Below are 144,179 nucleotides of genomic sequence, written 5' to 3'. Positions count from 1 at the left end.
AAACTTCCTAATGAGCTTGAGTGAAATGCTGTAGGCTACAACTGGTGAACTTTGAAAGTTCTTACCCTTTTCCTTTTCCTATATATATATTTTATGTAATCTGTACCCTAAGCCCTATAAAGAGACCAGCTGTTACAGTGAACTGACGCTTGTAGCCAAACCCCACATTTGCTCTGATATAGGTGATCCTTCGCTTTTTATTCTTTTCATTAAAAGAAATGTTTACTACTAATAAAAACCACTAACACTGGACTGATTTTATACCGGATGCCAGGTAAAGCCCTTTTGCGTAATATACCTCATCTTATCTTATAACAAGTTAAGTAACTGGCTCAAGGTCTCTCGGCTATTAATTTCGTTAAAAAGAAAATGTGGCACTTGAGCTTGCTAGAAATTGAGATAGTAGAAGAAATATTCCAAGCATGAGGAAATCAGAGGTGGCAATTATTGATATTTTGATTTTTTTTTAATGACAAATATTTCCATCATTTAGAGGTCAGAAACTTGACTTTGGTGTCCTTTCTTTTCTTCTCTTTGCATATGAAACAGACACAGTTGAAAATATAGCACAATAGAGTGATTTATAGCTTCATCTATTTTACTTGTTTTTATCTTTTAGTGTTAGTCTAAGAATAGTCTTTGAGAAATTAGTGATAATAATAACTATTTTCCATTGATGGACAGATGCTTTGGACACACCTATGTACATAATTCTAGCATATGAATATATTAATATTTGCATGTGACCCTAAGCTGCCTGCAAAAGCCCATGGTCTGTCTTTCAGGTGACCTGGGATTAAGGTCCAAACTAATCATTACTGTTGCATGTGTGTCCCTGGCCATACTTCTTCATCTCCATGGACTCCAATTTCTTTATGGAGGAGTAAAGGGGAGTGGTTGAATTTTGCTATCTCCAAGGTCACTTACAACTTCAAAATTCTATAAAATGTTTAATTAAAATTTTCAGCAATCTTAGTTGTATGCCCAAATAGAACTACAACTTTTGAAGCCTGGTGTGTGACTCTATCTTTTTGTTCCTTGCCATCCATTTCTTCCCATTTGATTTCACTTAGCTACTCTGCCCATGATTATTTCTCTTGAACAAGAATGGCTCTGCACCACAATTTCTCTAAACAGAACTTCTCGATTGTTGGTAGTCAGTATAAAAGAGAGTTAATCTCAAGGAGAAACTGGCAGTTTCCCTCTGGTTGGTAGAAGTAGAACAACTGAGAAGGGAGGAACTTGTAAGCAATCATCACTGATGGCTCTCCAATTCTCTCTCCCTCTCCTTGCCTCTTCCACTCTCTTCTGTAATTAAGTAAACCAGGCCAAACACATTTTCTGCTCCTTCTTTGTCCAAATCCCGAAGGTTGAATGTTTCTCTTATCCCACCCTCAATGTAGATCTTCAAACAAAAGAGAATTCTAACAGCCTCTGTGAGCCTGTATCTGTTGTCCTGCCACAGTCCCGGGCACAGCCCCACTTTCAGCCTTTGTCATTCCATCTGAGGGGCCCCTTCCACACCCACTGAAGGAGAGGAGACGCATTGTGAGAAATGAATAAGCAGCCCTGGCTGCTGTGGCTCAGTGGATTGAGCATCAGCCTGCGAACCAAGTGTCGCTGGTTTGATTCCCAGTCAGGATACATGACTAGGTTGCACGTCAGTTCCCCAGTTGGGGGCTCGTGAGAGGCAACCACACAGTGATGAAAAAAAAAAAAAAAAGAAAGAAAGAAAGAAAAAGAAAAAAAAAAAAAGAAATGACTAAGCTATGAATATAATCACTAGTTTCTGGGTACATCCCAGATATTTAGGAATTGGAGATGAAATTTTCAAAACATAATACTGATTACCATGGGTGTTAGAAGTCAATTGTATTCATGATACATTTCAACAGTTACAAGGAACGGGAGACTCAGAATGAGGATGATAATGAAAGAGAGAACAAGGAGAAAGGTATGAGCACATGGTTCACTGAAATATCTATTGAGCAATAGTTTGTAGCTCTAGTATTTCTCTATCCTTCCATATTGAAGTTTGGTCTCTGAGGGCTTTTTTCAAATGAGTGTTGGCAGTATTTGGCATTCATGAGTTTTGCTTTTAAAAAAATAGAAGCTACCTTATATTTACTGTCTGAATAAGGCCTACACCTAGCTAAATCCTTGCAGGAACGGATATGACAAAATGGGATAAAGAGGTGCTCATTTAGGGAGGGGAAATGTACATTCCGAAATGTTGATTATTGGGAAACATAAAGATATCTTTGGCATAATTTCTTTAAAGAGCCACTGCCCCTGGCTATCTTGAACACACTCTGATAATATACAGTATTCCCTCACTCATCACGGGTATTACGTTCTAGACAGACCACCCCACCCCCGCCGCGATAGGTGAAAATCTGCGAAGTAGAAACCTTACATTTATTTTAGTATTTATATATATTTTAAGGCTTCATAAACCCTTCCCACACACTTATAAACCATTCTCAGTCTCTTATTAACCTTTCCCACTCCCTTATTAACCTTTTCCACACTTTTATAAACACTACTTATGTTCTTAAACATATTCTACACTCTTAAAACTACGTAACTTTAACAACATACGTATACAGTACCACAAAATCCCATGATATAGCAAAAAATCTGCGATAAATAATTAAATATAATATTTTTAAAAATCCCGCGATACAGTGAGGCCGTGATAAGTGAACCGCGATATAGAGAGGGACCACTGTATAGCAGGAAGTAACAAGTCAAAGGGCCTGATCTGCTCTCTCTGTTGCTTTAACCTGGCTGGTCCCGACTCTTGCTTCCTTCTCCTGCCGTCCCCCCACGGAGTGTTACCCTCTTTCTATTTGTGAGTACTATTACTTTTTGCTCTGAAGATTTCTGAGATGGAAATGGGACACATATTCTCTCCTTTTTCTTCTGCGATCACTATCATTATTATTAATGTAGTCCTATGGAGAAAACTGAGTTTTTCAAATAGCTGATGTGAGAATTTCTCTGTGGGGCAGGCTGAGCTTTGCTGAGAACCAATTTTGAAAAGCCTGTGGTGGGGAAGGAGCTAGACTAGGCCTGGCATCTAGGGTTGGTGAAAGCAAGAAGGAATCCTTCAAGGTGGGAGAGGAAAAGGCTGGTGCTGAGCATTGTGTGGGAGGCATGGTTAGAGCTCGGTGACCTTTTGGTTGGCAGCAGGAAGAAAAGACTTGGCAAAGAAAAACATCTATTTTTTTTTTTTTTAATGAAATGCCAGTGAACTGTGGGATGTCACCTACCCACCACACGCCACAATCCCTTAAAAATTCAAAAAGAATACACTGGATGTGCTTGGATTTCTTATGAAAGACAGTTAAGGGAATTGTGCTTTGGATCAAGATTGGCCCTGGTTGAAACAGTCAAAAAATAGAAGGCAGCTGTTGAGATCAGGTGCTACTGTGATTCCGAGGCTTAAGTTTTCAGTGGATTTTGATTTCTCTGCCCTTCTCTCAGCTTCAGAAGTCCTCCACCATTTATGCCCATAGCATAGCCCCTGGGTTCAGGTAAGAAAATGGTAGAGCCTCAGACTAGTACAAAGGGAGTCAAAGGCATGACAAAGATGCAGGCGCTGATTGATATTAACAAACATTTGGTCAGGAGCATTTCCCGCACTCTGAGTAAATCTCAGCTGTATGTTATTATGCCCTCACCAATCCACGAGTCTACCTGAGCTTGTATCACCGGTCATGTTATTTTCAGCAGAAAACTCAAGCAGCCGTGAAATCTTACATTGTTTAAAATTTGCCAGGAATTCTTAGTTGATGAAACAGCCATTCTCAAAGGCCTCATCTTCTTCATTATCCTAATTTAAACTAAACACAGAAACTATTTTGTTGAAATGGATTTCAGACACAAAGAAAAACGATTTCCAAACCCTTCCGTCAGGTGGAAAAAGCTGCCGGAGCCAAGAGCTCATACAATGCTCCCTGCCTGCCCTGGTGCAGGCAGATCTGGCTGCTGCTTGGAAATAACCATTTTTAATAATGCAGATCATCACAGGAGCTCGTGGGAAATCACTCTAAATATTACCCTTGGACTTTAGTATAGAAATATAGCAAAGGGAAATTGTCCCTATGATGCTCAAGGGTTACAATAATATGGAAAAACCAACTCAGTTCAAGTAATTTATTGTCTCTGCCATGCTTTTTGCATAGCACAGCTTAAGCTGTCATTCACTGAAGGGCTATTTATACAGTCTGAAATTCCAAAGGATTCCTGGATTTGTGTTCTTCTACTCTCTTTAAATGATGCATAATAAGGTCCTCTACAGAGGCCTTTTGTAATGAATGTGGAGCTGTTTAGTTTGGGCCCCATCAAAGGGATGGAAGAACAGTAACTGGCTGTTTGAAATTTTATATTATAGAAACTATACTCTGCCACCACTTGAATTTGTTAGCATCTTTAAAATAAACTTTATCCCCAGACAAAACCAAATAAATCTTTGTATTCTTGACATTTCGCTGCAGAGGCCACTGAGAGGTGTAAACAGAAGTCCCAAGGAATAGAGGAAGTAGTTTTCCTAGAGGAGCATTCTGGAGAAGATATGTTGGCTGTTGTGGATGGTGTTTTTTCCAAAGGTAGCCAATTTTTCTTGGCTTCTTTGACCTAATTATAATGCCTGCTTTCTAGCCGGGCATGGCAGTGTTGAGATTTGAGTCTCAGAGTTGTTAAGGCAAATATCTGTGAGACATCTCAAACAAGATGTCCTGTAGGAACCCCAGCTCAACATGTTCAAACTCTTGCCTCCAACCACCAAGCCAAGTACCTGTTATCTCAGCTCCTTCCTCATCTCAGCAAATAGCATGTGATTTACCCAAGCATTCCCACATAAACATGGGATTATAATGTGGGGAACAATATGAGAAGAGAGGGAGACACTTAGGGATGTTTGGGGCACGTTCATCAGGTAGTTAAAAAATTGGATCTAAGAAAATCAGTGGACTGTATCAATGTCAATGTCCTGATTGTGAATTTTATGACAGTTTTGGGTGAGAGCTATATAGGATCTCTCTGTATTATTTTCTACAATTGCATGTGAATCTACAACTATCTCATAATAAGCAGTTAGAAAAACAAAATAAAAAACATACCTCTCGATTCAGGTAGAGAAAGGTAGGCCAACTGTATTCTGTTATGCATAAATTCTATTTTCACCATATGATAAGCACACACATAAAATATTATAGTGAACTTCAAAGATTTTTTCCTTCTATTCTCCAAGTCCTTTGATTATTTTCAGAGTTTTGAGCTGTAAACCAGATAACTCAAACACCAGCCCTAGGCTGATGTTTGATATCCTATACAAAAAAAAATAGGCACATGGCTACACTCTGAGGTGACCACGTTTTCATTGCTAACCTTGCACTCAGCGGATTTCTTCTTTTAACATGTACCTCCGTCACTGAGAAAACTCTACCTTCCTTTCCCAGAATGCAATAGGATTTTTCTGATTATGCGTGACTCCCTTGAGATCTCAAATTTCTCAAGGGATCCCAGAGCAGATTAAGATGATTCTATTAAGATGGATTCTGCATTCTGATTAATGATCTGGCCCACAATTGCTCAAATAGTGTGTGACTGCCGGATTATACTATTATCCCCACGGCCATCTGAGGGCCTCAGAAGCGCAGGCTGTAGTGAGGGACAGTATGATTGCTTCTTTCTATGTAACGTTTAGGGATGTGGTTTGTTCCAAACAGATGAAGAAATCAGGATGAAGGTCAACTTTACTGAAAAGAAACACTCAGCCTATGAAATTGTGTCAACTCCCAGGAATGTATCTTGCCCCTCATTATTTCTCAACCTAATGCTTGCTTAAAAGAAATAAGCAAAGCATCCTGCTAAAATTTTAATTACAGCAAATAAATTTCCTAGTATTTAGAAAAATAAATTATTTGGGTGAGCTCTTGGCCTATGAGTTGAATGTCTGTCTATGTTGTTGGAGGTAGAATGCAATCACTTTTGGCTATTTTAGCAGAAATCAAGATGTGATCCAATAAGAGATGAAACATATGATAAGAAAAACTTCTTTCCATTTAGTATTTGCTGGCATCAAATGCTTTGATTTTTCTCTCTATTCATTTTACACAAGTGGATATATTTAGCCCCTGGAAAACATAATCTGTAATCAATTATATTTAACAAGTTAACTCAATTTTGAATGATATGATATAAATGAAGATTAAAGCTAATTTAAGACAGCATTTTTTACTACTGTATAAATTAGCATTGGAAAAGTCAGAAGGAACTATGTTTTTGATTAAGGTTTGGTTTAGGCTGAAGAGCTTCAATAAGATAATTTTTATAAAACTCTGAATTGGAGCCAATACCTGCTAAAAGATAACAGGATATATTAAAGCCATATTACCATTCTTTAAACCAAGTTTAAAAATAAAGCCCTGGAAAAACTTTAATCAGGAAACCAACAGTGTGTGTATTGTAAAGCCTACCCCCGTCTGCCTCCTTTCAGTCATGCTGTGCCCTTCCCTGCCCTCCTCTCACCACTCTGAGACATGCTGCCATGCACTGTAGCTGGTACTACTGGTTTCCTGATGAGCATCCTCTGTGTACAGTTCGCACTCTGCCTTAAGACCCCTGATGTATTTTTCACACTAAAAGCAGAATGACCTTTCTAAAATGCCATTCTGATTGTCGCCAGCTCTATGATTAGTGCCTGTTGGTACCTTTCCATTGGCCTCAAAGTGGGGACCAAATTCTTTATCTTTGCATAAAATGAAATGTGGGTTCTATCTCTGCTCAACTAATGTCAAGTGTTGCTACCTTCACCTTCTTACCTCTTCCAATTATGAATGTATCAAACTTTCTCGCATCTCCTGATCATGGAATATTTTCCCTCTGCCTCTTACCTGTCATGATTAACTTCAGTAATGGCTGTGGTCATATCTTGGAATGATGCAATTAACTTATCTTTCCAATAAGTATGTCAGGTCCCTTAGATCAGGTACTGGGTCTTGCTCACAAATATATCACCCTGTTTTATTAGATTTAAAGACTCTTTTACAATTTTTAAAAATATTTTATTTATTTATTTTTAGAAAGAGGGGAAGGAAGGGAGAGAAACATCAATGGGTTTTCTCTCTTATGTGCCCTGACTGGGAGCTGAACCCACAATCCAGGCACGTGCCCTGACCTGGAATTAAACCTGCAACCTATTGCTTTGTGGGATGATGCCCAACAAACTGAGCCATACCAGTCAGGGCAGATTTATGATTACAGGGTACAAAAAAGTGATGCTCACTCAGATATATGAAACATAAAGGGGAGAAGGCTGCCCCGGGGACAGGTTACCAGCAAGCTGGAGCTATAGGGGCAGTGTATATATCACAGACAGGGTAAGCTTAGCTACATTTCCCAGACTCCCTGTGGATTGGCTAATTTGAATGAATTGGGGAACACTGGGGCATAAAGGGTGGCCCCTGAACCATTATGAGAGTGCATAGTGACCTCAGAGTGTAACAACCCAATAAAGGAAGTGATTGTGGACTTAATCAGCTGCTCAAGATGGGATCTGACTGGCCTGTTGCCAATGACTCAAAGCTGGTCAAGACGACATTTCAGACAAACAGTATTGTGCTATAGTTCAGTACCTAAAGTATATGCTGAATAAATACTTATTGACAATGAGTAAAAAAATTAATATATGTGTGCGTGAATGTATGCTACCATTTGGCCCTATGACAATTATTATGCTTTTTCTGAAACTGCTAGTTATTTAATATGACCTTACAAGCACCTGATGTCATATTTCAGTCACTAAGTGTTGCTGGACCTCAGTTTTCACATTCCTAAAGTAGGTCTCAGACTTCTGCCTACAGTTAGAAGGGGTAACATTTCTGAAAAATTTAAAACTGTAGATATTTTATTTTTAGAAATGTAAATTTGATCATTATATTTATTCAATATAAATACAAGATGGCCACAATTTTTATAAGGTATGGCCAAGAAAGAGAGTTTCTAGACCAGGATGGCCAATTTTGTTCCCAGCCTTTAAAAATATACCTAAACATTAGTCTTTTATTAAACAGCAGCCTTCTGAAATATGAGTGCTAACATTGCAGACAATGTTAACACATGAAAGAAAAAATAGATTTTGTTTTAACGCATCTTTCTTCACATTAAGAATAATTTGGATATTGTCCTTATTCTTGTTCTAATTGCAAGATAATATTGTAATGTATCTTACAGAGTTTCATTGTTATGTATCTAGCAATAAATAAGAGAGAAGGAAGTCTAAGCCACGATATATGATAAACTACATCTCATCCATCACGTCTTCAATAGTCTTAAATTTCGTATGTAAAATTGGGTCTCGTGTCTTTAAGGAAGGTGAGGAAAGAATAAAAACAAGCTCACCCAAAACAATAAAACTCATGCTGGGCTCTTAGACTTCAACTGTGAAGAAAGAACTCATTTAACGGTCCTCCTACAGTTAATTTTGTTCTTTACACCTACTGCTGGAATCATATTTTTAAATTTTTTAATTTTGAAATAATCACATAAAACTTGCCAACACAATACAAAGAACTGGGTTGCTTCCCCCACCCATATTTTGGGCACAAGTCATCAAACTGCTATACATCTTGAATACTTTGTTTTGTGATTTACTAAAACCAAGATTAGTCTCCTACATAACTACAATATAGCCATCAAAATCAGGAAATTAACGTTGCTCTGTTACTATCAACTCATCCTCAGACCCCACTCAAGTTTTACCAATTGCTCCTTTATAGCAAAGGATTCGGGTCAGAATCACGGGTTGCGTTTAGGTGTTATGTCTCTAATCTGCTTCAGTCTGTAATGGTTCCAGATTCTTTCTTTGATTTTCATGACCTTAATATTTTGAATACAAGAAGCTACATATTTCATAGGATATGTCTCCGTTGGGGTCTTTCTGATGTGACAGCATGGTCAGGTTCAGGTTATGCACCATCGGCAGTGTCACGGAAATGACGCTTGGGTCTTCTTGTATCGTACCAGCAGGTGGCTCGTCATTTCTCTCTGTTCCATTACTGATGATGCTAACGGATCAGCCTACGCAAGCTGACTCCTCACGTTAGTCTTTTTCTCATCCTGTAGTGAGCAGGCACCTCTCCTCCAGCTCTGGCGGACACCCGCACTGGGTCACCCCTCCACACCATGTCTTCCTCATCCCGACTTGTTCTGCCCACTGATGGTTATAAAACTGAATTTGTAGGAGAGGCAAGGGGAAAAAGAAGAGGCAAAGTAAAGCAGGAGAAGGCAGAAAAATTTTTCTTTAACTTCATAGACAGTTTATATCTACAACCTTTAATTAATAAATTAAAATGTCATATGTAGATTTCAGCTTTCTGATTTTCTATATTAACGGCTTAGATTTCATCATTCTCATCCTTTTTTCAAGAAAAAAAGCTGAAAAACTGAAAATCAACAGTGTTTTAATTCCATTAGAGAATTGAGGTCACTGGGTAAACTACCACCCCTGAAACTGGGGTGAGAAGTCAGCTTACTGGAAGCAGAAATTGCCACCAGAGCCAGCACTGAGTAGAAATATGTAAAGGGCAGTTGACTAAATGGTGGAGTTTAGCTTGAGAGATTAAAACTCCCGGAAACCCAGCTTTAGGGGGTCTCCCCACACTTGGCTAAGTTTTACCTCCAGAAGCCCCATTCTGTTCTTGCTGTGAAAATTAGAGAAAAATTCCCTCTGGTTCCAGCAGGAAGAGAAGAAAAGTAATTAATGTGGAAATGTGCCCAGAGTATCTGTTCTCTTTAACAAAGGGCCTGCCCTCAGGGGAGACTATTTTACCAGAGCCTAACCAAGCTGGAGTTTAACCATGTCTAACCGATCTGCAAAAGACCCCGAATATCTGTCATAATAGGCAAGTTTAGCTTTATAGTTAAACTTGAAACCAATTTTAGTCCTTCACTTTTGCTCTATAAATGTGGAAAATTAAGTAGAGACAGATCTTAAGCATTATCCAAAAATTAAGTTAAAATGGACCATAAACATAAATGTAAAATTATACAACTTGTAAAATTGGAGAAAATCTAGGTGATTTTGTGTTTATCAATTACATTTAGATACCATATCGAAGACATAAGCCACAATGCAGAAGTTTTTAACTTTGATGATATTCATCTTGTCAGTTATTCTGGATTATGTCTAAATGAGATAGAGAAAATTCAAAACTTTTCCACTTATACCCTCTAGGCAAATAGCAGAAACCCCCCTACTCTTACATTATATACTTGTTTTCCTGTGCTACCTGTGCTGTATCTCTATGGCATGTGCTGCAGTCTGTCCTGAGAATGATTTTATTAGCAAATTAATTAAATACCTGAATTTTTCTTTATAAAATAAGGACACAATGCCAACCACTTAACAGTATGTAGATTCTACCCACTTCCATTCCATATTTCACCTCCATTAATTTAGCTTTGTCCCGGGCACTGTAACATTTCTATGTACACTCCCCATGCTGTAAAGATTAACTGCTAGGAAACAGAGACTGGAGAAACTTAGAACTACGATATTTCCTCGAGATGATCTGGATCAACATCCCTCAGTGCCTGGGAGATAATACAGCGCAATGAACTGATCTTGGGAAGATATAACTTCTCCACGGATACCATGACTTTCACTGCTGACAACACCTACTATATGACTTAACCATGATGCCTCAAGAAATTGGATCTACAGCCTCTGATTTTATCCATGCTGGAATGAATTTTAAGTATTCCCTGCTGCTTTGTATTTCTGGCTCCCAAACCGATCTCCACAGCAGGTGATTCTGATTAGAGCCTAGCTTTATGCCTGCATCCTAGCTTCAAAGATCTGAGCAAGCAGGTATCTGATGTCTGTAGTGGGGAAAAAATGTCAAATATTCACAGCATTTGTCAAAGTCCCTATTACCAAATGACTCTCTAATTTGAATACATCATCCCAGATGGCTTATGACCAGTGTGGTGCGCAACACAATTAGCCACCTTCATCTGTACAGAATATGTAATTATATTAAAGCACATACTAAGGTTATATGAACATATTTCAGATCCACATCAAAGGGTTGGTTCATAATTAAGCTTGTAGCTAACTATAACCCTAAAACTTTTTTACCTTTCACTTCTGTTTATGCATGTGTTCTCCATCCTATATTAGTGCAATTGTGTTTTGATTTTTTAAGCCAAATATAGAACTTATATTTAGCCCTGTTAACTTTCACCTTGTTAGTCTTAGACCATCTTTTCAACTTTGTGCAATCCTTCTGAATACTGTTTCTGCCATTCATTATAGTAACTCACACTCCACAGCTTTGTGTCAGACACAAACTGCATAAACATACTTTTTTTCTTCACCCAAATCGCTGATTTAAAAAATGTTGAAAAGAGTATAAAGCAATGTGGAATACCACAGAATACTTTCATGTAGGATGGCATCTAACCATTAATTAATTTGTTACACCATATTCACTGAACTTAATCTATCTAGTTATATTAAAAACATGTTCATTCTTTTAGTTTGCATCATAAGGATGATGATGAAAAGGCATAGATGAAAGATATTTAAAGAAAAATTTCTTTATAGTATGACATTATACAGTCAGGAAGTGGGATGTGATTAAGAATCAAGGATAACATGTTCTCCAATGTGTATAAAACATGCTTCTCAAAAGATATAATTAAAGAAACCCAGATCACTATCACTTGTATATTGAAGATCAGTTTTAATATTGTATACCTCTGAATCTCAGAATGTGTCAGAACAGGGGACAGCAAACATTTTATGTGAAGGATCAGACAATAAATGTTTTAGACTTTTCATGCCATATGGCTTCTGCAGTAACTTTGTAACTCTGCCCTGGTAGCACACACACAGAAAAAAGCAGCCATAGACAATACATAAATAAATGGGCATTACTGTGTTCCAATAAAACTTAATTTATAAAAGCTTATAGCCAAATTTGGCCCACAGGCTACAGTTTGTCCACCCATGTTTTTTCAAGGACAGCATGTGGAAATGTGGATTTGCGTATTGATGATAATGTTACAATCTTCCAAACATAAGATATATTTACAATTCTAGAAATTTAGTATACTAGGTCCTTAAGAGCAAGAACTGCCCTATTACCTTTGGAACTTCAGTAGCTAACTATGTACTAGTACTTGGTTGTTGTTCCATAATTTTTATCTGAGATTATGAGTAAAAACCTTTACAGTGTGCATTCAGTCTCAGATTCATTACTTTGATGATCAATTAATCACTGTACATATAAGCATGAATGTGCTATTTAAAACAGAGTCAGCATTCAGAGTACGGTGGATGCCCAGGTCTTCCCTCAAGAATGAAGGGCTTTTTATCCCAAATTCTGGGAGTCTGCCTGCATGTGATGAGAGATGAAACACCCTGCGGGAATTACTTGAGTTTATGAGAATCATTTCGCCAAAATCCACCTGTCCTTCCCAGAATGTTCTGTATCCAGTGACTGAACATCATGCAGGGGGCTAAGGCCCAGCCCCTTCTCCTAGCACAGAACAACCCTGAAGGTCATTTCAGCCTCCCAGCTCCTGGATGTAACCTTCACTGAGATCGTATTTCAGCTAACCTTTCTCTGTTCTCAATCCTTCTTCTCTCTCTTCCCCAAGTGTTGATTCCAAAGTATTTCCAGATAAACTCCCCATACTCTAATCTCTGTCACAGAATCTACTTTCAGGAAATGTAACCTGAAACAATAAGACTAATATTTTTAGTCTAATTATGATAACAACAGTCACGTGAAGGATATCTATTTAAGTTTTATCTGCCTCTATTGATCTTATACATGGGCTAACCTTATGAAATAAGACTTTGAATGCTGGTCTGTTTATTAGAAGTCCATGTAGACTTCTTTCATCTTTCTAAATCAATAAGGCTCCTCTAGTATTAGAGATGAAACAAATAAAAAGGTAATAAATGCTTCTTAACAAATAGAAAGTGCCCTGCAGAAGGTGAGGAAAACTCAGAGTAGGGATTTAATTGTTGTGGCAGAAGATGATTTTGGATGGGAACAATGAAGGTGCACTTAAAGGAAATGCCATTTTCTTCCAAATTACTTTCCCCTAAATGATTTGAAAGTCAAAAATAAAATTGCTGCGGTGGAGGTTGATTCAGGAGAGAAGGTAAATAGAAGAGGATTTAGAGAATGAACTTTTATTTAACACTGCCCATTGCTAGCGATCCTGTAAAGCATTTTACTTGTGTTGATTACTAACTGCCCAAGAAGTGATTTTGGTTGTTTATCATTTTATATATAGTAAGGCAACTGAGATTCAGGGAGGTTAACTAGTTAACTGAAGATCATGCAGCTAGCTGTTCAGTAGTGGACCAAGGCTCTAATCCAATTCATTCTGATTCTAGACTTTTTTCTCTTTATACTGCATTGAAAATATAGAAAATATACAGATAGACCTTAAAAAACCCAATAGTTTATATACTTATATAATACTTTTAAAAAAATTGTAGCATAGTAAAGATGCTTGATCCATATTTTCTTCAGAAGGAGAAACCTGATAAACAGATCACTACATTTACATTCAGAGCTAGCACGAATGATAAAGTATTTTATGTATTTGGACTGGGTCGTCGGCAGCCGTCCGTCTTGAGAGACGATGGTGTAGCTTCTTAAGAGTCTATCTGCACCGCCCGCCGAGAATGGCTGTGCAGTCCGACTCGGGAGTGACACGGTATCTGTCTCCTCCCGTGTTGAATCGACATCTTGCGATGACGCTGGAGTGTCCTCTCCAGTGAAGCTGAAGCTACAGAGCCTGGGCAGGGTGATATGGAGGGTCTGCTGTTGCCCATGCAGCAGACCCCCCCTCTCTTCGCAGCTGAAGGGTCCAAGGGAAAGACGGAGTCAATACAGCTTGGCTTCAGGTGCGCCGCAGGAGTTGCCGGTGTTGACTACAACGTCAAACCGCCTTAGGGACTCCGGCTCCGGATTTTCTGTCGGGGTTTACTCCCTTAGCCTTTCCCCTGAAGAGGTATGCCGCAAGGCAGCGGAGGTTTTTTGGAGTCAGAGTTTTCCTTCTCTGATGTGCCCTGACTGGAAGATCGAACCAGCGACACTTAGCTCGCAGGCCGACGCTCAATCCACTGAGCCAAACCAGCCAGGGCTAGGTTTGCATCCATCCAAATTGCATCATTTACATTTTGAAACCAAAACAGTTCCCATGCCGTAGTGTTTCTAGAAAATTACATCCTTTAGTCATAAGAACTTTGTAAACTGCAAGCCTTTGGCATTTTCAAACATTATTTCCTAAACGTAGCTGCTCTATTCAAACAAAACCTGTAATTACAACGTGGAAATATAAGTAGAATGTGGATTAGGAAAGGAGAGGGTTGGGAAGAACATTGGTAATGAGCAAGAGCCAAATGCATCTAACAAAATATTTAATTGGAAGTTTCCATTCAGGTGCTAGATACAGTTAAAACTCATTCCAGAGACAAGTTACAAAAACTAATAATGAACAAAATAAATTAACAAAAAAACAAAAAAAAAGAAATAGATGCATAGATACAGAGAACAGATTGATCGCTGTCAGAAGGAAGAAGATTAGGGGCTGGGTGAAAAATGTGAAAGGATTAAGCAAAAAAAGTTTATAGACACAGACAATATATGGTGATTACCAGAGGGGAAGGAGGGGTGGCAGAGGTAGATGAGGCTAAAAGGGGATAAATGGTGATGGAAGGAGGCTTGACTGAGGGTGGTGACCACATAATACAATACATAGATGATATATAATAAAATCATATACCTGAAATCTATATAATTTAAGTTAAAAATGTCACCCCAATGAATTCAATAAACAAAGAATAAATAAAAATGAAAACCTGTTACACATGTTTAAAAATGCACACATATTAATACATTTGAAGAGTAAGGAGTTTAGAGAGAACTATCTGAGTACCCCTCTCTGAAAGATAACATGGGAGGTACTTCTCCATGTCAAGACAAAAGAGGGCTGGTTATGGTACCACTCAGAGTCCCCTGGGTCTCCTGAAGTAAGTTATGTTACTACCTGCTGCCTGCCTAGAGAATCCAAGGTAGAAAAGGCTACCCAGTCAGCTGATGGCAATGTGAAGAAGGACCAAGCTTTATTTTGTTGTGTTTGGGCTATAATTTCAGTTTGTACAGGCACAGAATACCTGAATGTTTCCTGAGGACCAGAAGCAGTGCATGAGTATAGCCCATCTTAGAACTTGTCCAATAGGGCCACCTAGAGGGAAGTTGAAAGCAGAGACTGAGTTCTGAGGGGTTGAGGATCATGTGGATAAAATGGCCAAGAAGCCCACAGGTGAGTTTACCAGTAACAGGGATCCTCAAAGGGCCCATGAAACATCCCATGAGAGAAGTGCTCTGCTTTAAATAGCCTTCTTGCCACTCTTCGATGCCAACCCAGAATGGGTCTGAAGTAGCAGCTAAGAATTGGGGGGGGGGGGAATGTATGTACAAAGAAAGGGAGACAGAGCCACTTACAGGGCCTATCCCCACCTCTTTTTTTCCATACAGCTAGCTTGCAGGACGCCATCCCTGGGATAAGGCAAATAACTCTTATCTTAGCATATAGATTGAGTATGGATTAATGTATCTGATAGTCACACTGCTTAATTTATATTGTTTAGTTATATAAAAGTAACTCTATAGGACTATATAGGACCTACCTAGGTTTTCTTCCAAAGTGACAAGCATGGAAGAAAGATTCAAAAAACAATGAAAAATAAAACTAAACATACTTTTTATTACATTGCATTAGTCTTTCTTGGTCAATGTATCAGGTATATATACAGGGTGGGGCCAAAGTAGGCTTACAGTCATTTGTATAGAAAATAATACAATAATTAATAAATAACAATACAATAATAAACTATGTTTTATGTACTCACAACTGTAAGCCTACTTTTGCCTCACTCTGTATCTGTATGATCAGGAAAATTTCAGGGAGCTCAGAAGGATGAGTTTGGATAGGGACATTGATAGGACTGGAAATTAGTGTAGTAGAGGACCACGAATATCAGGTTCAGGGATGTGGACTTTCTGACACAGAAAGTAGAAAATCACTGAATGTTGGGGCACAACTGAAAATATGACTATTTTGTTAGCAACCAATACTGTTAGTGGTGACATGTACTGATTCCAGATGGAAGCTTGGTAATGCAGAAGGCAATAAAAATCTCTGGAAGTGTTAAATATATGAGTAAATAGAAATAGATTTGTTTTGTTTGAAACAACAATAGTAATTTCCTCTGACATTCATGTGAAATTAAAATACATGACAATAATAGCACAAAATAAGAGAAGACATTGAAATATAATAAATTCCTTATTTTGTTCTGGAAATTTTTAGAGTGCAAATTAAGAGAGACTGCCATGATTCCAAGATGTGTGTTGAAATCTCTAGAGCAACAACAAATAAAACAATGTACCATTAAAAATGTGATAAAGGGGGACTTGAAAGAATAGAAATGTTACTTATTCTAAAAGAAGGCAAGACCCATCTAGAGAAAGTGCAGAGATAGTGGGACACTGTCACATGTGCATGAGCGGCTGCCCCACACAAAAAAGTGTGGAGCTAGCAAAACATTGCAGTATCCACACAAAGGATGGCTCTGTGAAGAGTGAATTGGGTGCTACTAAGTGTGTTCAGGGCTACCCCTCCTGAAGAGGATACAGAATGAGCATAATACAGCTGTGCATGAACACAAGGCTTCCCCATGCAGAGAAAGGGTGGAGCTAGTACAGCATTGAGTTGCAAACACACAGAGCTGTCCCACCCAGACTCTATTCTGACAACAGACAATTAAAGCAACAGGGCATGCTGAGAGCACACTGTGCAGTCCCATCTATAGCAGGTAAACCACCTGCATTAAAAGGGCAAGGAAGCATATACAGACCAAGTGGCCCCACCCCAGAACCCACTCCCTTAGGCCAGGTGACACATTAGGCACCACAGGCACCTGCCCCAACTGCAACTGGCCTGACAAAACTTTTCAACACACAATTCACACAGAGACCACTTTTTCAGGACTGGGAGAGATAACTGTTCCATCCAACTTGTAGAAGCATAGAAAATCAAAGACAATGGGGAAGCCAAAGACTATGCCCCGAAGGAAAGAACAATAAAAAAAAAAAAAACTCTAGAGAAAAACCCTACTGAAACAGGAATAAGTAATTTGCCTGATAAAAATTAAAAGAAAGACATAAGAATGCTCAACAAACTTGAGAATAGAATATAGAGACTCAGAGCACTTAGACAAAAAGACAAAAAATATAGTAAAGAACCAGTCAGAGATGAATAATACAATAACTGAAATAAAGAATACATTAGAAGGAATTGACAGCAGATTAGTTAATAGAGAAGAGCAGATTGACAATTGGAAGACAGAATCATGGAAATCACCCAATAAAACAGCAAAATGAAGAAGATTTTGAAAAATATGAGGATAGTGGTAGTATATCTGGATAATAGCAAATACCCCAAAATCCACATTATAAGAATCTCAGAAGGTGAAGAAAGAGAGAAGGTAACAGAAGGACTATTTGAAGAAATAATGGTTGAAAAGTTAGTTTCCTAATCAGGGGATGAAAATAGACATCCAACTTTTGGAAGCATAGACATTTCCAAACAAGAGGAATCCAAAGCGACCCACACCAAGACATGTTGTAATTAAAAAGGTAAAATTAAAGGTAAAGAGACAATTTTAAAGGCAGCAAGGATGAAACAACAAGTCAAATACTAGGGAAACTCCATAAGGCTATCAGCTGATTTTTCAGAAGCAACTTTACAGGCCAGAAGAGAGTGGTAGGAAATATTTAAAGTGCTGAAAGAAAGGTATGTGAACCCTAGAACATTATATCGGGCAAGGTCATCATTCATATTTAAAGGAGACCTAAAGAGTGTTCCAGACAAGCAAAAACTTAAGGAGTTCACAACCACTGACCTGGCCTTATGAGAAATGTTAAAGAGTCTTCTTTATGCAGAGAAGTAAGAAAATACATGGAAGAAAAAAATCTCATTGTTAACAGCAAAAATATACAATAATCACAGCAAATCTACCACTTAATAAATTAATATAAAAGTTAAAAGGTAACAAAATTAACTAAAACTGCAATAAGTAGTCAAGGATACACAAAACAAAAAGATACAAAACATAATATCAAAAACAAACATTAGAGGGGGTAGTCAAAATGCAGTGCTTTCAAAATGTGATTGAACTGAAATGCCTAACAGTTTAAGATAGACTGCTATAGATTTAGATAGATATATGTAAACCTAATGGCAACCATAAACCTATAACATACAAAAAATAAAAATCAATCAAATCAAACGCTAAAGAAAGCCAACAAATCAAAAGGAAAAGGATCAAGAGAAGACAGGAACAAGGAACAACAAAAACAACAAACAATTAACAAAATAGTAATAAGCACAGACCCAGTAATAATTATTTTAAATGTGAGTGTACTAAATGCTCCAACCAAAAGACATAGGGTGGTAGAATGGATAAAAAATGACCCATGTAGCCCTGGCTGCTGTGGCTCAGTGGATTGAGCATCGGCCTGTGAACCAAGTGTTGATGGTTCGATTCCCAGTCAGGGCACAGACTAGGTTGCACGTCAGGTCCCCAGTTGGGGGCGCGAGTGAGAGGCAACCACACAGTGATGTTTCTCTCCCTCTCTTTCTCCTTTCCCTCTCTAAAAATAAACAAAAAACAAACAAACAAAAAATGACCCATGTATGTGATCCTTACAAGAGACTCACTTTAGTGTGAAAGACACACAGAGTTAAAAGGAAGATAAACATTGTCATTATTTGCAAATAATAGGAACGGAGCACAGACACCTACACACACATTGCATCTTCGCTTGTTTAGTCCCTCATCTGTTTTTGTATATCTTACCATGGTTTGCTTGTATTGGGATACTTTCTCCCACATTAATGCAAATGTCTTAATGGTAATTCTAAGAATTCTCCCCAGGAGCTACTGGTTTCATTCTGAGGAAGATGGTTCTTCATTTTGTGGGATTCTCTGGCATTGGCTGTGTATCACCCAGGGCCTGGACGGGGGGCTGGTCAGGAGGTGGGTCGGTCTGGGTTGGTGTTGTTGAGAATAACTAATCAAGAGCTGGGGTTGGCAAACTTTCCTGTAAAGGGTCAGATAGAAAACGTGGTCAGCCTTGTGTACCATAGGCTCTCTGTTGCTCCCGTTCGCACTGCTCCTGCTCCTGTAAGGATGAAGGCAGCCATGGGCAAAATGCAGACAAATGAGTGTTACTGTGTTCCAATAACACTTTATTTACAAATGTAGAAGGCAGGCGGGCCTTTTTTTTTTTTTAGTGGACCCCAGTGCTCCGACCCCTGCAATAGATAGATCAGTGACTTAACTTTTTAATAACTGTAGCTCCCCACACATCAGTCTGTCCAAGAGTTTCTGAATTTTATAAGTTTTGGCTTGCACGGATAGTATTTTCAGACATTCCTTAAATTTAAAATTCCGTTTTATTACTCTTTTAAATTTCAATCTGTTCTAGTCTGGAGATACAAAAAAAGAATCTATGCGATTAAATTAGCATAAGAAGATGAAGTAATTTTAAAAGAAATCCAACATCACATCAAAGCGAATCACTGTTTTCTGCTTAATAGTTGTAAATGTGGTCTACAATACCAAAAAAAAAAAAGTGCATATCACCTTTACAGACCGACAGCTAATAAACATAAAACCTTCATTCCTAGTCCTTGTATCTGTATTGTGAATGTGGATAAAGTACAGAATTACCTAGAGAAATTCAAATAAAATCGAAGACCTCTGGGTCATGGCAATAGTGCACTTCCTTGCCCCAAGAGAAAGCAAGAACTCACTTCTTACATTCACATTGGCTAGGTGGAAATTTACTCCAGCTTCTATATCCCTGTGATCCTTTGGCACATGATTTTTAACATTGTATTAAATTTATCCCTAGAGTTGAAAAATATAAGTCCTAAAGGTTAATTACAAACAGAGTTGTCCTTGGTAGAGAATATGTTTCACTCCAATTATGAAAAAAATACATAATAGAGTAATAAAGCTCTGTGGAAAAACAAATAAAGGTCAGGTGCTTTTTCCTAATCTCGTGGGAAAGATTACAACTCTGTTAGAAAGCAGGCTTGGGGGCTGAGATGCCTGTTTCGCCTCATCTGATCATGACTTCTTAGTGTGCTTCTGTGAAATTACTTTAATCTTTTCCATCTCAGGTGATGGCTTTGCAGGAGCATTGCCTGCAACTCAGAGGTTTCAAGAGGCATTATTAGTTGTTTTATTAAAAGAGTTCTTTGTAATCTTCCAAAGCATATTGTCATACAAAATATCTATTTATATGATTCCCCTTTCCACTCAAGGTTCAGTATCTAAGTATGATACTAAGAGGAAAAAATACATAGTTTTCATTTCATAAAATATTTATTCTGGGGAACAACGAGAGAATGGACAACTGAACAATAGTTAATTTCAAGGCTAGATGGATTTTCTTTTGGCTGCAAACAATTGCTCTTTATGGGTTCATGGTTTCTGGGGAATTTGGCTGCAGTATAAGTTTTGTTTCTTGAAACTATTTATATAGTCTTGATGCACACATGTGTGAAACATTATAAGAAGACGTCTCCTTTGGGGATGGGAAACAAAGGAAAATTACCAAGGAGATAAGGAAAATGGGGTTCCCATTGGTGAGATCTGACCTATATCACCATCCTGTATCTTTCTGTTCTTTAGGCAGCTGGGCATTTTTAGGAGACTTCTCTTCCATGCTGACCCAACACAATCATGCTTAGGCTCACATTTCTAACTGAATCATAGCTCGAAGAGTTATGTCTATAAATGTAAGAAGTCTGAATCCAGATACCAATGTATGTGCATATCTGATCGCTCCCTAGACCTGGAAGCTGGCTGCTTTTTTTGATATCTGAGAAATAGTAAGTTTGGAGCACTTCTCTTTTATTTATCTTAGTTTTCTAAAAGTCACTTCAAATATATAACAAATAACAGGAAATAGAGTCAGAAGTTAATTGCTCTCAGCATTCTAAGACAAGGAGCTGTATAGTTGCAAAGCATTAATATTTTTCATTATGGAAACACATTTTTGCATTAACCTCCATTCCAATGCCAATAAATATCCTCCAAAAGGCTTGCAAATATTTCATTATGAATCAGGCCTGAAAATAAACCAATGCTCTAAACCAAAAAAGGAACTAAAGAAAAAGTGAAGAATCTCAAACCAGACTTCACAAACCAAATAGGAGTCTAAATTCCCTATCTCATAATAAAGTCCAGTTTATTACAAAAGGGCAGCCTAGTTTTAGTTTGGATTTATCTAAAACACATAATATTCTTAATCTGTGAAGAGAAAGTCTGTAGAGAATGGGTACAATTGTTCCTTTCTTCCCATTCATGTATAAGACATATGTCTATTACTTAACCAGGTAATCCATATACTCTTACTTCAGATTGGTCTATTTGTAAAGTTCACCTACAAAAGATGATGCTATATTAACTGATAGAGTATAGGAAAATTAGAGATTCAATTTAAGTCTGCATGAGCATGCTTATAGTTTATATTTATTATTTGACGGTAAAGAAAAAAATATTTAGTACTAACTACTTGGTCTGGATTCTTGTAGTAAATTAGGGGATCCATTATACTCCTTGAAGGCAGTTTATATAAGTGAGTTGACAAGTCACTGATATTAACACAACTTCTACTAAGGTAGATTAGCTTTTTTAAACTGATTCTTGAGGACTACTTACATGACAGTTTTGAGAGTAGAAGATAGTACTTATTAATTTAAATGGAAAAATAGAACATCAGCAAAAACAGAATAGCCATTGTATGAATTTTCTTTAATTTTTAACTTTTTGTATTTAAGATGATATTTGGTCTAAGTGCTCAATTGTCATAATCTATCTTTTCATTTTCTTCCTGTGTTCTATAACTCATTCTCAAGCATTTTTTTAAGTATAATCATTTAAAAATTAATAGACAGTAAATCCAAAGGAAGAAGTTTATTTAATTCATATTATTACAAAGAAATATATGGAACTGATTTACCTTTCACAGTATTATTTTCTGTTGGGACAAATATGTTTTAAACAGAAATATAGGATAAAACTGTTATCCCTACTCAGCCCATTCATTCATTCCTCCATTCATTCATTCATTCATCTCATATTTAGCCCTTACTGTTCACGGACAATGTACAATAAGCATTCTCTGTTCAGAAGCTTTGACCAGCACCTAAAGAATATCCTCAATTCTCTTTTCTTGTAAGTAATATAGGAACAGATGATTTTTGGTCTGAGACTCTGAATCTGTATGATTCATCTCAATGCAACACTTCTTTAGAAATCTCTTCATACCTAAATTACAGTTGTTGGAGTCGATGCTTGGGGAAGGGAGAAGTTTCTATTCTCATAACTCTGTGTGTATTTGTATGTGTATGTGTGTGTGTGAAATCCTAGCAACTTGTACACCTGCATCTGAGATTTTCTGACTCCCTTATCTGATTTAACATCATATTTCCAGTTAGCTTCTTTTTTACTATCAGCAAAATTATTCTCATAATTAAATAAAGGCTAGTGCATGCTATTATGGCTTAAATGACTGCTTTCAGTGACTGTTTTAAATAAATAACAAAGACTTTTGGCTTACAAACAAGTTGCTTGAATTCTGAAATGAGAAGTGAGGGAAATAGAAAGGAACCAGAAATACCCAAGTATGTATTCCTACTCAGGTAACCACATGATTTAATCACCCAGAGGTGTTTGAGAATAAAGAGAAAACTTAACAATTATGTCAGAACAACAATTAGAAACTAAGACCTTGAGCAACTGGAATAGATAGTTACTCTACTTATTAAATATACATTGAGTTTTTAAAAGTATGCACAAACATGCAGGTGTCAAACTAAGATATGGTATAGTAAAATCCAATTGCTTTAATAGGGTAAACATTTCAATTAGTGAGGATGCTGAGAAATTATGTGAAATTAAAGATTACTGTTAACATATAGTAACAAAGGTATTTTTAACACCTCAAGGAATTAAGAAGTATGTTTTACACAACATAAGATCATTTATAACAACTATTACAATATATGCAAGTGATGGGGATTTTTTTAACTGAATAAATGAATGGATACAGCCATTCCCACCTTGCAACCATTGGAGCATCTATTACTTACATAGGTGTCAAAGACCACCTTCACCATCTCTTTGGAAGTTGACACCTTTACTGAGCACTCCAGCCTCTCTGTACTACCAGAATCCTGCTATTTCTTTCCTTGGATTAGGGAGCATCACATTGTTGTGTCCAAGTCTTAGTAATTGTTGCATCAAAACTGAGGTCAGATAAGATGAATGTAATATTTTAATTCTCACCCTAGCCAAACAAATTCTGACAATTACAGAGGAAATATTTGTATAAGTTTCCTTCAGAATTAAGCTAAATTAATCTGAAATGAGCATTTTTAAGAGATGGAAGCCATGTTAATTGTGGGAAGTCAAATACTAGAACTTAAATCTTACAGGGTATATATAAGATCTTCAGTATATCAGCAAAAGTTAGAATTATACTCTAAAAATGTAATATTCCCCAATTTTCTGCTCATAGGACACTTGACTGCATAAAGGGAATTTTAATAAAGGTTCAAAACATTTCATGTCCTAGGTATCTCCCAGAATGATTTATAACCATCACACTTGACAATGAACTCAAGAAACATCAACCTTTCCATCATTAATGATACATTTTTCTAATTGTATCTGAGTATACTTTCCATGAGCATCGCAGGCCCCTATATTTGGTGCAGTTACTTTCAGTTAGTACTTTGTAAATTTGCTTTACTTTAAAATATTACATTTGTAAAATTATCCTGTTTAAAGCATTTGAAGACCCAGGGTCAGAATTATTGTAAACCTGATTTGTACACTATATGGAAAAAGTAGATGATAGAATCCCATTACAGGAAAACAAGTAAACTAGATTGTCACTTTAAGAGATTTCTTATGGAGGATTTATTCCTTAGCTTGTTATGGTTTCATTTTTATAGAAGCAGCTGTACTTGTTATCGCACTCTGCCACATCATCAGTCATCTAGCTACTGCAGAGAATTCCCCCTGGCAGAATAGGACATTCATGAGTTTATATTACTGCCATAAATTCTTTGGCTGTAAGTTTTTATACAAATAATCCCATGTCTCTTGTATACATTGCACCAATTGGTTAATAACATGATCTCTACCAGGGGATTTCTGGAATGTTATATCTTTTAAAAACAATGGCCCTGGGTACATTTTTACATACATTGAAAATATTCTAAATGAAATTGGGCAATCTGAGGACATCTAAATGATGAGAAAATATGTTTTTCCTTAATTTTCCAATTTAACCTGGTGAACTCTTTCTTTTAGCTGAATGACATGAACACAATTATTTGCAAAAGGAGTATAATATGGTTAGTTATGTTTTAAAAAATAAAAATTATGGAGTGGCTTTTCAAATGAGAGTGTTGAGTTCCTGGCCATGAATCTCTTTTCAAAGTTCCTCCATTGCTTTTCAGAGTTGAATAATGTCTGTAAAGAAGGCCGGCATTTCCATCATGCCAACTGCTAAGTAGTTGCCAGAGTTTCTGACTGTTGGCAAATTCTTCTCATAATGAAAATGAGAAGAGTACTTACGTGCACCAGTTGGCCATTGACCAATGCCTAAATGTACTAATCTGATTTTCTTTTACCTCCATTTCTTTCATGACAAGTTCAGTAATAGGATCTCAAATGCTAGCTCCCAACTCTAAAAGTTGAAAGTGGTCTTCACGGGGTCTCCTTTTATCAATTACACCATCTCCTATGTTCTTGTGAACTCTGCCTCTGATTGTACTAAACCATTGACTGGGTCTCAATTTTAGTGAGTATGTTAATATCATTGAAAGAACTACAGGAAATTTTTCTATAAGGAACGTAGACATGACAAGAAATACATCCGATTAGATTTTGGGTTGTGAATTTGGGATCACTGTTTATGATAATTCAGAGTGATCTAACTTAACATCATTATTCTATATCCAGTCATAATTTTCCAACATGGAAGGTATGGTCAACTAAATTGAAACTTCAAATTGTTCACATACTACCCTCAGTACTATGTTCTGATGCACACATCTTTAGAAGCTTACATTTAGCTGTGGAGATTGAGCTTCAGCTAACTTAGAGTTTAAGGTATGCCTGCTAATGAGATAAAACATGAGGCGACTTCAATAAGGAGGTCCTCAAAATACAGATAAGTGGATTGTCAAGTTATAGATTTGTATATAGTAGGTCCTCATTTGTAGAGAAGTAACAAACATACGTTTGCTTATTTTTACAATGTTAAGGATACCTGCAAAAATATTATTTGTGGCTATTTGTTTGTGGAAAATTTAAAGAGTGAGAATAGTGTAAGTTCTAATATTCATTTTATACTTTTGTACTATTTGAATTTTAGAAGAATTAGGTATAACTTTGAAAGAAAAGTATTAAAAATAATAAAAAGAACAGATAGAAAATCATGTGACCTCTTTCAATATTACTCTTATGAAGAAAGGTATATATATCTTTTTCATTCTGAGTGAAGAAAATAACATGGTTGATTCTAAAATAAAAATGAGTTTAAAGAACATCTTAAGATCATGTTAAAGAACAATAAAACCATTATGAGCCATACATCATTTTATTTGTGTAATATTTTAATAACATAAAATTTCAGCTTAATAACTTACCTTAAAATAGAGAATAATTATATTTAGCTGTATTGTAAATTCTGAACTTTAGTCAAGATTTTTAAAAAGTATTCTCCTTTAAAATAACATCATTTGTTTTGGTGGTCACAAGTAGGCCAAATGAACATGACCTGTAGGGGAGGAATAATCAACTTCTAAAGCTGAAAGACTGTGTTCTTTTTTTAATTTCAAATTTCAGAATCTGTGAGCTTTGTACTATATATATACATATATATATATATGTATGTATATATATATATATATATAATATCAATTAAATAAAGTAATAAAATTCCAGAGAAAATACATTTAAACTGTTACCTACCACTGCCATCTAGGGTCACACTAGACTCAGGAATGTAAGCATAATAAAGATAGTTGTAAGTGATATTGTTTGAGAATTATCATTAATAGAATTTTCTGTGCAGCACTGAAACATTTGAGAAAAATGCTGAGCTTTAAAGTTGAGGACAAAGTGGGAAGCCTACATGGCACAGGTCTACATCATGCCAATTCTCAATTACTGGGCATTCTCAAACTCAATGGATTTTATCACTCTTCTTGTTATCTGACCCCTCTATAAATTATTTTCTAAAATATTCTGTGCATAGTTTTCAGGCATTAATAATCTAGGCCAGAACAAGGCTAATCAAAACAAACTTGCTATGGGATGAATTCAGGAAAAGGAAGAAATATCATTGAACAGGGAGCCAGAAGATCCAAATTCTAGTTTCAGTTTTCCCTCCCTGTAAAATTTTAGCCTAATTAATCTTTCTGGGACTCAAAATCTGACCTGTAAATAATGTCTTTAACCAATTACTTTCTAATTGTCATATATTCTTATCCTAAATTTCTTGAAATCCTTCAACTGTGACATGTGGGTTGATTTAGATCCCATATTTATCCTGTAGCAGGCATCCTTTCCCTTCCCCTAGGGGTCCAGGGGCTCTTCCCACTTTCTAAAATCTACCTAAATTGATTTATCTTAGCCAGTAGTGGTAACATTTTAGACTTATATTATTTTGTGTGTGTTTGATAGAGTGAACAGAATATGAAGCTACGTTTGGAAAATCTGACACAGAAGAAACTGGAAAGGAGTCTACTCATACAATCTAATTCCAAACTCAATCTTGTTCTATAATATAATAGCCTCAGAAAGAAAATAGAGTATTCTAAGTTCTCTCCTCTCTTAATTCTTCTCAGTAACCTAACACCTATCCAGTTTTTTTGAAATCTCTGTGCTCAGGAGATCATATATCAACAAAGCAAATATAACAGTGAAATGCTTTGAGACTCCAAGATATAGTGAACCTGTTCATAGATTGTGAACATTTACTATTCATCAAAGAATAGTTTTTAATCGACTCATGTGTGGATTTATTTTTTTCATCCAGTCAACAACCATTTAATGGTTGCCATTAGCACTACATTTGCTCAGGGCTAGGGTCAACATGATAATGAAGAGTATACAGCCAGCGCCCTACAATTGAGAACATAAGATAAATTATGTCCATATGTGAAAACTATCTAAGTCATCCTGTGGTAAACGCCAGAAGATGAATTATTATGAAAAAAAATTTTACATTGGCTGTGATGATCACATAAGTCGTCACTGGAAAAAGAGCCTTTTTTGGTATGTAGAGCCCTATTTCAGTGATTTATCATATGTTTTCCTCATGACAGTATTTATTGTTATCTGTGATCTTGTAACTCAAAATTTTTTAAATTAACTTTTTTGAGGGCACATTGGTTTATAAAACCATACAGGTTTCAAGTATACAACTCAATAAAAGATCATTTGCACGCTGCATTGTGTGCTCATCGCCCCAAGCAAAGTCTCTTTCTGTCCCTATTTCCTCCCCTCCTCCTTTGCCCGCCTCCACCTAAGTTAATTTTTATATAGTCATGTGCCTCATAATGATGTTTGGGTAAAAACAAACCACTTCTAAGACACTGGTCCCATGAGATTATAACAGAGCTGAAATTCTTATTGCCTAGTGATGTATTAGCCATTGTAACACCGCTGCATAAAGCATCACCCACGTGTTTGTGATGATGCTTGTATAAACACACCTACTGCACTGCCTGCCATTGTATAGAAGTAATACACATGCAATTATGTGTGCAATGATAATAACTTACCATGTTACTGGTTTATGCATTTACTATACTGTACTTTTTAATCATTATTTCAGAGTGTGCTGTCTCTTGTTATAGAAACAGTGTTTGCTGTAAAACAATATGCAGTGCTAACCAGCAGCGGCCTCACACATCTCGTGCCTACATTCTTTTGATGGCATCATTTTCTCTTGTGCTTCACTTAATCCCATGTTGTTTTGGACAGTAGAAGGGTGTACAGTCTTGTAGCCTAGGGACAATAGGCTATACTGTACAGCATAGATGTGTCGTAGGCTAGACTGTCTAGTTTTGTGTAAAATACTGAAGCACACATCTCCAAAGATATTCCCATTGTTAAGTGGTACGTGGCTGTATATTTATTAAATAGGAACATGTGCCATTGTCTTCATTTTACATGTAAGACTAGGGATACTGGGAAGATGACATGACAGTGGAGATGAAAGAAGAGATTTTCATATATTTTCAAATTTCCATATTAAAAACAGACAAAGCCAACTAAATTGCAACGCCCCCCCCCCACCAAATCCATGTATATTTACAATAAAACTAGGTTTTTCTAAAACTCCAAAACCACTGAATACAAGCTGGTAGTGATTACCCACCATAAGCCCCAAGACCTTCATGAAAATAGCTATTTTGGGGAAAGCAGAAAGAAGAGATGGATGTGTGATAACACCAAGATGAGGAGAGCCACACAACAACCAAGTGCATGGATTTCCTGATGAGCCTGAATCTGAGTGAAAACCTTAATCACAAATCGTGATATCATAGTGGAGAAAAAGTGTGCTAAAGTTGGGTCAAGAACTAAATGGCCATTTTTCATACCAGAAAATAAAGTAACTAAAAAAAAAAAAACATAATTATATTATGTTATTTAGAAATATGAAAGTAAATGCTAGCTGAAAGAGTTGAAATCAGGAATAGGGTTGATACCTAATGGTTCAAAGGCTGCTATTTTCTATAGTACTATTTAATTTTCTAAATTATGTGTACATGTAACTTTGAGAATACAATAAAATTTAAAATGTTTATATTAATGGTATTGGCAAGAAAGTGAAAAATAACATTTCAATGATCTAAGTGAAAAGTGAATATAAACTTTTGAAACTAACAGTTGACTGCATTTTAATGTTAATATAGAAATATTTAAAAAATCAGGGGAATTTTAGTTAAATCAAACTCCATCCAGAGAAAACACATGCTGCCTTCACCCCAAGCAATTTTGGCTTCAGTATATGTTCTCGAAATTGTAGGACTCTCTTCTTTCCTGAACAAACATTGAATTTATTTTGATGAAAATGTCTACCTGTGGAATATTTCTAAAATTGAAATTTTTAAAATTATTTTAAAAATAAGAATAATGTTGAGTATTAGTTCACAAAGAGATGTCAAATTCATTTTCTGACTGATCATCAAAATATGCTGATGAATCTATTTTATATGCTCAACAAATGACTTGTCATAAAATTAAAGAAACAACCAAGCCTTAATTTCAAGTGTTTTGACACAAAAATGAGTGATATAGTTCATCCAAATGACATTTTTAAGAATCAACATAATGACAGAACTTACTTAACTGGAACATTGGTTAATATTATTTAACCTAAGTTATACTAATATCTTCCTTTATATTTTTCTTTAAAAAATGATTATAGTCAAAATAGAAAAGAAATTAAAAACCTTTCTCTCATTCAGCACATACAATATTTTTTCCTGCCTTTGATAACCTGACGTTTTTATTTTTCAATACTTAAATTCTGAAACTTCAAAATTACTCATAGAGGCTGATTAATAAATGTGTGGGGATGTAAGGAAAATTTGAAAAATAAAGGGCTCAGCTAAATGAATTCTTCTGTAGTGAACACAGCCACTTTATCAGCACTCTGATGAAGAAAGAATATAACCACACTCCAGTCCCCACTCACAGTAGTTTCCTTTTGATATTTTTATATTTCACAGAAATGAAATATGATAATTTGTACTTTTTTGTCTGGCTGGCTTCTCTATCTTATGTCTGTGGGTTATATAATTGTTGTCTGTTAGTATAGTACTCTGTACAATCAATATATTATAGTTTACTCATTCATTTGATAGAGATGTGAGTGGTTTGCAGTTTTGGGGTATTAAGAATTGTGCTGCTGTTCTGGCTGGGTGGTTCAGTTGGTTGGATTATCATTCTATACACCAAAAGTTTGGGAGTTCGATCCTCGGTCAGGGCACATACCTAGGTTGAAGATTCAGTCCCTGGTAGAGGCATATATGGAGGCAACTGATCTCTCTCTCTCTCTCTCTCTCTCTCTCTCTCTCTCTCTCTCTCTCTCTCTCTCTCTCTCTCTCTCTCTCTCTCTCTCTCTCTCTCTCTCTCTCTCTCTCTCCCTCTCTCTCTCTCTCCCTCCCCCCCTTCCTTCTTTTCTCTCTAAAATTAATAAACATATTCTCAGTGGGGATTGAAAATAAAGAATAATGCTACAATAGGCTTTCTTTTGCATGTCCTTTGTTGACATGCAAAAGAAAGCTTATGTACAAAGGGATAGAATTGCAGGTTTATGAAGTATGTGTGTGAACAGCTTTGGTAGATAATGTCAAAGAGTTTTCCATACTGTTTGTACCAATCAACACTACCACCAAGAGTACATGAAAGTTCCATTTTTTGCACACATTTGTTAGAACCTAGCATTGTTGATCTTTAATTTTGGCCATTTTAATACGTGCATGGTGGTACTTTAAGTTGTTCTTAATTGGCACCTTCCTGATCACTGCTAAACATGCACACCTTTTCATGTACTTATTGGCCACTTGAATACCAACTCTTTTTTTTTTTTTTTTGACATACCAGTTCAAATCTCAAAAGCCATCTTTCTTTTTAATTGTCTGTCTATTTTCATTGATTCTTACTGATTCATGCTACTTTTTAATTCATTTGGGGCATGATAGGTAATACATTGTTTTTCTATGGATGATTTTAAGAGTCCTTACTTTTAAGGAGGCTGAGTGGAGGTGGAGGAGGGTATAAGGAGGATAAATGGTAATGAAAAAAATATAATAAAAAATAAACTATTAAAAAGATTTTTTGTTTTAAATTTAATAGCATTCTTCTGTTAAATTTGTGCATTTAGTACTTAATGTCATTATTATATTTTTAAGTGCTATAATTACCATTTATTTTATTTTTATATATTCTAGTTCTCTGGAGAAATTTCCTTTATTGTTACCTATTTCACATATCAAGTCTAAGCCTGATAGCTCTAATGACCGAGTGGGTTGTGTGTCTATTTCTGCATCTTGTTCTTTCGTGTCTTGGGATTATTTGTCTTAGTACTTACCAATTGAATGCCATATATTTTATATGAAACATTATAGAAGATTAGAATTGATTTTCCTATCTTCACAGCGAGTTTAGTCTTTTCTCTGATAAACAAATCTAACGGGCTGATTTGCAGACTTTGTAAGGCTTCATCTGCCTGTGGTCCTCCCCTCGCTTGTTAGGCATCCTTAGGAGCAGCCTGTGGTGTCTGCTAGTGGCCAACCTCCTCAGTGGGTGTTGAATTTCTGTCTTTAATCTCCTCACACTGTGAGACTGCTTAAAACTCCATTCTGCATTAGACTTCTGTTAGTCTTCTCAGCCTTTCATCCTGTGCCGCTGAGGAGTGTGAGTCCAGTGCCAGGGGAAACCCGCTGAGTGGCCCCCTCATGTCTTTGACTCGTTTTCTCTCTGAGATGTTGCACCCACAAGTACTGACTCTCTTGACAGACTCAAAATCTATTTTTTCCTTCCAGATGTATAAGATTTCTAAAACCTATTCATTTCTTTTAATTTTAATAGTGATTCTCGGCCCGAATTTTCAGCAGCTCCCATTACCCACAGGTAGCAAATAGTCCACAGACAAAAATAGGCAGAAAGTCTGCTCATGTCTCTGAAGTTCCTTTCTCTTCACAATCTTGGTCATACCAAATCCTCCTGGCCAATCACTTCTCCCATATATTCAAACCTTGTGTGTGTGTATTGGCAGGAGGGGGTGTTACTTGCCCTTCAGTGTTATTTGCTGTGAAACAAAAATGAAAATCACAGACGGAAGGGAAAATTGATGTATATGCACTTATTCTTAAATTACCGAGATATGTAAAACACATTTTATCAAATTGCCTCTAATATTATTTTTATTGGATAAATTGATGAAACATGTTTGCTAATAAATTTTTTTTGGAGTTTTGACATCTTTCTCTTAAGTCATTATTAATTATAGAATTACTAAATGAGTAGTCAGCTTAATCTACGCTTTAATCTTACTTCTATTACAATATCACTTCTTGGCTTAGTAGTTATGTGACTTTGGCCAATTTACTTATGTTCTCCCAGCCTTAGTTTTGTTATCTCTTAAGCAAATGTTACAAGACTTAACTCATATGTTTGTTGTGGTGACTAACTAAATTATATATAAAAATATCAAATACATGATCCGTATCAATCTGCCAATAAATGCTATTTATTTTTTCCTCATTATCCTGTTCTCAGCTAATGATATAAAGTGACAATTAATAATTGAATGATGTATCATAGATGACAAAAAAATAAGGAACCTGCAGATATATGAGTAATCAGGATTTGACAATAAATACCAATATAATCATGGAATTCATTTCAGTTAAATAATTTATTTCCACTTATATAAAAGTGTAATAATGTAATGAGGGGGCAAGGTTACTGAAAAAGTCACCTATAATGTAAGACTTTGAATATACACTTTTTTTTAATTTTATTTTTTAGTTTTTCAATTACAGTTGTCCCATTTTCCCCCCATTGCTCCCCCCCAGCCCACCCCTTCTCCCACAATCATATCCCTCCCCGTTGTCCATGTCCATGAGTCATTCATACACGTTCCTTGACTAGACCCTTCCCTTACTTATCCCCCTTCTGAATATGCGCTTTTAAAGAAAATTGTGAATCGATTTCCCTTCTTTCATGAAAGTATATTGCTCACTGTTTATTAAATTATTAAAATAATTAGCCTTTTCTTATGAGCAATATTCATTCGGTTAATTATCTTTGGTGAAGTATTTGTGAATGAACTCATCTACTATCTCAAAAAAGCTCAAGCTGAATCTGTGCATTTTTCTTTATCAACAACCACACCACTGTCGCCTGCAACCAGCAACACATGCCATGCGCTAAGACACAAGGCGTAGCTGCCTTCCCTTATTTAACTTAAGAACCTATACCTTTTGAAAGGTATCAAATATGAGAAGTTTTGAAATCCTTTTAAGTGTTGAGACTGATGAACTCAGTCCATGAGTGTCCAAAGGAAAGAAACATAGGTGGTGAAAGCACAGAAAATTATCTCCTAAGAGAAAAAAATGTAAGATATGAGAGAGATTTAGCCTAGGAAAAAAGTGATTATCTAAAAAATCATACTGAAAAGGCTTCATATATTTTAAAAAATCTTTTGCATATCCAGGTAAGTCTGATTCTAAAAAGTGATGGATTTGTATTAAAATAAGGTAAATTATTGATACCTTACAACTGTAATATTTTAATAAAGAAGGCTGAGGAGTGCTATTTTCCAGTGAGGTTCAAAGAAAGCAGGCAAGTGATTTAAAAACACAGATGTCACTGTTCTGTCCTTGACTATGCATATGTCAAGGGAAGCAGTATTGAGCAAACTATTTTTCAGGTTATTATTATTTTATTGTTGTTAATTTTAATTTTATATTCTCTGGAAGATTCATGGAAAATACATATGGACAAAGATGCAAAATGATATGAGGTAAAAATACAACTGAAATCAATGAAGATACTGAGACCTTTGTAGAAGAAATGGATAAAGGATATTGACAGGCCTCAGTTTCCAAAATATTCTGCAAAACTACTGCAGGGACATATTTACCAGGCTTTGGGTTTCTTTACTTTTATTTTCCTTAAATTTTTGTTTTTACTACCTGTTCTCCATTTGTAAAAAATGTTTTCAATCAGTGCAGATTACCAACTCAAGATGATTTATATTTATAACTTCAGAGGTGAACCTGACTGTTTCATGGAGGGGGTCAAACCAAACATTTTCTCGAATCATCTAGCCTACTTAATTTGAACAGTAGCCGACAATGGCATATTTTTGTGTAAGTTAATGATGTGAGAAATATGCATTGCATCCTGGGTTGTTTCAACATTCAGAAAGTTTCCCCACCATCAGAATTTCTAATATGTTTCTTTTACTCCTTTCATGACATATTAATTTATTTCCACCAAATAATTCAAGTTCAATTATATGCTAGTCAAGCTCCTGGATTCTTCACATAAGACCTTCTGAAATAGTTCCTTTGCCACTAGGGGTGGAGAAAAATGTGGCAGAGAAGGCAAGCCTTGAGTGTATTTGTTGTGGTTTCTGCTTTGGATAAGTTGAGAAAGGAGGAATAAATAAAAGAGCAACGGGAAAGTAGGAAGAGAATGTCACTAATGTCTGTGTCCCCCAATGTCTATGTAGCATTTATGATAAAGGAGAGCTACTCTATGTCTATATATTTACAGATGAGGTAGAATAAAATGTCCACTGCTTTTGGAACCCAGAGAACTGGGTTCTGATCTCAGTGTGGCCCCTAACACTGCATTTTATCCTTGCTACATTACGGTTTCCTCATCTATACAATGGATGCTATCAACTCATCCCTACGATTCCTTCTTATTTTATAAATCTTTGTTGACTGATGTGTGACAAAGCCCATGAGTCCCAAACACTACCTGGTTGGTGTCTTCTAATGAGTGCTTCTTCCAGAGGTCTCCTCAATGATCTGAGAACCTCAAGCTGCTCTGGCTAGTGGTGGTGGGCTTCGCCTCCCAGCTCTGACTTGTGGAGCAGGACACTGTGAGGATGGAAATGAAGTGGGTCAAATAATAATACCTGAAAGTCATCAATGCAACTGTGGCACTAAAAAAGCCTTCACTTGAAAATTATCCAAGAATAGACTAGCAGTCCATGGTTGTGTAAGATTAGCTGTTGGAGCAAACCAGTGTGTGTGTGTGTGTGTGTGTGTGTGTGTGTGTGTGTTCACTAAACTGTCATCTTGGTGGACATGTGAATAAGGTATGAGAAGTGATGTAGGGGGTACCTTACATTATGCCAGATAATGTACAAGTATTATAGAGTTATAATTTCATTTAGTGCTCACACCTATTTTATAATATCTATAATAATTTTTTTAAAAAAGAACCCAGTGCCCTGACTGGGTGGCTAAGTTAGTTGGCGCTTCATCCCATACACCAAAAGGTTGCAGGTTTGATCCCCAGTTAGCCCACATACTTAGGTTGTGGGTTTGGACCCCAGTTGGGGTACATACAGGAGGCAACTGATTGATGTTTCTCAGTCACACTGATGTTTCTTTCTCTAAAAATAACATTAATAAAGAACATATCCTAGGGTGAGGGTTAAAAAAATAGGATACCAGAAAAGTCAATTAAGTAGTCTAAGATCACGTAGCTATTAAGTGTTGAAGCTTAGATTGGAACCCAGAACTTCTTCACTCTAATATTTTTTTCATTGTGCCTTGCCGCCTCTATCAGTACAAGATTGTCATTATCACTAATATCTCGTTAATAATTCTACACACTAATGAGTCTTTGACTTGATTTTATTCTGTTTCCAAGCTCATAAATTAACTGGTTCATGGATGCTGGCAGAAGACAAGAAAGTCCTGCATCAGAGACAGAGGAATTAGTTACAGCTAAGCAAACACCCTGAACAGTAGTAGACAAGTCTCTGTTCCTGCATTAGTTTTCTCTTACTGATGTAACAAATTGCCACAAACTCAGCAGCTTATTATCTTCCAGTACTCTAGGGCAAAATCCAGCAGACGTGGCTGGTAGTCTGCTTAAGGTCTCACAAGGCCAAAATCAAGGTGTCAGTGGTCTTGGGCGCTCCTCTGGAAGCTCTGGGGGAGAATCTGCCTCCAGGCACACTTAGAATCCTGAGAGTAGATTTTAATTCAAATTCACGCCATTGTAGGACTGAGGCACTTGCTGCTTTGCGGTCCAGGGGTTGTTCTCAATTTCTTGAAGTCAACTGTATTCATGGGCTTGGGGGACCCTCTGTTTTCAAAGTCGGTAATGACACATCAGATATTTCTTTTTCTCTGAATTTTTTGATCTTTCTCTTCATCTACATTTCCCAACTGCCTCTTCTGCTTCTACTTGTAAGGGCTGATGTGAATACATTGGGCTCACCCTGAGAATCTGGTATAATCTACTTATCGTAAAGTCAACTGTTTAGTAACTTTAATTAACTGTACAAATTTCTTTTTGTATGTAAACCAACGTATTCACAGTCTGGGTATTTTTATCATATTCATAGTTCCAAGGGTTAGGGACTGAATCTCCTTGGCATCATACTTCTTCCTACTACAGTTCCTCTTACCCCGTATATTGAGGACAATCATGTATGGTCCAGGTAGATACTCAGATACAGTGGGTTTACATCCTGGATGAGAAATCCTTAGGTTGAGAAATCTACCACTTTTATAGCAAGAAGTAAGAAAGACTATTCTTTTACTAGTGAAGATTTAAAATTTTAAAGTTAAATTTCTCAATTGTGTAAATACAACCCTGAGAAATTACTAGTGTAAAGAGTGGCCAGCACATTGTATTCTTGGCAGGGCTAGCAAGGTTTGTAGGAGGCAAGAGACCCATAGAGTACTGCCTCTTCCAAACGATTTCCAAAACTCTTGAGGAACCCCAGATGACAAATTAACCTTCAACTTCTGAATACAGAAGTCATTCCCAATAAAGTAAAAAAAAAAATCTCTTTTTGGATCACATTTTCAGTTACAGTGAAAAGTATACTCCCTAAATTTCAATAGGAATAAGGCTGACTGTAAAAATCTATGTAATATGAGTAGGTGGGCAGAGACTCTACCATTTATGTAGGAGACAGACAAAAGTCAAGGCCAAATCTATGAAAAAGCCCAGGATGGTAGCTTCGATTACAGTATCTCTGTGGTTCAGGTTTACATGAGCTCTCTGAACATCTGTTTCTCAGCCTATCTGATGAAAATAATAATACCTATCCTAAAGATCTGTCTGGAGATAGACAGGAGATCATTCCTGTAAAGCGAGCAGCATTGTGTTTGCTACGTAGTAGGAGTGCCACAGATGTCCGCCACCAGCCCCGGCCCCAATCTACGTATATCCAACCAGGAAGGAGTTCGGCATGAACGTGCCTTTGATATGAGAAAACACCACAGCTCCCGTTCTCCAAAAAGTAAATGCACGCAGGATTCCAAATGACATCAATGTTGACACGTCCATGGATCCCCTAACTCAAAACAGTTCATGTCTCTATATTTCTAAATTTAGAGAACTTTCAAGGGAGAGATTTTTTTTTTCACATCACAGGCTCCATTTTTAATTCACCATAAAAGTGTGTATTGAGAGGATAGAAAATCTCCCTGAACTTTGAAAAACGTGGCCTTTTCTTTTTCCGAGACAAATATTCACCTGCCAGAGACTTTGGGAGCATTATGTTGGTCCCACTGGTCTGCAGCACTTTCCACAGCCACTTAGGCACATCACGAGGCCTCGAGGACCACCTACCCAAGTGGATTCCTTTCTTTGATATCACAAAGCCCTCAATACCACTCTGCGGTGTTTTTGCTTGGCTCTGTCATCATTATTGTGGTTAGAGTTGAAAACTTAAGTTCATATTTGTGCTTTCCACCACAGACTCAGATGTGCAGTGGAAAATACATTTATAAAATATGTTGTTGCGTGTGTGTGACTTGCGTTTTGGGCTTGTCCCAGACCACCTGGAACACCTTCACGGGTTCCAGTTATCCAAAAGCCACGCTGCGAAAACCAGAGGGATGCTTCATTAGGTTACTGCTGGAGGTGCTCTGAGATTCCCAAATAAAAATTAGAAGCTGGGTTTTTGTTTGTTTTTTATACATATTCTCCTTTCACTGAAAATAAAGTGTGCCTTTTCTACCTGTTAGTGCCTCGGTCTGTATTTGAAATGTGCAGCCCCCCAAATAATAAGAACTATTGGTCTTTCACTTTAGGTAGAGGTGAATTTTAAAAATGACTGTAATGTTCAGAAAAAGCTGCTGCCTGTTTTTCTAACCCGGACACTGGAATCTGCAAAGTACAGACCACACCCTCAGAGCCTACCTCAGGTTTACAGAAGGCCTAGTGTGTGGTCAAGACCTCTAGACTCGCAGTTAAAAGTTCATTCCAGGGATGGGCTCAATGACACCAGTGGTTTTTTTCTAATTAGGCTGAACCCTCCTCTGGCAACGGTCCCAAGCCTAATACCACCAGAGTAAGGGCATCAAAGCACCACTCATTTTTTCAACACTCAACGATTCTAATCTTTAAATAAATATTAATGCTCCAATTTCTATGCTATGGAAAGAGTAAGGGAAAGCCTTAGGAATCTAGCCCACAAATTTCATGGTTAGAGAGAACTAACTACCTGACCGGCAGATAGAGAAGCGCCAAAGGCGCACCAAACCACACAGCGAAAGCTTCGTTTGCCAGAGCTGTGGCTGAGTTGAAGTGGATTTGGCCCTAAGTATATTAATTCCAGGCACCCGGTGGTCTAAGACAGAAAAGGCAAAAGTAAGCAAACTAATTGGTAAGAGGATAGGCTTTTTTTTTCCCTCCTCATCCTTATTTTGGTAACCATTTCTCTCTCCCATGTGCCCCTGACTTTCCCACACAGCAGGGGCAGGAACAGAGAGGACAGCAGGTATAAAGCACAGCTCTGATGTGCTCGGCCCACAGACAGAACTGGTTTGGCAAAAGCAGTTTCAAGTCTGACATGTTCTCCAGCCCCATGAGAAAAATCCTTGTCCTTCTGAATGAGGGCTGAGCTCCTTCCACTTTTCTTTTTTACTAAAAGGAAACTGTACACTCTTGATAGTAAGTCCTTAAGCCCCCATAAACTGAACAGTAACTTCTAGATCTGGGATTGAGCGCATCCACACTTGGCTCCTTGCCCTTTGACCATGCTGACCTTAATGTGATTTGTCTTTATCTGTTCTCCTGATGCAAAAGAACAAAAATGGGAACACAAACTTCAGATCAAATGCTGGCTCTGTGTGGTACTTTCATATCATTGTCTTTAGCTTGAAAAAATCAGTTTGATTTTTTTTAAGTTTAAGATTTATTACTCTGTTAGATCATTGTTTCTGAGATGAAAGGGCTCCCTCTAGCCACCAGCTTCAATAACACCCATTCTGCTCACCAGAAAAATGGTCCTTAAATGTGGGCTTAGGCTTCTAGAGCAGTAAAACAGTATTCTGGGTATCAGTAGCAAGACCTATGCAGAGCTATTAAACCTCCAACTCATTGTGCTTTTTGTATGATTGTCAGGAAAGTATTTCTGAAGAAGATAGATAATGAGGGATTGCTGGCGGTAGTGGGAATGACCTTTCAAAGCGACCAACTGGGAATGTGTTGCCCTATTTAAGGTCATGTTCCTCTCTGTACCCTTTATAAACATTGAGGGGAAAGCCAAGAGCAGAAAGAGTTTCATTTTAAGCTGAAATCGCATAAATATAAGTCACAAAGGTTGACATACAGTATGCTTGGGTGAATTCATCGAAAAAGACAAAGCTAGAGAACATGTAAAATCATGCTCTTGTTTGGAACCTCCCGTGCTTCCGTTTCATCGGAGGGACACCCCACGTCCTCATATTGCTGTGCTGGTCTATGTATGCTTTCCGTGTGCCCACCTTTAACTGTCAAAACTGACACATACAAACAATCCAACTCTAAATTTTGTTCACACTGCTTCACAGTGTGTTTTAACCAGATCAGTAGATTGGAAAATATTCCCTGCCAAGCAGTAGGTCCTAGATGAGGGTAGGCAGCTCCCTCACAAAACGGTAGCCATCTTCCAGGAACACAAACTAGAAATCAAATGCTGGCTAGTCATTCTATTTTTGTATCGTTGCCTTTCTTTTTCTTTATTTTTTTCATATTTTTCATTTTATTTTTATTTGAAAATTATGTAAAACATTATAAAGACTTAAGGACAGATCTGAAAAACAAAATGTATTCAAATAAGTCTAGCTTCTATCACTTTTCACCCATTTTATACCTTTCTTTTCCACGTAGAAAAAAAACTATTTAAATTTTTGTGATTTATTCTGTCATTGCAAAACAGAATTAAATCTATATGTATTTATATCTCTGTATCTCCATTTTTCTTACAGAAGTGGTATAACATGATACACATTTTTGATACCTTGTTTTATTTTTTAAATCTGTTTTTAACTACCGTTTATATTCAGTATTATTCTGTACAGCACAGTGGTTAAAAAATCATGTACTTTACAAAGTGCTCCCACCCTGCAGCTTCAGATACCCTATTGGCCCCATACATATTCAATATTTATCTCAATATTATTGACTAAATTCTCTCTGCTGTCATCTACACCTCTGTGGCTGTTCTGTAACTACCAATTTGTAATGTTACCTTTATTTTTAAAAAATCAGTATGACTTTTTAAGTGTAAGGTTTTTTCTTCTTTAGAAAATTGTTCCTGAGACAATGGGGTAATGAGGTCTCCCCATTAACTCTGTCTAAGAAGTAGGGAGAGAAAGCAGGACTAAAACAAGACACTTGACAGCCATGGTTTATGGAATAAACTAAAATTATGATAGAATATGATATAATGATGAAGATTAAAATTATGGTAGGGATAAAAGTTAATTTTTCTAAGTTCTTGATATGAAGAAAAGGAGTTACCTTGCATTAAATTTATTATAACAATTACTACATCTGATAGCAATCAGAACCTCGGTAGTAAAATTCTTATTTTATTTTCGGTGGGAAGAAGGGGAGGTACGTATACACAGCTCAAATTTTGAATTGATCTGGGAGAATTTGAAGAGCACTCAGAAACCCCAGGTTCTCAATTCTCTTGCTGGAACCGCCTAGAACTTGGCACTTCACCCAGAGCTCTCTAGTGCTTTCCCGTCTTTATTTTGCACACACACGTGTTGCATGTGGGAATGATTATGGCATTCTCTGAAGCCCAGTGTTTTGAGATGATATATATTTCCTTCTCCCTCTTCCCTGAGCAAAGATTTCTATTTCTGCCTCAGTGTCTTTTTGAATGGCCAAATTCCACTTCTTGGCATGATATCTAACATTTTGAAGATACTCTAGATTCCAAAGACCAATTGGACATTACCTGTGTGCTTTCATGAAACTGGTTGTGGGCAGTTTCATTAGACCGTTATGGGTTTCAAGCCCTTCTTCAGCCTCTGCTTTGCTAATAATTATGTACCATAATCATGTAGCTGACATTTCAGGGACTATCTAAATTCTCATTAACATTTTAGGTGAAAAGCAAGAAATACTGCTGCTCCCTTCAGGTCCTTTTCTATTGAATCCTGCATATTGGATGCTGATTTTGCACACTGGCCGCTGCACATCGTGCATCAATAACTGCAGATGCTAGTTTTGTTTTCTGCTGATAGTTAGAAAGAAATGGAAAGTAGCAAAAATATTAGGAGAAAAAATTAATTTATTTTGTTATCTTTTTAAAGAGGGAATATTTCTACTTTTTCAAAAGAAAATATTCTTTGTTTAGGGGTTAAATTTGGGTCCCCTACCACCACCACCAAATTGTTTTTTCACTTTTCCCCTCCAGAGTGTGTACTTTTATCTAGCTTTGGTAATATTCTGACATCTTCTCTGTTTGCTTGTCTCTTTCATGGAATTTTCTGCAATTAATTGCAACAAAACTGCCCTAGTATCATAGCTTCTGGCTGCAACCTGGAAGTCTTAATAGTGTAAAGAGATTCTTCATTATTGCAATATAACTTGACCTATAGCTTCTTTTAGCATGATTGCCTATTACTTGCTATATTGCTTGTTGAAATTTTGATTACTTATTCAACTGATAATTATTAAGTGCCTATCATGTGCTAGAAAGTGTTCAAGGGGCTGCGATACAGCAGTGTCTTGATGATGAAATTTTAATTTGAATGTTTGAGATGATTAAAACTACAGAAATACTTACAAACTTTTAATAGTGATTATAGAGTTCAATAGTGAAGAGAAGTACAGGATGTTTCAAAGGATAAGGAACATGTACTTAGTTCAATCAGGGAATCTAGGAAAGGATTCCTGGAGAAAAGGACTTTTGTGTGGAAAATTTTGGCCAATTTCTAATCAAACATCCCAGCATTTTATCATACATGATTTGCCCTTACTCTCTGAGTTCTGGTGGTAAAGGAACTATTGTTATTTTGGTTGGTTGTCAACAGTAAGCACATCTAATTACATATTTTTTTGTTGTTGTACTGTGAAAAAGATAACCTACTTGTGCTTATTTTTCTGCATCTAAAGAACAATATAATTCTAACTCCTTTAAATTGACAGCCCCTAGGGACTGAAACTGACTCAGAAACAATGAAACCTGCTTCTTGTCCGGAGCCAGGACAGTTATTCATAAAACATCACAGTGTTTAATTTATTAATCTGTCCATTTATAAGAGATTCTTGGAGAATAAAAAAATTATAATTCTTAATCTTTTAGGGTGATCCCTCAGGGATTTTGAGAAGCCACACATTCCTGACTTCAAACGATAGCAAACCACATCGAGGCATATAGCTCTCTGTCGTTTAGAGTATATTTCAATCAGGAAAATCCAGAATTCTCTAGGATCTTCTAGTTATTCTCAAACTGGGGAAACCATCTCTCCTTTTCATGTAGCTAATTTTGAACTTTCAGCTTCTCAAAATGTCACATGTTTTAATTTGTTTGAAATTGAAATCACTTTAAAATAATAATGTATTTGACACTGAAGACACATGATTTGGAATTTTCCTTTTCATCCAGCCAAGTCTAACAAAATAACTTTTTGAACGATAGGTGGGGATTTTGACTTCCAATTTGTTATTAATCAGGCAAATGTACTTTGACCATACATACCAATGTAAGCTGAACGTTTGGGAGTGGGAACGCTGGAATGGAAAAAGAAACCCAGAACATAGAGCAGATATTCTTCCCATTCCCCAATCCTTTTTAATGGGATTGAATTCACCAATTACAGTAAAGAGCTTAAAATTAATTGCAACGACCTCTAGCGGGCATTTAGTGTAGACTAGGAAGCCTTCTTACCTGAGAGCTGAGAAGACTCCCCTGCCTGAAGGCTGAATGGTTTAATATCTCAATTTCTCTTGTCATCAGTTACCGGTTCTCTCCGTCTTGGTCAATGATCAGACCAGTCGTGGCACATCTCAGAAAGCTCTAGCAAACATTTATTGCTAGGAAAAGAGAGCTCACACTAAGGGGGTGGTGCTATCAGCGAGGCTGTGGCCACCAAGACCAGGGTGCTGTGAGACGCAAGAAGAAGGCGCGGAAAGTGCCTGCTGGAGCCAGGAAGCTGTAAATCTCAAAACACCGACAAAATTTGTGTTTTACTATGATTCCATCAACTTGGAAGGCAAAAGCTATGTCCTTAGGTGACAGCAGCCTATGACATACTTTATAAAGAAAATAGAGAAGCTTAAAAGCGGTGGTAAAACTTGTTGTCAGCCAGGCTAAGCTGTGGGAGTCAAATGAAAAATGGTTACACAGAGATCTCTTAAATTGTGAAGTTTGGGCAAATATCCTAGTCTCTCCTCCATCCTTATAGTTCTGAAAGATCTAATTTAGTTTTTTTAATTTGGGGGGAAGGGCTACATCCAAGATCCTACTAAGATACTATATAATTAATTGATGAAAATCAACATAAGTTTTCTATGAGTGATCAAAACTCATTAGAAACGTGGCCATAAGTTGAATGAAAATCATAACCCAACATTCTAGTTGAAATTTAATCAGAGAACAGAACTACATTGGGTAACAAAAACTAACATAGATTTCTTCTAAGGGTGGGAACTTATGCAATTCTGGGAAATGCCTCTGTCCCTAGTACAAACCCTGAAGTCTCTCTAAATCAACCACAATGACTGTTGGGAGGGAAACCAGGATGAGAATAAAGGTAAGGACGACCTGCAACACACATCTCTCTTTCACCATCTCCATGCTTGAACTTACTAGTCCTTGGTATTTGATATTTTTATTAATGACATTAACACCTTAGTTTTTGAGTACTAGCCTAACATTCCCTTATTTTTGTTCTATAATATTTATAATGTAAAGATTACAGGCATAGCCTTTTGTTTTGTGTTATTAACATTTTTCCACTACTCTAAGTCTAGACCATTAGCAAAACAATAAAGTGTTGATTTTAACATTTGCTCATATCTGTGGTATAAATGCTCCCAACGTGGCCAGTTTCAAGCTACCAACATTCCAACATGCTAAGTTGGGAAAGGATACTTAATATACATTATTAATAGTATTTCCACCCTATAAATATAATAGACATAAATAACCATAAATAACCTAAAAACATAGATAATAGTATGAAGTAAAATAATTAGGAAGAGACTAGAACATTATTTTGTGCTTAATAATAATATAGTTATAATTTTACATATTTTATTTTAATAATAGTTGTGTTTAACAGTTAGCTCATAAAACTCCTGAAAATTAACAATCAGCTCTTGTAAGCCAATATGAGACAGCTCCAGCATAGGGGTTAGACTTTTATCAAAAATTGATTAATCTGTACACATAGCATTTGTGCACTTCGCTGTAAATTAAACCTCAAAAATATGTTAACAAAAATTGAACTTACTAGTCAACTTGCTTTTAAAAGTGGTGTGGGTTAGCAATTTTGAAATTAATTATTGTCAATTTTGGCTTGAGGAAAACATGTAAATATATTGATGATAATAGGAGAAAGTTTTTACTCTTCAAAAAGGAAGTTAAAAACATCAACATGTGAGAAACTAGAATCTATCTTGTGCCGTCAACTTGGAATAGATATATACATAAATAAATGCATGTGCAAGTATATATTTATATGTATTAAGATGTAGATAAATATATGTATGTGTATATATCTAATATATATATGTGCATATATGAAGGAGGCCCCCCCCCAAGAAAATACCCAGAATTGTCTTCTGGAGAGCAGACCCTTTGTAGTACTCGCTTCACCCACTAGGTGAGTGTTCTAAGAACCCATCTGCATCAGTTTACCAGCTGGTGTTGTTGTGAGAGGCTGTGTTTGGCTTCAGTGAATTTTGTGAAGCCTCTTTCAACATGTTTGTTCTTTTCATGACAGGTGATTCATGAGTACCACACTTTCCCACACCATGATGAGTATTCAGAAGTTTTTGATAAAAAATGGCATGACCCCCATGCCCCATACTCCCTTTTTTACCCAATTTCACATGGAGTGAATATTTTTTGTTTCCTTGGATGAAAAAAGTCTTCAAGGGGAAATGTTTTGCTGATGTGGAAGAGGTGAAACAAAAAATGGCAGAAGCACTAAAAGGCATCAATATTGATGAGTTCAAAACTGTTTTGAGCAGTGGGAAAAAGTCTCAACTGGTGTATTGTATCAAGTGGAGAGTACTTTGAAAGTGATTGAAGTTTAAATATGTGAGAATAAATACACAAGTTTTAAATAAATTCCAGGCTTTTTAGGGTAGACAGTGTAGAATAAATGACATACCAGTCAATCTGAGTATATCTACTGTCTAGTGTTTGTTTCTAAATACCAGTCATCATTAAAAGGAACTAGGGTTTCTTAGAGAAATGTCTGATTCTAGGACTGGAAAGGGAAAAGTATAAAATAAACTTGAGAATACTCTTGCACCATAAATTAAGGAAATATTAAAATAATCAAGAACACATATTAAAACAGGATAGATACCAAATAAACCATTGGGTTGTAACCCATTGAATACAATTTCAATCTATAAATGCATTTTGTTAAGAAAAATGAATAAAGGAGAAAGGAAAGTTTATTCACACTGTAGAATCCTACTTAATACATATAAAAGAAATAAAAGAAGAGATTTAAAAATTGATGACAAACATAGTCAATTAAAATTTAAATCTGAGTAGCATGTTTACATAGTCTCAATATTTATCACCCAAATTATTTCTTAATCACATAAAATGTAGTAACTTTATAATGGAGAGAAGTGATAAATTACCTTAACCAAATCATCAATGTTAATCTCACCAAAATAGAAGGAAAATACTATCATGTGCACTCTAATTTGCTATACTGAGAAGAAAAAACATTTTGTCAATAATATCCCCAGCAAAAATACATAACCATAATCTAATCATCAGGAAATATCAGAAGCATCCCAATAGATTTGATTTCCACAAAATAACTTGCCTGTCTTTGTCAAAACTGTCAAGGTCAAGAAAAACAAACAATTTCAAAATAACTATTCCGGGTTAAATGTGATTAAAAAGATATGGCATGAGTAAGTGGAATTTATCCCAGGAATGAAAAGATGTTTCAAACACTTAAAAACCAACTGATGTAATTTGCCATATAAATAAACTAATGAAGAAAACCCACATGATTATTTCAATAGATACAGAAAAATAATTTTTAAAAATTCAGTACCTGGTCGTGTAAAAAAATCTCTCAACTAACTAAAGGGATCTTACTCAACTTGATAAAAAGTATTACAAAGAATTCATAGCTAAAGTAAGACTTTCCTTCTAAGATAAAGAATAAGGAAAGGTATGTGATACTGTCACTTCTAATCATCATTATATTGGGGATGCTGGCCAGTGCAATAGGAAAGAAAAATGAATAAAAAGTATACAAATTGGAAAGGATAAAATAAAAAGCCTTTATTCACAGACGGCATGATTGTCTATGTAGAAAATTTCAAATCACTACAAAAGAGCTGCTACAATAAATGAATTTCTCAAGGTCAAAATATACAGTCAGCAAACTAAAATTGGTAGTATTTTTATACATTAAACATGGAAATTTGAAACTTTTTATAGAAAGAAAGCAATGCCACTATAGTACAATAAAATATAACATGCTTAAGGATATAACAAAATATATTCAAAGTTTGTATGCTGAAAACTATAAAAGAGCATAACATCTAAGTATATATGTATATATATATCACATTCATATATTAGCAGATATGTACATGAAAAATACTCAAAATTATGAATCAACAAGGAATGAAAATTAAAGCCATAATAAGATATCACTGCCAAAGTAAAATGGCTATAATAATAATTTTTAAAGTGACAATACAAAATTCTGGCAACTGCAATGTTCATACTTGTGGGAATGCAAAAGGTACAACCACATTTCAGGAATCTTTGACAGTTTTGTCTGAATATATACATTTAGTAATTACAAGACCCAGAAATTTCACACCTAAGTATTTACCAAAGAGAAATAAAAACACATGTCCACCTAAAGCCTTCTATGTGAATGTTTATAGCAACTTTATTCATAATAGCCACAAATTAGAAACAAACCAAATGCTCTCAATTTGGTAAATGGGAAAACCAGTTGTAATATATACAAACAATGTAATACTTCTCAGAGAAAAAGGGGGGAAAAAAGCAGTGACATATTGATGCTTACAACAATATGGAGGAATCTCAAAAGATCTGAATCAAGATAAAACAAGTGAAGCACAAATATTACATAATGCATGGTTCAATTTATATAAAATTTAAAAAATGAAAAACCATAAGGATAGGAATCAAATCAGTGAAACTGAAGTTGAGGAAGAAATTAAATACAAAGTGGCATGAGCACAAACATTGGCATGCTGGAAAATATATATCTTGATTTTGGTGGTTAATAAACAACTATATATAGTTGTCAAAACTCATGAAACTGAACATGTGAAATGGGAGACTTTCAGTGTATGTACAGTGTACCTCAATGAACTTAACTTTAAAATGAAAGATATGACAACTTAAAGCGATGGATGTTAAGTTGGTATTGGATTCCAGACAAGGAAAAATTAAGTATGAAAGACATTATCAGGACAATTGACAAAATTTGAATGTGCCCTACTGGTTAGATAATATAATTGTAACTATATTAAAGCTCCTGATGTTGATTATGTTACTGTGATCATATAAGAAAATGCCCTGTTCTCCAGAAATGTGTACTAAAGTGCTTGCTGTTAAAGATGCATTGTGTTTCCAACTATTGTACACATACATGTATACTTGGTATATATGTATACAATATGAATGCATAAATGTATATCCCTATACATATATACATGCACATGTGTGTACATGCACACACACAATGCACATGCACATAAGATAAATAAAGAATTAAGAGGAGAGAACAAAAAAGGAAGGAGAGAAGGATAAAAAGCAATTGGATTAAAAATTAAACAGTGAATTGAATAAAGAGCATACTGGACTTTTTTATACTTTAGCAATTTTTAGGTATATTTTAAATACAAAAATATACTTAAAAAATAAATGCATAATGTTTGGGGGAAAGAAATAAAACTGACATTATTCCTAGACCACTTGATATTTTTACATCAAAATCGAAATGAATTTACAGAAAAGATATATAAGTTTTAAGTTAATTTATCAAGTTGAAATTTTATAATACTCTAAAATTAATGTTATTTCTATTTTTAAAAATTCAAAAATTTTAAATGAATTAAGAAACATCAAATACCTAGCTATACATCTAAAGAAATACATGGAAGTTCTCCACACTGTAAACTACAAAATATTATTGAGATAAGTTAAAGAATACAAAAATAAGTGGAAAGACAAAATATAATAATAAATGAGAAGACATGGTATTATAAAGATTTTCATCATTTTGTCCCCAAATCCATCCATAACTTCAGAGGTATCCCAAACAATTTTCAGTAAGTTCTTGTTGTTATTGGGGAGAGAGGGATGTATTCTGAAATGTATATAAAAATTAAAAAGCTAAGTCATTTAAGACAATCATGTACAAGAGAAACAAATGGAAAACTTACATTAACATTTATAAGCAAGATTTATTATAAGTCCTCATTAATTATGGCAGTATGGAAAAGAATACAAAATTAATGATTGGACCAGACTCACTTATACAGTAGTACCCTCTTCCCTCTTATCCACTCTGGATGTATTTTAAAACAGCCAGTGGATGCCTGAAATTGTAGATAGTACAAAATCCTATATATACTATAAATTTTTCCTAATACACATATTAGTGAAGTTTAATTTATAAATTAGGCACATTAAGAGATTAACAGCAATAACTAATAATAAAACAGACCAATTAAAATAATATACTGTAATAAAAGTTGTGTGAATGTGTTCTGTCTCTCTGAGAACTAATGTGATAATCAAGATAGCTACTAAGTGACCAACTGGGGTGGAATTAGCATATATAGTGTGGATACGCAGGACGAAGGGATTATTCAAGTCTGGGGTGGGATGGAGCAGCATGTCACGAGATTCCATCATATTACTCAGAATGGCAAGCAACTGAAATTTATGAATTGTTTATTTCTGAAATATCCCATTTAATATTTTCGGACCGAAGTTGACCACAAGTAACTGAAACTGTAGAAAGTAAAACCGCAGATGGGGTGACTACTGCACATGAATACTTGTTTTTGGAAAATGAGTAACTGGTTGCATTATATCACACAGTGAAATACTATACTGCAATGAGAATGAATAATCTATAAGTACATGGAAAATATGTTGACTCTCACACACAGGAAGAGCAAAAGAAGTGAGGTTCAAAAGACTACATACTATATGCTTACAATTACATAAAATAAAAAGAATATTCATGCAGCAGAACTATTCTGTCCTGATAGAACTATAGAAAGTGGATACTCTTGGGGGCTGGGTTGTGATAGGAAGGGGCACAAAAGGGCTTCAGTACCCTAAAATTTTTTATAAACCTAGATGCTGGTTACACGGGTATGAACTGTTTATAAAAATATATCAAGCCATATACTTGTGATTAGGGCATTCATCTGTATGTCTGCGATGGCTCAATAAATTTAAACCTAAAAAAATAAACTTTGGAAAGATATGAGAAAATTAGAATGAATTAAACAAACTTCATGTTCCTCCTTGGAGTAAGATCGGGAAAGAATGCATGGTTGGTAGAGGGTAAAGGAGAGCTCCCATTTGTTAACACTTATGCATTTGTCTTTATTGACCACGCACAGGGAAAAACAGACAAGAGTTTAGGAGTTTCGAATGCCTACTTGGACTTAGCAAAGTGGTCATAATTCACTTCACAAACATTTTTAGGGATGTCTCTGATACTCTCTGTTGTAATACACAGGATAAACTCTAAGGAATCCTTTGAAGGCAACTAAACTTTGGGTTCCCCGCTGGAACACTTAACTTCTGTGACCTTAACTGAAGGCATGCCAAGAACTCTACAGAACACTGTGTGGTTTCCTGAAAGAAACTGTAACATAGGGTTAGAAATTCAGTCAGAAATTTGACTTTTACCCATAAGTTCTGGTGTGACTTAATTAAACTAGAGGATTTTAGAAAATAAAAATTCTTACTTTGTACAACTGTAATAAAACAACAATAAAAAAGGAAATTTAAAAAATTCTTACTTTGTGATGCTAATGAAGGGACTATCTATCTAAAACTAAAAGTCAAAATATTCATGTTTGTTTTCTAACTTCTGTTTTTCAAAAGAAAAAACTTAAGTTATATAAAATTCTAGATATTAGTCATTTATTTAACTTCCTATTTGCAATTGATGTAAAATCTCAATATGCCAAGCTGTTAACATTTGTAAATTTCTAGGCATTTTCTACATCTAGTAATTTTTAATATCAGCAGATTAAACTGTTGAAGTAAAAATATTCTAAAAACTGAGTAACATACTTTAAGAAACCCCAGCTTATCAAATTTTAACCTTTAGCCCCTTAAGTTTAACATATTTTAAAATGCATTTTAATTGCATAACATGTCAACTCAGGAGCATTCAAACACATCTCTTCAAATTGGACAAATTGATTATGCAGTAATAGTTATAATTGCAGCTAATATTTAGTGACCTTTTATATATCAGGCATTAGGTTAAATCCTTTATACAGTTTAACTGACTCACTACTCAAATAATTCTAGTGATAAATGAGGCTCAATAAGATTATGTAGTTTGCTCAAGGTAGTGCTACTGGTAAAAGTGGAGATGAAGATAAAAGGTCAAGCAGTTTAAATCCAGAGCTCTTGTTTTCAACTGTAAGTCATACGGGTAGTACTACTAATAACATATTTATGTACGAGGTCTGTACAGAAAATATCCAGCCATGTAAAGTGAAAAATAGCAACAGTTATTAAAGAAGATACAAGAAACATTGTACATAGGACAATGTGGGACCTCACACATTCTCCCGATTGCCATCAGCTGCCCCATCACATTTTCCTGAATCTTATCAATGGTCTGAAATCTTTTCCCTTTCAAAAGCGATTTTAGTTTTGGGAAAAGCCAGAAGTTTCAGGGTGCCAAACAGGGGCTGTAGGGGGGCTGAGTCACCTGGGTGATTTGATGTTTCACCAAAAAACTGCATGTGACTTGATGCATGAGGAGGCTTGTTGTGATGAGGCTGTCCATCACCAGTTGCCCATAGCTGTGGCCTCCTGAATCATCCACATACTTTCCACGGAAGAATATTCAAGTTTAATGCAGATTCGTTGCTCTACTCATCCAGTCATTTTGAATTCAATGGTGACACAGTATGCATGCTCACTCAATGGCATCTACTGCCCCCACTGACCAGTACAGTGAAGTCATCATTGTTCACACTTGCACATTCCAGTCCACTCGCCTTGGCTACCGGGTTACAAGGATGTTGCGCAAACCATCCTCATTATATTAACAATGGGTGGAATTTTTCTGGACAGACCTATGTATAGCTATACTTCTGTATGTATTTATATATGGACTCTTTTATAATGCAATATGTCAGAACCAATAAGAGTTATGTAGAATTCTAGTTGAAATACTAAATATTAATTAAGGTGGGCCAGGGAGGGGCAGTGTGGGATGTCTAGGTAACCATGAACATAGTTCAGTCTATCACAGCTCCCACAGAGATACCAAGTTACCAAGTATGGATGAGATTCTACTCAAGGGGTCAGAATCAAATGGGACCTTGATCCATTTGAGCCATTAAGTGCTCCCTGTTATACAATACAGCCAGGCATGCAAAACGAAGCAGACCCTTTTTATTGTGTATAATAAATACTGATGCCGTGTTTTTTCATATTGTTTTATTTCTTTCCATTGAGTAGGAGGATGATAAAATGACTTAATGAAAGTAATAAAATCAATACACTCCCTAAAAAAATGACATACTAAATATTCAAACATCAGTGACCAAAACCTGATTGAAAATACAAGATACAGCTCTGACCAGTGTGGCTCAGTTGGCTGGGCATCCTTCTGCAAAGCATAAGGTTGCTGGTTCAATTCCAAGTTGAGCACATGGCTGGGTTGTGGGTTAGGTCCCTGGTTGGGGCATGTACAAGAGGCAACCAATTGATGTTTTTCTCTCACACTGATGTTTCTCTTCCTCTCTTTTTCCCTCCTTTCCCCTCTCTCAAAAATAAATAAATAAATAATTTTTTAAAAAGCAATTGAAAATAAAATATAAAATAACTGGGACTATTTTACCAGGAAATGTGTAGGATCTGTATAAGGAAATTCTAGGAAAATCAGAATGAATGTAGTAAATAAGATTGATTGATAGACAAATTTTACCAAGATGTCAAGTCTCCTCTTACAACGAATCTACATGTTTAATTCAATCATGACAAAAGTGCCAGTAGAAAAATTTTTTTAAGCAGGAGAATTTGCAAAGCTGGTAGGGAATCATATAGGGGGTTAAATTAAACAGATGGGATGACTACAAATAGGCTGACTACAAACCAAGAGTTGTGAGATGTCCCAGAGGAAATTGAGAGAATGACATGTAAGGTTACTGTCACCATATACCGGGAAGATCTTGACATAAACAGGATATCTCTTATGAGATATGTGATGCTTCTTAATGGTGAAGAGCAGGACATAGAATGAAGACACGTCTCCCTCTCGGAGCTCTCTGCATTGGGCTGGAGACATATGTTTAAACAACTCAGCAATTAAAATAGCTTATAGTGACTTTTATAATAAATGTGTTTGTGGACACAGAAAGGGCCACAATACCATCTGAAGGAATTTTGTGTAGATATTTTCAGTGCTGCAGTTAGAAGAGTGGAAAAAGATAATCCTGGATGGTCATCCAGTGTCAGCCAAGAGGCAGAGCAAGAGAAAGCCTGCTCAAGATCAGCTTTCTGTAGCTGGAGTTCCTGCTGCAAGTACCAAGAGCGAAGGCTGGACATGCAGATGAGGGCTCATTTTGGAAGGACTTTCTCTGCTATTCTGAAAAGGTGTCTTATATGAGGAGGGTTCAAGAAAACCCCACAATTTATTTATAAAAATTGTGTATTTATTTTTATATGTTTAAACTGCAGTCACCTTTAAAGTACTCTGCATTTGATGAGATACACCTATAGAGATTTTTTTCCACTGCTTAAAACAGTTCTGAACTCATCAATTTCTATGCCTTTTAGTGCTTCTGCCATTTTTTGTTTCACCTCTTTGGCAAAACATTTCCTTATAAGGACTTTTTTAATCTGGGCAAACAAAAAGTCACTCAGGGTGAGATTGGGTGAATAGGTAGGGTGGGACACAGGGATCAGGCTGTGTTTGGTCAAAAACTGGTGAACACTGAGTACAGCACGAACAGTTGTGCTTGTAAATCACCCATCATGAAATGGACAAGCACACTGAAAGAGTCTTTTAAAAAAAATTCACTGAAGCCGCATGCAGCCTCTCACAACAGTGCCAGCTGGTATGCTGATACAGACGGGTTCCTACAACACCCATCTAGCCGGGGAAGCCTATACTACAAGAGGCCCACTCTCCAGAAAATTATTTCTGAGTTTTATGGGTACCCCCAAATTTTATGTGTGTGCATATGGGGGTTTGTACATATACACAATGTATGAATAAAAGCCTATTGTGCAAGTTTTGTTTATGCTACTTATCTATACCACCCTTTAACAAACTTGTCACTGCTAGTATTGTTCTTTTAAATAATGAACTTCATTTTGAACAGAAACTCTCTAGAAAAGAGAATATATTGATGTCATTTCACCATGAGACTTTGATGCTTCATTGAAAAATATACTAGGTATTTACTAGTTTGCATTAAAAACAATGCTTATATTTCTTAAATCTGGTACAAAGTATGAGAGAAAAAGTAAATTGCATTGATATGTTAAATTTTTAAGTGAAGAGTTAAATTTTAAGTTATTTTGTTTGTGTCCTTTATTAAAACTGGAAGTATTTAAAAGTCATAGTAGTTCTCATGGATATCTTTATATGAATGTACAGCAATTACTGGGTTTTTCTTCTAAAAATATCAGCTAATGGGGGCAGAGGCACCTGGAACTTTGCTGTTCAAATGTCTCTTAACAGATATCAAGGGGGGAAAATCACTTTTATGTGAACAGAGATACCTTTGGCCTCTACCGAAAATGAATCCCACTGAATGTAAACTACCTTTCCATGAGATAGGTTTTATTTATGCTTTATTACTTATCAGACAGTAACATTAAGGAATTTATGACTAATAAAATAATTCTCAAAATAAATGAGAGAAATTTCCTCACTTGATTATTAATTATGGAAACTAACCTTGAGTCTTTGGACCTCCTGCTGAGTTGCTCCAATTGAGTACAAAGTGAAGACCCTGCTGTGTGGGTAAACTGATGACTCACTTTTAATATCAGGTTGAGCCAGGAACTCAAACTCTGCCAAGTTAACTCCATGGGGAGTCCCACTTCAACCCACTCACATTTCCTAATAACAGTACCCTACTTCAACAGGGCTGAAACAAACTGAGCTTCTCTCTGGCATTTTGATTTGTAAATGAAGTTACCATGAAAAATAGTGAATTGCAGTGATTTCTAGGATAAAGTTTTGAAGCAGCAAGTTAAAAGGACATATACATTAGGACAGTGACACACAATTGTATCCTAATGAAAATCAGGAAAGATTCCCTTTTAGTATACATTTGCCCCCATTTTAGTTTCAAAATTGTTCCACCTGCAGGAGCAGAAAGATCATTTTGCTGTTATTTATAATATGAAGATGGTGGTAGGAAGGAAGGGCATTTATAAATTTATGCCTGTAAAAATAAGAGTTTGAAAGAGGTTTAATTTATAAACTTGGGGCCAAAGAAGTTTCATGTGATGTAGGCCATGCATTTCTGTGTTTTGACGTCAGGGTTTAAGTTATCACTATGGTTGGGATTTTTATGACTCCTTTTGACATGTTTATTTGAAATTTCCCTGGCTTTGCGTGGTGAACTCTAGGCATGCAAAAGTACCCTGAGGGCACACACTCACCTCTGGCAGATTTGTTTCCCATTTTCCTCCTTTTAGAACTCCGGCTCTGCCACTATTACCACCCAGATCAAAAGGCCCATGTTTATTGTCCTGGCCACATGGTGGAAAATACAGCTCTGAGTAAGCCCTGCATTCGGCTTCCTGCCTGAAGAGACAACGTACTTTCTGTTCAGACACAAAGATTGTCCTTAAAGCTTGTGTTGGACATGAAGCTGTGCTGCCCCACTGATGGCAAATCCAGCAGCATTTTGAAATGCTTTGGTTTTGTTGCTTTAATAATAATCACTTCCCTGCCCTCTCCAAAATAGCACTGGAGGCTTTTGTAGAAGTCATTGAAGGAAGATAAAGAGAAAGATGAAAAAATACAAATTAAAAAAATAGAAATAACACAGATAGCATTTTATGACGGACACACAATACACCTAGAAATTAGTAATAGAAATTTAAAGAATTTATTCACCTAGATATAGAAAGAAAAGCACGTTTCAATTCTTAAAGAGTAATTTCAAAGTCAAAATCAAAGACTTCTTGGTGTCATAGTCAAAGAAACCATTGCCAAGATCCAAGTCAAGTTTTGTCCCTATGTTTTCTTTAGGAGTCTTTAATCCATATGAGTTCCTTTGAGTGTATGGTGTAAGATAGGGGTACAATTTTATTCTTTTGCACATGGATATCCAGTTTTCCCAGCACCATTTATTGAAGATGCTGTCCTTTTCCCATTGTGTACTCTTGACACCCTGTCAAAAGTTAGTTGACTATATATACAGCAGTTTAATTCTGGGTCTCTATTTTGTGGCTTTATCTACATGTTTTTTTTTTTTTATTTTATTTATTGATTTCAGAGAGAGAGAGAGAGAGAGAGAGAGAGAGAGTACATGTATTTTTTTTAATGACAGTACCATACTGTTTTGATTACTATAGCTTTGTAATACAGTTTAAAGTCAGAAAGCATGACCGTTCCAGCTTTGTTCTACTTTCTCAAAATAGCTTTGGCCATTCAAGTTCTTTTGTGGTTTCATACAAATTTTAAAGTATTTTCTCTCTGTAAAAAAAATGCCATTGGGTTTTAATAGGGATTGCATTGAATTTGTAGATCACTTTGGATAATATGCACATTTTAACAGTTATAATTCTCCTAATTCATGAACACAAGGTATCTTTCCATTGGTTTGTGTCTTTAGTCTTTCATCTGTGTCTTATAGTTTTACATATGTATATTTGGAATATGCTATAAGTAGCTACATAAATCACCAGAGAAAACAAACAAACAAAAACCTTCTAAAAAAAGTGATGCTGGAATAAATGAACAGTCTTATAAAGAAAGGCAAAATGGGATTTATTTTTTATACCATATGTCAAGGTAAATTTCACATGGATCAGAAAGTTAAAATTAAGAAATAGAACCATACAGATACTAGAAACACTAAAATTGTGGGTGGATTCCCCTATATTCTGAGTGTGGGTAAATCTTTCCTATCACTAAAAATTCATTAATATAAAGAATAACAGTGATATCATTGATTACACAAAAATTTTTAAACAGAAATTAGTAAAATGCAAATATCAAGCTGTTAAAATATTTGCAAATAAAATTATAAACTATTAATTATATATGTTACTGTGTAACAAATCATCACAAAATTAGTGGCTTAAAAGCATGAATTTATTATCTTATAGTTCTGGAGGTTAGAAATCTAAAATGATCTTTTACTATAGGGTTTCATTCCTTCAGGATGCATTAGGAGAATTTTCATTCTCTTGCCTTTTGCAGATTCTGGAGGAAGCCTGCATTCCTTGGCTCATGGACCACTCCTTCATCTTCATAGACAGCAGCATAGTTCCTGCATAGCCTTTCATTATGCATTTTCAATTTTCAAAACACTATTACAGTAGCTTCTGGAAATGTTTATTAAAACTAAATACAGTGACCTATTTTTCTAAACAACACAATATTGAAAACTTCTAAAACTTTGTCTATAAATGAAGTAAGATGTTTAAGACTATATAATGGACATTTAAGTGGTATTTTCTGCATAACTATTCTGTCTACACAGCCCAGATTAAAGGCTAGAAATTAGGGGGGAAAATGGACCCACAGTGAGTTATACAATTTTTATCTCATCATTTTATTTTACTCACAACTGATATTTCAAATTCTTTAAAGGAAATGGACTAGCCAAAATTTCCTGTCTTGGTTTCTTTATGGGTAAGAATTGTGAATATTTTGAGTGATGTTATAGTTTTATAGTTGTAAGTCTATACCGTGGAATGAACCTTATAAAGTTTACTACAGTAAATGTAAATATCATTTTAGAAAGAACACAGTACATTAAATCATCTTTCTCCCTTGTTGATCTCCCTTAGTTTGGTTTGGTCAAGGCAAAATTTTCTACCCTGCTTCCTTAGATCCTCTTTTTTTCTTCTTTTTTTTTTTTTTCCATCATTCTCATTTGGCACAGTTTAATGATTGTGTTCTGTATTTAAGTTCTTTGATGAAATCATGATTTTCAAATTTTATTAACTTCAGAGCATTCAATCACTTTTTATATAATTGGTCAAGGTAAGACATATAGTATGTCAACCAAAATCTTTGTAATGCAATTGCTTTCACTCTTGGTTTAGCTCTCACACTGCCCTCACATGGACTATGGGGCTCTCTAGTGCCTGTTTGCAAAAGCCTTTTCTCTCTGAACTCTTATGCAATGAGTAGCAATGCTAAGACTAGTAAGGTGGACAATCTTGATTTTTATTTTTTGCAAAAAAAAAAAAAGAAAGAAAGAAAGAAAGAAAGAAAGAAAGAAAGAAAGGATAACATATGTTAAGTACTTATTTTTGAAAAGATTCCCCTATTATTTCAAATTTGACTCTATGTGGCTATCAAATACCCCTGTTACTTCAGGTGCTTGGGGTTTTACATACTAGTCTCTGCAATACAGCATTGTATGGATACCAAAGAACTGAATTAAATATGGTTCTATACACACACACACACACACACACACACACACACACACACATATATATATATATATATGAAATTTATTTTGCTAGTGGGGTATTCTTCCAAACCTTAGTATTAGGGTAGTTGGAATTGTTTTTGAGAGTTCCAGTTTAAGACTAACACATAATTGGCCAAAATATAGTGTACAAAATTAAGTTAGAAATAGAGTAAATTTTTACCTTCAAGACTTTGCTGTTGCATTATTTAATACATTAACTTATCTAAAGAAAGAAGAGAGTCATTGAAGGAGGGTTCAATGAGGAGGTAATTTTTCAGCTGTGAGTTGAAAAAGGACAGGCATATAGGCAAATGTCAGCTCTTCAAGACAGGAAGTCCAGGGGAGAAGGAAGTCTTTGAAAATGGACATTTTGTATTCTATATTCCTTTACAAAGTCAACACAGGGTACAGAATGGAAGACACTGTGGGCAATGAACTTTAGTATTCTATTCTGTTAAAGAGAGGGGTGCGACAGCCCATCAGGTTCCATTGAAATTTTACTCTTAAGACTCTTTTTACCTGATTCCAAGATTATTGAGGGAAATTCTATTTAATTCTGATTTCCTGTCAATTTTTACAAAGAGGTGAAATGCTAATCAAACATACATTAGCATTTAGATTCCCAGGAAAGTTAGATTTTTATTGCAAATTTAAAATTTACTTTCTAGATATAATTTAGCTTGAAAACAAGGAAATCTATGCTGATGTTGTAGACTTGATTATTCTTGTTCATGTGACAGTTTTTTCTTCTGAATTAATAATCATTCTTCTTTGCTACAGCTTTTCTTCGATTGCCAGAGTTGAGGGTTATAATTTTATGATTATATAATTTTATAATATTATATATCTGTCAAGAGGAAGATATATTGCACCATAGATATACTGATTAAATCAAGATTTTGGACTTTGTTAAATTGACTATTCTATCAACAAAAATTTATTGAGTACCTCCCATGTATCACATTGTTCTAAGTGCTTGGGATATATGCAAACCAAATAGATAAAATTCGTACCCTCAGATTTTACCTCTGACTCTAGTGGTAATCTATGGACATCTGTGAAGTATCTTCCTGACAGTTTGCTGGTCTTTCTTCTACCCAATATGCTCAAATCAATTTAAAACATCTGCCTTTCTAGTGAGTAAGATCTATACCGAGATAACTCTAAGAGAAAGTATGTCATTTCTACTTCATTTTAAGAACTACCTTATTAGAAGGCACTTAAAACTTTGTGTTTCTCATAAGGTTTGCCGTTTTTCCATTTCGAGAAGTCCATTTTTCTTGAAAACGTGTATTTCCTGACCATACATTCTGAATCATTACCTCTTTTTAACCAGAACTATCACCTGTCTATGGGATTAAACATTCAGCTGTGAAAGTATTGTTGAATTCTTCCTCTCCATCTAGTCAAGTGATGACTTAACTTCTTTATACAGCAATAACCTTCCAAAACTCACTTTGGAAAAAAATAATTAGTTCTTGTACTTTTTACACACAGAACTTCTTCTAGAACCAGGAAGCATCAGAAGCATCCCCCCCACCCCATGGCTATAACATGTGCAGTATCAGTCTCTTAAAAGGCACCAGCAAGGGTTCTATCAAACTGTCTTCACTTCAGACCTCCACTTGAGCAGAAAATCCTTTCACAAAGTCAGAAAGTTGCCGCTTACATTACCTGATATTTTAGAACTGAGACACCAGTTAGACATATTTCAAATAGTCTAAAGCTGAGTAATCAACCTCACTTCATGTATATCCACGTATTTATGAACTAGTCCCAGAAAAGTGACACTATGGTTTTGCTTTGTGTTTACTCTGACCTTCTTTTTCTTTTCTAAAGTCCTTCCCATTTCCCTCCACCCCTCCCCAAATCTTTCTCGTCTTCTCGATTTTCTGCCTCCTTGCTCTCCTGGTACAGTCATTTATCATCATCAGATTAGATCAGCAATTTTCAACCTTTTTCATCTCATGGCACGTATAAACTAATTACTAAAATTCTGCCACGCACTGAAAATATATTTTTCACCAATTGGACAAAAAATAAGTATAATTTTGAGTCACTCGTACCAGGCAGCTATTGTGTTGGCTGTTGTGATATATATATTTTTCATTTGACAATCTAAGGGAAAAGAGGCCAGTCCCCCTGACTAAATAGTTAAAAATTCTTGTGGCACACCAGTTGAAAATTACTGGACTAGAACATTGCAATAGTCTTCCTAACTCAGTGTTACACAGATGGCTGATGTACTGTAATTAGGTAAGTATAGGAATTGAGGTTACACATTTAGAAGCTATCATAGCATTTTAATATTTTTGAGAATTCCAAACATATGCTGATTGAATTTGTCTCACTGAACAGGTTGTAGACCATTTAAGGTGTTTGGAATTTTTGTGGTCAGTGACATGTGGCATAAGCTGAATAATATTGATGTTCGTTTGACAACATATTGGTCTGCAGCCAATTAACAATTGACAACAAAACCAAGCAAATGAATAAAGAAAAATCTTGTCCAAATGGAATTTAAAAAACTGACCCAACTGCTCTCACTGTCTTCCTCTTCTGCTCAAAAAAAAAAAAAAAAAAAAAAAAAAAAATTACCAATGGCTCCCAATCAGTAGAAAAATAAAGCCCTGGCCATTTGTCATATCATGCAAGATCCCCCGTTATCTTCTCCTTCATTCTCTTGTCATTATCTCATGCACACTGTAGACAATGAAAATACCAAATTGCTGTTGTGTCATGGCAGGGCACATGCTGTTTATACTTTTAAGTCTTTGCTCAAACATATGTCTCCTTCAGTATAAAACCCTTCCTGGACACCTTAATGAATGATTCATATGTATTAAGCAGGAGTTAAGAGATCTGGGTTTGAGTTCTACTACTGTAGTAGACATAAATGTTTCCTTGGGTAGATTTGCAAGCTTACTTTTCCGTTCAGAAGTGTACTCAAATGCAAAGACAAGGGATTGAACTCAAGTTAATAAAATTTGAGCATCGTGTCCATAATTGAGGCTCTCTTGCTGAGAATTGTGTCTATACTTTTAATCTATATAAATATTGTATTTTTTATCTTTCTTCAGACCTCCCCTAATTCCTTGGACCCGTAGAATCATTTAGTGAGTGGAGAAATCTTAAATTATTGTTACAGAAGCCTTTCAATTGTATTAACTCTACTGTTTAGTATCATTTCTTCCCCTAAAAAGAGTTCATCTTATACATACACAAACTTGAAGTAACGATGAATTAGTATTTCCAAATGAACATTGCAGGAATTTGGATAAGCTTGAAAAATATTGGAAAGTTTACAATCCTTTTTGTTTTAAAAGCCACACAGGTAGTAAACCTACATTAGACTTTTAATAGAAATTCTAGCAGTTGAGCAGCAGTGAAATATATACATATAAAATAAAAAGGCTTGCACATAGATATATAAAGTTATGTAAGTGATAGGCCAATTAAAATTATAAATGTGTTGGGAGTGCTGCAGCAGACCACCTCCCTTTCCCCCTCATCTCCCTCCACCACACACACTCAGAGGCTCCTTGCACCTTCTTTGCCAGTGACCACCCAGACACAGTAATGGTTACCTAAGGGTAATTCAGTAACATGACACATTCAAGTACTCTGGGTCATACACAGTGTGAGATCATTATTCAGTACCCACATACATTAAATTTTTAAAGCACCCTTTGGGTTTGATCCAAGAATTATCTCATCAACTCTTAACACCCCAGCCACAGATGAAGAAGCAGGAGAATGAAATATCCCACTGAAACATGAATGAAAGGAGAGACTGAATTGAGACACTGAAAAGGAAAGGGCTTCCTAACTACTCCCAATCCACCTGAGTGTCGAGTCCCCATGTACCTCAAAGTTCAGCCAATGGAGACATGCCCACATCCCCACAAGGTACTCTTAGCCTACGACTGTTCCCAGAAACAGGATGTGGGAGGGGTGAGTATGAAAGGAGAGGGGATGAGGGGAAGTCCCTGAGAGACACTAGAGCCACTTGAGAGAAAAGGGACAAGACTAAGACTGTAGAGTAGGCCTGGTTGTTAACACTTGACAGGTGTGTTTTCTGAGAACACTAGGAAGGCTTCTTTTCAAGCCTTTCAATATTTAGTGGTCTATTACAAAAACAGCTTTATCTTAGATGGTATTTAGCAATAGGAATGTAACCAATAGGAGAGAAGCAAGATGTTTGGTATGCTCAAAGCATGTAATATGTTGCTCTTTCCTTAAAGGAATATTCTTCTTCAAAGGATATAGACTTAACTTTTGACTTGAAACACTCTAGACTAGTGAGAAAAAAATCATTTATATACTAGAAAGAATGTTGAAAGATGATCCAAGTTGTTATGACTGGTATTATTTTAATTCTTTTATGACTTTCAAGGATGTACTTACATCTTTATGACTTTCAGGAATATTTATTAACTGTTGGTGACTGGTTGAGAACCAGGGATAAAATGACGAACAAGATGACTCAATCCTGATGTCTTTTATAGTCCACTCAGGAATATAGGCAAAAAGCAATCACAAGAAAACTATTAAAAGTGTTATGATAGGGACGTAATAAGTGTTGTGAAAGGCATTGCAGGAGCTCCTGACTCAGTCTCACTGTGACAGGAAAATTAAACCAGTGACATTTTCCCTAAAATATGAAGGATGAGTAGGAAGCATCCAGCAAAAATGAAACCAAATGTTTTATTTTTGTTTTTAATTGTTAAAATATAACTGGCTAGAAAGAACAAGAAGGGCAAAAATATGGATGGGGAGACAACATGCATGTGCGCAAAAGACAGTTTATCATAACTAGAGTATAGATGACAAGGTGGGGACCAGGATGAGGTGAGTCTTGAGAGGAAGGCAGAGAAGCTGGTCATGTCAGGAAAGCCCTTATGACAGTGACCATATAATTTATACTGAAACTAGGATACTATTGAGAATGAGAGGAGGCACTATTAATAAGTATGGCAAGAGAGTCATTAGTAGACATTCGATGATCCTATTAAAAGATGTAGAAAGAATTTTAAGCAGAATAGCATGCTCACATTTGCATTTTCTAAAATGCAATTATCATGGAAAATAATTAGAATTGTTTGGGGAGAAATAAGGATGATCAGAGGGAAACCAGCTAAGAAGATTTTTGATGAACTTAGATGATGGGTGACCATGACCTGAACTATAGTAGTTTTGACAACTTATAGTAGAATAGATACACTTTGATTTAGAAGAAATTGACGGGATATAGGCAGTGGGTTAGAGAAGAGGTAGAAGTCAAAGCTCATTTCCAAGTTATGACTTAAGCATTTGAGTGTGTGGTGATGACTTTTATGTAGATTAGGAACATTGGAAGAGAGTCCTGACTTATGGAGGTGACAGTAGAAGGTATTCAGTTTGTACCAAATTAAGTTTGAGGGTCCTGAGAAATTTTTACTTCAACACTGTTCAGTAGACATGTTTGGATGTCAGGAAACTTAAAAACAGAGGTCATTGGCCAAAGTAATAAGGGGAAAGGAATGATATTTTAAAAGACGAGAAGGTAAAGAAGATAAAATAGTATTACACCAGGTCTTGATGCTCTTCAATATTTAACGGTTGGGTTTAAAAAGAAAGATTGTCAATGGAGGCTGAGAAAAAGAAACCAAAGATATAGAAGATGTCGAGTAAAATAAGGATTGCCAGGTATACATTGAATTTAGTCAAAAAAGAGTCATTCAGGTTGCCATTTCTTTTTATTTCTTCCTTTTCTTTTGCTATATTTTGCTATACATACTGCTATATGGACTACTTTTTTTTAAGATTCAGGATCATCTCTCTCTCTTTTTTTTCTTTTTTTATATTTTATTTTTAGAGAGAGGGGAAAGGGAGGGAGAAAGAGAGAAAGAGAGGAAGAGAAACATCAACGTGTGGTTGCTTCACATACCCCCAACTGGGGACCTGGCCTGCATTCCAGGCATGTGCCCTGACTGGGAATCAAACCAGTGACCCTTTGGTTCACAGGTTAGTGCTCAGTTCACTGAGCCACACCAGTTGGGGTGCACTACTTATTTTATTTCTATTGTAGTGATTTGTCAGGACTTTATATTATTTTAATTCTATTAGTGATAACACAAGAATTATATGCAAATATACATAACCTTGATTATATAATTAAATTTAAAATGAAGCAATACTTTTAACCTTATTTTGTAAGCAAGCATTATATCATGTTTTGACTTACGTTTATTTCTTCCTCTTGCTTTTGTTCATTTATTTTACTTGAAATTGCAAATCCTATATATATGCCTACTAAATCATCTACTGCCAATACTTCTATTTTCTCTTTGCATTCTATTTTGATGGTATGATGGCAGCTATTTAGACATCAGATCAAACTCTTTTTCACAAATAAGTTCATTTCCTTTTGCCTTCTGGAAGCTGACAGGTCTGGATATAAACATTAGCTCAAGCTTATATTAATAGTATAAGCTTAAGCAACCAGATACATTCAATGTGTTTTTCTTTTTTTTTTAAATATGAAGTTACTGGCACAAGTTAGGGTTCAGAAAGTATTTATTTTCTCCCTTTCACTTTGTTTCTGATCTTTGGCTTATTTTAATCTTCACTGTCAGTCCATTTCTACTGCAACTCCCCAATTCTTGGGATCTGTTCTTGATTGTATCATCTGACTGCATAGAAAACTTTGGAAGAAAAAAGTACCATAGTAGTGCATTTTCCAAAACCTTGTAAATCTGAGGATGTCTTCATAATACAATAAAGTCATTGGATCATAATTCTCTCCACTGTCAAATCTTTTAAGATATTTTTTCATTGCCTTATGGAATTTTTATTGTCACAAAGCAGAAATATGAGACTGGATTGATTTTGCTTCTTTGAAAGTAACCTTTTTTCTTCCTTATGGATTCTAGCAGAATTCTTTAATCTTGAAGTTGAACATTTTTACAGGGTGTGTGTGTGTGTGTGTGTGTGTGTATGTGTGCGTGTGTGTGTGTGTGTGTGTGTGTGTGTGTGTGTGCCATTGAACTTAGGATATTGATTTTGCTTGAACAGTTTTGCCTTCTCTACGACTCTAAGACCAGATCTTTTTTTTTTTTTGAATTGGAGAGCTCTCTTTACTCACACAGTGGAAGTTACTTCTAACCTACTTGCACTGTTCTTCAAAAGCATCTGTATTTTGTAACACGAATTTTTATGATTTGCCTTCTATTAGCTCATTTTCTAAGATATTATATTTGTTTATGTAATTTGTTCTCATTTAATGGTCTTTCCAAAATTTGCCTTATTTATTGACACTTACTTTTAAATGTCAAGTGATCACAATATTTTTTATTTCATTGATCTTATAGTGAAGAATAGGAGAAGAAAGTTTAGGGAGTTCTTGCCTAATAGTCTCTAACATTTTCTGTGAAGTAGAAGACAAAGTATCTACTGAGAGTGAAAGTAGGCAAACATGAATAGAGGATCTGAAATTAGAGAAATAATGACATAATTATAGAGAAGAATGGGAAGGAAATTAATTAAGACAAGAAGAAGAAGAACTAAGCAAAATAGAATATTTGACTAGAACTGGGAATCATAAATTTGTGGTTTCTGCCTTCAGACAACATAAAATCCAGGTAGGGGAAATAGAAGTAATCAAACCATTATTATGCAAATAATGTATAACAGTACATAATTATGAATAAGCAATACAAATAAGTTTATGACTCAGACTTTTTTCCTATTTATGATAATTAGACATTCCCAAATATACAAAGAGAAACACTTTCTATCATAAGAATATAAAAAGAATAACAAGCATGGTCACATGTCCTGACCAGCTCATCTACTTTCTGACAAGTATTCTTATAAACTTACCACTTATATTGAAATCAGAAATGTCTATAAATTTACCTGATTTATTATATATTTTTGAAGTATAGACTCTAAATTAAATCTGTGCCTGCCTCCTAAATATCTTCAGCTTCTAATTTTCAAATTTAGGCATGAATAAATAAAGGTAAAATTACTTCTTAAAATTCAGTTGTTTTCCAATAACACTGCATATATCTAAGCTTTTTAGTTTATAACTAGAAATTGTTCAAAGATAGAGTAACTATACATAGGAATCTCACTGTGTGTTATGTTATTTATACTGTCATAAGAAAGATTACTATATATATGTATATATATGAGAGAGATCTATTTCTTTGCATAAGGACACTAATGCTATTGGATCAGGGCCTCATCCTTATGACCTTATTTAACTTTAATCAGTAACTTAGCGGCTCCATCTCCAAATACATCCCTCCTGGAGGTTAGAGTTTCAACCTATGCACTTAAGGGGGACACAAACATTCAGTCCGTATCACCATCATCCATGGGATGAAATTACTGGGAAAAAAAATTACCTTTATTTAAAAAGCAGTCCCTTCCAAATGTACCATTATGAAGCTGTTTAAATACATTCTACGTATTTACAAAGAGTCACAATTTAAAGCAGCTTTAGTTCCTTCCTAGTGCTCAGGACCTCTTTGAAACCTACTTGAGTCTCAGCTTTACCCTACCCGCTTCCCATGGTCTGCCAGGGAGGTGGTGGTAAAGGGTGGAAAATCCAGTATCTCATGGTATAAGCAGCTTACTCTAATCCTTTAAAATGATCAAAAACTATTATCTGGGTGGGCCAAAACTCTGGTTTACAAAATCTGAACCCCTTTTCCCCAAACTATCAGTTACACTTGTAATTAGAATAAAGGTATTTTGTTTGAAGCACTCTCATCTTTGAATAAGTGTCTAATCTCGTTAGGTTTCCCTGGATCATGAAACAACCCTTTTTCTCCCTAAAGATGAGCTTGCCTAGATTTTACATGCTTATAACATTTAACTTTGCTATACTGCCTTATGCATTGCTTTCTGGGTGCCCTTGTGAATAATTATACTGCATATGGAAGTAAATGCATATTTCTGTATTACACTTTACCTAAAACAATTTTAGGAAAATTGCCTTGAACCATGGATCTTGACAACAACTTTTATAACTTAATCCTACTGATATTACTATTAAATAATTTTCCTAATATTCCACTTGTCACCTAAATCCCATTAATTGAAAATCACTCACGTTTTTTTAACCTTCCCATTACATTTCTGAGTGGGTTTTATATTCACAGAGTGTTTGGAAGTGAAGAAGTAATTTACTGGACTGTTTTATATTTTCTTTTGTTTGATTTAATTTAAGACAAAACATATTTCTGGAATGGGCTATTGCAAAGCAATTGTGTCAAAAGCAAAGTATCTAATAACCTCTTCGTTGCCTTTGCAACAGCTCACTATTAAAACATTTGTCCTGGGTATTAAAATGGCATACAGAGTGATGTTTATTGCTCTGGAGAAAAAAGCCTGCCTGTTGTTTTTCCAGAAACTCTTTGTTTTGTCTCAATGCACACTTGGATTCGCTCCCCGAAATGATTTCCATTTCTTGAGGCCAGGTCTCCTAGATACACCATCCACTATCCACCCACTTCTTGACTTATATACATCAAACAATGCAGAAATCATTGGAGTATATTATTTTTAAAAACAGGTCTGGTACTTTCTTGGCTCTTTGGTAACTGTTATTATTGGAATTTTTACAATTTTATGGAATTCAAAGGGACCCTACAATTTCCTTGAGTGTAGGATTTCTTCTTTCCTGTGTTTTTATGCCACAAAACTGAGTTTCAAAGAGAAACACGAGAAACACTCTTCTTTCTGCAAGGAATTAAAGGGCCTCAGCAAATTCCTAATCTAATTAACATCTTTAACAACTCAGACAATAAATTGACTGCAACTGCTCTTGAAGCTCTGTGCCACCTTGTTAAGTTCCTTTCCAAGACGGCTATAAATCAAAGGAGAAACGCTAGGGTCGTTGCACATGTTTGTTGCTTGTTCCAATGTGAAAGGCTGATTGCTTTACCAACTGCTCATTTAGACTGGATACTTTTTGAGATGTGTTTAGCATTTCAGGTTTGGAAAAGAGGCCCCTCTGAATGCACAGGATTATATGTTGGCTCCAGTTCCTTTGGACCAAATTGAATAACCTGGTTCCTTAGCTTATTATAGATTATACGCATTTTTCAAAGAGAATAATGGACAAATTAAAACATGAGAAAGGGAAATGGCACCCTTTAATATCTGATCAGAAATGAAGACATGCTACTGAAATTCTATAATTCCTTTTGTATCATGAATCTTTCTATGAGATATTCTTGGAGAACTCAGTTTATTCTGTGATGCTAATGGCATTCCTCCAAAATCATTGGGTTATCATTTATATTAAGATAAGTCAATGTTTTAATTCAAATTGAACTTCTACACAACTGATATGCAGAAAGAAAGACAAGTATTGGTTAATCGTTTAAATGTAAATTTAGTCATTCTCTTTCAGATATACAAGTATTGTGGTGGACTTTTTTTTTTGCCCCTAGTCTAGTTCACTTGTATTGTATGGTCATCATCTTCGGATTTTAACCAATGCCTTTTTAAAGAAGTCTTTTATAAACCTCAAATTAAAGAGTCCCTAAAGGATAGATCTATATCTGGTGTAAAACAAAAGAAAACTATTTTAATATCTAATTTCTAAAGAGTTTTGTCCCTGGTCAGGTGGCTCAGTTGGTTAGAGCATTGTTCCATCCCTGGTAAGGGCATATATAAGAATCAATCAATGAATGCCTAAGTTAGTGGAACTACGAATCCATCTCTCCCTCTCTTAAAAAAAATCAATAAAAAGAGTTTTAACTATCATCACACAATATTCAACCATCAAGTAACTTAGATGAATTTTTAAGTCAATTACATTTCATGGGTCAATAAAATAACAAGGAAAGGGTTTCTGGTATATTCACAAAGGGGAAATATAATAATAAAGAAAAATTAAGAGATATATCCTATCTCATTCATTAGGATGTATGAATAATCATATGCTTGAACAATCATTTTACACCTATTCATTACAAAAAACATATAAATAATAAACAATGCCAGTAAAATTGGTACTTTTATATAGTGTTCATGGTATCAATAAGGGGCATAATTTTCTGGAATCTAATTTCAAGATATATTTATACAAACTATACTAACATCCAGTAATTCCATATGTGAATATCTATCAAAGGGAAATAACAAAGATGTTTAGAGAAGCATTATTTATAATTGCCTAAAAGAGGTAACATGAAATTGTGTGATGATACTCAAATGGCTAAATTATGACACATCAACTACATGTATATTACTCAGCAACTAACGTGATGGCTATACAAAACAAACTCTTATACACAGACAGCAGTATGGTGGTGACCAACGGGGAAGGGAGTGGAGGGAGGTTGACTAGGGTAAAGGTGGTCAACTATATGGTGGCAGGAGACTTGACTTTGGACAGTAAGCACACAATGTAGTATAAAATTGCATACATGAAACCTATATAATTTTATTCACCAATGTCTCCCCAATAAATTTAATAAAAAATAAAATAATGGTTATAAATATCGTATACCGACATGGAGAAATCTTATGAACAAATTTTGGTGGAGGAAAAAGCATGATGATGCCCTGGCTGTTGTGGCTCAGTGGATTGAGTGTCGACCTGCAAACCAAGTGTTGCTGGTTTGATTCCCGGTCAGGAGACATGACTAGGTTGCATGCCAGGTTCCCAGTCTGGGCGCACATGAGAGGCAACCACACAGTGATGTTTCTCTCCCTCTCTTTCTCCTTTCCCTTCTCTCTAAAAACAAATAAATAAAATAAAATAATAAAAAAATATATATTAAAAGCATGATGAAAATTTTGTGCACATGATAGTTACAGATATTTACAAATATGCATTAAAAAAGATGGGGAATAATACTCTGATATAGTGCTAGCTCCTCTTTAGGGGTAGTGTTTTTATGGATATTTTTTCTTTTCCACTTTACAAACATTTTAGTGATATAGTTAGAATAATATTATCTGTATAACATTTATTTTAAAAACCAAGCATGGTAATTGTTTTAACACATTATTTGCAAATTAGTAAATAAAGACTCTGTGAAAATAGTTATTTGGGAAATGGCCTCCACCCAGCTTCCCAATATTCCACAAGTATGTGGTTATTTCTCAACAATTGCGAGGATGAGAGAAAATATCAAAGATTATTGAGGGCAAGGACAGGTTAATGTGTCCTGGGAGTGAGTTGTGATTAACTACAAAGGATTTTACAGTCACTCAATTGTCTGTTCCCACATCTAAGGGTGAAGGCTAGAATATATTTTGTAAAAACACATTTTTATAAAGTGTTTAATAGTATATGGGTTGAAGCTTGTGGAAATTCCAATGTTTAAAATGATGGGTAAGTAAGCCAAGAGGCAGACTGCAAAAGATCAAGGCTAGAATTTTGTTTTTCAGGGTAATATCACAAATATTCAAAATTAACATTTACCCTCTGGGGTTAGACCTGAGAGATGGGACCTTCAATGTCTGGGTTATCCAGATGTGCTTCTTGTTTCCTGATAAGTTTTGATGTAATGTTAGTTCTACATTTAAAGTTACCAGATATCTGCCGTTTCAGGAGAAAGCCTGGGGTTTGCTCTCTGCATCCTCCAGGAGCATTCATAGAGCTAGTCTGGAGAAAAAACATGGAGAATTTAAACAGTCCTGGGGGAATAATGCATAACAACATAAATGGACAATTGGAATACATGATTGAATTGCATTTTTATTCTCTTTATGGGCTCTCTAATATTTTTCTTATAATGTCTCTAGATGAGAATGGGAAGGCTTGTAATACAGTTTTTCACCACATGGTGAAGGGCAAGATGGATGGTCTGACCATCTTGAAGATCAGGTTCTTTACAGATAAGAGATCAATTGAAATGCTCTATTTCAAAGACAGCCCCCCTCTCCCAAACTGAAAGGCATATGCCTTTATGAAAGTATTTATATTTACAAGGAATAAATCTGGACTCCAGCTCAGAACAAAAGATAAACCAGAGCAGTTCTTTACTTTCCCAGCTTAGATAAATAGTATTTAAACCTGAGGGTCTGAGGCAAGACTCAGATTCATATGAACCGAGGAAGTACACTGGTTGCCCACCCTAGGATCTGATTTTACCAGTGGCCAGAGGCGACTGATGATAAGGGCAACTTCACTGAGTGGAAGAAACTAGGGAGTCTGAATCTGAATTAGAAGTCATACACAAGAACTAGATTAGGCCTGAAGTTTTATTTTGTGTTTGTTTTCTTTAGTTTTTAAAGAATAAGACTGAGTTTATTCTGACCTAATGCAAAAGCTACCTCTGTTGATTACTGTTGTAGATTTCTTCCATAAATGACTCTCCTGGTTATTTGGACACAATCAAATGACATTATGATGCCTGTAATTCCCTTTGTCTCGTGGTTATATTTATTGCTACAGAAATCATTAGAATCATGAATTTGTGCAACTCATAAATTATACTGTATCTTCTAACTATCTCAAAAGCAGTAATTATCTTGAAAGAAACTTTACTACACTCTTCTTATAGTGTGAAGTACGTGGGGTCTGTTTTGTTTTCTCTTACACTCTTTTGAATTTGGATTCATATTTTAATTGCCCTTAATTTCTTATTTATGCTGGGTTTCCTTGTCCAGTGCTACATGGTTAAAAAAAGTAATCATATAGTTTCATAAGTCTTACTTTCTACTCTTGTCCTGGCTGGTTTGGCTCAGTGGATTGAGCGTTGGCCTGCGAGCTAAGTGTCGCTGGTTCGATCTTCCAGTCAGGGCACATCAGAGAAGGAAAACTCTGACTCCAAAAAACCTCCGCTGCCTTGCGGCATACCTCTTCAGGGGAAAGGCTAAGGGAGTAAACCCCGACAGAAAATCCGGAGCCGGAGTCCCTAAGGTGGTTTGACGTTGTAGTCAACACCGGCAACTCCTGCGGCGTACCTGAAGCCAAGCTGTATTGACTCCGTCTTTCCCTTGGACCCTTCAGCTGTGAAGAGAGGGGGGGTCTGCTGCATGGGCAACAGCAGACCCTCCATATCACCCTGCCCAGGCTCTGTAGCTTCAGCTTCACTGGAGAGGACACTCCAGCGTCATCGCAAGATGTTGATTCAACACGGGAGGAGACAGATACCGTGTCACTCCCGAGTCGGACTGCACAGCCATTCTCGGCGGTGCAGATAGACTCTTAAGAAGCTACACCATCGTCTCTCGAGACGGACGGCTGCTGACGACGACGACGACGACAACTTTCTACTCTTCAGGCTATCTTTAGTATACTTAGCTGGACCTGTTTAAAATCTTTTATGCCTTTATTAATCAGACCACTTTTCACCTTGGAATTGTGGTTACCAATCTCTATTTAGGCTAGAGGATTAAAAATATCCCTAATATCAACATTTTACCAATAAAAACCTCATATGGTGCTTTGATTTTTTTTGCAAGAAAAATTATAAGAAAAAAAGGCTTTGTTTCCTCTTGCTTCTATTAGTGTGTTTAGAGATTAAGTTCATAGAAAAAGCAAAATATAAAGGACCCAGTTTTAAAAAGAACTGTATGTGATTAAGTATTGTTACATATTTATCTTGATTTTTTTTCTCAGACCAGCTTATTTATCTGTATCTCTAGCATGTTATTTTGTGCTTAACACATAATGAGTGATCAATAAACCTATATTAGATTGGAATGAAATGAATCTACCAGCATATTATTAATATATAAAACCATGTACTAAACTTCATGAAAGATAAATCAAGGTTTTTGACTTTCCTTCTCAAATTATACTCAAACATATGATTTAATGAGAATCTAGGATGGCCATCAACAATGAATTTGGCTGTAAAATATATAATTCATTGGTCATCACTAAACAAATCACTGAGACACCAAATCACTTTATAAATATACACAGCAACAACTATATTTCTCTCTAGTTTCCATGAATTGGTCATCCAAACAAAAGATCTGACTGGTCTGTTTTGTTTCTTAACCTGTAAACTTGAAGTCTTGAGCCTCGCAATTATGCACAATAAGAGTTCCAAGAGTTATAAGCTACACGAGTGAAATGTTAAATAATCTAATTTAGTAAGAACTTAACATAGGTATGTTTTAAAAGTCTGGCTTGACCAGATGCAAAAAGACCACATATTGTACTATTCCATTTATAGGTAATGTCTAGAAAAGTCAGAGAGACAGAAAGTAGATTAGTGGCTGTCCAGGGCTGTGGGTAGGGACAGGAATTAACTGTAAATGGACACAGGGATCTTACTGGGGCCATGGAAATGTTCAAAAACAGAACTGTGTTGATGGCTACATAACTTGGCAAATGTACTAAAATTTTTTGTGCACACACAACACACACATAAAAATGGCTTGATTGAAATGTTTTGAAAAATTACATTATTTCAGCGTTCAATAAAATGCACTTCATTTAAGCATCTTATACAATCTGTTCTTTTTTCACTCATAGTGATGATAGAAACAACTTGACTTGACATTCAGTCGTCATGCCTTCCCACATTTGGGGACTGGTGTGCATGCCTAATCCTCTAATTTTAACTCCCTTACTAGAGAATTCCAATAATGACACTGACTCATATATTGTCTGCAAGGAAATGTAAAATCTATGCAGACACATCAAGCTTTATAGCCACAGAACGTATTGTGGTGTCCTGTACATGGTACACACTTCTGAAATATTTGTTGAATGAATAAATGGAGAACTGTATGAATATATAGCTGCACAATAAAGATGCTGATTCTATAGGAGAATTTTCTGTAAGTGAAGGAAGCTGTATTAAGTAATTCATAATCTACTACTTTAAAGTAGTTGTTTTAAGATTAACACACAACTATTTTCAACTAACATTGTTTTATCTGTACACAATTATTACAAAATATTATTTCTTTCCTTTTCAAAACCTGAATACTGCCTCATGGAAGGGGTTAAAAGTAAGTTCAGTGTTCCATCAACTTAGTAGACTACAAAGAAAATCCATTTTTTAAATCATAGAAATAAAGGATTATTGCATGTTCTGGTTTATTCATAAAACGATTGTTAGAAAAACCTACTTGCAATTCAGGTTTTGGCAGTAGACTTTTTCAGGAACAAAATCAATAAAAGTTAGGGTGCATTAAGGAATTTATGGATCAAACAAAGACATTTTGGCATAAAAAATAAATTAATTTTTATAACCCGAGTTTGACTTAGGATAGTCAATTCTATTGAACTAAAGTGATATATTTAATGCAGTCACAAAGTGCTAATTTCATAGTCCCTTTCTCTCCCCAAGCTGTTCCTGCGTAGGTGTGAGAGGTAATTAACTGCCATTTTTCTCAGTAATTCAAACACTGCACTGAATCAAAAACCTCTGGGCGAGGGATTATAGTAAATGGCAACACTTAGTTTATTATGTAGCACATTCTTATTCCAGTTGTTGAATGTTAGGAGCAGTTACCTTGGAATTTATTACGCATAACTCTTAGACAATTGATTTTTCTCACTATGTACCAACTTCAATGCATTGATGCACATACACACACACACATCTCTGCACTCATATATACCCACATACAAAAACATTCATATGGATTGACACACCAAAATCATTGCATATTATTTATAGCAATTGTGGTTGTAAAAATAATTGATTAAAGTTTCGATATTAAATTCAAAGTAAGAGCCACTATTTTTTAAAGTATATTTTATTGATTATATTGTTACAATAGTTCCAATTTTTTCCCCTTTGCTCCCCAAGAGCCACTGTTTTTAAACACAGAATTGTTTTTCATTGCTCCATCCTTTAAATATGGATATCTTGGGAGAAAATTATGATTCAGACTCATTCATGGCCATAGAGTTGTAGTAGCAAATTACCCTAGAGAATATTAAGTATCATCAAAATTAGTAATCTCTAATTCAGAGGTACTCAAACTTATACCTGACTCTCAAACAAGATCACCAATTACTGTAACTATTACAATGAATCCTCTTGAAAATTTAACTTCTGGAAATAGTCCCATAATTGGTAGCCCAATGCGCAGCTCATTAGCAGGCTGTCTGGGCAGGCTGCTAGGAGACAGTTGGTAGTTGCCCTCTGCACCTTTGATCCTGTGGTAGAGGTCGGGTCCCTAAAAAAACCATGATCAAGCCTCTCTTTGCAATCACAGCCTGCCCTGGAGGGTCGTCAGAACCACCGAGGCCTCGCCATGTGGTTTTAACCTTGATGATTTCTATCCACAGGGTTTCCACTGGGTGCTGTTTGCATTTTAAAAGATTGATAATGAGACTGTGCCACTATGTCATGACAAAAGTCATGATGTGCCTATACAGGACATTCCTGTGGCAGAGGTAACCCAGAACTATAGAAATGTGCCTTTTCATTCTGTTCTGATGGACCGAAGTACATCCAGGAAATCACAGTGAGCCCAGAAGACTACTTTTCAACACATTATCTTTTCAGGACCTCGAGGAATCATTAGTCAAATTATTGCACTAATTCCTTAACATCTAGTTTGATATGTCTATCTTTCCTACTATACTGGAAACTCCATGAGGATGAGGGCCATGTCGCATCCTTTTTTTTTTTTTTCCCCCTACATAGTGTCTTTGGCATAGAGCTAAATGCATGGTAGGAAATTTATATTTGTTGAAATTTTAAAAAGTCATAAAACATATCTGTGTGAGGACGCACTTAACTGACATTATTCAGTTGCAAACTCATGACTTATTATGATTTTTGAAGGCCACCCATGTACAAGGAGCCTGATTGCAGATGCATAGACTTGAGGGTATTTGCACTCTCTACCTCTCCACACTTGTTTTTGTAACTTCCAAAATAATGTCCTAGTGTGAAGACCTGTTTCAAAAATCAGTTTATCTCTTTAACTCAGTGTGAAAGCATTTCTTCTTTCCGAGATCATTAGGGGCAATTAAGAACCAGCTTCTCTTCAATATTCTCCATGGTCCTGGGCTTTCAATCCACAAGTTTTCATTAGCTAACCAGCTGAGACTTCAGTCTGCCATATCTCTGTTTATACTGAGGTCAGACTATGCCTGCATCTTGCATAAAAACCAGCAAGTCTTTGAAGTGCCGTATTCATAGAGAGTAGTGGCTCTTATTTTTCCTCTCCAAGCGGCCCTTGGCTTTAACGGGAAAAGTTATCGTAAAGTGAACATTGCGTGCAATATACACATATCCATTGGGAATAGATTCTCCCCGTCTTCATTTTTTGCCCAGGTGGACATTGGCCCTCAAATCTGAGGATTGTTATTCTGAGGATTTATTTGGCATTTGTGAAGTACTGACAGGGTCCCCTGCACAGAATAAAACATAAGAGGCGACATGCTTCACTTTTCCACTGGGCTTAGAGTTGAGGTAATTATGGTTCTGGGTTTTGTGCATGTTTGGAATTTGAAACTGTTGCTTTGTCAGTGTGTTGATTTTATGGTCAGTCTCAAGAGTAAGTAGATTTCAAAAACACAGCCAGCTAAGAGGAGAGCTGGCTGACTGTTACATGGAAGTATCTGGATAATAGTAGTATTCGTCCCACAAGATGGTTCTGAAAGGAGGGTTATAATTGACTTAAGCAATTTTTTGCTGCCTGTTCTTTTAAACATGTGGCTGGAAAGCCTCTTCTGGTCTCTTAGCTCAAATGCTCAAACATATTCTGTAACAGCCAGGCAGCCCAGTCCAACACAAAGAAACTATTGTACTTCATCACTTGCCGAAGTTTTTCTACAAGATCAAAAGTGAAAGCTATTTCTATTTGAATTGGAAATATGCAGTCAACATTTTCTTGATAGAACTTTTAAGATTTCTCTGTGCATTGTAAGGAAGGCACAAAGTAGAATTGGATGGTATCTCCTAAAGCAGGAAAAGTGAAATAATAATTTCTTTTTTTTCTGAAAATGTCATAGGCTAATATCAAAGGGACCATCAAACTGTTCAGAGGCATATGGGACAGTATTTAGAAATGGGAAATAGGATTTAGGAATAGAGTTAAATCTTATAGACTACGAGTTTCTGATAGTTTCAACAAGGGTTTGCTTTAAATTTAGCAAAGAGTGATTTATAAAGAGTTTGTAAACCAACCCACTGGGGAAAGACATTTAAAGAAGATATGAATATAACTTAAGAGAAAGAAATGATTCTAACATCTCTTAAATGAGTAGTGAGTACCATTTTCATAACAGCAAATAGTAGGCAAAAAGCCAAAATTTTCTATTAGACAAAGTTGGATTGTATGTAATTAGAATTTATGACCAAACAAAAGTGACAAAAATGTTGGTTTTCCTCAAATTATTGTATAACTAATTATTGGCACCAGAAGTTTGCATCTTGTGTCTACCACACCCTCCCTTCCCCTCTTTATTTATAGGTCCCAGGCACAAAGCAGAAAAAGGTGAGGGCTAGTGCCCTGACTGATGTGGCACAGTTGGTTGGGCATTGTCCTACAAAGCAAACGGTCATGGGTTCAATTCCTGGTCAGGGTACATGCCTAGGTTGCAGATTCAGTCCCCAGTTGGGGTGCAAATGAGAGGGGCAACCAATTGAATCAATGTTTCTCCCCCTCTCCTTCTCCCTCTTTTCCCCTCTCTTAAAAAACGTGGTTTAGTCATTTTTCTTTTCATTACAATGAGCCCAGAATATAATAGCGTGCCACTGAAGAAAGGAGAGATGAGAAGGAGTCTTTATTATATGGAACTGCAGCCTTATGTTATCTCTCGTAAGGATTTAGGACCAAGTTTATGGGGAATCTGCATCTAGGAAGGAAGCCTGGGAAGTTGGCCATGGCTGCTGCAGTGAGCGGCCTCATGGGAGAGACACAGGACACCGCTGTGGAGATGTATATAGAGGGCCTAGTGTCCAGGTCACCAATCCAGGTCCCTGGGTTTCCTTGATAGGTACCACTGATGTGGCAGGATAGTTAGGGTGGGCACTGCAGCCTTTGAGGGGGAATAGGAATGGGCCTGGAGATGGTGCTTGGAACGAGGGGAGTTCATAGTCTTCGCAAAGGAAGAACAGAGTGAACGAGGCACATTCAGAGTTGGGAGAGGCCACCACAGACCCTAGGCCTGATCCTGTACCCTTGATCTCATCTTGGCCCAAGAGCCATGTCCATTCTGAATGAAGCCTGGGACAAATCCTGCAGGGTCACTTTCCTGAGCATATTTGGTTGGGCACAAACAAGGTGAAGAGCCAGGGGAAGCTGCACCCTCCACCAGAACAGAGCAGCTCAAAGCAATAATTTTTCCTGTTGGTGTGCAGAGGGGAACCTATGCACAGAAGCGGGCCCAGAATTCTCTGGCCCACTCAGGACACTGTGTCACCCCCTGGGCTTTATTGAAGCTGCTCACTTAAGGACCATGTAGTGGAACCTGGAAGACATGGTACTGCTTACTGATGGCTGAGGACCTGCTTAAGGGCCTCTCGGTGAGGACAGGCAAGATATCGCTCTTTGGGCTCCAGTTATTCTCATGAACCATCTACTGTAAATCCTGTTAACTCCTCCTCATCTGTAGATGCCCCTGTACATAAAACCCTTGATACTAGCTTTGATAGAACATATCTTCTTCCCCTTGAGGTGGACCTCACTTTCAAGAAATGTATGTTCTTATCCCCTAATCACTCCAAGTATGAATAATAAAGTGGACTGCAGGGGACAGAAAAATGTGAAGGCACCTTGAAAGGTGTCAAGTAGCATCTTTGAGTGTTTCTCAGGGACCTGCTTTTCGTCATCAGGGCCAAGGCTGGACAAGATGACAGGCACATGAGGTGATGAAATCTGAACTTGGAAGAACAGAAATTTGGCCTTTTCCTGAGATTTAATGTTATCTTAGTTGTGGTGGCAGACTACAAGGTCACAGCGGGCCCAGATGTTTTTCAGGTTTTATATATTGGATGTTACTGAGGACAGAGCAGGAATACAGGTTGGATGGTATGGGTGGTGCCTTGGAAGATGTTCTCTGATGACCCAGGAACATGAAGCCCACCCCCAGGGAAGGTACTTGGTCTCCATTAAGTCACCAGGGCCACCTTTGCAGAGACAGAGAGCTCCCAACAATAATGGAACAGGCCCCATCATCCCCAGAAGCTACCCCAGCCTGGGGTTGAAGAGTGTGACTGAGTTCAGGACAATATGCCCGAGAACTAAGTAAAATGACTTAGAGGGTGTTTTTAACTGGGGGACCTCTTTTCCCTCAGTGTCTTTTTGTTCTTTCTCTTTATGAAGAGCTCTAGTAATTTCAGTCTGAATTTTCACTTCTGATATTATTTAAAAACAAAGGATCTTTCAATAGGAGCTTCTCTCTCAAACATTCACTTGTGACAGGATTAACAATTTAGCTCATCACTGTATTGAAAATCAAAATCTAAGATTCTCAACTATACGAAGAGAACTGGAGAAATATACATGCAATGTACAGTAAGTAAGGAGTGCCGTCTCAGTCCAATACCTATGGCTTGTTTGAAATTCAAAGCAGAAACACATCTCCAGAATCAGGAGTTTTGAATAAAATATGAAATTGAGCAGTGGAGAGGCAGCATACTCCAGAGGCAAAGGGCAGGATCCCTGAGAGGGGTTAAGAACCAGGATTTTAATCCCAGATCCAAAATTTAAAATTGGGGAATCTTTTTCAAGTTAGTTAGCCATGCAGTGCCTCTGTTGCCATCTCTGCAAAATGAAGGTAATAGTGCCATCTCCCCACAAGATGGAAAAAAATTATTGGACCTCTTCACTCTAAGTTCAAGTCTTATTCTAAGAGCCTTAGACTCTAGATATGAGCAGAGACTCCCACTTGTCTTCTATGACGCCATGTAAAAGGAAAGGGAAAATATAATAAAATACCAATGTTGGTGACAACAATGTGCATTCTATTATACCAGGTACTTAAGAAGTGAAATTGTTCTCCGTTCTGGGGAAGGTTATTTGGTCTGGACAGTAAGGTCCAGTGTTTAGTCTTCACGGAATCCTAAGTGGTCTGGGTTTTCCATCTGCCTTTGGAATGTCATGCCATTGTTTACTCTTTAACCAACAGGGTTTTGCCAAAACCAGAACATTTGGAAAATAAAAGCAAAGCTCCAGACAAATACTAAGACAGGAGTTTCTAACTGATTTTGAAGGAAGAGTTGCTTTTCACTTTTTACTTCTCCAAGGGCTCAGATAAAACATTTGAGGGAGTGGGGACAGTAGAAGAGGAGCTGGAGCTGGTGAGGGACAATGGTAATAGTGAAGACCCTGAGGTGGGCCATTAGAGTTATAGCTCTTGGATGGGCAGACACTTTGTCAAAGGCATGTCACTAAGTCAGAAGACACAAATGTTTCTTTCTTTTTTTTTTTTTTCTTTTTGGTCATGACTAATTATTTGAGTCAATGAAAACTGAGGGACTCTGGTAGTGAGTAGAGAAATGTCCTATGGGTTTGCTTTTAATTTATTGTTCGGTGTTACGTAATTAAATTCTAAGAGCCTTTGGGTGTAGAGAAATGTGGAGGCACGCAGGGTCTGTAAGCTCCAAGGATTATGTGTTATTGCTGCATTTCTGTGGGTATAGTTTTATGTTAAACATGGCAGGACAGCTCAGCACTTATTTATTTTCCCAAGGTTTATCTTTTTGTAACACAAAGAACTTTTTTAAATGCCAGGGATGCTGGATTCCAATATTATGTTCTTTTAATATCAAAAGTTCTTAAAATGACTCTTATCTAATAATGCTAAATGATTTACAGTCTAAAATGTCTATCTAAATAACATTCATAACCAAATAATGGATCAATAGTGGTTAAAAACAATGAGGTCTCAAGATTGGTGACCTTGTGGACTATTTTCTGGTCCAAGCAGTTATATAAAGATTCAATTCAGTTATAACTTTTTAAGATTTAAGATTTTCCTGAAAATCTAATTCTTAACTTCTTTCAAAGGACCAAAGATCTTTAGAGACTGGGGTGGAGTGCATTCCTCAGTGCCAGCGAGGATTCCCCAGCCTTCACTGTGGTCTCCCTGTGCTCCCCTCTTTACCCATTCACATTGCCTGGTCCCTGATGGCATTTGAATCCAAGGTACCTAACTTACACTTATCTCCTTGATACTTACCAGGACAATATTTTTTTAAAGTTTGAATTAACTAATCAATTCAGATAAATCTGTGATTTGAATAATATGAATTTTGCCTTTGTTTTATATTCTCTCTCTCTCTCTCTCACCCGACAGTCAATGGATATTGGTAATCAACTTGTGTCCTTACTCTTCAATGACTTTGAGGGATGGTGAAAGTAGCCTAATGATCATTTGGAAATTAATCTTTAACTAGATGCTTTTTATTTTTTAAAGGTATAGTCTTTCATATACTCTTTGACGGCTATATCCTTAAAACAAAAAAGATAAAAAGCAAAACAGTTCATGGCTATGAAAAACTTTAGAAAATTTACATATCATAAGTACTAATGGTGATAAAAATGTACTACAGAAGAACAAATTTGAATGGTTTAATGGAAAAATAGAATGCCTCTATCAAGCAAATTATTTACAAGTTAAAAACATAAAAGAACTATAATAAAGGAATCACAATTACTTCCTTTTACAAATATGCTATTTTTGTGTTCTCATCTTTTTTCTAAAACTTGGATATATAGTTTAGAATTTATAAGACATATCTACAGGCATTTTGTCATTTTTATTTTTAAAACAACCTTTTCTTAAAGGGCCAAGAAATTCTCATTTCCATTTTAGAGGAGTAGAAACTGAGTCTCTGATGTGCTTTGGACCACTTGCTGCAGGTCGCACACTTGTGAGCAGTGGGGCCAGCCATGGCATGTTCTATTCTGATTTTCAGTACAGAGCTCTTTCCACTGCATTACCCAGGTCCTCAATTTGCAGTAAGATTTTTTCCAAAGTAACACAGAAACAAAATATCTGGTCCCAAAGGTGCTACAATGCTAAAATATGAGATGTGATTTAAATTAATTGTCACGTTCTGTGGTAAAGAAATGAAAATATTATTCGAGTTTAACCTTTGAGACAAATTCAAATAAACCCAGCCAAATACTTGAAGAAAATTCCACAAAACTACTCTACGGAAGGTGAATCAAATTTAGCCAAAACCATTAACAATGTCCTACTACTGTTGAGAATGGATGTTGTACCCCTTTGGTACTGCACTGTGTGCCACTTCTCAGAATATATTTCTGTATTATCCTGCTGTGCAGTCCTGGTTTGCTGAAAAATTGCTAGGATCTTTCTAGATATTTCCACTTTTTAATTGCTTGAGCAAATGGGTAAAAAACAAGGTTTGCAGCAGTCAGACTAAGAGTCTCCTTGGATTTCCTGGTTCTCATGTCTTTATGGATTGGCTAGTATAAATGTGCAGTGACCACAAAAATGTGTTGTAACTATTCTGCCTCTTAAGATCTTAAGACTCGTGTTCTAGTACAGTGGGTAAGAGTTTGTCCTCAAAATCAGATATTCCTAGGGTAAAAATCTGGCTTTCCATTTTCCAGCTCTGTGGACAAATTGCTAAATCTCTTTAAGCCTCATTCATTCATTTATTTATTTTATAATATTTGTTGACTCCATAAGATATGCCATGAAATATGCTAGAGGCTAGAAAACAGCAGTAAACAAAGAAGAGGAAAATTCCTATCCTCATGAGACCTCTGTTTTAGTGACTCAATATCAGTGAATGTAAAATGGGGATGATTGTATGTACTCCAATGGATAATTTCTGGGAGCTTATAAAATTAGCCCTGGCCTGAAAGTACAAGGGGAAACTCAAACAACCTGGAATTTATTTATTTTTAAAAAATGTGTATTTATTCTTACATGTTTAAACTACAGTCACCTTCCAAGTACTCTCCATTTGATGCAATACAACTATCGAGACATTTTTTCCATTGCTCAAAACAATTTCTGAACTCATCGAGTTTGATGACTTTTAGTGCTTCTGCCATTTTCTGTTTCACCTCTTCCACAAAAAGGGTCGCTGGGGGCAAGATCGGGTGAGCAGGGAGGGTGGGGCATGTGAGTCATGTTGTTTTTGGTCAAAAATTGCTGAACGCTCAGCATGGTGTGGGCAGGTGCATTTGTAAATCACTCATCACGAAATGGGCAAATACATTGAAAAAGTCCTCAAAAAAATTCACTGAAGCCAAACACAGCCTCTCACAACAATGCCAGCTGATACACTGATACTGAGTTCCTAGAGCATCCACCCAGTGAGAGAAACTTGTATACTACAAGGGGCCTACCATCCAGAAGATTATTCTGTTTTGTTTTGCTTTGTTTTTTGTCCCCCTCATATACTTGTATATATTAGATGCTCAAATATCTGCCTTCAACACATTGGAGAATGTACTTAATAAGTGACAATTTCAATTCTTCTGTACTTCCCTATGTAATTAAAACTATGACCCTTACTGAGAGTGAAAATAAATAAGAAAAACCTAAATAAGACCCAGCAAATGGAAATATATTATAATGTTAATTCAGCATCTCTCTCACCATTTTATTTTAAGTAATTTTAAACTTTAGAAAAGTTCCCCAAAAGTACAGTTTTAGTATACCCTTTACCCAATTTCCCCAAATGTTAATATCTTTAAAGTGCATTAAATAAACTAGACTTTATAGTATAGATCACTTTTTGCATTTGTTTGTATGTTTTTTGCTAATGTCCTTCTTCTGTTCCAGGGTCCAGTCCAGGAAAAATGCCAGACTGTATTTAATTGCCATGTTACCTAACTGTGTTTTAGTCTAAGTTCAACAGTTTTTCCTTGTTTCTTTTGACTTCGGAATATTTGAAGAATACTGGTCAGACAGAATGCTCTTCAATTTGGTATTGTTTGATGTTTTTGCTCATGATTAGACTGAGATTGTATGTTTTGGAAAGAACAGCACAAAAGTGATATAATCTCACCTGAGGAGGTACATAATGTTGACTGGTCTTGCTACTGGTTATGCTGACCTTGATCACTTGGTTAAGATAGTTTCTGCTGGGTTCTGTCTTTACAATTAATAAATGTCTTGAGGGAGATACTTTGAGACTGTGGAAATCCCCTATTTCTCCCCAAGCTTTTACCTACTACTTTTAGTATTTATTGGTAGATTTTGCTCGTAGTAATTATTACTCTGTTCTAATGGTGATTTTTCTCTTTGCTTCATTCCTTCTATATTTATGTTTTTTTTCTGTAAAAAACAGCTATCTTTTCTCTTTCATTTGTTTCTTCAATTTTTTATGATCTTATGGTTTTATTTTATACTGTTGTTACAATCTAATAATATTTTTAAAATTTTTTACTCAAAATTTTCCATTTTTGACCAGTACAAACTTTTTTTCTCTTATATCCTGTGCCATTTTGACATGTGCCCATCTATTTCTGAGTACTTCCTTACTTCCTGGCACATCAAGATGACCCTCTTTACCTATAAGGAGGGACTGTCAGGTCCTTTAAGAATGTAACCCATTAAGGTTTTTATATCATTATAAAATTCTAAAACCAGGAAAAGATTATCCTCCAAGATTTTGTCCAGGTAAGATTAATATCAATGGATATCTTTGCTCCAACATTGTACCAAGCACTTGACTGTTTTCAAGCTAAATTAGTCATATTGAAGAATCTGAGATTCCTATATTTCCCACTTTATATAAGAGTAATGGTTTAAGCACATCCATGAACCACTGAAATACTTTCTGAATTCTATTCTCCTCCCTGGCTTGATGAGGTTATCATAGCATCCTATGTGCAGCAATGTGTATTTTGGTACATAAAATGAATGAGGGGGATTTAATTCACTTGATGTTATTCACCAACACTCCTTTACTGCTGGATCAGGGAGTGTGGGATCAAGACAAATAAAATGCTTTTTCAGAAAATTTGTTAGGGGGATGTCTTGGCTCTGTTATACATTTTAAGAGAATGAGAAAACCATACCCACTCTGTAAAAGGGAGGCGTTAGTGTAATTTGCCTCTAGTTTCTACCTTCTTGTAGAACTGAGGTCACCAAACAATGACCTGTGGGCCAGATCAAGTCGGTTGCCTGGTTTTTTACAGCCCACGAGCTGTTGGTTATGTTCTCAAAAGGCTGGATTTTAGTTATATGAGTCTCTACATAACATCCTCAATTTCTTTCTCCAGGCCTTCAAAGCCTGCTAATATTGTACTACCTGGCCTTTTAAGAAAAATTTTCCCGACCTCTGCTCTAGAAGTCACTCTTCCTGGCTTCGCACATGCTGTTCCCTCTACCAGAAACACTTCTCTCTGCTTTGCCCAATTGAATGATGCCTAACTTGTTCTTTCAATCACCACCTCAGGTTTTCTTATTCTGCAATTTTTCCCTGACCTGCCACAAAGATGGAGTCAGATGTCTGTCTTCTGGCTACCTGTACTGTGGACCTATAGTATTACAGTACACCTCTTCTCTAGACTGAGGATGTGCTAGAGCCAGCTGGTGAAAACCGATTGCATGCCTCTCTTCCCAGCTCCACATTTAGTAACTCACAATGGCATATGGAAATTAACTATAGTGGGAATATTTACAGCCTGGAAAATGAGAAAATTCCACAAAACTGTGATATAGTGATCTCTCACATATTGCAGGTATTACGTTCTAGAATACCCTGCCATAGGTGAAAATCCGCCAAGTAGGAACATTACATTTATTTTAGTATTTACTGTACAGTACCACAAAATCCTGCGATATAGCGAAAAATTCACGATGAATAATTAAATATAATATTTTTTAAATCCCGCGATACAGTGAGGCCACGATAAGTGAACTGCGATACAGAGGGACTACTGTGCCTCTCCCCACTGCTCCCCAGAGATGATATTTAATGGTACTAGCATACCACTGCTTATCACAATGGTTTTTGTCTGCTAGGTTTTTTGTTTGTTTGTTTTCTGACTGTGTCATCAGAATTTGAGCTACTTAAGGATGGAATCTGGATTTTACTCACTTTTGTATCCTATAGTGCCTTACATACAGGAAGTAATTCATGCTTTTTGAATTAATTAAAAACGGAGTGAGTGAATGTTGTATACATGGGGGAAAAAACTTTTCTGTAATCACTTACAAATTCAAGAAATGTTAAGTTAACATAGAGGCTGAACACTAATATAAATAAAAAATGCTTGCTTAAAGGAACTACATTTCAGACCCTCAAAAAAAAAAAATTAATGAGAGAAGTCAGAACAGAAAGAGATTGGATAACAGGATAATAGAATTTTCCAGTTGAAGGCATTCTTTAAAATCACAAAGTCCAGAGTGCTGGTGGCATTCTGGAACAAGGCTTCAGGTTTTTGACTCATGCCCCCGGCTCTTTCCCATTATGCTGGAAGCCGATTAGACCACATTTGTCAGAAGAGAACACTCCCATCTCCCACGTGGATATTTTCTCCATTCTTCTGTTGACCACTTCCACTTAATCTTTCCTTTCATACTTTAATTTATGTAAATAGGCCTGGGGAAAGAGCTGCTGTAGAGAATCTACAGTAATGTAAAAACTAGGAAACTAGATCCATTTTTTCCCAACAATTATTGATGAAAAGTGGAAAGAGAGTGGAGGGAGGAAGTAAGGAAAATATGTCTTTGTCAAAATTAAACATGCAGGAATGTGATTGCTTAAGTTTACATTCTGGGACATTATAACTTCAAAAACCTCACTTCTTCTGACCAGTGTACCCTTAACTTGATACAAAAGTCATACACTGTGTAACACTCAGCATACTAGGTTCCTGTAGTTACCTCTGGTTTCTAATCAGGAAAATGAAAACTTTTTTCAAGGGGCAAAATGATTCCCTATATATCCTAGTCAATCCATTTCTAGAACTTCTGGGGTCCAGGTGACACTTGAATTCTATGACTATAAGTGTAAGCTCAATTCTCTTATTTCTTCTTCCTGTTTCTTTGAAATTAAACTAAGAAAATATTTCAAGGGTAAAATATAGTATATGTACTTTAAAGTAGAGAAAGTGAGGCACATAACTGATGCCCTGAATCACAAAAATCACAACTATCATTTGTTGTAGAGGAGCACCCAAAGGGAAGAAAGAGGCTATTTCTACAAATTAAAGATTTCTGAAAAGGCACTGGAAGAACCAGAACTGAAAACTAGCATTCCTATGTCTAAGCTCAACATCCTAATCTTTCAACAGTGTTTCCTAATGGGTTTAACATACAATTCTTTCTCACTCTATTGTATGCAAGAAAACTTGACAGAATTCAAAAGTGTTGTTTTATAATTACAATATACAATCTATAAATATATATATATATTCAAGTGAAACACAGTCTGCTCCCCAGAAAGGCATTCTATTGTTCCTCCCAACACTGAGAATCATTGCAAATGATCAGTTGGTTTATGGTGAGCAATCATTTTTCATTGCCCCATTGCATTCAAAGAATAATGATAAATACATAGGCTTTCTTTATGTTTGCATGACTTACTCAACATTACAGAAAGCAGCTGGAATATGAATTGTTCACGGTTAAAGTAAATTGCTTTTCAGTTTTAAATACAGAATCTTTTTCATAGTCCCAATACTCACAAGTCCTACTAAAGCTATTTCACAAGTGCAGTGCTAAAATCTTCAAGCAGTTCAATAGTCCACGCTGTCTCAAAGCAAAAGACAGACAGTCCAAGTGATGGTGTTGCCAAGGCAAGAGGGTTGTATTTGGCTCCTCAACTTGAAGGACAATCTAGCTACTGTGAAAAGCCTGGGAATTTGACTTCTGTTATAATTGGATCGGATCTTTCCAGCAGCCCCTTCAAGGGGATATTAGTTTCATATGGAACCTGCAGTTCTTCCAATTTGAGGCTTTGATCGTACAAATAAATGTTGAAACACTGATTCTGATCCTGTCATGCTAATAGAATTGGTGACTGGATTTGTATTCAACTCCGTGAAAGACACAAGGGAGTGGGCAAATAACTAAATGGGCCATTTAATTCAGAGGCATGATGCTGGCCTAAAGATGATGAAAAGATTGTTTAAGTTTAAGATTTTCAGGAGATTTTATTTTATTACTAAATTAATGGCCACCTGCATTATCATAAAATCTGAAGCTGCTACTGATCTGAGAACAATCAAACTACAGATTTCTTGAGGAAATGCTTTGCAGTGTTAATGACCTTTTGGAGATACTGTGCCATCATTATTCTTCATTCACCATATGGTTACAGCTGATGCATCTGAAAAGTTTGTGGAATCCTTTAAAAATGTGTTATATTTGTGTTATATTTGCTTATATCCTAGGCTATGGGCAAAAACTTAAGCATCTCACTCAGGATGTATTCAAAATTAGAGATGACATTTAACTTTTTAAAAAATAAACATTTAAAAGTATAATATACTTTTAGATTTATAGAAAAGTTGCAAAGACAGTTTTTGTACATGCCCTATTGTTAACATCTTATATTGGTATGATACAATTATCCCAACTAATGAACCATTATTAATGCATTTTTAAGCAATGTCCATACTTCATTCAGATTTTCTTAGATTTTAGCTTACGTCCTTTTTTTTTCAAGGATAGCATCCAAGATACTGTATTACATTTAGTTTTCATGTCACCTTAGTTTCCTCTTGGCTCTGACAGTTTTTCAAAATTTCCTTCTTTTTGATGTTCTTTCAGGTTTGAGGAATACTTTTGTAGAATGTTCCTCAATTTGGGTTCATCTGATGGCTCTAATGATTCGACTAGGTTATGGATTTGGGGGAGGAAGACCACAAAGGTAAAGATGACATATATCAGCTAGAAGAGATACTCTGTGTCACATTTCTCCATTGTAAAGACACTCTTTTACCCCCTTTCTGTACTGTACTCTTTGAAAAGAAGTCATGATACACCATCTGCATTTAAGGAGTGGGGAGTTATGATCCACCTCTTTGGGCGTATCTACATATTATTTGGAATTTTTCTACATGAGAGATTTGTTCATTCTCTTCCATCATTATTTATCCAATCACTTATTCCTCTCACCATGCATTCAGGGGTGTTTATTTTAAACTAACACAATGTTATTTGTTTTATTGCTCCAATTGTGTCAGCTTTAGCCATTGGTTGCTCTTTCAGTTGGCTCCTGTGTCTCTTTGACATTCTCCTCTCCCCTACTCAACATTGTTTCATTTCCAGCACTACAGAATCTTTGGCACAACAAGATCATCCACGCTCATATTGTGTATTCCCTGACGCAGTTCTAGAATCAACCACAGCTTGGATTTAAATACCAAGATCAAACTTTAGTCAAGAATTCAACAATCTGTGGCCACCTTTTAATCTCCATTGCCTGTCTAAGTAAATGGTGTTTGTAATAAAAACAGAAGATCCTATTTGGTTGCTAGCAGCTTATTGTGAAAAAAACAGGTGATTCAGTGGCTTTTTAAGTCATAATCAAAGATGTATTACTCTAGTCATCTCTGTTCAATCCTGAAGGACCTTAAATTGAGTATGTCTAATTCAGCTAACTCAATGAAATGTCATCTGACTGAATGAGGACCCTAAGAAATCATCCTGGCTAAAAGAAGAGAGTCACAGTATTCTATGGAATAAATGGGAACATGCCTTCTGGCACAGAAGACTAGCTGTACTGAAAAAAACGTTGTTCCCAAACAATGAGGAAGCAGCCACTAAGAATATTCTTGTGCTGTAATTTCAGAACCTGGCAGAAAATAAAAAAATAAAGATTTTAAAAAAGAAGAAGAAGAAGAAAAAGGCTTAGTTCAGTGTTGTCAATTTATTTATTACCTGACTGAAAATATAAAAGTAAAAGTGATATTCTGGTATCTCACTCAAAAACATGTTAATAGACAAATCTTACACAATTCTATAGAAATATGAGTTTTGTATGCATTTAAAATTCAAGTAAAAAAAAAACAATGTTTCCTTGAAAATCATGATACACTACTATATTAGGGTGGTGGGCAAAAGGTGGGGACAAAGCCTTAAGCAGTAAATCCCCTTCACTCACTTCTTTCAGTGTGATCCTGTGGGTTTTCTCCAGAACATTAGGTACCACTCATTAATTTCTAGCTAGTAGTTTCATGTTGGTGAACCGTCTCTTGGGAACATACTTGCCATGGTTAAAAGAAGGTATTTAGTGCTTGTTATGGTTTTTAAGTTCTTATTTTGCTGGGGTTTTTTAAAAGGTCAATTTTCTTTCTACATTTGGATTTTTGTTCTGCTAGACTGCATTTTGTCATAACTGTAGCATTTATGTTTTCATTAGATGGGCTGAATTAACATCATCATTATAAAAACTACTGTCTCCCCACCTTTTTCTTTTTAAACATTTTTTAAGGACCAGTAACTTAACAAAAGTATTTTTGTTTTTTTCAATAAAATCCATGTCTTTTCTTCTGTTATTTAAAAGTAAGTTTCTTTTTTGTTGTGTGTATTTTAAATTCTGACATTCTCTCATCTAATATAACAGTTTGAGCCTAAAGAGAACACTTTATTTTAGCCCCGGTCAGGTGGCTTATCTGATAGTAGCACCTTCCCATACATCAATAGGTTGTGGGTTCAATTCTCAGTCAGGGAACATACCTAGGTTTTGGGTTTGATCTCTAGTTGATCTCCAGTTGGGAAGCATACAGGAGACAGCTGATGGGTGTTTCTCTCTCACATTAATGTTTCTTTATCTCTCTCTTTCTCCCCGCCTCTTCCTCTCTCCATAAAATCAATAGACATATTATAAAGTGAATAATTTAAAAAAATAGAATAAAAGAGAATACTTTATTTTAGAAACTGTTTTAAGGAACAAAAAAGAATACTGGATCTAATAAATAAATTCAGCAAAGTAGCCGGACACAAAATTGATACAAAATTAATACTCAGAAATTGATGACATTTTAATACACAAATAATGAACTGCCAAAAAGAGAAATTAAGAAAACAATCCCTTTTACTATTGCAGCAAAAAATAAGGTACCTAGGAATAAACTTAACCAAGGAGGTAAAAGACCTGTACTTGGAAAGCTATAGGACACTGAAGAAAGAAATGGAAGAAGATATAAATAAATGGAAGAATATATTGTGTTTATGGATTGGAAGAATTAACATCATTAAAGTGTCCATCCTACACAAAGCAATCTGTAGATTCAGAGCAATTCCTATTAAAGTACCAATGGCATGATTCACAGATCCAAAAATTTATATGAAACAAAAAAGACCCTGAATAGCCTCAGCCATCTTGAGGAAAAAAAAAAAAAGTTAGAGGAATCACAATATCTGATATAAAGCTATACTATAAGGCCACTCTAATCAAAAGAGTCTAGTAATGACATAAGAACAGACACATAGGTCAATGAAACAGAATAGAGAGCCAAGCAGTAAACCCACACCTTTAAAGTACAATTAATATTTGACAGAGGAGGCAAGAGTATGCAATAGAGTAAATACAGTCTCTTAAATAAATGTTATTGGGAGAACTGGATTAGTTCTCACAAAAAAAAAATAGTAATAAAACTAGACCATCAACTTACATGATACATGAGAATAAACTCAAAATGGATAACAGGCTTAATGTAAGTTGTGATACCATAAAAATTATAGAGAAAAACAGAGGCAGTAAAATTTCAGATATCTCACATAGCAATATTTTTGCTGATGTATCTCTTAGGCAAGGAAAATGAAGAAAAAAAATAAACAAATGGGACTACATCAATTCAAAAAGCTTCTGCACAGCTAAAGAAATCATCATCAAAATGAAAAGGGAACCCACTGTATGGTACATTGGACAAGGGTTTAATCTCCAAAATATATAAAGAATTTATGCGACTCAACACTAGGAAGACAGACAATCCAAATAAAAAATGGGCAAAGGACCTGAACAGACACTTCTCCAAGGAGGACATACAGGGGGCCCATAAACATATGAAAGGATGCTCAACATCACTAGCCATCAGAGAGATGCAAATTGCAACCACAAGGAGATACCACCTCACACCTGTCAGAATAGCCATCACTAACAAATCAACAAACAAGTGTTGGGAGGATGTGGAGAAAATCGAACCCTAGTGCACTGTTGGTGGGAATGCAGACTGGTGCAGCCACTATGGAAAACAGTATGGATTTCCTCAAAAACTAAAAAGGAAACTGCCTTTTGGTCCAGTGATTACACTGCTAGAATTATTCCCGAAGAATCCTGAAACAGCATTTCAAAAGAACCTATGCAACCCTATGTTCATACTAGTACTATTACAGTAGCCAAGTCCTGGAAACAGCCTAAGTGCCATCAGTGAATGAATGGATCAAAAAACTGTGGTGCTTTTACACAATGTGATACTATGCAGCTGAAAGAAAGAAAGAACTCCTACCTTTTGCGACAGCATGGATGGAACTGGAGAGTATTATGCTAAGTGAAATAAGCCAGGTGACAAAAGACAAATACCATATGATCTCACCTAATACAGGAACCTAATGAACAAAACAAACAAACAAGCAAAATAGAACTAAAGGCATGGAAACAGACTGACAGTGACCAGAGGGGACGGGGGGGGGGGGGGGGGGGGGCGGGGGGGGAAGAAGTGGAAGGGTTTAATCAAAGAACTAGTATAAATGACCCGTGGAAATGGCTAACAGGGTGGAAACTGACTGTGGGAAAGGCGATGAAGTGGGCGGGGCAGGGGAGAGCAATGGGGGGAAAAATGGGACAACTGTAAGAGAACAATTAATTAATTAAGAAATAAATAAATAAATAAAATATCCCAGAATTCATACTGATATGAATAAATAAATGATTGAATTGAATGAGGAGAGGGACGGCCTTTTCATACAGTAGAATTCCAATCAATCAATGTGGAATCAATGATAGAAATATAAAATCACAATTGGCATAGCAATAATTTTTTCAGAGAGGCTACATCAATGGTTGCTAAACTAGTGGGTAAAAGTATAGTAAAACAGGATATTTGAATAATCTCCAAGTTTTTTCCTACAAGACACTTATTTATTACAAATGAGAAAAAAATGAAAATGTTACTATGTAGGATGAAACTTTCAGCTACAGGTAAAACAGTGAAAAAACTATGATCAGGATGTTTCCTGAGAAAGTACATCATTTTTGTGATATTTTCAACAATAATGCATATGCATTTTTATCAACTGTATCGAGATATAATTTATGTCACTTATATTAGTCTTCAAGTATATATACACCTTTGTTTTTATTAAATTTATACACTATGCAATTATTCTAATCTAATTATAGAGAAATTTATCAGCACATAAAAAAAATCATCTCACAAGAGGCTCCCTGCTCAGACCCCTGTCTTCTGTTATTATAGTTTTGCCTTTTTCTAGAAATATTATGTAAGCGGAATCATACATCATGTGCCTGCTGGAACTGCATTATTTCATGTGGAATTACGGTTTTAGATTTGCCATGACTTGTTTCGTTTTTATTGCTGAATAGTGTCTTATTGTATATATATACTATATTTTCTTCTTCATTCACCAACTGAGGAAGGATGTTTGGCTTGTGTCATTATTGTGAATAAATATTCCTGTTAACGTTCAAGTGTAAGTCTTTTGTGTGATGATAGGTTGTTGTTTTTCTTGGGTAAATATCTAGAGGTAGAATTGCTGGGCCATGTGGAAAATTTATGTCACTTTGAATTGCAAGTGCATCTCTTGCAGAAAACGCAGAGATTTCTTTATCAGATATATGTTTTATTCTGGATAGAATTTCTTCATAAGATACATGTTTAAAATTTTTCTTTCAGTATAAGTGTCACCTTTTAATTTTCTTAAAAGTCTGTTTTGAAGAGCAAAAGACTAATTTTGATAGAGTCCAATTTATCAACTTTTTTCTTTGTGTTCTTTTTGTTCTAAGAAATATTTTATCAAAATTCAAAAACATTTTCTCCTGTTTTCTTCTAGCAGTTGTATAATTTTAGCTCTTATTTTAGATCTATTATCCACCTCAAGTTAATCTGTGTGTATAAAGTCAGTCAATGATAGAGGATAATTTATCTGAATATGAATATCCAATTACACCATCAACATTTACTTAAAAAAATAACTTCTGTCAAATTATCTTGGGACTTTGTATAAGATGACACTCTTTCTTCCTTAAATATTTTATAGGATTCTACATTGAAGTCTTCCAGGCATTCACTTTCCATTGTGGAAAGACTTTTAGGTAAATATGTATTCTTAATTGTTATATCTTCCAACTATTTGTGTGTGTGTGTGTGTGTGTGTGTAAAATGTCCTTCTGTTTCTGGTAATATTCCTTAATATTACTGAAATCTTAAAACCTTTTTTGTCTAACAATATGATAGCCATTCTAGCTAAACTATGACTATTATTTGCATGGAAACTTTTTTCCATTCTTCTTTTTTTTAAACAATTTGTCACTTTGAATTTCAAGTGCAGCTCTTGCAGAAAATGCGTAGATGCAAGTTGCTCTTTAAAACAGTCTGACACTTTCTGCCTTCTGTTTGAAATATTTATTTCATTAGGACTTAATAGAATTATTGATAAGGTTGATTTTATGTGATTTTATGTCATTCTTTTTCACTTTTCTTATTGTTTGTCTAATCATCCTCTACTTCTACTTGTGTGGTAAACAAACTTTTTTAGTTTTCTATTTTAACTCTTTTGAGAGTTAACTGTGTTGCTTTGAGGGTGGGTGCATGTGTGTTGGGCGTATCTGTATGTTTGCTCTTGGTATTACAGTGTGCATCTGTAACGTAACACAATCTTCTCAAGTTAGTACTGACTTCCATCTGGTAAACCTGTTTAAATGTGCATTATGTTGCTGATATTTAACTGGGAGTGGGGAAGACTAAGCTACACCACTACTAAACTATACCATGTTTTCATGAGTGCCCAGGTTCATTAGAGTGGACTGACTGGTCCCTCCCTGTTTGTTTCATAAATTCTTCCACAGAAATGGTCTGGGCAGTGGTAACGCAGGCCTCATTTATACTGGAGCCTGCCAGTTTACAGTCTGCCTGAGCCTGTTTTATAGACTGTCCGTTGACCATGTCACTAATTTGGGGCTATGAACAAACCTTTGATACTTCACCAAGGGGAAGGAGTCAGCTTTGTGTTTAGTATTTTTCACTTACTACTTCACTTTATTAAAATAATTGTATAACATTTTTAATATAAAGCTTGATTAAAACCTATTTTGAAAATCGATTACTGTAGCTTTATAGTAAGTATTGAAGTGGGGACTTTTAGTCCTCTGACTTTGCTCCTCTGCAATATTATGTTAGTTATTCTGGGTCTGTTGCCTTTCTATATAAACTTCAGAATGAGTTTGCTGATATCCACAAAAGAACTTGTTTTGATTTTGATTGGGATTGCCTTGAATTTGTAAATCAAGTTGGGAAGGATTAGCATCTTAATAATGAGTCTTTCTATCTATAATGGAGTATTCCTTGATTTATTTAGCTCTTCAGTTTCTTTCATCTACTTTTCTAGATTTCTCATATAGATTCTGCATATAATTTATTGGATGTATACACACATATTTCATTTTTTGTGCTAATATAAGTGGCATTGTTTTTGTTTCAAATTTCAATCATGCATTGCTAATAGATAGAAGAGTTGACTATTGTATATTAACCTATTGCCTGCCCACCCCCCTTGCATGAGCCTGCCAATTTTTCCAGTAAAGCTGCTGAGTTTTGCCATCAACCTTGAACTGAGTCAACCATCACCCAGCTCTTCTGACACCTCAGACTTTGCTGCATAAGCTAGAGTGGCGGAGTAGAGTGGGAGTGGGAACATCACCAGGCAAGAAGGCCATGGAATTGTCATTGGTTTTCCCCAGACTAGTGGCAGTTTTTCAAGAGTAAACACATATTATTTTGTTGAATGTCTTTGGTCACTTTGAGGTACCCTGGAATATTTAATATTTTTTCTATTTTATTCATTTTTTACTTGCTTTCTGTGGCAAAGAATTGCTTGATTTCACACAGATATTAATGATTAAATCCACAGCCTGAATTTAATTACAAGGAAATTATCAGGCAAAACCAAATATCATCCCTCCTGCCTTAAATACACTTGGTGCCTACGAGTGGTGTTAGTTGAAAGCTTCCAAAATAAAAAACCAATCTAACACCTCCATATTAGGCAGAAATGTTTGAAGAAAATATGTTTCTTATGATACTTATAGTCAATGCAATTCTTGCATGAACAGAGAATTCATGACATTACAGATTTGGAACCAGATGAGATGCTGGGAAATTTGACACAAACTAATGTTGTCTATAGAATTACCAGATATATGATGGCAATCTGTGCCTTGTTTTAATAAATAAGCACTAAATACCCTATGAGAGAAAGAATAAGTATCTAGATCTTCGTAATCTGGTTCTAATGAAGTTTTAATGATTATGGGAAATGCATCTTTATCCAACCTTACCCATCATGCTTTCTATTTAGTCTTAAGGAGGTTATGAGATGTATTTAGTCTCTGTTTGATCAACGGAACTCAGTAGCTTTAGCTGTGACACTTAGGTGATCGACTTAGGAGAAAGGCCTTCTGTAATGAAATGTTGAAATCATAAAAACAAAAAGCCTAAATCTTCCTGCCAAACCAGCACCAGAACTAGGAAAGTCTAATTTCCTATAGAATTTTCTTGAAAATGGAGGATAAGGAGTTCTGATTAAATCCACATTGATACAGCTTTCTAGAAATAGCATGTAAATCTTCAAAGCTGCCAAGGCAACACAAGCTGTCTTCACACATTTCAGTTAATCACTAAATTAAGTCTGCATATGAGAATGAAAGGACTAAATAGTCCATTCACAAATTCAAGAATTATGTTCTGATTATACTTGATGACAATTTACTTCTGTAAGAAGTTAATATTAAGTCCACTAGTCTCAAAGAATAAATTTTATAAGAGTTTGAACTTTGCAGGTATATTTGATTCTATACTTGCATTCCACAATAATATCTAGACTCACCAGTTTAGACACTGATATTTCCAGCAATGTGACCAATTTATGTGCACATTTGTCAATGTTAACCTTTGGTAATAGGCTTACATTTTTTAATGATTATCAAATCTTATAAATATATGCATTGTTGATATTTTGGTTCCTCTTCACTTCCCTATTTATGCTACTTGGATCCCATAGCTCAAGATTATAGACCCTTGTTAACAAATCTCATCATTCCCTGCCTTTTTCTCCCTCTGTCACACTTGACTGTCTACAGTCTCATTCTGGATGAAGCGAAATGCCCATCTTCTGCTTTCCTGGATGTGTGTAGGCTGGCAGTAATGGAAATGATTACACAGCTGGCAAATTGGTGTCACTAATAGATTCATGACTACAACCTCAACTGAGTATATAATCACAATGTTTCCAAGGAAGCTCACTTCTTACTGTACTACCATGTTGATATTGTATCTTTCCTTTAATCCTCCAAGCTCCTACTTTTTCCATACACAGCTGGTATCTTTCCCCCATTTTAATGATCTTTACTCAAAAATTATGTTTCACTCAGAACATCCTCATCTTATTTTATGGCAACGCCTTCTCGTCAGGCTAAAAGCTTTGAGGTCAACCTTGCCCCCCCCCCCATTTGTTACACTTCACCTCTGATCCACCGGTAAGTCCTCTTTATATTCAAAAGAGTTTCAGACTGACAATATTCAGAGGGGAGTGGGGAAGGGCAGCCTGGATGAAAGAAGGGAAAGGTATTAGCCTAAGAACTTATATGTATAACACATAGACACAGCGACAGCAGTGTGATGATGGCCAAAATAGGAGGGTGGGGAATGGGTGGAGATGGGCAAAGAGGGTAGGGAAACGAGGACATGTGTAATAGTGTCTACAATAAAAATAAAGTAAAATAAAAAGAGTTTCAGAATCTAACCACTTCTCACCTCCTCTATGGCTGATCTGAACTACAATCTTGATTATTGCAGTATATTCCTAATAGGTCACCAGCCTTGGCTTGATTGTCTTGATTCTAATTGTCATCACTTAAAATAATGCCTGCCATATAGCAGACAGTCACTAAATATTTGATTAATTGAGTAAGTTTGATTGAATGAATGAATCAACATTCAAACATTATTTAAAATGCCCATTAAAAATAAACTCACTCTTTTCAATAAATAGTACTAGGCCTTAATATTATTAAGACAGCAGTATTACCCAAAGGAATCTGTAGATTCAATGCAATCTGTATCAAAATCCCAATGATCTTTTTGGCATAAATAGAAAAATCCATCCTAATATATTTATGGTCTCTCAAGGGAGCCCAAATAGTCAAATCAAACTTGAAAAAGAATAAAGTTGGAAAAGTAAACTCATTACCCATTTCTTATTTCCATATCCTCTTCCAGTAAATGCTCCTGCCCTCCCACACCCTACAAACATCAGAAAACTGTTGCTCACTCCTCTGTCTTTCCTTCTCACTTGACACTTGCCCATTGGCTTCCTCTGGCTTCTGCATTCATGTTCCTCGCTACTCCAAGTACAAATTCTAACAGACACAATCTGTTCTTACCTTAAATAATCTCTCAGCAGGATCGGACACTTTTATTGTCTCTGTCAGCAGGTCTCCAGATTTTCCCCATACCACTCTGTGTTCTCATTGCTTTTCTACTTCGCAAGTTATTTCTCCAACAGGATTGCAAGTGTCACAGATCCTCAAGACTCAGTACTGGGGCCCTTGTCTTTCCTCTCCTTACTTACTTCCTCATCTTCACCTCCAGAACCTTCAACCCCTGTTCTTCATGACAGGTTTCGTCTCATCTATCAGCTTAGATGTCATTCAAAGAAGCCTTCTCTGATGACCTGCATTATTCCTCTCTTCCTTCCATTTTCTGGTTGTTCTGCTTATCTCCCCATAATTTATTTTATTCATTTCGGCCTTCTTAACTTTCTTTCAAATCACACTTTGAATCAGTTTTGATGATTAAGTCACGTATTTGTATAACCTCTTAAATTTTGTCACAAGTTATTGAAAATTGCTATACTAGAGCAGAAGACAGCCATAAGTATTTAGAAACTTTTCTCTCAAAGCTTGGACAATATTCTTTTTCATTTTTACATATGGTGAGAAAGTTGCCAGTAATAGAAAGGAAAAGAAATGTTATTTTAGAAGAGTATGTTTTTGTTATTTGCCAATTGTTCCCAAAAGTATAACTCACGAAAGCACTTCTAAAATATTTATTCATAAAACTCTTAGTCAAATTAAATGTAAACATGAAATGTAGTTACCAACTACTATCATTTTATTTTTATGCCACAGATTAAATACAACATATATAGTCACTCTCTGTCCTACTTTTTAATGGAAGGTGCATGACAGGTTTGCCATCTCTTGAGTGTTACGCCATTTACTCCACACAATACCATTATGCACCCTTTACAGCCTTGGAATAGAGAAAAATAACCTACCTCCATAAGTCCTCCAAGATTCCCAGTTGACTTTTTCATTCACGTCCAGTTTGAACAGAAAATGGCTGAGCCATCATTAACAGTGTAAGCTGGATTCCAATAACAACCAAGTCTATGTGTATTGTAGAGAAACACAGAAAGTTACCTGAGTAACCTGCGGAACTGTCACCTCAGCTCCATCTCCTTTTAAACCAAATAAACTCCTTGAGGAAGGAAGCATAAATGAGCATCAGGAATTACAAGAGATAAATAAACACTTCAAAAATGTTTATCACAGAAAATAGTTTGGAAGGATACCTATCATAGAACCTGGTATATTTATATTCTTGTAATTCAACACTGCCTTTGTACAATATATTTAGTCATTGGGGTGTCTAATACTCAACTGTATAATCAGATTGTAAACTGAGTGATCAGAATAATAACTAAAAGCATTTTTTTCTGTCTACTGGGTTCATGTGGAAGGCTTCAAATATTTTGAGTATAAAATTTTTTAATTAAATGATTTATAAAAACTCTTTTGCATAAATCCACTAAAATAAAAAGAACATGTGCTTGCAGACAGCCAACTCTAAACTATTTCTACCATCGTAATAGCTACTCAGGCTAGTATTCCTTTTCCCAGAATCTCTGGTCCTCATTTTTTTCTATGGAAATATGGAAATATCAAAGTTTAGCTCATAAAACTATTGTGAAAAACAAAACATATGACTTGTAAAGCACTTAGTACAAGTAGCAGTTTTTAAAGGAAATTTTCTGAGTTAAAGTACATTGTGTTTAAAGTCTGTCATATAAACCAATTTCTGGATTATTCAAATATATCATGATCTCTCCTCACTGTCTAAAACATTAAGACAGTGATGTATATGAAATTTCCTTTCAATTTTAGAGATTGTGTAAGTGTTAGCAACTAAGGTGGGCAATGGTGGTTCAATGCTCCATTATTTCTATCATCCTAGTTCTCTGTAAGGTGTTTTAGAATTATTGTAAAATCCCCAACGATATGATAATTCTTTTGTTTTCAAAATCCTTGAGTGGCACTTTTTAGTGGCTGTGCAAAGCTTTAGGTAAACTGAAGAGGAAGTAACTTGTAAAGGGGATGCATAATAATTTAAACTTTGACTTAAAAATAAATAAATGCTGTTTAGTTTGTAAAATAATAGTACTGCAGCCACCATTATTATTATTTGTAAACAAAATATTTTTTTCTTATCATTTAGTTCACAAAATTCTAAACTAAGTTTATTAGACAATTTTAATACTCTATTTTCTTTTTTAAATTAAGGTACAGTCGACAACCAATATTATATTTGTTTCAGCTTGCAATGCAGCCACCATTACTAACAACACTAACAGATATTTGAGCAGAATTTCAAAGTATATAGTGTGATTTAGACTGGTCCTTTTCAAAGCTCAATGTACATATAAAACATCTGGGAGCTTGTTAAAGTGCAGATTTCAATTCAGTAGATGTGGGCAGGGAGCTGAGAATCTAAGCTCCTGGGTGATGCCCACACTGCAGAGCCTCAAAGTACAGTTAGAGTAGCAAGGACTTGGAAGCCTCTGCTTGTGCAAAGACATTTAAGCCATAAAGGAAATCCTCCAGTTGAACTTCATTTACCATTTTAAAAATATTTGGATCATGCAAAGAAATCATCTCCAAGAAGCCTTTATAGTTTCAGAAGGCAAAGTGAAGAATGAATAAATACATATGGAATAAGCTCATCCAGTATATTGGAAATAGTGTGGGATTTGGTGCCAGAAATCTGGCTTTGAATTCATCTGGGCTACTTACTAATTGTGTGACCCCAGACAAAACTAACTAAATAACCTTGATCCTCAGTTTACTTATAAACAAGTTCAATGGCAATTACTTGTGAGATTGTTATGAGCATAACATAAAAAATAAATATCAGCATGATGAAAAATTAAGTTTTTTGTTTCTCTAAAATATACAGTTATATTTTTATATGCTTTCTATACCTTATAATACTATTTGTTATACTCTAAACTAGTAGTATTTATAGTATGAATATGCCAAACAGTTTTCTTGTTAATTATAGTATTGCAATTAGTATTTACTATAATAATATAATAAACATTAATTATATTATTACAATTAGTATTTACTAATGTCAGGCATATTTAATGGTGATTCTTTGTTAGGAATCAGAAGATTTAATTACATAATATAGTGACTAAAACACATTATCAAAAAATTATAAACTGTCTATTTGAATTTTCTACATGTATATAAAATTGGAAGACCTGAATGCAAGGCTGAGCTCTGCTAATAATTTATGTTTCCTTGGTTTCCTACTCTAGGAAATCAAATTGGATTACAACTGAAATCTTGTCCAGCTTGAAGATTCTAATCTCCATCCTATTTAGATTCTTGCAGCTTCATTGACTGAAGGTTGGATCAAGTGTATGCATATACCATGGCACAATAGTGACGCTATTCTTTGAACAGTTGAATATGAAATCAGCTATGTAAATTCAACACTCACAAATGAGCATATTTATATTCAGTTAATATTTGATGTTGATATAAAACCACTTATATAAACCTGAAATAACAATTAAGCATTATTGAGCATTTCCTAGCTACTTTTCCAAGCCTTTTATTTACAAATATTAAGTCATTTAATCTTAATTATAACCCTATGAAGTAGGTACTATTATTATCTTCATTTTACAGTTGAGGAAACTGAGGCACAGGGAGGTTAACTTGCTCATGGTCGCTCAGGGCTTTGATCCCCATGACCTGGCTTGAGAGGTCACATTCTTAACCACTAAGATAAACTACCTGTGTCACCATACCCATAAATGTTCTAATTCAGAATTTATTTAGTCTGTCAGGCTGGAGCATTGAATTGACTTTTTATTAGTTGATTTATGTATACAAGGTTCCCATAAAATCATTCTCTCAACCCATTAAAGATTGCCCCCACAAACATTTTGACCAAAACATATTATTTTGTTTTGGTACCCTGTGTAGACACACAACCTTATGACATCTTTTTGATACCTGCTTTACCCCATCAGCCCTTGCCCTCAGTGCATGACATGTCCCTCGGACAGAAGAAAAAACATGTTTAAGGGACCCAAGAAATAAGAAGCATCAGTTAGTTGTTCATTCTTTTATTTAGCATATTTGAAACTTTTGGAGAGGGGTTTTCTTCTTGGTAGTATTGCAATACATCATGCAATTTCTAGGGAAAAGAGTTCATTGCATTTTATTGGTAACAAGTTGATTAGATATAAATTCAAGTCCAGGTTAAGTAGTTATGCTTTTTGAAGATTTTATATCTGGTGTGGTCTGCTTAGTGTTACCAGGTTTCCACAGCAATATAGCTGTAACATTCCTTCTGAGAGAACTTGCATCGGGCACACTGGAGCAGATTTATGTCATCAACCCCCACAAGGTATTAATCATTCTTTGAGGTCGTTTTTAGCTATTCAAGTAAGTGCATTAGAAGGAAAAAAAAAGAAAGACCAAAATTGCCTTCAAGCCAAGTCTCATGGTTAGCTTTCATTGATGGAAAAATAGAAGCTGAAATTTAATTTATTATTTTTTATTTTTTGGTGGAGAGAGCATGTAGATTGAGATTCAGATAGAGGGTGTGCCATTCATTAGCATACTTAGAAAATGCCCCTGTTATGAAAACCAGGGCTCACTTGGAGGAAAATAAACAGATTTGTCAGCCTGATTACAATTTTATAGGGTATAATGTTGACAAGTTCCCATTGTCTCTGTGAAATCCTGACAAGATCATTTAGACAGGGTTGGATGATGTCTCTTCTGTCAGGTGCTAGAAAAATAATTATTAAGAACCAGGTATACTTTTATTATTCAAGACTGAGCCAGGTTCTAAAGAATTGTTTATAGTTTTAAGACTTTATCTTTGTAGAAGTCAAGCCACTACCTTTGGTCCATGTTGGAGAGCTGGTTATTATCTAACTAAATCGTCGTCGTCGTCGTCGTCGTCGGCGGCAGCCGTCCGTCTCGAGAGACGATGGTGTAGCTTCCCAAGAGTCTATCTGCACCGCCGAGAATGGCTGTGCAGTCCGACTCGGGAGTGACATCGTATCTGTCTCCTCCCGTGTTGAATCGACATCTTGTGATGACGCTGAAGCTACAGAGCCTGGGCAGGGTGATATGGAGGGTCTGCTGTTGCCCATGTAGCAGACCCCCCCTCTCTTCGCAGCTGAAGGGTCCAAGGGAAAGACGGAGTCAATACAGCTTGGCTTCAGGTGCGCCGCAGGAGTTGCCGGTGTTGACTACAACGTCAAACCGCCTTAGGGACTCCGGCTCCGGATTTTTTGTCAGGGTTTACTCCCTTAGCCTTTCCCCTGAAGAGGTATGCCGCAAGGCAGCGGAGGTTTTTTGGAGTCAGAGTTTTCCTTCTCTGATGTACCCTGACTGGAAGATCGAACCAGCGACACTTAGCTCGCAGGCCGATGCTCAATCCACTGAGCTAAACCAGCCAGGGCAATATCTAACTAAATACCTGTAGTCAAACTGAGGGGAATGAGCACACTGACATCTAGTCAGGGGTATTTCATTGTCCAGTACTTAAGCACTTGGCTGACAGGGGAATTGCATCTCCACTGAAAAGCTGAGACCTGAGCTGTACGTGCATCAGGGCTTACAGGTTAGGGGGAGGAGGTAGATATTAAAAGGCCACCTAAGATGTGTAAATGTTAAAATGAGTCTGTGGAAAATAGGCTCATTAGAATCTTTTATTTCAGGATTCTCTTCCTGTATGCATGTAGGTGAGTGTATTGTACAGTCAGGTGCTATGTAATGACATTTCAGTCAACCAAAAAATCACAGGTACAATGGTTGTCCCATTAGATTATAAAAGAGTGGAGAAATTCCTATCACCTAGTGTGTCATAGCTGTCATAATGTTGTAGCAAAACCCATTACTCACATGGTGTAAATTAATCTGCTGCACTACCAGCTGCATAGAATTACAACACATGCAATTATGTTCAGTACATAATACTTGTTAATAATGTTACTGGTTTATATTTTTTACTATGCTGTTATCATTGTTTTAGAGTGGACTCTTCCTACTTTTTTTTTTTTCCTGTATAATAGTATGCCATGTTATTTAAGCTGGTAGCATCTGCATACATCTCGTATTACCCATGTCTCTTGATTGCATAATTTTCTCCCATGATTGACTTAGTCTCATGTTTTATAATTTTAGTGTCGCCTACATGTACTGTGTTTATAAGTCTTCAGTAGTGTGCAGTCATGCCCGAGGCCCTCACACTCACTCACCACTCACTCACTGACTCATCTAGAGCCACTTCCAGTCCTGTAAGCTCCATTCATGATAAGTGTCCTATCCAGCTGTACTGTGTTTTTCTTTTGCCACGTGCTTTTACTGTACCATTTCTATATTTAGATACATAAACGCTTATCATTATGTTACAAATGCCTACGGTGTTCAGTACAGTAACACGCTGTATAGGTTTGTAGTCTAGGAACGATAGGCCACACCACTTAGTCTAGGTACATTGTAGTAGACCATACCACCTATGACTATGTCGGTGTACTCTTGAATGTTCACACAATGATAGAATGAACTAAGAGCAGACTTTCAGAATGAAAAATACATGACTGTACTTATATGTACATAACTGCATTAAAGAAATAGACATAAAACTTTTAAAAGGAATAAACAGGTAAAAGCATTTTTTTTCTGCCCTCCCACACGGTCGTCTCTCACCACTTTCCTCCCCATCCCCAGGTGAGATCTTACAGCTTGTGGATTTTTTTATGTTAAATTGATTCCAAGGGGGTGGGTGAGTACAAGCATCTTAGTGAACTTACACATTTGGGGCAATACTTCTTGGTTTCTACATGAATTTAAGATGGTTGAAGAGGCAATTCGGCTATTTTCAAGCAGTTGTGTTCATGATGTTTCTCCTTCTTTGTTTTCAGTAGTTTCAGCAATAAGCTTTGTTTTCTACTCTAAAAATCATTAAGAATCGTTTATTGCATACTTCCTGTAAACATTTACCAGTGTCTTCAAGTTGTATCCAAATTCACCTGCATAGTAAAGGGACTCCGGTCCGACCTGTTGAGGCTCACCCAATTTATAAGCATAGTGTAGTAGATCTCAAAAAAAAAAAAAAAAAAAAAAAAGATTTAGAGTGTAAAAGGCGTTAAGTGTTTTTAGGAACTGCAATTCATTTTTTAATAGCAACAAATATGTACTAGATTTTTGGAATAAAGAATGACTTTATGAATAATTTTCTGAGGCTGCTTGAGAGTTTAAATGCCTTCTTTCTGGCATCGAATGAATCTCACTCTGCAAAACTTCTGTCCAAGTGTCCCATATCCCATCTCACACTCTTTAATAATGAGCATGCTTAATTTGTTCATTTCTCCCAGGTATATCAAAATCTAATATAAGACTTTAAGTCAACAATTACCTAGATATGTATTTATTATACTAAATCCAAATAAGGTATTTTACCTGGAAAACCTTGTGTCCAGTGAAAAATAATGAAGCTGTCAAGTATATACTTGGTTACTCCATATGACATAGGGCAGATGGAAAATTCCAGACAGGAAGATAACTTCAAATAGCTATTTATCACTGACTTACCTATTGATTACTTAGCGTGTATGAGCCCCTCAGAGAGCCGGTTATAAACACTGAAAATTCCCATGCTTAATGATGACCTTCAACCCATAAACAGTAAGATATGAATCCCATTCCCTCTCCTTTCCCACCTTTCCTTCTTGATTTTAATTTTGTTTCTGTGGAAAAATCTGTCTAGTGAGCTACATTAGTGACTATCTCATCCTACCTTAAATATTCTCTACAGCTACCTTTATATCAAGGCAGAAGAAGACATTGGGGATGGAACAGCACTCCATAACTTGAAGACAAGCACCTCCTTAGACTTAGCCTATGAGTGATCCAAAGCATTGATTCGGCTTCTCACTGTCCTGTATAGACTGGATGTTTGTGTCCCTCCCAAATGCATGCTAAACCCTGATACCTAATGTGGTAGGAGGTGGAGCATTTATGAAGTGATTAGATCATGAGGGTAGAATCCACATGATGAGATTAGTGCCTTTATAAAAGAGACCCCAGAGACCTCTCTTTTCACCACATGAGGTCACAACGAGAAGGCGGCCATCTGTGAACCAGGAAACGGGCCCTCACCAGACACCAAATCTTCAGGTGTCTTGATCTCAGAGCTCCCCGCCTCCAGAAATGTGAGAAATGAATTTCTCTGGTTTTTAAGCCACTTGGGTTATGGTATTCTCTTATAGTAGCTCAAATAGACTAAGACGCTGGCTCATGGCCTACTTTTATAATCTAAGGTTTTGGGTAGTAGCTCTTTGATGTTTGGAGAAGATGACATGACTGTGTTTCTGTGTTTATTACATGAGAATCCTCGAAACTTAATCATGTAATAGCTACCATTTTATTTCCACATAGTCTTTGTATTACAGATATTAAAGACAGTAATGAAAATCCATAGAAAATTAAACAATGTCATTTTGTAGTAAATAATGCACTTTGTAAAAACTAGGATTACAAGGAAAGGCATCGGTGATTTACTAACAATAATTTATTATTCTGGGTGGTCAGTCATACAAAACTTAGAAAATAGAGTTCTAAAATGGAAAATCATCATGCTCTCCCTCTTTTCAAACTTGTTCTTGGAACAGTCCTGCTTTCAGAACTATAATAATGCTAAGGTTCATGAACCTTCTTTCTGTCTCCTCAGAAGTTTACCCAGATCAGCATTTCCCCATCTTTCATGGAATAAAAGGTGGGGATGTGGTCAGATTTTCTGATACATGTTGCCAAAACTTTAAGGTTATATCAACAATAGAGTGAATATAAGAATGAACCATCCTTTCTATTAAAATGGGAGGAAAAGAGACCAAATTTCATTTAGAGGTTTGCTTTGAACATTTTCTCTGTGTTCGGTAGTGACCTGAAGTTGCTTCTACCACCACACCCAATCCCACAAGGATTTTAATTGGCATGCCTGATAATATTGTTTTAAATTTAGTAGGAAAGGCCTCCCACCACTAACTGTTTCTATAGAGCGTTATTAAACTCTGGGGGAATTTTCCCTCCAAAGAAAGCATGGAATTCCTCTCTGAAATATTTATTTCTCCAGGACTCTAAATGGAAGTGTCTGGAATAAAAAAGTGAGTGAGAATGAGAGGGAGAGAGGAGAGAGACAGGGTGGTGGGGGAAAAAGGGAGGGAGAAACAGAGATTCTTAGCCAATTAGTTTTTATTATTATAATTTATTTAGTAACTCAATTATTACCTATCAAAAGCAAAGAAATACAATTTTAACAATTTTGAAGTTTCACATTTGTCTTGTCATTTCATAGGCTGGATCTATGGAAATCCTTTTTTTGCATTTAGCTGAGAATAAATATATTTGATCTTTGCCAAGTGAGATTTGGAAGATGCTAACAAAAAACGTCAATAGTGTGAATGAAATCTCTACTGATCATTTCCCACATCTTTGGAAATATTCTTTTCCAAAGTAAGAAAGTAAATGACTAATTATTTGCTATTTGTTGTCTAATAATCAGATATCATTGAACCTAGAATGAATTTTTTTTCTTTAACTTGTGGATTGCATCGGAACTCCAGGCTGCAATAATAGACGTCTCACCATTTTGGGTCACGCCAAGATTTTTTTTCCTGATCATAATTTTTCAGTGGTTTCTCCCCCATTAAACTCTGGAATTTTGGGACGTGCCAGGATGAGATGTCCTGAGTTCTGCCATTTAGACAAATGACATACTACCTCCCAAGCCTACCCCTAGTAAAATAATATAATCTACACCTTTAATTTGCTTGTTCTAGTGTAAAACTTCATTGTTGGATACTTTTAGAAAATATATAACCATGTTTGATTTCCTTCTTTCCATATTCTTCAGATGATCTCATGACCCACATCCTTTCTTATGCATCCTACACAGATAATCACCGAAGATTGGTTGTTGGCTAATAGACAATGAAGTCAGAAAGATCCATAACAATGAAGAATTGAAGTCGAGATCCTGATGCCTTTCCTGCCATCACTTATGAAGTAGCCTTTTTCATGCATCCAGGTAACGCGTGGGCTTTCAATCCAAGATTAAAAACATCTGTGAGAGGAATTGTCAAACAGTCTTGGAACACTTAGTCGAATTCATAGGAACTCCATCTGGGACTGGTGATACTTACTTCTTTCATATCTTTAATTGTTTCTAGCACCTCCATAGATCAAAGTTCTCTCCATAATCCTTTCTTTCCATCATGGCATATTTACCCATTTTATATCAAAATACATAATCTTTACCATCTGGTTTCATAGGGGAATATAAATCTTTATCAAAGTAAATTAATGTTAAGTAACTTTTTTTCCAGCTCTGTGTGTCTGTATTTCTTTCTTATGTGAAAATTTAAGAAAATCATCCCCTCTTCCATGGTAGATTTTAAATTTAGAAACAAGATTCCTGAGCTTTTCTAACTGTGGAGTATTTTTACATGTTGCCTTGTGCTTGAATTTAGAAGTTCAAAGGAAGTTAATGTTTTGTTATCCTTCATCTTTTGTACTAGAATGATATATAGTGTTCTAATAACACAGTCTTGATTATAATTTCACATATTTGTAAATCTATGTCATATCACAACTATAAAAATCTAAAAGATATGATTAATTTTTAATAATTTTTAGTATTTAATACTTGGCCCAGTGACTAGATCATAGTAGACACTCAATAAATTATTATATTTATAAAACATTAAATCATTATGTTATTATGTACTTAACTATTATGTTAAAATGTTAAAGTAAAGATTTCTATTTTAAAATAAAAGTTCTAAGTCAGCTAAAATTGGCAGACACTACAAAAACTGAGCTAATTTTAAGGCACAACTTTGAAAAGACAGCATTTCTTATGACATTATTTCCTATTGAACTTCAAACAATAAAGTGTTTTAGGAACAAATGCTAGGAAAAATGTTGGGGAAATCTGTAAGAGAAAAGAAAAGAAATATCTAATGATAAGATCATGTGAATATACCAATTTTATTGAAATCATAGCTCTATAAGCTTTGGGATTTTGCTATAATACCATATTTACATTGATAAAGTGAAACATTTATTTTTGGACAATTAAATTTACAAGCACACACTTGTCTAAAGAAACAAAATAACTTTTAAATATTTAGAAAGTTTCTCTTTCACCCCCTGAATTAATTGTGGCTGTATAAAGTGTCTAGTAAAAGGCAAAGACCCATGAAGTGGGCTTCTAAGGCTCAGGTTTTCACCCAATGTCTCCTACTGACTGGAAATTATGATCATAGACAATATACTTAATTTCTCTGGGCTGCATGTATAAAATGATAGAATTGTTAAAGTTCCTTTTTTCTTTATTCTTTATTATATTTTTCCCATTACCATTTAGTCCCTTTATACCCCCTCCCCCCCACCACAATTACCACACTCCATGGCCATGAGTCCTTTTTCCTTTTTGCTCAATCTCTCCATCCCCAACCTCCCCCTACCCTTAGATGTCATTCTGCTCTGTATCTATGAGTCTGTCTCTAATTTCCTTGTTAGTTCAGTTTGTTCATTTGATTCCATATATGAGTGAGATCATATGGTATTAGTCTTTCTCTGACTGGCTTATTTCACTTAGCATAATGTTCTCCAGGTTCATCCATACTGTCACAAAGCATAAAATTTCCTTCTTTTTCATGGCTGAGTAACATTCCATTGTGCAAATGTCCATAGTTCTTTGATCCACTCATCTACTGACGGACCCTTGGGCTGCTTTCATATCTTGGTGAATTGACTATAAAGGTGTAAGTTTATTTCTGGGCTCTCTATTCTCTTCCATTGATCTATGTGTCTGCTTCTATGCCAGTACCAGGCTGTTTTGATTACCATGGTCTTGAATATAGTTTGAGATTAGGTACTGTGATTCTTCCAACTTTGTTCTTCTTTCTCAGGATCACTGTTGGCTAGGCAAGGCCTTTTGTGGTTCCACATAAGTTTTTGAAATATTTGTTCTAGTTCTGTGATATTTGTTATTGGAATCTTGATAAGAATTGCATTGAATCCATGGGTTGCTTTGGGTAATATGGAAATTTTAACGATGTTATTTCTTTCTATCCATGAACACAGTATGTGCTTCCACTTATTTGTATCTTCTTCAATTACTTTCTTCAGTATCTTATAATTTTCTGAGTACAGATCTTTTACTTTCTTGGTTAAGTTTATTCCTAAATATTTTATTATTTTTGAAGCAATTGTGAATGGGATCATTTAAAACCATACCTTTATAGACAATTAATATTCGACAGAGAAAGCAAGCACATACAATGGGCTAAAGATAGGTTATTCAATGAATGGTGTTGGGAAAATTGGACAGATATGCAGAAAAATAAAACTAGACCACCTTCTTACATCACACACAAGAATAAATTCAAAATGGTTCAAAGACTTAATGTTATACTCGAAACCACAAAAGTCATAGAAGAAAACATAGGCAGTAAAATCTCATATATTGCTCATAGCAATATTTTATAGCTATATCTCCCCAGGCAAGGGAATCAAAAAGAAAAGATAAACAAATGGGACAACATCAGAATAAAAAAGTTTTGCACAGCAAAAGTAAACATCAACAAAATAAAAAGACAAACCACAAAATGGGAGAACATATTTGCCAATATATCTGATAAGAGATTAATATGAAAAAGTTATAAAGAACTTACAAAACTCAACACCAAAATATGAAACAATCCTTTTTTAAAATGGGCAAAAACCTGATAGACTCTTCTCCAAAGAAGACATACAGATGGCCAGTAGCTCAACATCACTAATCATCAGAAATGAATCGGCGGCGGCGGCGGCAGCCGTCTGTCTCGAGAGACGATGGTGTAGCTTCTTAAGAGTCTATCTGCACCGCCGAGAATGGCTGTGCAGTCCGACTCAGGAGTGACACGGTATCTGTCTCTTCCCATGTTGAATCGACATCTTGCGATGACGCTGAAGCTACAGAGCCTGGGCAGGGTGATATGGAGGGTCTGCTGTTGCCCATGCAGCAGACCCCCCCTCTCTTCGCAGCTGAAGGGTCCAAGGGAAAGACGGAGTCAATACAGCTTGGCTTCAGGTGCGCTGCAGGAGTTGCCGGTGTTGACTACAACGTCAAACCGCCTTAGGGACTCCGGCTCCGGATTTTCTGTCGGGGTTTACTCCCCTAGCCTTTCCCCTGAAGAGGTATGCCGCAAGGCAGCGGAGGTTTTTTGGAGTCAGAGTTTTCCTTCTCTGATGTGCCCTGACTGGAAGATCGAACCAGCGACACTTAGCTCGCAGGCCGACGCTCAATCCACTGAGCCAAACCAGCCAGGGTCAGAAATGAATATTAAAATGATAATGATATATCACCACACACCTATTAGCATGGCCACCATCAACAAATCAACAAACAAGTGCTGGCGAGGATGTGGGGAAAGGGGAACCCTTGTGCACTGTTGGTGGGAATGCAGACTGGTGCAGCCATTGTGGAAAGCAGTACGGAGATACCTCAAAGAATTAAAAATGTATCTGCCATAAAGTTCCTTTAAATGTTAAAATTCTATGATCCAAGGCAGAAAACATTTAGATAATAATCATTTGAAAGTGATTTAATATTGTATGTCAACTGTACTTGAAAAATAAAATATGGCAAACACCACATATAACTAGTGTCCCCTCACCCCTCACCTTTAAAAGCTGAGTGGGAAGCTGAGACTCTATCTTCATGAGGTTGTAATGAAATACCCACCCCCCACCCTCGCTATGAAGATGTCAGGGCAAGTCAAGTTGAGAACTAGGATTTTTGTCTCTGCTGGCCAGTAATAAGCCCTCAGTTTAAGCCTCAGTGTCAGTGGAGACCAAGTGGGAGGCCTGAACACCCACTTATACCCCGAAGTAACAAGGCATTCCTTCCCCTCCCCACTGGGTAATATCAGGAGAGGCCTAGTGGAAATTCAGGACTTTCACAATAGCTAAATCCACCCAGCAGTAATGAAGAGCTCCCCTTCTTGTAAAAATGAAGGATGAGTGGGGAATATGGACTTCTGCCACCAGCTAACAATAATGAGAGTCTCAGAACATAGTAATAAAAAATGTTCTGGTTGCAATAAAAAATCTCTCATCATACCAAGATGCAGGAAGATCTCACACTGAATAAAAAGAGACAAACAAAAGAAACCAATGCCAAGATGACCTAGATGTTAGAATTATCTGACAATATCTTTAAAAAGCCATCATAAAAATGCTTCAGTGAGCAACTAAAAACATATTTCAAACAATGAAAATGTAGTCTCAGCAAAGAAAGAGATGATGTAGAGGATCAAATGGAAATGACAGAGCTGAAAAATACAATAACCAAAATTAAAAGGCCAGTGCAGTGGTTGGGCTCAAGGGCAGGATGGAAGGGACAAAGGAAAGAATAGCTACAGATGAAATTACTCAGTCTGAACAACCAAGGTCAAATAAATTAAACATAAAGGAACACAGCCTCAGGGACCTGGGACATTATAACAAAAGATCTTATATTCATGTCATTGGAGTCCTAAAAGGATGAGAGAAAGAGAACAAGGATAAAAAAATAAAAAAAAAAACTCAAAGAAGTAATGGCTGAAAACTGCAATTTTTTTCCTTATTTTTATTGTTGACATTATTAGAAATGACTCCATCCCCCCCACCCCGTTTGCCCCCCTCCACCCAGCTCCTGCTGCCTGTTCCCTCCGGCCATTACCACACTGTGGTCTGTATCTATGGATTATGCATACACATTCTTCAGCTAATCTCTTCTCCTTCTTTCATCTAGTCTCCCCCTCTCTCCCTATCTTCGACAGCTGTCAGTTTGTTCCATGTGTCCATGCCTCAGAAACTTTCCAATTTGGTAAGAGATATAAACCTATAGATTTGAGACACTGAATGAGTCCCAAATGAATAAATGCCAAAGCACCTTAAAATTAAACTACAGAGATTCTTTAAAGCAGTTAGAGAAATACAACCTCATGGAGAGGAGAAGAGCAGTTAGAATGACAGAGGATCTCTTATCAGAATCCATGGAGACTAGAAGGAAAACTTTTCTTCTTTAAATATATTTTATAGATTATGCTATTACAGTTGTCTTGATATTTTCCTCTTTGCGCTTCCTCCACCCAGCATACTCCCTCAGGCAATCCCCCCAGCATTTAGTATAAGATCTTAGGCTAATCCATTTCCTATTCTGTACTTTACATCCCCATGGCTATTCAATTAAGTTCAAAAGCTAGTGACTGTATCTTTCAGGGAATGAAGTGGAAATCAAGAGAAAGAAAACCCTAAGAGGATTCGTCCCAGGAGACCTATGCTGGAAGAATAGCTAAAGGAATTTCTCTAAACAGAAGAGAAACAATATAAAAAGGAAACTTAGAATGTCAGGAAGGAAGAAAGAGCATAGTAAGTAAAAATGTGAGTAAATACAATAACCTTTTATTCTCTTGAGTCTTCAGAATTATGTTTGATGGCTGAAGCAAAAATTACGAACTAGTGAATGTGGTTCTAAGTATGTGTAGAATAGATATTTAAGGCAACTATAAATATGTGAGGGTAATAAGGAGTAAAGAAGCAAAATTTCTATACTTAAACTGATAAAAATGAAAATTTCAATTAATTGTATTATATACATATAATGTAATTGTTAGAGCAACCACTAAGATATCTATTCAGAAAGTTATACTCAAAATACAACAGCTAAATCAAAACAGCATTGTATAAAATGTTCAAATTACTCACAGGAGGACACAAAAAGGAAAACAGAGAAATGAAAAACAGAAGGAACAAACAAAAACAAAATGGCAAACACATCAATCATAACAATAAGTGTAAATAGTCTAAATATACCAATAATAATGGAAATTGGCATATTAGATTAAAACTATATTAAAAAAATATATGCTGTTGACCATAAAAATTACTTCAAATATAAAGATACAGGTAAGTAGAAGGTAAAAGGATAAATATGTATATTATATATATATATATATCATGGAAATTAAAGGAAAGCAGGAGCAGCAATATTAATATCAGACTGACTTCAGAGCAAAGAAAATGGCCAGAGACAGAGATGGGTATTATTATATAATTATAAAAGGACCAATCCACAAAGACATAGCAGCAAACAATATAGAGTTGCAAAATTTGGTAGGAAAAAAATTTCACAGAACTGAAAAGACAGAGTCAAATCCACAATTACAGTGAATCTAGAGCTTGATAATGGATTCTTAGACTTAATACAAATAAAACACAATCTATAAAAGGAAACACTAATAAATTGGACTTCACTAAAATTGAAAATATTTCTTCTGCAAAAGATTCTGTTCAAAATACAAAATGATAAGCCTCAGGCTGTAAATCCAAGATTAGGTGGCAACATAGTCAATTTCTGGTGGAGACTCACTTCCTGGCTTACAGTCTTCTCAGAGAGAGAGAGAGAGAGAAAGAGAGAAGACAGAGGGAGGGAGGGAGAGAGCAAGATCTTCCTCTTCTTATAAAGGCACTAATCCCAACATGAGAGCCCCACCCTCATGACCTCTTTTAACTCCAATTACTTTCTGATTGCCCCATCTCCAAATACCATCACATCAGGGGTGAGGACTTCAATATGTGAATTTGGGGGTGGAGGGGACACAAACACTTCAGTCCTTAAGAAAGAAAGAATGCTAAAAATAGTAAAATTAGAAAATATGTGGTTGAGAACTTACTTGCTCATACAAGATTTGAAAGCCCTGACTGTTTCAGAGTTCAATTGAAATTGGGAAGTTTTTAAAAATTGCAGTGAGCTTCCTGGTCTTTCCCATGAAGATAATCAATAACATTATTTGTTAATGTTTGTATGGATAACTATATCCATTTATGGATAATGTTAGGTCTCCTCAAATGAATGTGTTCTTTGTAAAAATACCTGAAATTCACTGTTAATTTTTAAAATTTATACTGTTAATTAAAATTTTCAATGCTTTTAATTCTGATGAAGTTAAAAACTGTCTGTTGGTTTAGATTGTACTACACTGTACATTAGTGTGATATTGAAAAAAGCTAATCCTTTTACAGGTCAGCATTCTCAACCACACATTAGATGTGTTTCCAATGAAGCTGTCAAGCTGTCTAAGGAACTGGACTCTAGATTAAAAAACATAAATAAGAAACACTAGAGCCCTGGCCGAGGGGCTCAATTGGTTGGATTGTCATTCCATACACTGAAAGCCTGCAAGTTCAATTCCTGGTTAGGGCACATACCTAGGTTGTGGGTTCAATAGCAATCGGGGCACATACAGGAAGCAATCGATCAGTGTTTCTCTCATACATCTCTCTCTCTCTCTTTCTCTCTCTTCTCTCTGATCAATAAACATATCATCTGGTGAGGACTTTAAAAAATACTGGATAAGCTATTGAGAAACAATACACTCACCTTAATGTTTACAAAAATATGATTCCTATTTGTCAGGGTTAATTCACTTCTATTATTTTTTTCTTTTAAGAAAGGAACATAAAAAAATAACTGGACATAATGCCAGCTAAACATTGAATGCAGATCAGAATTCCCAAGTAACTTGTGCTACAACTAGAAAAACTACAGAAAAACCATGTCTAAAAATTTAAAGGGAATCTTTAATCTATTAAAGAATTTGGAGTTTGAAATAATTCCATAGTGAACAAAGTTTACAATGAGCAGTAAGAAACAGTCTTGGTGAATGAAGCTATAGGCATTTAGAAGGGTGGTAAGAGAAAAAAAAAATAATGAAGAAATAAAGAAGATATATATATATGTATATGTATATATATGTATGTAAATGGACATGAAGAAGTTATAGTAAACATTTCAGAATTATGGGAGCCAGGGGAATGCCTAGTGATCAACATAAATATTGACAGTTAATAATTAGTAAGGAATAGTTGATGATGTGTTCTTAACATCACTGTATGCTACCTTACAGATATCTGTATATTTTATGTGACATCTCTGCCTCCTACTACCATCACAATGGGGGGGTGATGATTTAACATGTTAATTTTGGAGGACAAAAACATTCTATCTATAGCATAGATACATAAAAATAAAGAAATGTGCATACATACACATGGCCTTTTTATCTCACACAAAAGATAAGGTGTAATGCAAAATTTTTGCCTATTATTTTTCATATAATGTATATATCCTTGAAATCCTTCTATATCAGTTAATAGAGACATTTACTTTTTCATGGTTTGATGGTCCTCCGTTGTACAAAAGTACTATAGTTTATTCAACTACTCTCCTATGTATGGACATTCAGGTCATTTCCAATATTTAAATATTGCAAATAATGCTGCAATAAATAAACTTAAGCAAATATTTTTGTATTCTGGGGGGTGTATCTGTAAATTACTAAAAATGCAATTGCTAGACAAAAATTAAATATGAACATCTTTACATATGTTTAAGGGTCATTTGTATATCTTTCCCTGTAAATTGTCTATTTATGTTCTTTGAAGGTTTTTCTGATAAAATTTTGCCTTTTAATCTCTCGATTTTTTAAAGAGTTCTTTACATTAAGAATGGTTCTAAGATTAAGTTTGTTACACATTGGTATATTGTAAAAAATGTCCAAGCAACATTATATTGAAAATTAAAAACTGAGATTGGCAGATGATTTTCTTTAAAAAATAAAATAAAAGCAAATCCCAAGAATAATAATACTCTATTAACTGCTTTTCGACTTAGCTTGTATAGAAGAGAAAAAACAGGAGTTCACCAGCTCTTGGAGAATTGCACCCACTGCTAGGTAAGCCTATGGGAACATGTCCTATGTTAGGATATTACCTTTTTTGTATGATGCGAAACAAACATACAACAGGCCAATTCTGTTCAAAATAATCCACATGGAATTTTTAAAAAATGTTCATTCTTACTTGGTTTATATAGTATACAGTTCTCTCTATATAACATGTACACTAATTATCATTGTCAGAGCAGTCCTCTGGGTCTACAATTTGGGATGAAGACAGTTCAGATTGCAGATTAAACAGAAGTGTCTAGCACTTGATAATCAGGTGCCCAATTGCATGTGACTCTTTTACATATTTGCATTCTCTGTTACCCTAGTGAGATGTTTCAGTTTAAAGCTCAGTTTTTATGGGAATGACGGCTTGTGTTTGTGTGCATTTTTCCATTTTTGGAATTGGCTGGTAGATGATTTACTGGTGAGAACACCAACTTAGATCAAATAGAAATCAACCCAGCAGGGTCACATATCACATGTTTATGAACTGTTATGTTCAGACTTTAGCAAATGATTACCTATGCCTAAGTATATTACACTATTCTGAAACCTTTTAATCATCATTTCTTCTATTTTTCCTTTTGCTACTATTCAGACTCATCCCTGATCTGATTTATAATTAAATAAGTTGCTCCTTGACAAACATAATTACTCAAGTCTGCAACCTGAAACAGAATTTCTTTCAAGAGGAATCAGACATCTCAACTGAATCATTAAGTTTCATTTCTACTGCCAAGTGCATGTTATCTTTTATTTAACATGATATGCTGAGTCCAGAAACTTCCCCGAATGCCAAAATGTCATTTCTCTCTCGCCACACTTTTTCCAGGGATCCATGCATTTCTGTTCGCTCACCCTGATCCACATGCCTGCTATTCCCATTGCAGCCATCTCTTCAAGCTGCCACTCATACTGCACTTGGCCAGAAGGCTTGGAGCTTTTCAGTTTGCACAGCCAAATATCCAGAGACGAGGTTCACTCCACCCAACACTTTTGGATTTGGGTTTTGGCACTTTTTCACGCAGACTTCCCAAAAGGAACAGTTGCTCTACCAAATCCCCCTGCCACGCCGGGCTCTACTTCTTTATATTGCGTTTCCCCAGCTGCACTGTAACCACCACTTAGGAGGAGATAGAAAGCAGAGACCCTTCGGGGTACATTGAGTTTCACCCATGCCGCCCATACGACTGCTGCCCAGGGGCCTTGTTTACCAAAAATTTCTCAATTTTGTGTTGAACTTCCAGGCTACCTCAGCAAGAGTTTTCTTTTGAATTTCAGTGGTGAAGGATGGTTGGATGACAGGTTGGTGTGATGCAGCTTTATGAACTGAGCAGAAAGAAGCTTGAAGATTTTGGAAAATGTGTAGAAATAGCTAGAGATCATTAGCTTTGAGAGTGCTGAGTGGTTCATTTGAGTGACTTTAAACACTTAAAAATAGCCCATTTGCTTCTCTGATGACTACTAATACCTTTTTTTTTTTTTTTTCTGGCACATTCTCTCTTTCTCATTCCATTATAACTGCCTTTCATTTTCATTGCGATAGCAACTTTCTTCATTCCAGCATACTTTTGTGCTGTGTTACAAGTCACAAGGGGATACATTATTTTTACAATTGTCCAGCAGGGTTACTATTTCCCATTTTTAGAAAAGATTAATCCTATCAATAAACCATGTTCAGATATTTGTGTCATTTTTTTTCTTGAATAATTTTGAAGAAGGAATCCATCCATCCATGATGTACACATTCTATTTAGCTTCTCCAAAATTGCTGACATTTCCTCTAGAGCTCATCTTTTTTGGAACTTTAAACCTTATAATCCCCTAAATATATCTCCCCAAATGATTCTTTTACAAGACTCATTGGAATTAGAAGTGCCATCCACAGTGAAACTACATGGGAAAATCTACTGGCTTCAGCTCCCTTAGCGACAACCAATAATTTTAACAATGAAGGACGAATTAGAGGGGCCATGTTGAGCACCGGTCATCAATTGAGACCTCTTGTGAGAGGTATGCTTCTGAACCATAGCTCCACTGTTACTTCAGCTGTGGAACCTCCCTTAGCTTTAGTTTTTGTATTTGTAATATGCAGACAATAAAGCCCTCTCCCCCTCTGACTCCCTCTGTCCCACATCGCCACTAGGGTCACTGTAAAACTTCAATGAGAAAACATGAAATGCTGAGCACAATGACTGGCAGGGGTAGGTCATCAGTAAATGCCTGCCAATGTGCAACCATCTGAAACAAGGAGAGGATGCTGGGATGCCTTGTCTGCTGCCAACTCAGCATCATAACGAGACCCTGCTGAGGTCAGCAAAATTATATTCCTCAAACTCCCTTCCCTATTGCATTGTGGGTAGGATTTCCCTTTGAGAGGATGCTGCATGAAGGTAGGGCATCAGAAGAGAAGATAAAGCTGTTATTCTCTGCATGTGCCAGCAGCCACAGTGATAGGGAGGCTTAAGAGTCACAGCAGCTTTCCAGTGAGCTCATAAGAATCTCTGACATTATTGTGCAGGGAGCAGAAGTCCTCACCAGTACTCCTGACTTTCAAGCTTCAGTGCCCTTGATTTTTCATGGCAACTCTCTGACCTTCTCTCCCTAGGTCTTCCAACATCCCTGTAAAGCCAAATTTCTTTTTCTTTTTTTTTAATGATACTATACTTAGATTTTTAAAAATTATTTGTTTGTTTGTTTATTTGTTTGTTTTTAGAGAGAGGGGAAAGGAGAAAGAGAGGGAGAAAAACATCTCTGTGTGGTTGCCTCTCACTTGCACCCCCAACTGCAGACCTGACGTGCAACCTAGTCACGTGCCCTGACTGGGAATCGAACCAGCGACACTTGGTTCGCAGGTCGACCAAATTTCTAATGGAACCTTTTATTCTTGCAATAGTACCAATGGTTTTGTTTTCCTGACTGAACGCAGGCTGATAGAGCTGGCTGTGGTCAGGCTTGGGAAGTTTCCAGAGAGTGGAATTCATCTGGAACAGGAAACTGCTCCTGTCCTCCATCGAGAGGGCCCAGGCAGCAGAAAAAGAAGCCAGCGATTGCTCTTAAGTTGGCTCATGAGGTGGTGGTGGGGAACATCAGGGCAACAGAATGGCAAAAATATAGTGTGAGGAGGAGGATGAGCCATGATACAATGTAGGGTGCCTCATCCAGACCCTGTGGGACCAGGAAGGTTTTCTCTGGAGGTAAGCTAAGTCATGAAGGATAGTATAAACTGGCCAGGACCAGAAGGAGGAATATTTTAGGCAAATGAAGCAGGATACTCAAAAGCACAAAGAGGTGAAGATGCCTTGTACCTATGGAGAGTAGCAAATTATTCAGCATAGCTAGGGCCAGAGGCCAAAAAAGTCTCTACATAAGAATTTTTTTTTTCTAAAATAATTTAAATAGGTTTGTACTATGCTTAAAAGGGACCTGCAATTAATCAAAAGGGAAAACAGTTTAAAAAATAAAGATGTGACAATAATATAAGGGCTGAAATAACAGGATCAACCCCAGAAGAAAGGAAAATGTGACAGAGAAGCATGAAAATGGCTTGACCTTTGGTTGCTGGGAGGCAGAGGCAGGTCTCTCTGTGGTCCTCTCAGCACAAATCAAGTCAGCCAAGGTGAAAGTCACCTGAAGAAACAGACATAAGTCACTGTGTGCATTTATTTTCCCTACAACAGTCCAGAAGGAGGACCAAATCTATTCCGAACTTGCGGCTTTGCCTGCATGAGTGATAGCAGGTCGTTTGCAGCGGGCCAAGTCCAGCACTGTATTTATTCAGCGTTGAAATGTAGTGAGGGAACAGGGAATTGGTTGGCTTCCAGAATTATGAAATAAAACATTTGGCCACAAAATTAACCAAATGAACAAATGCCTTTTGAGGTTTGTTGTGGTAGCTGCATTTTGCATCAAGCCTACTTTGGGATGTATAGGATTTTCATCTTACACTGCATCAATTTGCCTCAGCCAATGAAAATCATCAGTGTCAGAATATATATGATATCATGTATTATGAAATCCCCAGTCGTTTCCCTGAACCCCACAGAAATTGATACCTGAATCACTCTAAAGGAGATTTGCTTTCAACACTGGCCATCTCACCAGGGACGTAAGTCTCTAAAATTTTTTAAATTCCCCAAAGCCAGTATTAACGCAGACCCTGAAGTTCTATTTACTTAAATTCGGCCAGTTTTCTTTGTCAGCTGAGTTTGAAATTGGCTACCCAACTAGATTTAATTAGGTTGTATTCTATTAACTCTGGTTTTTATTGCTGTTCAATAAATGCCTAATAAAATGGGATGGGCCCACCCGCTCTGTCAGATCTCCAGACTGGGAGGGAATACATCAAGTTATTTTCAATTTTCTTTGTATTCCATTTACAGTTCTAAAACATAATTTTAAAATGCAACTTTGAATAAGAACTATAAATTACCATTTTTTAATAGCAAAAGCAACTTCTTGTCTTAGTATAGTGGAAAGATCACTGTGATTAGGAGCAAAAAAACTTTTTTTTTTCTCCCTAAATCTGGAACTAACTACATTCTTTATATTGAACAAGTCAAACCTCCTCATTCTTCAAATTCCAAATTCTTCCTGTGTAACATTAAGTGTATAGGCTAAGAGGCCCCTATGATTCCTTCCTATGATTTGCTGAATGTTAAAACAAAGGTAGTTCATTCAAGGTTTCTGTTAAAAGAGAAATCTAGAGGCAAAACATATCTTACCATGAAATTTCACCAACAAATCATTTTTTGAACAGACTTCATAATCACCCTGATAATGATAACCTCAACTATCATGATATGCCATTTTTCATATGTCTATGTAGTCACGTCACCGTGCTAGATGCTAAGATATATCAAATAAACTAAACAGATGTGGTCCTGGCTGAACTCCTAGGAGCACAACAGATAAAAAGAGAAAATGGTTTCCCACATGAAACTGCTCCCTCAAAGGAACTATTCTTCTGGCTTTTCCTTCAACATGATTCATGACGTGTAGTATTCTGTTCACTTCCAGGTTAAGAAAAGGAATAACCAAGAACAGGACCGACAAATTAAGTCAGTCAGTGCCACCTGCAGTTGGAACATTGACACAAATCCTACCACTTTTGACAGGAAAATCTAATGGAAACTGTTGAGAAGAAAAATCAGTGAGGCCATCAAATATTGGGCATTAGAGTTTTCAGAGGGAGAAGGCAGGGATATAAGATGAAAATGTATACTTTAGTGACCGGAAGTATAATTAAAAATTAAAATTGACTCCAGAAATTATTTGCCATTTTATTAATAGTTGAAGCTTATATGCATGGAAATACTCAGTAAACACAGGACATAATGCTTTTCTTGAACAGAAAATAGTCTATGAAGTGAACATAGAATGACTGCTGTGATCTTTCTTTTTTAAAAAAAAAAGTATATTTTATTAATTATATTGTTATGGTAGTCCCAATTTTATTTTTCCTTTTATTCCCAGTGCCACCCAGTGCCCCCCTTCCTTCCAGGAATCCCACCCCACTTAGTTCATGTCCATGAATCGTGCATGTAAGTTGTTTGGCTTCACCCTTTCCTATATTATTCTTAACATCCCTCTGTCTATTTTGTACCAACCAATTATGCTTCTTAATCCCTGCACCTTTCTTCATTTCTCCCTCTTCCGCCTCCCAGCTGACAACCCTCCAAATGATCCTCATACCTATGATTCTGTTCCTGTTGTGGTTATTTGCTTAGATTTTTTTAGTTTAAAAAATTTTTTTAGGTTCTGTTGTTGATAGTTGTTTGTTGTCATTTTAGTGTTCATAGTTTTGATCCTCTTTTTCTTAACTAAGTCCTTTTAACATTTCATATAATAAAAGCTTGGTGATAATGAACTCCTTTAGCTTTACTTTGTCTGGGAAGCATTTTATCTGCCCTTCCATTCTAAATGATAGCTTTGCTGGATAGAATAAACTTGGTTGTAGGTCCTTGTTTTTCATCACTTTGAATACTTCTTGCCAGTCCCTTCTTGCCTGCAAAGTTTTTTTTGAGAAATCAGCTGATAGTCTTATAGGATCTTCTTTGTAGGTAACTCTTATTTTCTCTTGCTGCTTTTAAGATTCTCTCTTTATCTTTAACCTTTGGCATTTTAATTATGATGTGTCTTGGTGTGGTCCTCTTCGGGCCTAGCTTGTTAGGGACTCTCCATGCTTCCTGGACTTGTATGTCTATTTCCTTTGCCAAATTTAGGAAGTTTTCCTTTATTATTTTTTCACATAGGTTTTTAATTTCTTGCTCTTCCTCTTCTCCTTCTGGCACCCCTATGATTTAGATGTTGGCATGCTTAAAGTTGTCCCGAGGTTCCTAAACCTCTCCTCATTTTTACTTCATTTCTTGTTTCTTCATTCTATACGGGTTGGCTGTTTATTTTTTCCTTATATCCCAAATCATTGATTTGAACCCCAGTTTCCTTCCCTTCACCATTCATTTCACGTGGGTTTTTCTTCATTTCACTTAGCATAGCTTTCACTTCTTCCCTTCTGCCTTTGCCGTACTCAAGCATATCTGTCAAGTCTGTGAGCATCTTTTTCACCAATGTTTTAAACTCTGTGTCTGTTAGGTTGGCTGACTCCTAGTCACTTAGTTCTCCCACTGGAACCTTTATCTGTTCCCTCTTTTGGGCCATAATTTTCTGTCTCCTCAACTTCACAGCCTTTCATGTTTGCCTTTGTCTTAGATAGAGCTGTTGCACCTGTTACATTGTAAGGGGTGGAGCCTTAAGTATTCGTCAGTGCAGGGCAACCCGTTTCAGCACGTTATGGCGCTGTAAGTGGGGGAAGGGTCTGAGAAGGAACAATGCCACTTGCTGAGCACTCGCCTTTTTTTCTAGACGCTTCTCCTGCTTCCTATATGGGACTGGCACCCCTCTAGCTGTTGCTCTGGCTATGGTTCCCAGAGTAGGTGAGTCTGTGGACATTCTAGGACCATGGAGGCCTCTAAACAAATGGACTCTGCTAAGAGACTGTCAGTTTCTTCCACTGCCCCTACCCCCACTTGTTTTCACAGTCAGAAGCAATAAGGCTTTATCCCATGGCACTGGAACCATGAGCTGCTTTGTCTGGTGTGGTGCTGGGAGCCCTCCCCAGGTGTTCCTCCTGACTCTTCTAAACATGTGACTACACTTTCCACAGCCACTGTCACTGCCACCACGGCCTCTCTATCATGTCCTCTCCGCCCTGGCTCTGCCCCTCCTACCTGTGTGGATGAGTATTTCTTCGTTATATCTTTGTTTGTTGGACTTCCATACAGCTTGATTTTCTGGAACTTCTGGTTGTTTCCAGATTTAAGGTAGTTGTATTCCTCCTGGTTTACCCCTGGCTGGTTTGGCTCAGTGGATTGAGCGTCGGCCTGCGAGCTGTGTCGCTGGTTCAATCTTCCAGTCAGGGCACATCAGAGAAGGAAAACTCTGACTCCAAAAAACCTCCGCTGCCTTGCGGCATACCTCTTCAGGGGAAAGGCTAAGGGAGTAAACCTCGACAGAAAATCCGGAGCCGGAGTCCCTAAGGCGGTTCGACGTTGTAGTCAACACCGGCAACTCCTGCAGCGCACCTGAAGCCAAGCTGTATTGACTCCGTCTTTCCCTTGGACCCTTCAGCTGCGAAGAGAGGGGGGGTCTGCTGCATGGGCAACAGCAGACCCTCCATATCACCCTGCCCAGGCTCTGTAGCTTCAGCTTCACTGGAGAGGACACTCCAGCGTCATCACAAGATGTCGATTCAACACGGGAGGAGACAGATACCGTGTCACTCCCGAGTCGGACTGCACAGCCATTCTCGGCGGTGCAGATAGACTCTTAAGAAGCTACACCATCGTCTCTCGAGACGGACGGCTGCCGACGATTCCTCCTGGTTTAGCTCAGTGGATTGAGCGTCGGCCTGCGAGCTAAGTGTCGCTGGTTCGATCTTCCAGTCAGGGTACATCAGAGAAGGAAAACTCTGACTCCAAAAAACCTCCGCTGCCTTGCGGCATTACCTCTTCAGGGGAAAGGCTAAGGGAGTAAACCTCGACAGAAAATCCGGAGCCGGAGTCCCTAAGGCGGTTTGATGTTGTAGTCAACACCGGCAACTCCTGCGGCGCACCTGAACCCAAGCTGTATCGACTCCGTCTTTTCCTTGGACCCTTCAGCTGCAAAGAGAGGGGGGGTCTGCTGCATGGGCAACAGCAGACCCTCCATATTACCCTGCCCAGGCTCTGTAGCTTCAGCGTCATCGCAAGATGTCGATTCAACACGGGAGGAGACAGATACCATGTCACTCCTGAGTCGGACTGCACAGCCATTCTCGGCGGTGCAGATAGACTCTTAAGAAGCTACACCATCGTCTCTTGAGACGGACGGCTGCCGACGACGACGATTCCTCCTTAGTTGTGGAGGAAGATGAGGCATGTCTACCTACGCCTCCACCGTGGCCGCAAGGCAGCTGTGATCTTTCTAAACTCATTTATGCTTTGATGAGATAAAAATAGGGTGGTTTTCCATTTATTTGTGTCTCCTTCAAGTTATATCAACAATGTTTTATAGTTTTCAGTTCACTGATCTTCCACCTCTTTGGTTAAATTTATGCCTAAGTATATAATTTTTTATGCTATTATAAATGAGATGGTTTTCTTAATTTCCCTTTCACATAGTTCACTGGTAATTTTTACAACTGCTGCTGAGTTTTATATATTGATTTTTGTATCCTGTAGCATAAATGAATTTGTTTACTAATTCTAATTGTTTTTTGGTGGTCTTCAGAATTTTCCACATACAGCATTATGTCATCTCCAAACACAGACAATTTTACTTCTTCCTTTCTGATTTGGATGTTTTTTTTTCTTGCCTAATTGCTCTAGTAAGAACTTCCAGAGATCAGCCAGCGAGCCAAGTGTCGCTGGTTCGATTCCCAATCAGGGCACATGACTAGGTTGCACATCAGGTCCCCAGTTGGGGACGCAGTGATGTTTCTCTCCCTCTCTTTCTCCTTTCCCCTCTCTCTAAAAATAAATAAATAAATAAACAAACAAACAAACAAACAAATAAATAAATAATTTAAAAAAAAAAGAACTTCCAGGGAACTGTTCTCTATCATGGTGGTAGTTAACATTACTGTATGTATTTGTGAAAACTCATAGAACTGTACCAAAAAAGGTGAATTTTGCTATATACAAGTTATATCTCAATAAACAATTTAAATATATTTTATATATGAGAATGAGGAGGGAATCAATTGGTTTATTTAAAAATATGCATAAAAAGAAATCCACCTCGAGGACTTCCAGCCAAGATGGAGGCATAGACAGACACACTGCGTCTCCCTACATAACTAAGAAGGAATAGAACTACCTCAAATCTAGAAACAACCAGAAGTTCTAGAAAATCAAACTGCATGGTAGTCCAGCAAACAAAGACATAAAGAAGAAACACTCATACAGACAGGTAGGAGGGGCGGAGCCAGGGCCGTGAGGATGTGGTGTGGTGGTGGCAGCAGCAGCAGCAGAAGCAGCAGCAGCAGGCCAGCAGAAAGCTTAGTCACACATATTAAAAAGTCAGGAGGATCACCTGGGGAGTTTTCCCAGCTCCTCATCAGACCCTGCAGCTCACAGTCCCAGCACTGGGGAAAATCAAGCCTCATTGCTTCTGACTGTGCAGAGCAGTAGGGGTTGGGGTGGAGGCAGAAACTGCTGGTCTCAGCAGAGTCCACTTGTTTAAAGGGCCCCTATGGTCCTAGAATGTCCACAGACCCACCCACTCTGGGAACGACAGCCAGGGAAGCAGCAAGAGAAGAGCCAGTCCAGTGTGGAAGTGGGAGAGGTGCCTGGAAAAGGGGTGAGTGCTGGGCAGGTGGCATTGTTCCCTCTCGGACCCCTCCCCCACATATAGCGCCACAACGTGGTGAAACAGGTCGTCCTGTACTGACAAATACCTAAGGCTCCACCCCTTACAATGTAACAGTAGTGACAGCTCTACCTGGGACGCAGAGGCAAACAAACACAGGAGCCTATCAAGATGAGGAGAGAGAGAAGTATGGCCCAAAAGGGGGAAGAAATCAAGGTTCCAGTGAGGGAACTAAGCAATGAGGAGATAGTCAACCTAACAGATGAGGAGATAGACAACCTAACAAATGGAGAATTCAAAACACTGGTGATAAAGATGCTCACAGGCTTGACAGATATGCTTTAGTACAGCAAATGCATAAGGGAATAAGTGAAGGCTATGCTAAGTGAAATGAAAGAAAATCCACACAAAACCAATGATGAAGGGAAGGAAACCAGGGTTCAAGTCAATGATTTAGAACATAAGAAAGAAAAAAACAGTCAACCAGTGCAGAATGAGGAAGCAATAATTAAAAAAATGAGAAAAACTTCCAAAATTTTGTGAAGGAGATGGACATGCAGGTCTGGGAAGCACGGAGAGTCCTGGGCGAGCTGGACACAGAGGGGACCACACCAGGATGCATCATGATTGAGATGCCAAAGGTGAAAGATAAAGACAGAGCCCTGGGGGTAGCAAGAGAGGGGTGGAAAGTTGCCTACAGGGGGGTGCCTATAGGACTATTAGCTGATTTCTCAGAGGACACTTTGCAGGCAGGAAGGGACTGGCAAGCAGTATTCAATGTGATGAAAAGCAAGGACCTACAACCAGGATTACTCTATCCAGCAAGGCTATCATTTGGGATGGAAGGGCAGATAAAGTGCTTCCCAGACAAGGTGAAGCTAAAGGAGTTCATCATCACCAAGCTATTATTATATGAAATGTCAAAGGGACTTACTTAAGAAAAAGAAGATCAAAACCATGAACACTAAAATGACAACAAACTCACAACTATCAACAACTGAATCTAAAAAATAAAAAACAAAATCCAACTAAGCAAACCAGAACAGGAACAGAATCATAGGTATGGGAATCATTTAGAGGGTTATCAGCTGGGAGGGGGAGAAATGGGGAAATGGTGCAGGGACTAAGAAGCATAACTGGTTGGTACAAAATAGACAGGGGGAAGTTAAGAATAATATAGGAAAGGGTGAAGCCAAAGAACTTATATGCATGACCCATGGACATGAACTAAGGGGGATGTGATTGCTGGAGGGAAGTGGGGTACTGGGCAGAGGGGAGCAAAGGGGAAAGAAATCGGAACTACTATAACAACATAATCAAAATATACTTAAATATATATATATATATATATGCATCAAAAACAAAAGAGGGCAATATTAGCGAAGATGGCGAATAAAGAAGATATAAGACATACAGAAAACAAGTAGCAAAATGGCAAAAGAAAGCCCTTCATTATTAGTAATCACTTTAATTGTAAATCAATTAAACTCACCAGTTAAAAGACAAAGATTTGCAGAATAAAAAAAAATAAATCCAATCATATGCTGCTTCCAAAAGGCTTATTATAGATCCAATGACACAAATAAGTTGAAGGTGAAAGGATGGAAAAAGATATTCCATAACAATAGTCACCAAAGCAGACCTAGTGTAACTACACTAATATCAGACAAAACAGATTTAAAGTAAAAAATTGTTGAAGAGACAAAGAAGAAAATTACATATTAATAAAACAAGATATGAAAATTATTATAAACAAATACATATTAATCAAAAGAGTCCCAAGATATGTGGGACAAGCATTGGACAAATTTGAGTGGAGAAAAAAACAATTTGGCAATTATAGTTGGAGACTTCATAATCCACTTTTAGTAATGGATAATACATTTAGAAAGTAAATGAATAAGGAAATAAAAGCTTGAACAACGGTGTAAAACAACTAACCCCAACAGTGATATATCACCTAACAGCTATATATACCCTAACATATACACACATGACCTAACAGCCATATATAGAGCACTTCACACAACAAAAGCGGAGTACACATGGAACATTTTCCAACTTAGAAGATATGTTAGGCCATAAAACAATTCTCAATATATTTGAAAATATTGAAATCATATTAAGTGTCTTCCAGCTACAATGGAAATGAAGCTAGAAATCAGTAAGAGAAGGGAAACTGAAAAATTTGAAAATACATGGAAATTAAACAACACACCTCACACAACCAATGAGTCATAGAAGAAATTATTAGGGAAATTATAAAATGCTTGGATATGAATGAAAGTGAAAATACCAGTTACCAAAACACAGGATGGAGCAAAACAATTCTCAGAGGGAAATCTGTGCCTATGAATACCCACATTAGCAAAAGCATGATTGTAGGTCAACAACTCAATTTTATACCTTAAGGAAAAAAAAAGGAAACTAAACCTCAAATCAGAAGAAGTGAATATAAAGATTAGAGGAGAATTAAATAAAATAAGAGAATAGAAAAACAATATAGAGAGTTAATAAAACCAAAGTTGGTTGATTGAATAATCAAGACAATTGACAAAACTTTAGCTAACCTTAGAAAAAATAGAATACATAAATAACTCAAATTAGAAATGCAAATGGGGATATTATTTCTGACTTTACAGAAATTAAAAGGGATTATAAGAAACTACCATGAGCAATTGCGGAGGAGAGGGGAATATAAGGGGACTAAATAGTATTAAAAAATACAATAAATATTAAATTTAAAAAAACTACCATGAGTAATTGTAGGCTAAAAAAAAGATAGAGATAAAATAAACAAATTTCTAGAAACACATAAATCACAAAAACTGACGAGAATAAATAAAAACCTCAGCAGACCTATAATAAGCAAAGACATTAAATCAATAAGTAATCAAAATCTTACAGTAAAGAAAAATTTATAATCAGATGACTTTACTGATGAATTCTACCAAATGCTTAAAGAAGAATTAACAACAAAACCACTCAAACTCTTACAAAAACTGGAAAAGGAATACTTTCTAAAACATTCTATGAGTCCAGTAGTACCCTGATATTAAAGCCAAACAGAGACATTACAAAAAAAGAAGAAGAAAATAACAGATCAATATCCCTTATTAAAATAAATGCAAAAATCCTCAACAAATACTCGGAAACCAAATCCAATAGCAAATTGAAATGTTTATATACCATGATCAAGTGGGATTTATCACAGAAATGCAAGTGTGGTTCAATATAAGAAAATCAATCAATGAAATACACCACATTAACAGAACAAAGGAAAAATAAACATCTCAATAGACACAGAAAGAACATTTGACAAAATCCAACAATGTTGAATAATATAAACACTCATTACACTAGGAATAGGAAGGAAAATCCTTAACATTACTAAAGGACATTTATGAAAAACCCACAACTAACATCATACTCAATGGTGAATGACTGAAAGCTTTCCCCCTAAGATCAGGAACAAGACAAGGATGCCAGCTTTCACCAATGCTCTTTAATATTGTACAGGAAGTCCTAGCTATGGCAATTATGTAAGAAAAAGAAATAGAAAGTATTCAAATGGAAAAGAATAAAACTATCTCTCTTTGCTGATGATAAAATTTAATATATAGAAAATCCCAAAGAAGCGAACAAACAAACAAAAAAATCCCTGCTGGAGCCAATAAACAAATTCAGCCAAGTTGAAGGCTACAAAATCAAACGAAAAAAATCAGTTGTGTTTCTTACACCAGCAACAAAAACTTGAATATAAAAAGGAAAAAAAATGTCATTTACATTAGCATCCAAGACTAAAATACCTAGAAAAAATTTAATTAAGGAGGTGAAAGACTTGCATACTGAAAACTATAAAATATTGCTGAAAGAAATTAAAGAAAACTTAAACAAATGGGAAGAACACATTCTGTGTTTATGAATTGGAAGGTTTAATATCATTAAGATAGCAATGCTCTCCAAATAATCTACAGATTCATTGCAATCTGTATCCAAATTCTAATTGTCTTTCCTTGTGAAAATGAAAAATCCAATAAAAAATTCATACAGGATTTCAAGAAATGCTAATTAGCCAAAAACAACATTGAAAGAGATAAAGCTGGAGGACTCATGTTTTGATTTCAAAACTTACTATGAAGTTAAAATATTCAAAACAGGGTGGTACTGGCCTAAAGATACAAAACAGACAAATGAAATGAAATGGAGAGTCCAAAAATAAACCCAAATGTCTTTTGACAATTGATTTGAGGCAAGGGTACCAAGACCATTCAGTGAGGAAAAAATAGTTCTTTAACATATGGTGCTGGGACAACTGGGTAACCTTATACAAAAAAACTAAATTGGGCTACTATCCTAATTTATATGCAAAAGTTAACTTAAAAATGGATGAACAACCTAAATATAAGAGCTAAAATTATAAAACTATTAGAAGAAAACATAGGGGTTATTCTTGATAAACTCATAATTGGCAATGGATTCTTAGATTTGATGTCAAAAGCACAGGCAACAAAGAAACAGATAAATTGGACTTTATAAATGTTAAAAACGTTTGTGCAGCAAAGAATATTATTAGGAAAGTGAAGAGATAGCTTACAGAATAAAAGAAAATATTTGCAAATCATCTATCTGATAAGAATTTAATATTCAGAATATATTTTTAAAAACTCCACAATACAAAGAGTTTAATTAATAAACAAACAAAAGCTTAAATAGGCATTTCACCAAGGAAGATACGTAAATGGCCAATAGCCCATGAAAAGTTGTTCAACATCCTTAGTCATGAGGAAAATGAAATCAAAGCCACAATAGACAACACTGCACAACTACTAAAATGATTATAATTAAAAACAAAACAGCAAAAATGGCAGCTAACTAAGTAACAAGGATGGGCCCCTCACACATTGTTGGTGATACTGTGAAAGTGCATTTGCTGCACGCAACAGTTCGGCATTTCTTCAAAAAACTAAATGTAGCATTACCATATGACCCAGCAATTCCATCTCTAAGTATATACCTAAAAGAATTGAAAACAGGGACTTACACAGATTCTTGTATGCCAATGCTCATTCCCACATTTTTCACAGTAGCTAAAAGGTCCAAACAATTCAAAAGTCCATCAATTGATGAATAAACAAAATATGATTATACATACAGTGGAATATTATTCAGCATAAAAAAGAACAATATTCTGATACATGCTATAACATACATGAACCTTAAAAATATTATGCTAAGTAAAAAAAAGCCATACACACAAGGATATGTATTGTATAATACCTTTTATGTGAAATATCTGTAATAGGTAAATCTATAGAGACAGAAAGCAGATTAGTGTTTCTCCAGGGATAGAGAAGTTGGGAATGGGGAGTGCTTATTTTTAATGAGTACAGAGTATTCTTCTGGGGTGACAAAATAAATTTTAAAATGGAAAGAGATGGTAGTTTCACAGCATTTTAAATGCACTAATTGCCACTGAATTGTACACTTTAAAATCATTAATTTTATATGAATTACATTTTAATAAAAATTAAGTAGTTGAACTAAACATAAAAATATTTGATTTCTTACCACTCAGCAATTAAAAAAAAAAAAAAAGTTGAACAATTCTTCAGTTCTGAAATAATGGCTTTAAATGTCATCATTCTCTTTTCAAATTTGAATTTGTCTTCCATTACTGTCTTAATCTTGGCTCCATGTACATGCTCAAGAGGAGGTGTGGAATTAGGGAAAGTGTCCTTTTTCATTTGTTTCATTTGGTGATCATAAGTTGAAATACTTAGAAAACAGATCTGGATGAGTGTTCTGAAACATTTTGGTCTAAATCACATGTAAGAAACTCTTCAGTGGTTTTCTCCTGGAGATCTGAGATGTGAGCCTATGGATATTATTTAAGCATGATTTCTTCATTTTCATGCATAATTGGCATTTGTATTCATATGAAATCAGTGTTGCTGCCCAGTTATAGCTTCTGCCCTTAGACTGCTGAGTAACAGACAAGGGTCTCAGGCAGAGAAATACCATGGACATGTAATTTCATGACTGTCAGGTCATTAAGAATTGCTCCAGTAGTCTTAGGTTCCAGGGAGAATGTTTGTCCTTGCTCTGAGTTAAAAGCAGCATTGAGTAATTAAAAGGAGATGACTTTTGCTATATATTTCAGCTGGGAATTATTTAATGTCGATAAACAGATTTTGTTTTGGTAAGTCAAATATTCAGCATGATGATCCTAAAGCAATTCAATGAAAATTAAATACTATTTCAAGACATTATGTTATAACATCTCCATAGGATTGGAATAGATTTCTTTGCTTTCTTTTGTTGGGGGGTCATTAAGTGAAATATTTATGTTTAATGTTTGTGCTTAATTATACCTGATTAATATTTCAAATGAGTCCTATAGGGCTCAACGTTTTAGTACCCAAAATTTCATCAACATTCACTAAAACCCCATGTCACTATTTACCCACGTAATAGAATTAATCTTGTTAGGAATGTATGGTGTACAAAGGTTCCATATTTAAAGCAATACTCCACCCTGTGGTAGAGTATTAAAAATGCATAGAAATTCTTTCAACAAGGAAGGAGTGATTACAAATTTAATGACTCTGAAACAGGCCTTTCTTTTTTCCTTGACTTGTTCTTGGAGAAAATGCTAGAAGATGCATAGCTTTTTTATAATGACTTCTTAAATAATGATCATTCAAAATCAAAGTTTCCATCTAATTTTGAAGAAAATAGACCTTTGAGAAGAATAAAATGCGTACTCTCACTATGTGATATTATTGACTAATTTTTTAATGTGTTTTATTGATTACAGTGTTACATTTGTTCCAATTTCCCTTCCCTCTGCTCCCCTCCACCCGGTGGCCCCCCCTTCCTGCTCTTGTCCCCCCCTTTTAGTCCATGTCCATTGGTTGTACATATAGTTCTTCTCAACCTCTCTCTGTCTATTCCATTCCCTCCTACTATGCTTCTTAATTCCTATATCATCTCCCTCCCTCTCCCCATTCCCCCTCCCTGCTGACCTCCCCCCAATATGCTCCCCACACCTATAGTTATTTTTCCACTCTCATTGCCTGTTTAGTTTGCCTTTGCTTCAATTCCCCAGCTTCTGTTGTTGTTACTTGTGATGCAGTTTTCATTTTAGTGTTCATAGTTTTGATCCTCCTTTTTCTAAACCACTCCCTTTAACATCTCATATAACAGTGGTTTGGATCTAATGAACTCTTTCAGTTTTATTTTGTCCTGGAAACACTTTCTCTGTCCTTCTATTCTGAATGACAATTTTGCTGGATAGAGTATTCGTGGTTGAAGGTTTTGGATTTTCATTGCTTTGAATATTTCTTGCCAGTCCCTTCTTGCCTGCAGGGTCTCCCTTGAGAAGTCAGCTGATAGTCTAATTGGGACCCCTTTGTACGTGATTCTTTTCTTCTCTCTTGCTGCTTTTAAGATTCTCTCTTTATCTTTAACTTTTGACATTTTGATTATAATGTGTCTTGGAGTGGTTCTCCCTGGGTCCAGTTGTTTTGGAACTCTCTGTGCTTCCTGGACCTGTAAGTCTATTTCCTTCCCCAAGTTTGGGAAGTTCTGCTTTATTATATTTTCACTTAATTTTTCCATTTCTAGTTCTTCTTCTTCACCCTCTGGCAATCCTATAATCCGTATATTCGATCTCTTATAGCTGTCCCAGAGGTTTCTGATCCTCTCATCCTTGCTTCCCGTTTCCTCTCTCTGCACTGGTTGACTGTTTGTTCCTTCTCTATGTTCTGGTTTGTTGAAATGAACTCTGGATTTTATTTCCTCACCATCTCTCTCGTATGAGGTTTTGTTCCTTTCAGTATGAGTGTTTTTCAATTCTTTCCCATCTTTTTCCAGATCTTTTGTTAATTCTGTAAGCCACCTGATAACAATGGCCCTGAACTGAGCCTCTGACAGGTTTCTTATTTGTTCATCTGTCAGGTTCTTCATCTGTTGCCTGGTGACCTGCGCCACCGGGATTTCTATAGTTGTCTGCCTCATTTTGACAGATGCGTTTTGCTTTCTTGGGCTGGCTATAGGGGGCAGTGCCTGTGTACTCATCACAACCCAGTGACCAGCGGTGGTCCGCAACCTTTTTCACCGCTCTGTGGCCCTTTGTCGTCACAACCCAGCGACCGGCGGCGGACCAGCAACCTTTCTTGCCGCGCTGTGGCACTTTGTGGTCACTGCCCAGCAACCAGTGGCGATCCGCAACCTATTTCGCAGCGCTGTGGTGCTTTGTGTGGGTGCAGGGGTCCAAGATGGATTCCCACAGTTATTCCGCTAGGAGACCGGGATCAGTCCTCCTGCCCTCTGGGCCTCACTGTTTGAGGCGATGTGGTGGCTGCTTTTCTGAGCGTTGGGGTCGCAAGCTGCCGGGGTTAGACTGCAGCTGAGACTGCTCTCCCTGCCGCTGTCACTGGTGCGACCGCAAACAGCACCGCCCCCTTTCGCTCCCCTTACCTGCCCAAAGGGCGACGCTGGTTTATAACTTTGTACGTTGGGCTTCCATGTAGTTTTATTTTCTGGAATTTCTAGTTATCTTTTGTTTTGAAGTAGTTGTATTTCTCTCTAGTTGTAGAGGGAGACCGAGCATTTCCGTCTAAGCCTCCATCTTGGCTGGAAGTCAATAAAATGTCTTATTGACTAATTTTAATGTGCATATATTGATGAAAATATTTTTAAATTTACAATAGAGGTGTTGGGTTAGTTTAATGAAAAAAGCAAGACAGAGCCTTTCTAAAATATTATAAAACTTAAATATAAAACTAAGATTAATATATGTATATATGTTATACAGCCTTGCGGCATACCTCTTCAGGGGAAAGGCTAAGGGAGTAAACCCCGACAGAAAATCTGGAGCCGGAGTCCCTAAGGCGGTTTGACGTTGTAGTCAACACCGGCAACTCCTGCGGCGCACCTGAAGCCAAGCTGTATTGACTCCGTCTTTCCCTTGGACCCTTCAGCTGCGAAGAGAGGGGGGGTCTGCTGCATGGGCAACAGCAGACCCTCCATATCACCCTGCCCAGGCTCTGTAGCTTCAGCTTCACTGGAGAGGACACTCCAGCGTCATCGCAAGATGTCGATTCAACACGGGAGGAGACAGATACCGTGTCACTCCCGAGTCGGACTACACAGCCATTCTCGGCGGTGCAGATAGACTCTTAAGAAGCTACACCATCGTCTCTCGAGACGGACGGCAGCCAACGATATGTTATACATTTATAATATAAATGATATTATAGACGATGGTTACACCATAACAAAAAGCATACTTGATAAGAAAAGAATTTACCATGTTTATAGTAAAAAGAAATCTAATGCTTTAAAGAAAAAAAAAAGAACTAGGAAAGAAAAAATACACTATCCTGAAATCTGTATAGCCATTATAGTTTTTAATTTAAAATATGAACTTAATCATTTTGAAGTTTAGTAGTAAAAGTATTTTATCTTGAGATATTTAAGGGTGTACTGTTTTTCTTTATGGCATTTTTGTTTTTTGTTTTTGCTTTTTAAGGAAGAGTATCTCTAAAGTATGTTCTACATACTGCAATAACAAAGTTTTGGGGGATGATAGACCAAAAAGCATCCGTTAAAAGAGAGCTGACTTCTCTTTTGGACAGCAAGAGGTAACTGATGTTTTCAAGTGACCATTAGTCATGGACAACCATCACAATCCAATGGATCAAGTCATTTCCTGTACTATCTCTAAACCTGTAGCATCCCCACTCGAGAGATGAGGAAACAGATTCGGAATTAAGTCTTCTGCCCACGGATTTGGACCTAATTCTCCCAGGGTTCAAACCCTTCCACTACTGACTACCCTTTCCCTTTCCATAATAAGAACAAAGGGGCTCATTGATGAAACAAAGATCATTTTACAAGTTATGTAAGGGTTTGTTGTTGTTTTTTGTTATGAATGAGAAGTAGTATTAAATTTGTATAAAATCGATAATTAAAAATATACTGTTATTGTCAAAGAAGTTTAAAAAAACTTAGGCTATATACCTATATAGAGTTATATGTTAGACAATGTATGAATCTAACATGTGTGCCTGTGTCTGTGTGCATGTGTGTGAGTTAACAAGAGTCAGAAGTTTCAACGTAGATCAGGATAAATTAGCGTTTATTAAACTTTAAGTTCTGATTTTAAGTATCATGGTGAAAATCCAGGTGAACAAATTAAGGAAGATCCAACAGGAGTTATTCATGGGACAAAAATTCCTTGTTATCACATTCTAAAGTAATTGACAGGTCCTTGGTTAATCTAAATGGAATATCTTGACAGTGGAAGGGTGGAGACATAACTTTACTTAAGGGGTAGGCTAACAGCATACTTATCAAAATTGTCAAGTTTCAGAAATATGATATGGGACGAAGGATATCTCTTTTGGGAAAGCATTAATGTTCCTTAATTTCAATAAAGTGGTTACTTTTAGGGAAACTGAAAGAAATTGTGCTTTGGAGATATTCTAAAAAGTTTGTAAAAACCATCTCTGCTTTTAATGGGCTTATCCAGGCATAAAAAATTCCCTTATAAATGAGAAAAGCTACAATCAGCAATATTGGGGGGTCTTCATAGTCAATCAAAAAGTTGCTATACTAAGCCCTTTTTGAATAAATAATGCATTGATATAGACTACAATGGAGATGAAATTTTATTAGGGAAATCATCCATATCCACAAACCACTTTGATTAATAGCATAAAAATCAACCTTTAGAAGTCAAACTAAAGAAACACATAAATGTTACTTTGTAAGAGTTCAAATTAAACATAAGAAAAGAAATGTTGTTTTTAAAACCTGTTTTTTTTAAAAAAAACTCAAGAGTGAAGCTTCTCCTAACTGGGTAAATTTAGACTAGATTACACTATTTAAGATGTAACTTTGGAGCTTGAAAGAACTGTGCTTGAACCACATTTACTTGAGCACACAATGACACAGAAAGGAGTCACCAGAACTGGGAGAAGTTATGAAATTTTGTACACAAACATATGTTCATTGATGAAGAATATGAATGTCTTAAAATACTGTATCTGTATTTTTTAAATTATTTATTTGTTTGTTTGTTTGTTTGTTTATTTATTTTTAGAGAGAGGGGAAAGGAGAGAGGGAGAGAAACATCACTGTGTGGTTGCCTCTCACTTGCGCCCCCAGCTGGGGACCTGACATGCAACCTAGTCATGTGCCCTGACTGGGAATCGAACCAGCGACACTTGGCTCGCAGCTTAACGCTCAATCCACTGAGCCACAGCAGCCAAGGTTGTATATGTGTTTTTTTTTTTCTTATTTAAAATAGTCTGTACAAAAAAAGACAGAGAATAAAATTTAAGAAAAGAATATACTTAATTTTAGTATGTCCAACAATAGAATTTGATGGCCCTAACATTTTTAAATTAAATACTGTGAAATCAATACTACTACATACCTATTAGAATGACTAAAACAAAAATTTAAAATAACTGATAGTACTAATTGCTGGTGAAGATCAAAGCAACAGGAACTCTTAGTCCTTGATGATGGGAATGTACAATGGTACAGCTATTCTGGAAGAGAGTCTGGCAGCTTCTTAAAAAGTTAAACAGTCTTCCCATACAAGCCAACAATTGCACTCTTAGCTATTTACCCAACTGCTTTGAAACATTGTAGCAGCTTTATTCATAATTGCCAAAAAGTAGAAGTAAGAAAGATGTCCTCCAAAGGGTGACTGGACAAGCAGACCATGATATATCTATACACTGGATACATTTTGGCAATAAAAAGGGAAGGAGATATGAAGCCATCAAAGCAGATAGATGAACATTAAATGCATATTGCTAAATAAAAGAAGCCAGGCTATTGTAGGATTCCAGTTATATAACATTCAAGAAAAGGCAAAATTGTGGAGATGGCAAAAAGATCAGAGCTTTAGGGGAAAGGGAAGGGTTGAATAAGTGAAACACGGGGCATTTGGGGGTCAGGTAGGGGAAGTATAACTATTTTGAGTGACACTATAATAATGGACACATGACATTGTATTAGTCAAAATTCACAGAAATTTACAGTAAAACGAGGGAATTCTAAACCTTAATTTATGCAGATTTTCTTTAAAATCGTTTAGGAATTCAGAGGAATGGTAAAGAATTCTAGGTAAGAAGTATTTTTCTTTCATCGCTTTAAATATTTTACCCCTTTCTCTTCTTACATGGTTTCTGAGGAGGAATTAAATGGAATTCTTATGTTTGTTTCTCCGTAAGTAAGGTGTTGTCCTCTGGATGTTTCAGGGTTTTTTTTCTTTCCCTTTGATTTACTATAATTTGAAAGTGGTGCGGCTCGGTGTTGTTTTTTGACACTTACTCTGCTTTGAGTTTCCTGGATCTGTGGTTTGGTGTCATATTAATTTGGGCACGTTCTCAGTTATTCATCTTTCAAATATTTCTTTTGTTCTATTTTTTCCTCTTCTTCTGGTATTCCCAGTATGCGTATGTTATACCTTGTGCCGTTGTCCCGCAGTCCTGGGATATTCTGTTCTGGGTTTTGTCTTTCTTCTATTTGCTTGTCAGTTTTGGACGTTTCTACTGAGCTATACTCAAGCTCAGAGACTCTTTTCTTAGCCGTGCCTAATCGCTAATAAGCCATCCAGGGTATTCTTCATTCTTTACAGTGTTTTAGATGTCCAGCATTTTTTTTTTTTTTTGTTTTCTTTGGATTTCTACCTCTTTTCCATCTATCCTTGCATGCTGTCTACTTTATCCATTGAAACTCTTAGCATGTTAACATAGTTGTTTATCTCCTAGTCAGATAATCCAAACAACCCTGCTATGTCTGGTTTGGATGCTTGCTCTGTCTCCTCAAATTGTGTTTTTTGCCTTTTAGTATGCCGTGTATAATAGTTTTTTCTTGGTAGCAGGTAGAAGTACACAGGCCTTTAGCCATGTGATCACAAACTATGTGGGCAGGGGAAACATTCTATAGCCCTATGATTGGGTCTGTTTTGGTGAGTCTGTGCCTCTGGACTGTGAACCTCAGTTTCCCCTCCTCTTGACCAGTACGGGGTGGCAAGAGCGGGCTGGAGTTGGGTTTTTCCCTTCTCCCACATGACAGGCTAGAGTTTAATAGTGCTGGTTATTTTTCTTCCCCTCAGTCAGTGAGACTCTGACTACATCCCAGCAGGGTAGGCTCTGGTGGACTAGTTTCCCCTGAGAATAAGCCTTGTTAAGAACAGAGCGCTCTGGCATATTTAAAAATGGTTCCTTTCCCTCCCCTTGCCAAAAAGCACAAGGGGATTTTCCTCCAATATTTACTGTGAGGACCTGTCAAGCTCCTTGAGGTAAATCTCTCTTTATTGTGCCCTGCCCCCCAATGGCTGGGTCCCCATGGAGTTTTTAACTTTTAGATGGGCCTGTGCCTAGCCTCCAGCAATTTGTCAATTATAGTTCAGGGGTTCCTCCTCCAGCCCCTGCTCCTGCAGTGGCTGCCACTTGTCTCTGCTCCGACAGCATGACTCCCTGTCTTTGCCTGACTCTCTCCAGTCTTGGGGGTGTGGTTTGCCCTGTGACTTCTCTCCATGGATCCAAGATGAGTCATTGATTTTTCAGTCTTTTCAGCTTCTTACTTTTTGCGAGGTCCTTACAGGTAAAACCAGAAACTGGAAGTTCTCCCATGTGTTTATTGAGTTCTAAGGTTCTTTTGTTACTTAAGTCTCTCATAATTGCAGTGCATTTATAAGGAGTAGTAAATTAATCGGAAGGCTATTTTGAAGAACTAATTATATTGTACACTTAGTAACGGGAGGGGATTTCAAGGAATCATCTGCTACAAGAATGATTATTTCCAATACACGAAGGATTTAAGCCCCGGGAAAGTGAAGGGAAATGGGGAGGAGTGGAGAAGTTGATATAAGAGAGGATCAGCGGAAGGATATGATGAGAACGTGAGGGGAGTTACAACAACAGTGAAAAAGGAGTGATTATTGTGCCCTGGGAATTGTGAAACGGGAATGTTTCTTTAAGTGCTCTACAGAAGAAAAAATAATAATAATAATAAAATGCATTCTCTCAAGGCAACTATGAGAAATTACAGATCCCTATTCATGTTCTGTCACCTTCACGCCCTGATAGTGCTGGGAGGGTCCAAGCTTACTTCTCTTTCTTTGGCTTCATTCTGTTCACAGAAAACCTGAGCTATGAGGACTTGCATCCTGGTTACCGTCAAGAAAAATTACATGATGTCTTATTATTTCAGATCTTGAAACTGATGAAAACATAGTCGACCTGCATGAATAAAATCACTTCTGGAAGATAATAATCAGTCCATTTAAACTTATCATTATGTTTTTACCTAATATTTCACTTAAGTCTGTCTAATTTTATACTATTATAATCAAGTTTATTCTGCCTTAATTTTTACATGTTCAAGTTATTTTAGTGATTACTTTGTCATCTAGTTAACTGTAATTAAGTACTATTATTGAGTTATTAAGTTAGCTTAATCTTGCATAAGTCTCTCTGGTCCTTAATTATTTCTATTCTTCTTAAAATAACCTTCACTTTGAAGCCATGTGTTTTATATATAGCATTATACTTTTCACCATAATAGCATGAATTTTACTTTTAATTAAAATAACACCTTGAAAGTTAAAAAAATATTTTTCATATCAACCTTTAGGCTTGGACACAAGTTTTCACTTGAAAAAATATAGATTATAATCACAAAAATGTAGGTCAAAATATCTTCCCCTGCCCACTCATCATATCATACATTTGCAACCTGAACAAAAATTTAGGACTGAAATTTAATGTTACAGACTATATTACAATGTTGTAATAAAATATGAGGGGTAAATATTACTGTAAACATTGTTTCATCTTAACAAGTAACTCATTTTTCCTTCACTTCAATAAGCAAACAATATTTCTACAATATCACATACTGATCCAATAGTGGACTGATGATTAAAAACACTGTTTGTCACCCCCCAACCCCATATACATGTTTTATCTCTTTTGGGGTTTTAGTTTTTAAAAGAGTAAACTAAATCTTGATACTGATTGAAGAGTTTCTTAGGTCCTTTGAGAAACTTATTAAATGTTTTATAAAAATAATGTTATTGTGACTTTTAGATTTACCCAACAAATCTTGCCCATTTTGTCAGGTGACATAATCAGCTTTCTAAGGACGGTTCTCCACCATAAGAGAACGTTAACCAATTCATGTTATTTTCCCATCATAGTGAACAAAGTTTGAATTATGTTAACATGATCCAGAACATGGACCATTGCTTTTAAAAAGATTTTCTTTAGTTCAGAAGTTCCTCTATAAGGGAAGGAACAATATGGATGCCACCTGTTAATCACACTTGTAGCTCTTTTTGTACTTAATATAAAACCTGCATAGAGTAAGCTTTGAATACACTATTTTTAAAGTTTTAAAAATTAAATGTAGTACAAAGTTGTTTATCTCATCAATGTTCTTTATATACTTTGGTCACTCTTACCGTAAAATGAGGAAAATGAGGTAGTTAGAAGGGAAGTTACATTAGCAAATTACAGAAGAAATGAGACCATTCACATCCAAATAAAGGTAGTTACAAGTCTACGTATTTCCTCCAAATAGTGAACATGCTGCACACCTTCACAGTGCCCAAAGGCAGCAGGGCAGCCACGAAACTCAACTTTACTCAAATGAGGAAGGAAAGGAGAGATGCCTTATTTATTTCAGCTATGGATAGCTATCAGAAATCTGAGCAACTTTCTATCATACTTAAATAGTATTTTAAAGGCCAGCTTAAACAATACAACAAGCTTATTTAATTAACATAAGCCAAATCCTTACAATAACCAGTCCCTAATAGTAGTAAAGGGCTCTTTGGTTACAAGAAACTGAACCCGTCCAAAGGACTCAAATTAAAAGGATGTTTATCATAAAGAGAAGACTCTCATGGAAGCCAAAAGCAGGAAATACAGCCTGGCCTGACATGAGGTAGAACCTTGGCTGGCAGCCAGTCTCTCCATGTCCCTCCCTCTGGGGACATATAATCTGTCATCTTCTTACAGATTGCCAGCTCTCTTTGCTGAGTCCTAATTTTTGCTTGTCAGTAATTTAGCTTGCACCAGTATCTAGCTGACATTATCTCTACTCCTCATGAATTTACAGCTCCAAAATCCATATAATATGCTGATTCAGTTTTTGTTTTTCTATCCCAAGTTCTTCAGAAAGAGAACACGACTGTTTCAGCCTGAGTCCGTTCCTGATCAAATCAGCATGGCTAGAAAACTGTAGTTATATGATACAAAGTCTTCCCTTACTGGGACTATGGGCCAGACTTGATTGGGTTAAAGAGGGTGTACATGGAAGAGAGAAATTTCATTCCTAGTTATATCTAAAGTGCATTTCTCTTACCACTTATTTCTGATGAGGATTTTAAATTATATACTCATTTCCTTATGCCATTGTCATGTGGTTTCAGAGCAATAGGTATTTTTTAACAGACTTTTAAGTATCATATATGTCAGAGTATATAAAGAATCCATACCTGAATCAATAATTTAAACTTACCAGAAGATAAAATAACCAAAAATTGACATCTGGAACCTATTACATCATCTATTAAACAGGAGTAATGTTATTTGATCTATTGTATACAAGTTGAAAATCATGAATATATTTTTTCATAATGTGAAACCAAAACAGATAAAGCAATTTTCACGTGACACTTAACATTTTAGTTATTTTTTCCAATTATAGGTCTTCAGTTATCCTTCATATAATTAACACAATTATTAAGAAAATATCATTAATTCCTTTAAAGTAGAT

Source organism: Furipterus horrens, unplaced genomic scaffold (assembly GCF_987537825.1).
Source record: "Furipterus horrens unplaced genomic scaffold, mFurHor1.1.pri manual_scaffold_9, whole genome shotgun sequence".
Lineage (NCBI taxonomy): Eukaryota > Metazoa > Chordata > Mammalia > Chiroptera > Furipteridae > Furipterus > Furipterus horrens.
Note: the sequence above shows the minus strand (reverse complement) of the source record.